Source organism: Erythrolamprus reginae, chromosome 9 (genome assembly GCF_031021105.1).
Source record: "Erythrolamprus reginae isolate rEryReg1 chromosome 9, rEryReg1.hap1, whole genome shotgun sequence".
Classification (NCBI taxonomy): Eukaryota; Metazoa; Chordata; class Lepidosauria; order Squamata; family Dipsadidae; genus Erythrolamprus; species Erythrolamprus reginae.
In genome coordinates, this window is record NC_091958.1 from 40,791,111 (window position 1) to 40,905,390 (window position 114,280).

At 45.9% G+C, this 114,280-nt stretch overlaps 2 protein-coding genes across 4 annotated transcripts; one reads left to right on the plus strand and one right to left on the minus strand.

Moving 5' to 3' along the window:
• Positions 1–9,073: 9,073 nt before the first annotated feature.
• On the minus strand, positions 9,074–27,790 carry SCNN1G (sodium channel epithelial 1 subunit gamma). Of its 3 annotated transcripts, none has more exons than XM_070760951.1 (13): positions 27,709–27,790; positions 23,867–24,203; positions 22,435–22,738; positions 19,422–19,615; positions 17,896–17,999; positions 15,855–16,018; positions 14,176–14,274; positions 13,745–13,862; positions 13,147–13,225; positions 12,158–12,215; positions 11,447–11,508; positions 11,270–11,345; positions 9,074–10,754 (listed from the first exon to the last, which is right to left on the minus strand). In XM_070760951.1, exons 2-13 carry the CDS (start codon positions 24,181–24,183, stop codon positions 10,371–10,373), a joined length of 1,959 nt encoding a protein of 652 aa, XP_070617052.1. In that variant the 5' UTR covers positions 24,184–24,203; positions 27,709–27,790; the 3' UTR covers positions 9,074–10,370. The 3 variants fall into 3 exon arrangements, with proteins under 3 accessions (XP_070617052.1, XP_070617053.1, XP_070617054.1); XM_070760952.1 differs by lacking the exon at positions 27,709–27,790 and adding an exon at positions 26,390–26,744; XM_070760953.1 differs by lacking the exon at positions 27,709–27,790 and adding an exon at positions 24,855–24,916.
• Positions 26,246–79,368, plus strand: USP31 (ubiquitin specific peptidase 31). Its single transcript, XM_070760225.1, is given in 19 exon segments — positions 26,246–26,293; positions 27,299–28,044; positions 32,958–33,278; positions 33,280–33,391; positions 52,775–52,918; positions 55,716–55,804; positions 60,100–60,192; positions 60,956–61,091; positions 62,381–62,525; positions 64,585–64,768; positions 66,742–66,853; positions 68,162–68,256; positions 68,514–68,591; positions 74,132–74,261; positions 76,009–76,128; positions 76,238–76,463; positions 77,012–77,170; positions 77,447–77,599; positions 77,798–79,368. Coding segments are annotated over 19 exon segments (4,590 nt in total). The 3' UTR covers positions 79,297–79,368.
• The last annotated feature ends 34,912 nt before the right edge of the window (positions 79,369–114,280 follow it).

Sequence of the window (114,280 nt, forward strand, 5' to 3'; positions counted from 1 at the left end):
GCGCGGACAGATGCAGACAGGTGCAGTAACAGAATTGCGCTGGATTCCGCAGGCACTCAGAGCCCCGGGGGCGAGCGCACCTCACCGCCCCACCTTAGCAGCCCACCTCTGCCTCCAGGTCGCTTACCGAATGCAAAGACCCTGTCTGAGCCCGCCGTTGACATGCTTGGCTTCCTCCCCCCCCCCCCCCCCGCTGAAAAGTGGCTGCAATTTCTGTGCTTTCTCCTTCCATCCTTCCTGCTCTTAGACGGTGGCATCTGAAGAAGCCAAACCCCGCTCCCGCCTTTGGGGTCAATCGGGGGGGGGGGGGGGCGGGCGTTGGGCTTAACAATAACAACAGAGTTGGAAGGGACCTTGGAGGTCTTCTAGTCCAACCCCCTGCTTAGGCAGGAAACGCTGCACTCCTTCAGACAGATGGCTCTCCAACATCTTCTTTAAAACTTCCAGTGTTGGGGCATTCACAACTTCTGGAGGCAACTTTTGTTCCGCTGATTAATTGTTCTCACTGTCAGCAAATTTCTCCTTAGTTTTAAGTTGCTTCTCTTCTTTAGTTTCCACCCATTGCTTCTTGTTCTACCCTCAGGTACTTTGGAGAATAGCTTGACTCCGTCATATTTGTGGCAACCCCTGAGATACTGGAACATGGCTATCATGTATTCTCCCATGGTCCTTCTTTTCATTAAACTAGCCATGCCCAGTTCCTGCAACCGTTCTCCGTATGTTTTAGCCTCCAGTCCCCTAATTATCTTTGTTGCTCTTCTCTGCACTCTTTCTAGAGTCTCAATATACTTTCTTTATCTTGGCGACAAAATCTGAATGCAGTATTCCAAGTGTGGCCTTATCAAAGCCTTATAAAGTGGTATTAACCCTTCACATGATCTTGATTCTCTCCCTCTGTTAATGCAGCCTAGAGTTGTGTTGGCTTATTTGGCAGCTGCTGCACACGGCTGGCTCCTATTTAAATGGCTCTCCATTAGGACTCCAAGATCCCTCTCACAGTTGCTACTATTGAGCAATGTACCACATATACTGCACCTGTGCGTTTTGTTTTTCTTGCCTAAATGTAGAACCTGACTTTTTTCACCCTTGAAACATTTTCAAGTTTCAAGTTTCAAGTTTATTGGATTTATATGCCGCCCCTCTCCGAAAACTCGGGGCGGCTAACAACAATCATGAACAATATACAATAAAATCCAATACTAAAAGCAAATTAAAACCCCTTAATATATAAAACCAAACATACATACAAACAAACATATCATGTATACAGTTGTAACGGCCTAGGGGGAGAAGAAGTCTTAATTCCCCCTTGCCTGGCGGCAGAGGTGGGTTTTAAGTAGCTTACGAAAGGCAAGGAGGGTGGGGGCAATTCTAATCTCTGGGGGGAGTTGGTTCCAGAGGGCCGGGGCCGCCACAGAGAAGGCTCTTCCCCTGGGTCCCGCCAAGTGGCATTGTTTAGTTGACGGGACCCGGAGAAGACCCACTCTGTGGGACCTAACTGGCCGCTGGGATTTTGTTAGATAGCGCCCATTGTTCAAGGTTCCAGTTGGCTGACGCTCTCCTTACAGGCAATGGGGCAAGACTGAGCTTTGGGGCCCTGGCCCAGCTCTGAACTACCCCCCCTATCCCTGCAGCACCTGCTCTCCTAGTATCTCCTGCCCTTCCCCCTCCTGGAAGCCCTGGCTGGTGGGAGGATCCTGCCTGTCCCTGCCCCAACCTCCCTGCCTAGCTGCCCACCCTGCCCATCAGCTTGTGGGGAGGGGTCTTTCACAGTGGGGTCCCTCGGGGCAAATAGCACTAGACCCAGCTGGAGGAGGAAGGGAACATTCTGGGACATGGCAAGGTGAAGATTTTCATACAGAGTGGTGAGCCTGATCCTGGCCCTTACTTACCCATTTCTACCCTGGACACAGACTGGGCTATCTGTCATACCACACCCCCAAACTGCATCCACACTAGACAAAAGATATGGAAACTCTAGGGAAAGTGCAGAAGAGAGCAACCAGGATGATAAGGGGAAAGGAAACTAAAGCATACTTGGGGGGCTGCCACAGAGAGGAGGGGGTCAGGCTGTTTTCCAAAGCACCCGAAGGCCAGACGAGGAATAATGAGTGGAAGCTGACCAAGAAGAGATTCAACTTGGAAATAAGGAAGAACTTTCTGACGGTGAGAGCGATCAACCGGTGGAACAGAAGTTGCCTGCAGAGGTTGCCAGAGCTCCGACACTTGAGACTTTCAAAGGGAGATTGGACTGCCATTTGTCTGAAATGGTACAGCTGCCCCAAGTCCATGGAGAGGGGCGGCATATAAGTCAAATAAATAAATAAATAAATAGATAGATAGATAGATAGATAGATATAGAGATAGATAGATAGATAGATAGATAGATAAATAAATAAATAAATAGGGACATCTGCCTTAGCAAGGGGATGGACTACATGACTGCAAGATCCAACTCTAATAAAATAAATACCGTAATAGCTTTGCCCTCGGCAGCTGCCTACAATATAGTGGTGGGTTGAAAAATAGAAACATAGAAGATTGACTGCAGAAAAAGACCTCATTCTCCATCTAGTCTGCCCTTATACTATTTCCTGTATTTTATCTTAGGATGGATATATGTTTATCCCAGGCATGTTTAAATTCAGTTACTGTGGATTGACCAACCACGTCTGCTGGAAGTTTGTTCCACGTATCTACTACTCTTTCAGTAAAATAACATTTTCTCATGTTGCTTTTGATCTTTCTCCCAACTAACCTCAGATTGTGTCCCCTTGTTCTTGTGTTCACTTTCCTATTAAAAACACTTGTCTCCTGAACATTATTTAACCCTTTAACATATTTAAATGTTTCGATCATATCCCCCCTTTTCCTTCTGTCCTCCAGATTATACAGATTGAGTTCATGAAGTCTTTCCTGATAAGTTTTATGCTTAAGACCTTCCACTATTCTTGTAGCCTGTCTTTGGACCCGTTCAATTTTGTCAATCTCTTTTTGTAGGTGAGGTCTCCAGAACTGAACACAGTATTCTAAATGGGGTCTCACCAGCGTTCTATACAGCGGGATCACAATCCCCCTCTTCCTGCTTGTTATACCTCTAGCTATGCAGCCAAGCATTCTACTCGCTTTTCCTACCAGTTGCTCGCAGTTCTACAGGTTCGGGAAAATTGGTAGCGGCAGAGGTGGGGCTGCTAAGGTGGAACAGTGACGTGTGCTCGCCCCCGTGGCTCTGAGTGCTAGCAGAGTCCAGCACAATTACGCTACTGCACCCCAGTCACATGACCTTTAAGCCACCCTGGCCACATGATCATCAAGCCACTCCCACCTGGTCACATGACCAGCAAACCACACCCACAAAATAAGCCACGCCCACAGCGTGGTAGTAAAAAAAATTGCAGCTCTTGACTGGAGCCTGGCCTCTCCCTGTTGCAGCACCTTTGATCCATTTCAGCTGTGGATGTCACCAGAGAAAACTCCACCTTTGCCTGTGGCTTCGAGCTGAGCTTCACTTCCTTTTCTGCGCCTCCCTTGCCGGGACGGCCTGCGCCTCAGGTTGAGCAGGTTTGGAGGAGAGGTGGGGCTGTCTGGTCAGAGGGGATGGAGGCTCTTGGGGAGCTTCCCAGCCCATCAGCTCTCAGGCTAATGAGGGGAGTTCCGTCACCGAGTTCACTTCCGCGTAGCATCTCTTTGCTGCTCAGCTGCCTTCCTTAGTCATAGGGTTGGTGTCCTGCGCCTTCTTCCATCTCCAAAAACCAGCCCGGGGAGTGTGTGTCAGTCTGACTAAGGGAACCATAAGGAGGAGCTTTTCTGGATCCTTTTCCTTTCCAGGACGAGAACAACATGAGTCCAATTACGGCAGCACTGACCCAGCGTAGGTAATTTGTAAGGTGACCAATTTTTTTTTTTTACAATGGAAAGGAGGGCAAACCAATTTAAGAAAAAGGTACAAATAAACAAATGAAACATTTACAGGGGTGGACAAAAAAATGGAAACACTTGACTTTTTGGCATCATGTTTGGACATGTTCAAATCAATCAAAACTTTGGGGTGGAGCTCTATTTTTGCTAACCCCCCCTCTGTCCAGGCTGCAGCCCACCCCTGCCTGTGATGCATCTGGCCCCCAACCCCACCTGGTTCCATCTTATTTATTTCTCTGTGCAATTTTTTATTATTATTATTATTATTATTATTATTATTATTATTATTATTATTAATTAGATTTGTATGCTGCCCCTCTCTGAAGACTCGGGGCAGCTCGCAACAATAATAGAAACAATATAACAGTGAAACAAATCTAATATTAAAAATAAAACATATATAAAACCCCAGCAATTAAAACCATACAACGCATGCATACCAAACATAAAATATAAAAGCCTGGGGAAGGATATCTCAGTTCCCCCATGCCTGGCGATATAGGTGGGTCTTGAGTAATTTGCGAAAGACAAGGAGGGTGGGGGTCGTTCTAATCTCTGGGGGGAGTTGATTCCAGAGGGCCGGGGCTGCCACAGAGAAGGCTCTTTCCCTGGGGCCTGCCAAACAACATTGTTTCATTGATGGGACCTGGAGAAGGCTAACTCTGTGGGACCTTATTGGTCGCTGGGATTCGTGTGGTAGAAGGCAGTTCCGGAGATATTCTGGTCCAATGCCATGTAGGGCTTTAAAGGTCATTACCAACACTTTGATTTATCTAATATTAATCCTCAGACTCCACAGCGATGTCGGACTCTTGGACTTAAAAAATAAAGATGAAAGCCGTTGAAATTGTTGCTTTCGGATTTGCTTTTATTTCCAGCCTTGGACAATCTTGGGGGGGGGGGGGGGGAGAGAAAGTCTGCTGGTTGTTTGGAGGTGTGTTTGATGGCCTCCTTCCCTCAGCCAGGGGTCAAAATTTTGTGTTGCATTTTAGAATTATTGGTGTGAACAACCAGCTGCTGGCAACCTTTTTAAATGCTATCAGTAAATCTGATCAACAATGTCTGAATAAGCCCACGAACTATACAGGAATGTTTCCATAACACAAGTCTTAATTGCTTCAAATACAATGGTGGAGTGACAGGCAGCTGTGCTTACAGCTCAGGCTGAGCTATTTGGAGGAAGCAGCACATGACAAACCTCCTCCTCCTCCTCCTCCGTTTTCCCAGCTCATCATAGACTCTCAGGTCAGGGAGGCTGATGCGCACCTCTCACAAAGCCTGCCCAAGCATAAGGGAGTTGCACAAACATTTCAAAACTAAGTCTGAAAAGGACTCACCAAGCGAGTGGAGTCACAATCAGGAAGTGTAGTCAGCACGCCTCCCTTTTCCTCCCTCCCTCTCTATTTATTAATTTCTTTGTTATATCAAGTACATATTGGTGGTATGCAGAGATATAATACTATTCATTTACATGCACAAATCCCAGCGGCCGATACCTTCTCCGGGTCCCGTCGACCAAACAATGTCTTTTGGTGGGCCCCAGGGGAAGAGCCTTCTCTGTGGTGGCCCCGGCCCTCTGGAATCAACTCCCCCCAGAGATTAGAATGGCCCCCACCTTCCTTGTCTTTCGCAAATTACTCTCAAGACCCACCTTTGTCGCCAGGCATGGGGGAGTTAAGATATTCCTTCCTCTAGACCATTACAAGTTATGCATGGTATGTTTGTGTGTATGTTTGGTTTTTATAATAAGGGTTTTTAGTTGTTTTATTAAATTGGATTGTACATGTTGTTTTTATCATTGTTGTTAGCCGCCCCGAGTCTGCAGAGAGGGGTGGCATACAAATCCAATAAATAAATAAATAAATAAATAAATAAATAAATAAAAAAAAAAAAAGAGAAACATTAGGACAGGGGACGGAAGGCACGCTGGTGCACTTATGCACACCCCTGACTGACCTCTTAGGAACTGGGAGAGGTCAACAGCAGGGAAAGGTTTTGGGGGGTTAGGTGACGATACTACAGAGTCAGTAGTTTATTTATTTATTTATTTGAGTTGGAAGGGACCTTACAGGTCACCAAGTCCAGAATTGTATTGTTTTTTCTTTTCACATGTTGTAATAATAATAATTTTATGTACACTGAGAGCATCTGCACCAAAGACAAATACCTTGCGTGTCCAATCACATTTGGCCAATAAAGAATTCTATCTAACTTCTATTCTATCTAGACATGCGAAATGAAAGGAAGAGGGCCCGTCGTGCTTAACACTCAAAATGATCTGTTAGAGACCAACACAAGGTCAGGATGGTTCGCTGGCCTGTCCCATCCAAATTCCTGCTGCAGCCACGCTGGTGGCTTGGAGAACCATCTCGGAGCTTCTCCCAACTGACTCAGCCAGGGCGGGAGCTCCTCCCCACTAAGGTCAACTGCGGTAGGTAATGAGATCTCAGCTCCTGGGACAAGGGAAGGGAGCAATTCTGCCGCACGAACCCCAGCGACCGATTAGGTCCCACAGAGTCGGCCTTCTCTGGGTTCCGTCGACAAAACAATGTCATTTGGCGGCACCCAGGGGAAAAGCCTTCTCTGTGGTGGCCCCGGCCCTCTGGAATCAACTCCCCCTCGAGATTAGGGCTGCCCCCAACCTCCTTGCCTTTCGCAAACTCCTGAAAACCCGCCTATGTCGCCAGGCATGGGGAAATTGATTCCCCTGCTGTCCTGCTTTATGGACGGTCTGTTGAGCGGTGTGATTGTTTTTTAATAAGGGTTTCTTAATGTGTTCTGTTTTTCTAATATTGGATTTGTAGACTGTACTGTTGTTGGAAGCCGGTCCGAATCCTCAGAGAGGGGCAGCATACACATAAAATGAATGAATGAATGAATGAATGAATGAGTGAGTGAGTGAGTGAGTGAGTGAGTGAATGAATGAATGAATGAATGAATGAATCCAGCTACCCAGCAACTGTGAGCCCCTGCAAACTGCCTCCCCCAGCAGGGCACAGCTGGCTGCCCTTCCCAAGGCTCCTTCGGGATCAACTGAATGGATTCAGAAGGTCTTTCTCTGCCCCCAAGTAGTCTGGCTTTGTCAATGGGCCTAACTCTTTGGCTGGGCTATTTGAGCCCCTGCAAGATGAGGTCCCACTGTCCTTGCTCTGGTCCACATGGGCCTTGTGGGCAAGGATGGCCACTGCCTGGTAACCCTCGTCAGATTGCCTTGCGTGATTTTGCTGCCAGGGGGGAGCTAGGAGGGCCTGATCCTGTCACCTGCAAAAGGGTCATTGCCAGGTCCTTTTTCTTGTTCAGCTCAGATTCCCTGCCCTTCCTCAGCCCAGTTGGGAATGAGTCACGTCCTAAGGATTTCTCAAGGGGGCCACTGCAGAGATGAGCCATCAGGTCACCTTGGCCGGAGGTTGCATCTAGGAGGAAGAGCCTGAGGGACCTTTCCTTGTCCTGTGCAGAGGGGACCTTTTGTCCAGAAACTGCTGGTGGCCACCATGGCAGTCATCACCAAGTCATGCTTTTGCCCTGGAGGAAACTACCATGAGATCATGAACAGAAGGACCAGGGGAGACATTGAAACTCTAGAGAAAGTGCAGAAGAGAGCAACCAGAATGATAAATGGACTAGAAGCTAAGACATACGAGGAAAGGTTGCAGGAACTGGGCAAAGACGAGGTCTGGTGGGACAAGATAGTCTTCAAATACTTGAGGGGCTGCCACAGAGAGGAGGGGGGTCAGGCTGTTTTCCAAAGCGCCCAAAGGCCAGACAAGGAACAATGGATGGAAGCTGACCAAGGAGAGATTCAACCTGGAAATAAGGAGGAACTTTCTGACAGTGAGAGAGATCAACTTGGAACAGAAGTTGCCTTCGAAAGTTGTGAGAGCTTCATCACTTGAGACTTTCAAGAAGAGACGGGACTGCCATTTGTCTGAAATGGTGTAGGGACCAGTGTTCCCTCTAATTTTTTTTGGGGGTGGGTGGGCGGAAAAGTATAGCGTCTGAGTGGCAGTCCCTTTGGGACTGGGCGGCACAGAAATATTAAATAAACAAACAAACAAACAAACAAACAAACAAATAAAAAACCCACCCTGTTTTGCCTCAGAGAATTTCAAAATAAAATACTGTACTATGTGTCTATAATAGTGAGCTCATAATAGGGCAACTCTATCAATATCAAAATGCCACTTAAATAGTTGAGCTAGTTTCAAACTAGATTTTGATTTTCTTTCTCTCTTCCTTACTCCCATTCTTTTTCTTTCTCTTTTCCTTCCTCTCTTTTTTCTATCTGTTTCTCTCTCTTCCTCTCTCTCTCCTTCCCTCTCACTCTTTCCCTCTCGGCTTCTGGGCAGGTTTGGAAAACTCTGAGTTGATGATGATTTTTAAGTGAGCGATTGCTCACTGCTCAGCTTAGAGGGAACTATGCCGGAGGCTGCATCGATCAGAGCTCAGGGCCCTTTCTGAGAGATCTGGGGGTGGGTGGGGGGGGGACATCTACAGTGTGTGTGTGTGTGTGTGTGTGAGAGAGAGAGAGGGTGCAATGGCAGATCTTGCAATGGTCCTGACCTCTGAGCTGCCATCGGACGTCCTGATGATGTCAATGCATCATTGTGGTTTCTGTGGAACTGCAACATTGCGCAAGGGTTGTCCGTCGGAGTCTTTGTGGTTTGCCAAAGAGGCTGCTGTGGGTCTGCGTGGGAGAAGGGGCTCCTCAAGTGAGGCTCAGCCCTTTTCCACAGGAAGGGAAGCACCCGGCACCCCGAAGCACCTGCCTTCCATGCGGCAGAAATGGCGGCTCCACACGAGAGAGGCTCCTGCATTCCAATGGAGCAACTGAAGAGGAAACTGTTGAGCTCAAGGGTGGGGGCAGCCTCCCCACTTGCCCGGCCCCTCCCCTCCCCTCCCAGCCTGAACATTGTTGCTTGCCTCCATGGCCACTCAAAGCACCATCCCTCCCCCCATTGCTCTGCAAAAGGTGAAACCTTTTGGGGTGAGGTGCACATTTCCCTGGGACGCCCCCCCCTTTTGGAAGCCTGAATGCCACAGCAGCTCTGACAGAGGGGAGGGCCTTGCTGGGCCAGGAGGGGTGGTGAAATCCTTCCCCCCAGCTCCCCCCTTCCCCAATTCCCTCTAGAAGGGTCAGAGAGAGACACAGGCACTGCACCATTGAAGACAATTTTATTGGATGCCCTGCTCTGCAGCGCCCCCTGTGGAGGCCCGGGGAGACTGTCAGCTGCGCAGCTGTGCCCCCACAGCCTTCAGGCTTGCACTCCGTGCCTTCCTGACAGCCGGAGGGCTTGGGGGCTGCTGCAGGAGGTGCCTTCTATTGTGGTTGGCTCGTAGCCAGGCCCTCTGGCAATGGACTTTAAGCCTCATGAACTGGGGCCATCTGGACATGGTCAGCCTGTGTGGCTGTCGGAGGAGGGAGAGTCTGGGTGTGAGGAGCCTACAGAGGTTATAGAACCCCCAACTTGCCAGGGTCTGAGGAGGAGGAAGAGGAGATAAGGGATCCAATCCTGAATGTATGAGTAAGAAGGATGCAGGGGAGGCAGGAGCAGTTATGGAGGCTCGGAAAGAGGAAGTGAGCACAGCTGTGCATAGTCTGCACTCCCAGAGACTATATAAGGGGGAGGAGTTGGCAGGTGCTCTTTGCAAGAAGCCAACGTTCGTGCCTCCGGAGGAGAAGAGCCTGTGCAGAGTGGTTTTGCTTGACAAACCTGGATACAGTACTGGACATTCATAGGGTTAATAATATTGTAAGTAGATGTTGATTCAAAAAGCAACTGTGTGGGATTTTATTTTATTAACTTGGCCTCACGCCTGGATTTTGGTAGTTGAAAGACATTCTGATTCGCGTTTGTGCAGTTCAACAAACATCTTTGTAAATAGACTCTTGTTCATTTTGAAACCTTTGCGTTTGAGTTTTAATTTGGGGCTAATTATCGGCTGGCTGCCATGCAAGACAGAGCACCTCCCAGAGAAGGGCAGGAGATTCTCCCGACTGCAGCTGGCCTGTGCAGGTTTCCAGGACTCGCCGGAATATAGCCAGTCTGGCAGAGGCCTTAAGGTCAGGAACTGGCCTCTGTCCCCCTTGCAGCCAACGAGCCAGATGCTTACCCCTTGGTTGCCTCCCCAGAAGTGCCTGAAGTTCTCCTGAGACCACATCCTGGACTCCAGGATGAAGCAGTTTGGCCACCAGTGGGGCTGCCCAACTGAGAAAGAAGGCCACTGCTGTCCAGCGTTCAAGGCCACGGAATGGGTGGCACTTTGCCTAAGTCTCCTGTCTGCCATTCTCCCACGTGGTAACAGCCACTGGCCCCACAAGGGCGGAGATGCGGAAGGGGGGAGCACGCACCCAATCGAGTCTCTTGCCCAGAAAATGGCTGTGTTGCTGGCGTGCAGCTTGAGGCTTCCAGCGGCACCCCGAGACCCCAGGCTTTCGGTGCAGATGGCTGTCCTCACTGGGCCCCGGCCTCCAGGGTGTCCTCCATCTGCTCCGAAAAGGGGCTGATGTGTCGCAGAGTGTTGTAGTTGGGTGGGGGTGTTTGGGGTGGGGACAGCTGCATGGCTGTGTTGAAGGTGGGGGGGTCATCGTCATCCTGGACGCAGGCTGCGTTGTCATATCCTCGATCCGGGCTGGTGGCGGGGGCCCCGTCGGCCTCTCCTCGGTCCTGTGTTTTGGAGTGGCCCTTCCACCACCGCTTGGCCTTCTGCCACTGGTGGCGCAAGACGATGCAGAACGTGTCCAGGAAGAAGACCTCCACGATCTCAAGGACGCAGACCACCGAGCAGCTCATCCACAGCCCCAGCTGGCCACCGAAGTTGGACAGGAGCAGGACAATCTGGCGGGAGGGACGTGGGTGTGACTCCCGTGGGCACCAGGCTGCCAAGATCCTGGCTGAGAAGGCGGACGACTTGTCCCTGATTCCTGAGCCAGATCCAGGGGGTCCCACTGCCACAGCTGGGAGGTGGACGGGAGGCCCTGCCCTTCCCCTCTCAAGAAGGGGTCAGTTCTGGGCACCCAGCCAGCAAAGGGATCCAGGCAGAGGTGGGCTGCTAAGGTGGAACGGTGATGTGTCCTCACCCCCGTGGCTCTGAGTGCTAGCGGAGTCCAGTGCAATTACGCTACTGCACCTGGGCAGGTAGCAAAATCGCACACGGACTCACAGATGCGCCCGTGTTTGGGTGCGGTTTTTTTGCTTCCGTGAGCGCTGGACTTCGCTAACACTCAGAGCCACGGGGGCCAGCACACGTCACCGTTCCACCTTAGCAGCCCACCTCTGGATCCAGGTTCTGGGGGAGGGGGGAATCGGGTCCCGCAGAGCAGCCTGGAACTTAGTCGAAAGGGAAAACTTACATTGTTGGCCGGGTTTTCGGTGATGAACCTCTCGTTCAGATCTTTGTAGAACACCACTAGATTTGCCAGGTCTGTCCTGGGAAGAAGGGAGCGGGAGAAGTGAGGATGGGGGGAGCAGTAAGGGGAGCCCGGATACAGGGCTGGCCGGAGGGTCAACAGAGGCAGCGAGAAACTTACTTGTTTAGCATCTTGTGCCCAGTTAGGCCTTTGTCCCAGGAGAGAACGCGAAGTATCCATTCCTTGCGAGGGGAAGGAAGAGGGAGGTGAGTGGGATGGGTTGGCATAGTTCTCCCACCCCCAGGCCCCCTTAACCCTCCCAGCAGTACATGTGCCCCCTCCCAGGTTCCCTCCTGAGAACGGCCCTTCCCAGTCTGGGGTGGGCAACGGTACCAGCAGGCCCCACCCTGATTTCCCCTGGTTGTGTCCTATCTGAAGAAGGAAGCCTGAGGCTGGCAAAGTCGTCCCCTCTGTGATTCCGACACAACCTCCTCTGCCCCGCACCCACTTGGCCGGTTAGGAGTCAAGAGGGCTGGGGACACCAAATGCCTCTTGAACTGAATAGAGCCGGGGTAGCGCAGCAGGTAGAGTGCTGCACTGCAGGCCAATGAAGCTGACTGTAGATCTGTAGGTCAGCGGTTCAAATCTCATCACCGGCTCAAGGTTGACTCAGCCATCCTTCCGAGGGGGGTCAAATGGGGACCCGGATTGTGGGGGCAATAGGCTGGCTCTGTTCAATAGGGCTATTGCTAACATGTTGTAAGCCGCCCTGAGTCTAAGGAGAAGGGCGGCATTAAAAATCTAATAAATCAATAATCAAATAAACTGCTGCTGAGTGTGGAGGGGTGGTGTGCGTGGGAGGGGGCATCCCTCTGCCCAGCAGGAACTTGCCTCGGACGCGCTGGACGGCCACTGGGCTAGGCTGGTGGTGAGGGTCCACTCTTTCAATCTGTGGAGAGAGGCGGCGGCTGAGAAGCTGGGAGCAAGGGGGCTCCAAGGGCAGGGCAATGCCTTCAAGCCCCCTCCCCAGTTTTAGAAACATAGAAGATTGACGGCAGAAAAAAACCTCATAGTCCATCTAGTCTGCCCTTATACTATTTCCTGTATTTTATTTTAGGGTAGATCTATGTTTATCCCAGGCATGTTTAAATTCAGTTCCTGTGGATTTACCAACCACGTCTGCTGGAAGTTTGTTCCAAGCATCTACTACTCTTTCAGTGAAATAATATTTTCTCATGTTGCTTCTGATCTTTCCCCCAACTCACCTCAGAATGTGCCCCCTTGTTCTTGTGTTCACTTTCCTATTAAAAACACTTCCCTCCTGAACCTTATTTAACCCTTTAACATATTTAAATGTTTCGATCATGTCCCCCCTTTTCCTTTCTGTCCTCCAGACTATACAGATTGAGTTCATGAAGTCTTTCCTGATCCGTTTTATGCTTAAGACCTTCCACCATTTTTGTAGCCCGTCTTTGGACCCGTTCAATTTTGTCAATATCTTTTTGTAGGTGAGGTCTCTAGAACTGAACACAGTCTTATTCCAAATGGGGTCTCACCAGCGCTCTATATAGCGGGATTACAATTTCCCTCTTCCTGCTTGTTATACCTCTAGCTATGCAGCCAAGCATTCTACTTCCTTTTCCTACCGCCTGACTGCACTGTTCACCCATTTTGAGACTGTCAAAAATCACGACCCCTAAATCCTTCTCTTCTGAAGTTTTTGCTAACACAGTTTTTACACACTCCCTGATGAGCGCCTCTCCCTGGTCCAGCGCTTAAAGGCCCAGGTTTTTCAAGTGCTAAAGAAGTGACCATATTGATTTTCTAGAGCTGGAACTGTGTGGGCCTAACCCTGGGGGCGGCTTCCATCAAGGACTTACTTGCAAGCTTCTTTGCAGACTTGCTGGCAGCCCAGCTGTTCTTTCACAAACTTTTCGTGCAGCTTGTAGTAGCAGTACACTGCAGGGGAAGAAGAAGGGCGTGATATGGGGGGAGGGGAGAGTGGAAAGGGACCATAGCTTCACCTGGGCCCCAAACAGTGGTGTGCTCCTATGAGTATGGTCAGCTACGCAGTACCGGTAGCAAAAGTTTGATATTTTTCCTTTTTTTCCCTTCTGGGCTCTGGGTATATTTTTCCTATCACAGTAAATTTCACCATGCCTGACGACAGAGGTGGGTTTTAAGAAGTTTGCAAAAGGCAAGGAGGGTGGGGGCAGTCCTAATCTCCAGGGAGAGTTGGTTCCAGAGGGTCGGGGCCACCACAGAGAAGGCTCTTCCCCTGGGTCCCGCCAGACGACATTGTTTCGTCGACGGGACCTGGAGAAGGCCAACTCTGTGGGACCTAACAGGTCGCTGGGATTCGTGCAGCAGAAGCCGGTCTCGGAGATATTCCCACACGCCTTAAAATGGCCGAGGTTGAGAACTCTGCTCTAAAGCCAGAGGTCCACCGTCCACCTCTGACCTCCCGGGGAAACTTACTCCAATTGGGGTACTTTTTATAGTTGCAGAATTCGGCTCCGGCAGGCAGGGGCTGAGCGTACTGAGCACATCCACAGGTTTCCACCATCGAATTCTGGAAGCAGGAATGTAGACAGATCTGCATGGGAGAGGGGAGAATTCAAGCCCTGGTGACATCTGGTGAGATGCATGGCCAAGGGAGGGAGGGAGGGGCTCAAGGCACAGGCCGCTTTGCTGCTTGGAGGGTCAATGGGCCTTGCAGCTGCAGAAGCAGGTCACAGTGGCCCCCTGAGCTGGGGTGAGGCCCAAAGAAGGCAGCATTCTCGGTTGACTGAGCAGAGCTGGGAAGGGTTTGTCCAGGACCCTTGCTAAATGGGGCTGGCTCTAAGGTGCCCCACTTCAAGGGCAGCAGCGGGAAAGGCCACAGCCAGAGGGGATCCAGGTGGACTCACCTGCAACGAGTAGCTTTTGTTGTAGAGGTTCTTCACAGGAACCTCAGCCCCGTTCTCCGTGCAGTTGCTGTATGGCCGGCTGAGACGGTGGGAGGTGGTCTGCAGTGGGAGAAATAAGAGCTCCGTTGGAGAGATGCTCAGGGGAACCCAGGGGAGGGGGCTTGGGCAGAGGTGGGCTGCTAAGGTGGGTGACGTGTGCTCACCCCCGTGGCTCCGAGTGCCTGCGGAGTCCAGCGCAATTCTGCTACCGCACCCGGGCAGGGAGCGAAGACTACTTCAGCTTCAACCACAACAACACAAGAGCACACAACAGATTTAAACTTCATATTAACCACTCCAAACTTGACTGTAAAAAATACGACTTCGGCAACCGAGTTGTCGAAGCATGGAACTCATTACCGGACTCCATAGTGTCATCCCCAAACCCCCAACACTTTACTCTTAGATTATCCACGGTTGACCTCTCCAGATTCCTAAGAGGTCAGTAAGGGGCGAGTACAAGTGCACTAGAGTGCCTTCCGTCTCCTGTCCTATTGCTCTCCTATATCTCCTATACCTTTCTTCTATTCCTATATCTCTTCTTCTATTCTTTCATTGATATACAGTATTTTATTCCTATATCTTCTCTTCTATTCTTTCTTAGATATACTGTATTTTACTATGAGTATATCCTCTATAACAGTGTTTCCCAACCTTGGCCACTTGAAGACATCTGGACTTCAACTCCCAGAATTCCCCAGCCAGCATTTGCTGGCTGGGGAATTCTGGGAGTTGAAGTCCAAATATCTTCAAGTCGCCAAAGTTGGGAAACACTGCTCTATAACCTTCATTATGTATTTTGCTATGTGTATACCCACTAAAACCCTCATTGTATAATGGACAAAATCAATCAATAAAAATAATAATAAAAAATAAAAAATAAAAAATAAAAAATAAAAAATAAAAAATGAAAAATGAAAAATGAAAAATGAAAAATGAAAAATGAAAAATGAAAAATGAAAAATGAAAAATGAAAAATGAAAAATGAATAATGAATAATGAATAATGAATAATGAATAATGAATAATGAATAATAAATAATAAATAATAAATAATAAATAATAAATAATAAATAATAAATAATAAATAATAAATAATAAATAATAAATAATAAATAATAAATAATAAATAATAAATAATAAATAATAAATAATAAATAATAAATAATAAATAATAAATAATAAATAATAAATAATAAATAATAAATAATAAATAATAAATAATAAATAATAAATAATAAATAATAAATAATAAATAATAAATAATAAATAATAAATAATAAATAATAAATAATAAATAATAAATAATAAATAATAAATAATAAATAATATTGAACACGGACACGCAGGTTACGCAGTAGCACAATTGGGCTGGCCTCTGCTAGCACTCAGAGCCACAGGGGCAAGCACACGTCACCGTTCCACCTTAGCAGCCCCCCTCTGGGCTTGGGACCCCCAGGGGAACATCCTTCTTCCACTGCCGCAAGGGGGCCTCTTTCTGACCTGCCCAGAGATGCTGCTTCGAGCAGAGCAGGGCAGCGCAAAGAATGTGCAAAAACCCCATTTCCCAAAGAGCCCCCCAGCTGGGGCGGCCAGCCCTGTAGGCTTCCTGGGCAGAGATGCTGTGTCAGGCTCACTCACAAAGTGCATCCCGATGGAGGTGGCCGTGGCGGTCTCGATCTCAGTGCCAATGTCCTCGATGAAGGGGTACTCGTCCTGATCATGGATCACCACCTTGGCGCCCGTGGAGGTCACCAGGAAGGGGTTGTAGTCGGCTTCCTCTATGTACAGGATCACCTGCAGCCCTGGACAGAGAGCAGAAGAGCTTAAGAAGAGCCCTGATGAATTGGGCCAAAGCCCATGCAGTCCAGCATTCTGTGTCACGTAGTGGCCCAACAATTATCCATGGGGATCTTGAGCAGAAAGAGAAGGCAAAACCCTCCCTTTCCCTTGACCCCCCAAAAATGGTACCCAAGAGAACCGTGCCTGTCTCAACCAATATAGAGGCGGCACTTGGACATACAGAGAGAGAGAGGGAAGCAAGGAAAGAGAGAGAGAGAAAGAGGGAGGGAAGGAAGGAAGGAAAGAGAAAGAAAGAAAGGAAGGAAGGAAATAGAAAGAAAGAAAGAAAGAAAGAAAGAAAGAGAACCTAAGAACCTAAGAAGAATCAGGCCAAAGCCCATCAAGTCCAGCATTCTGTGTCCCACAGTGGCCCAACAATTGTCCATGGGGATTTTGAGCAGAAAGAGAAGGCAAGACCTTCCCTTTGCCCTGACCCCCAACAAATGGGACCCAAGGGAACCCTGTCTGCCTCAAACAACATAGCGGTGGCACTTGGACATGCAGAGAGGGAGAGAGGGAAGCAAGGAAGGAGAGAAAGAGAAAGCGGGAAGGAAGGAAGGCGATAGAAAGAAAGAAAGAAAGAAAGAAAGAAAGAAAGAAAGAAAGAAAGAAAGTGTTGTGGTTCCGTCTGAGGCCCCTCCGGGAACGGCTGATCTTCTGTCGGTTTCCAGCTCAGAGGGAGAGGCTGAGGAACAGGAGGTGCAGACAGACGAGGAGGAGGAATCCCAGGCTGAAGAAGAGGGAGGACAGCCAGAGTCCCACCAGGGGGAGCTCTCCCCAGCAAGCAGCCTGGATTCCTTAGAGGAAAATGCACAAGCCATAATTGATCTGCGACAAAGAAGAGCTACTCAGAGACGGAATCAATTGGCTAAATACTTTCAGCATTAAAGTGGCAACAGCTGGGTTTGGGTGTGGTGCTCTTGGGAAAGGCTAAAAGGCAGACCCACCCTTCCTGGCTTGTGGAGTTTTATCTTTGAGAGTCGTGGGACCTGACTGTGAACTTTGGCGTCTTGGAATCCTGGTTTGTGCCTTTGACTATTGAAACCTTGGGGGGGGGGGGGTGCCAGCAAGAAGCTTGCTGTATTGTCTGGACATCAGGACCCTGTTGTACCGTATTATAGCCTGTCTATTGGGAAGAACAGGTTTTCCTCTGTGCTTATTTTTTCCAGTTATAAAATACTTTTGGCTTTTATCAGAGTGTCTGGCTGTTTTTTCCAGTTGGTGTTGAGGTCTGGGGGAACCCAGACAGAACAGAAAGAAAGAAAGAAAGAAAGAAAGAAAGAAAGAAAGAAAGAAAGAGAACATAACCTAAGAAGAGCCCTGCGGAATCAGGCCAAAGCCCATCGAGTCCAGCATTCTGTGTCCCACAGTGGCCCACCAATTGTCCATGGGCATCTTGAGAAGAAAGAGAAGGCAAGACCCTCCCTTTCCCCTGACCCCCAACAAATGGGACCCAAGGGAACCCTGCCTGCCTCAACCAACATAGAGGCGGCAGGAGCACCTCAGGCCCTGCAGGTAGAATGAGCAGGACCAAAGCGGGGATTGGGGCGGGAAACAGCAGGTTGTGAACATGCTTCTAAACCAGTGATGGCGAACTTTCAAAAAAGAAGTGGGGAAACTTTTGTTTCCCAAATGTTGTATTTATATGTTTTGTTTTTTATTTACTGTTATGTCATACTTATTGTATTGTGTTTTTTTTCCTTTTTTTCCATTTCTGTTTATTTGTTGTTTTGGTTTATTATCTATGTAAAAAAAAAGAAGTCAAACCAAGCCAGCCAGCCAGCCGTTCTCCTTTGCTACAACGCTCTCTTCTCCTTTGCCTCTCCATAGCCCCTCTCACCATTCTCGCTGCCTCCCGTGGACGTGGTCAGGATCTTCCCCTCTCGCCCACTGTTGAAGGTGTAGCAATTTCCATGGAGAGGATGGTGGAAGGACGTGAAGTTCCTGAGAAAGGCCGTAGAGGAAACGTTTTAGGAAGAATATTATGCACACTACACAGAGGTGGGCTGCTAAGGTGGAACGGTGACGTGTGCTCGTCCCCATGGCTGTGAGTGCAAGTGGAGTCCAGTGCAAAGATGCTACTGCACTTGGGCAGGTCCTGTGTGTCCATGTGCGATTTTTCTACCTGCCCAGGTGCAGTAGCATCAGTGCGCTGGACTCTGCTTGCACTGAAAGCCACGGGGGCGAGCACACGTCACCCTTCCACCTTAGCAGCCCAGCTCTGTGTAGTAAAGTAAAATAATAATAATAATATTAATAATAATAATAATAATTATTATTATTATTATTTATTAGCTTTGTATGCCACCCCTCTCCAAAGACTCCAAAGTAAAAACAGGTGTGAGAAACGTCAGGTTTCTACTGCCAAGAAGAGGAATTTGGCTTAATAATAATAATAATAATAATAATAATAATAATAATAATAAATAAATAATAATTTAATAGACTTCTTTGCCGCCCCTCTCCGAAGACTTGGGGTGGCTCACAACAGCAATAAAACAGTACAATACAAATCTAATAGTTAAAACTATGACTAAAAACCCGCTATCTTAAAAAAGAAACAATCAATACTATACAATCACAACCACGCATAACTCTTAATGGTCAGAGAAGGGGATACATTAATTTGGCTTTATGACGGGGTTCCTCTCTTCTTCCTTATTTCCCAAACATAGAAACATAGAAGAATGATGGCAGAAGAAGACCTCACGGTCCATCTAGTCTGCCTTTATACTATTTCTTGCATTTTATCTTAGGATGGATCTATGTTTATTCCAGGCATGTTTAAATTCAGTGACTGTGGATTGACCGACCACTTCTGCTGGAAATTTGTTCCAAGCATCTACTACTCCTTCAGTAAAATAATATTTTCTCACATTACTTCTGATCTTTCCCCCAACTAACTTCAGATTGTGTCCCCTTGTTCTTGTGTTCACCTTCCTATTGAAAACACTTCCCTCCTGGACCTTATTTAACCCTTTTACATATTTAAATGTTTCGATCATGTCCCCCCTTTTCCTTCTGTCCTCCAGACTATACAGATGGAGTTCATGAAGTCTTTCCTGATAAGTTTTATGCTTAAGACCTTCCACCAAATGAGGAACTGAGGCTGAAAGGCAGAAAGCTTAACTGGGTCCGTTACCAATACGGGCCCAATCTGGCCGGAGCTTTTCTGCAGCAAATTTGGTGGCCACCCAGTGCAGATCCTGAAACCGAGTTCAGCCTGCAGGCTAAGCCAGTGGTGCCAACATAGCCACTGCATGAGTTGGCCCTTCCCCAGAGACTGCCCTGCCCTCTCTTCCTCTGGGGCGAACCGGGAGCTGCCTCGGTGCCCCCTCTCTGGCCTGCCCTTTGCCCAGAGCCCACCTGGCATCACAGGAGTCCCCGTCAAACAAGCAGGTCAGCATCAGTTCCTCCGCCGAGTAGCTCATCCTCTCCTTCTCCTCCGCATCAATCTGAGCCATGATGTTCATGTAGTGCAGCTTGTACCATTCCTGGACGGCGTTGACGCCCGAGCTGAAGGTGTAGACGGTGCAGTCGCTCTTGTTGCTGGTGTCGCACTGCAAGGAACACAAACAGGCTGGGCGGGGGGGTAAGGAAGGCAGGCCCGGTTGCCCCACTTTGGAAAGCTTTTCAAAGCTAAGCTGAGGGCATCATAAGAACCTAAGAACCTAAGAAGAGCCCTGCTGAATCAGGCCAAAGCCCATTGAGTCCAGCATTCTGGACCACCAATTGTCCATGGGGATCTTGAGCAGAAAGAGAAGGCAAGACCCTCCCTTTCCCTTGACCCCCAACAAAGGCTACCCAAGGGAACCGTGCCTGTCTCAACCAACATAGAGGCGGCACTTGGACATACAGAGAGAGAGAGAGGGAAGCAAGGAAGGAGAGAGAGAGAAAGAGAAAGAGGGAGGGAAGGAAGGAAGGAAGGAAGGAAGGAAAGAGATAGAAGAAAGAAAGAAAGAAAGAAAGAAAGAAAGAAAGAAAGAAAGAAAGAAAGAAAGAGAACATAAGAACCTAAGAATAGCCCTGCGGAATCAGGCCAAAGCTCAACATAGAGGCAGCACTTGGACATCCGTTTCAATAACCATCTATATGCTTGGCATCCATGAATCTGTCTAAACCTGCCTTGAAGCTCTCCAGGCTGACAGCTGTCACGACCTCTTCTGGAAGTGAATTCCATAAACCAATGACCCTCTGGGTGAAGAAATATTTCCCTTGATTTGTCCTCTCTTTCTTACCTATGAGCTTCAGGGAGTGTCCCCTCGTCCTAGTATTGTGTGATAGAGAAAAGAATTTTTCTCTATCCACCTTTTCTATCCCATGCATGATTTTATAGACTTCGATAAAGTCACCCCTTAAACGCCGTCTTTCAAGGCTGAAGAGACCAAGGCATTGCAACCTGGTTTCATAAGGGAGGTCTTCTATTTCCTTGATCATTCTTGTTGCCCTTTTTTGCACCTTTCCCAGTTCCATTATATCCTTCTTGAGGTGCGATGTTCAGAACTGTACACAGTACTCCAAGTGTGGTCTCACCATCGATTTGTACATCGGCATGGGCATTGCCACTTGGGAGGCCCCCAGTGATGGGCTCCTACGGGTACGGTCAGGTACACAGAACCGGTAGAAATATTTTGATTTTTTTTTCTTTTTCCCCCTTCTGGGCTCTGGGTATGTTTTTCTTATTGTAGTAAACGTGTATAATTTTAGGAGAGCTGTGTGTGTGTGTGTATATATATATACGCCTACAGTTTATATAGTAGATAATGTACAGTGCTCAAAAAAATAAAGGGAACCCTCAAAAAACACATCCTAGATCTGAATGAATGAAATATTCTCATTGAATCCTTTGTTCTGTACAAAGTTGAATGTGCACAACAGCAGGTGAAATGGATTGACCATCAGTGTTGCTTCCTAAGTGGACAGTTTGATTTCACAGAAGTTTGATTTGCTTGGAGTTATATTGTGTTGTTTAAGTGTCCCCTTTATTTTTTTTGAGCAGTGTATAATATATATTATTCAAAGGGAGAGGGTAAGTTTGCCCAGGTTCGCCTGTTGCGCCTGTTGCGGCCCTATTTGGACCGGGAGTCATTGCTCACAGTCACTCATGCCCTCATCACCTCGAGGCTCGACTACTGTAATGCTCTCTACATGGGGCTACCTTTGAAAAGTGTTCGGAAACTTCAGATCGTGCAGAATGCAGCTGCGAGAGCAATTATGGGCTTCTCTAAGAATGCCCATATTACTCCAACACTTCGCAGTCTGCATTGGTTGTCGATCAGTTTCCGGTCACAATTCAAAGTGTTGGTTATGACCTATAAAGCCCTTCATGGCACCGGACCAGAATATCTTCGGGACCGCCTCCTGCCGCACGAATCCCAGTGACCGGTTAGGTCCCACAGAGTCGGCCTTCTTCGGGTCCCGTCGACTAAACAATGTCGTCTGGCGGGACCCAGGGGAAGAGCCTTCTCTGTGGGGGCCCCGACCCTCTGGAACCAGCTCCCCCCTGAGATTAGGATTGCCCCCACCCTCCCTGCCTTTCGTAAACTCCTTAAGACCCACCTCTGCCGTCAGGCATGGGGGAACTAAAACCCCTCCCCCTTGCCCATGTTGTTTTGTTGATTGATTGACTGTGTGCCTGTTTTTTATATATATTGGGATTGTTTTATGAAATTACTAATTTTAAATTGTAATTAGATTGGTGGGCATTGGATTTGTTATTATGTACTGTTTTTTATTATTGTTGTGAGCCGCCCCGAGTTTGCGGAGAGGGGCGGCATATAAATCCAATAAATCTAATCTAATCTAAATCTAAATCTAAAATAGATTAGTAGTAGTTAATTATAGTTATAAGTGTATAAAAATATCACTGAGAAGCTTTGAGAAATAGCTACAGAAGTTAATATGTCAAAAGCTATTATTGCTTATCCATTTGTATTTATGTTGTGGGCCTGTGTGTAATATGTATGTATATGTATACATAAAATTAAATAGTATATTTTGGATGTTCAGTAATAGTAAATAGATAGGAAAATTATATCTCTTTGAGGTGAGGAGAGGCCAGGCACCCTAACCCTTGAAGTGAATGACGTCAAGTTGGCCATCTTTAATCCGGTCACATGACCTTTTAGTCACACCAGGTCACATGGCCGTCAAGCCACTCCCACCTGGTCACATGGCCAACAAACCACACCTACAAAATAAGCCACGCCCACAATTTTTTTTGCAGCCCTTCACTGGAGGCCCCCCTCGCTCTCTGAGGGAGCATAGCCTTTGCCAGAGCCGAGGGTGGGCCTCCCGCTTGCCAGAAGCCCTTCTGCTGATCCCAATCCCAGAAAGGCAGCTGTGGAAAGACGCCGGCTTTGCTGGAAGGAGCCCTCACCAGCTTGAAGCCCACGACGTCCCTGGGGCTTCTAACGTTGACTATGCTGGAACTGCTTGAGATGATTCTGGCACTCATCCGCCGCCTGTACCCAGCGGAGACGTTGACGGTGGGCTTGGCGTTGAGGTTGCCCAGGTTCATCAGGGGAAACCGCCTGAGGAACTTGCTCTTCTCGGGGGGCTGCCCGCCTGCCTCACGGCGTTCTCGTGGCTTGCTTCCTGCTCCCGAGAAGTTATACAAGGTCTCCAGGACGGAGATGGTCTCCTTGTCCAGTTCTGCCAGGTGCTCTTTTATGGCGCTGTATCTGCACAAAAGGAAGAGACGAGGAAAGTGACAACACTGAACGGGTCTAAAGACAAGCTACAAAAATGGTGGAAGGTCTTAAGCATCAAACTGATCAGGAAAGACTTCATGAACTCCATCTGTAGAGTCTGGAGGACAGAAGAGAAAGGAGGGACACGATCGAAACGTATGTGAAAGGGTTAAATAAGGTCCAGGAGGGAAGTGTTTTTAATAGGAAAGTGAACCCAAGAACAAGGGGACACAATCTGAGGTTAGTTGGGGGAAAGATCAGAAGCAACGTGAGAAAATATTATTTGACTGAAAGAGTCGTAGGTGCTTGGAACAAACTTCCAGAAGACGTGGTCGGTCAATCCACAGTCACTGAATTTAAACATGCCTAGATCCATCCTAAGATCAAATACAGGAAACAGTATAAGGGCAGACCAGATGGACCAGGAGGTCTTTTTCTGTCGTCAATCTTCTATGTTTCTATGTTTCTAAGTTTGGGTGGTAGGCAGGAGCCCCCACTTAATAAATAATAAATAATAAATAATAAATAATAAATAATAAATAATAAATAATAAATAATAAATAATAAATAATAAATAATAAATAATAAATAATAAATAATAAATAATAAATAATAAATAATAAATAATAAATAATAAATAATAAATAATAAATAATAAATAATAAATAATAAATAATAAATAATAAATAATAAATAATAAATAATAAATAATAAATAATAAATAATAAATAATAAATAATAAATAATAAATAATAAATAATAAATAATAAATAATAAATAATAAATAATAAATAATAAATAATAAATAATAAATAATAAATAATAAATAATAAATAATAAATAATAAATAATAAATAATAAATAATAAATAATAAACAATAAACAATAAACAATAAACAATAAACAATAAACAATAAACAATAAACAATAAACAATAAACAATAAACAATAAACAATAAACAATAAACAATAAACAATAAACAATAAACAATAAACAATAAACAATAAACAATAAACAATAAACAATAAACAATAAATAATAGATTTGCATGCCACTCCCCTCCCCCCCCAGTCTTCTCTGTCCCCAGCTACAGACTCCTGCCAACCATCTGCACCTACTTGTAAGGGTTGATGTTGCAGATGGTGACGGCTGGGAAGCGCAGCTTCTGGAATTGCACCGTGACAGAGACCGAGGCTGTGTAGTAGTTGATGATCAACTGGGCGCAATACCAGAGGATCAGCCCCACGGCCGTCAAGGTCAGGATGATCCAGAGGACGCGGCGTAGGCGTCCCCGGGAGACCACGATGCGCCGGCAGCCGTGAGTGTTGGTGTTCATGCAGTACCAGTGCATCAGCTCCTTCAGGGTGGGGGCTTGGGGGCCTGTCACAGGCAGCGTCTTCTTGATCTTGGCCTTGATCTTCTCTGCAGGGGCCATGATGACGGCTGGTCTCTGTCCTGGGGGGGCGGGGACAAAGGGAGAGAAAACCTGTTGGTAATGATCAATTATTATTACTCCTTGCCTTTTGTGGATTACTCGGGACCCACCTATGTCGCCAGGCATGGGGGAATTGAGACATCTCCCCCCGGCTTATATAGTTTATGTATGGTATGCTTGTGTTGTATGATTTTTAAATGACAGGTTTTTAGATACTTTCTTTTAATATTAGATTTGTTACATTGTATACTGTTATTATTACTGTTGTGAGCCACCCTGAGTCTGCCGAGAGGGGTGGCATACAAATCTAATTAATAATAATAATAATAATAATAATAATAATAATAATAATAATTATTATTATTATTATTATTATTATTATTTTTATTGCAATGATATGCACACATATATTGCAAATAAAGCATTTCATTATTCTGAATTATTTAATAATAATAACAACAACAACAACAACAACAACAACAACAATAATAATAATATATTAGATTTGTATGCCGCCCCTCTCCGAAAACTCAAAAGCATAAACTTAAAGCATAAAAATTATTCTCGCTATATATCTAAGGAAAATGTTACATGCTTGTCTGGCTAACAACAAAGGTCAAACAAACCATGATTGGATTAAAAAAGCAACGCGCTGGACAGAGTGAACTCACCCCTTTTGATTAAGTTTAAGGAAATAATTGCCTAAGTTTATAAAGTCCTTTTGTTTGTCTGGTTAATTAAGATGCTCTCCTGTTTATTTAGCTATCTTTGTCCCCTGGCAGGATTTGTCTGTATGCTATATGTCCCATATTAACTATTTACATCGTAACTAGGTTAAGTTAAGAATTAAAGTTTTATATTTGTACACACAAGAAGCTGATTATAAAAGAATAAACTTGGAAGTCCAGAATGATGACATACAGCATGATACCAGAGCTTACAAAACTTTTGCCAGACTCATCCTCGAATACAGCTCATCTGTTTGAAACCCATATTGCATCTCAGACATCAACACTCTTGAAAATGTCCAAAGATACTTCACCAGAAGAGCCCTTCACTCCTCCACTCGAAATAGAATAGTCTATGAGACTAGACTTTCAATCCTGGGCCTAGAAAGTTTAGAACTAAGACGCCTTAAACAAGATCTAAGTATTGCCCACAAGATCATATGCTGCAACGTCCTGCCTGTCGGCGACTACCTCAGCTTCAACCGCAACAACACAAGAGCACACAACAGATTTAAACTTAATATTAACCACTCCAAACTTGACTGTAAAAAATATGACTTCAGTAACCGAGTTGTCGAAGCGTGGAACTCATTGCCGGACTCCATAGTGTCATCCCCAAACCCCCAACACTTTACCCTTAGATTATCCACGGTTGACTTATCCAGATTCCTAAGAGGTCAGTAAGGGGCAAGTACAAGTGCACTAGAGTGCCTTCCATCCCCTGTCCTATTGCTCTCCTATATCTCCTACACCTTTCTTCTATTCCTATATCTCTTCTTCTATTCTTTCTTAGATATATTTTACTATAAGTATCTCCTCTATAACCTTCATCATGTATTTTACTATGTGTATATGGATTTTGTCCAATACACAATTTAGTGTTTATAAACCCACTAAAACACTAAATTGTGTATTGGACAAAATAAATAAAGAGAGAGGGGGGGGAGGGAGAGAGAGAGCGAGAGAGAGAGAGAGAGAGAGAGAGAGAGAGAGAGAGAGAGAGAGAGAGAGCTTGCTTCTCAACATGAGTCAACTCTGCTCAGCCTAGAGATATATTTTTAACCTGGACAAAGCATTCTAGAAACCATGTGTCTGTGACTTCTACGTTTCTGTAAAACCATCTGGAGGACAGTCTCCAGCCCTCGGCTGGGTTTCCCAAGCAGCTTCGGGAGAGGGAGGGGTTCATGTCCAGGGAGACCTTTCCTGCTGCTGCTTCTACGCTCAGCCCCCCCCGCCCCAAAGACACCGCTCTATTTTGGGGGTGATAGTAAGAGGTGGGAGGAGAAGGAGAGATGAGGGCTTTGGATGCCCCCTAGGAGCCAGTTGGGGGCTCCATGGCGCAGCTCTATCACCTACCCCCTCTCACAATACTAGACAACACGGTATCAACAGTAGAGACCTTCCAATTTCTAGGTTCTATCATATCTCGAGGCCTAAAATGGTCACCTAACATCAATAACGTCATCAAAAGTACACACCAAAGAATGTTCTTTCTGCGCCAACTCAGGAAGCTCAAAATTGCCCCAGGAGCTGCTGATCCAGTTCTACAGAGGAATCATCGAGTCTGTCATCTGCACTTCCGTAACTGTCTGGTTTGGTTCTGCAACCCAACAAGACTTCAGAGGAGAATCAGAACTGCAGAAAAAACAATTGCTGCCAACCTGCCTTCCATTGAGGACTTGTATACTGCACGAGTCAAAGAGAGGGCTGTGAAAAAAATTTACAGACCCCTCGCATCCTGGATATAAACAGCTTCGACTCCTACCCTCAAAAAGTCACTACAGAGCCCTGCACACCAAGACAACTAGACAGAAGAGTTTTTTCCCGAATGCCATCACTCTGCTAAACAAAGAATTCCCTCAACACTGTCAAACTATTTACTAAGTCTGCACTACTAATACTACTAGTTTTCCCCATCATTACTATCACCCATTTCCTCCCACTGTATGACTGTAACTTGTTGCTTGTATCCTTAAGATTTTTATTAATATTGATTGTTTCTTCATTGCTCAGTGGACCCCTATGACAATCATTCTTGACAAATGTATCTTTTTCTTTTATATACACTGATAGCATCTGCACCAAAGACAAATTCCTTGTGTGTCCAATCACACTTGGCCAGTAAAGAATTCTATTCTATTCTATTCTATTCTATTCCATGCCATTCGATTCAATTCAATTTGATTCTTATTCTACTCTACTCTATATTCTATTTCCATCTTCTCTTCTCTTTCTCTTCTCTTCTCTTCAGCCCTCCATCAATCCAACAAGAAAAACCTCTTATCCCAATTGTATATTAATGTTTAAGATGCTTGGAATCTATCAAAAAAATGGAATCCAGAAATTTCTGGTTTTTTAAATCTATTATTCTATCTATTCTCTCCCAGCCTCCTGTCCAGGACCGGCCAGCTGAAGGCGAGGGGCCCCCAGCCAGAGCGACGCTGATCCGGAGTCTCCTCGGGCAAGCAATCGCGGCCCGGGCGAAGGCTGCTCTCCGGCCGCCCAGGACTGCTCCCCGACGGGGCCAGCTGCCTGCTTCTTCCGACGGGCAGCTCGGCTTCTCCCAGCAGACACGAGGATCCGTCCAAGCCCCAGCTCAGCCCAGGCCAGGAGGGAACGGGCAGCAGTCCCAAGTAGCTCGCTCTCCGACGGGGCAGCGCTGGAGCCCCGGCGCGCCGTCGAGGAAAGGTCTCCAGTCGAACGGGCAGGTAGACCCTCTCCCCAGAGCCCCCGCGCGCCCACAGCCCCTGGGGGGGGGGGTGTCTCCGCCTCTCCGCGGGCCCCGCGCCTCGCTCACCTGCCCGCCGCCGCGCCCGACCCGCCGGAGCTCTCCGCGTTCTGCCCGCCGCGCCCGCTCCGCCTCTCTCGACACGGGCGGCGCCCCCGCCTTGCTGGGTACCTGCCCCGCCGACCAGGCTTCCTCTCGGGCACCGACGGTCCTGAAGCGGCCCCTGCCGGTGGCGAGGCAGCAGGTCCTCCCCGCTCTGCGCCGGCCGGAGCTGCGCTCGAGGCTTCGGAGCGCCGGGAAGGGCGTCTCGGATTGGGGTTCTGTGCCCAGCCTGGCCCCAAAGTCTCCCTGCCAAGCCCGGAAGATGAAGGGACGGCAGCAGAGGCTGGATGCTAAGGGGGCGCCGTGTGTTCGCCCCCTCCCCGGGCTCTGAGGACTAGCGGAGTCCGGCCCAATGACGCTACTGTGCCTGGGCAGGTAGCAAAATAGCGCATGGACACGCAGGGGTTTAGATGGATGGATGGATAGGTAGGTAGGTAGGTAGGTAGGTTGATGGATGGATGGATGGATGGATGGATGGATGGATGGATGGAGGGATGGATGGATGGAAGGAAGAAAGGAAGGATGGATGGGTGGGTAGATAGGTAGGTTGATAGATAGATAGATAGATAGATAGATAGATAGATGGATGGATGGATGGATGGGTGGGTGGGTAGGTAGGTTGATAGATCACCATTCATCTGGTGATCATTCAGATTTACCCAGGGTACTGAAAATGTGACACAACCATTTTTCACTTAGGGCCACAACAGCATCCCCGTAGTCACGTTATCAAAATTTGGATGTTTGGCACCTGATTCATACTTATGGCCATTGCAGCCTCCTGGGCTCAGGTGATTCCCTTTTTGTGAAGTTCTGACAAGCAAATTCAATGGGGAAGTCAGTTTCACTTAACAGCGGCTGTCGCTAACAACTGCAGTCCTTCACTTAACAACTGGTAAAATGGGGCAAAATTATTCTGGGCTCAGTTGTGGCTGTCAGTCGAGGAAACATAAAAACATAGAAACCTAGAAGAATGATGGCAGATGACGCCCAGGTGCAGTAGCTTAATTACGCTGGACTCCACCAGCACTCAGAGCCACGGGGGCAAGCACACATCACTGTTCCACCTTAGCAGCCTCCCCTCTACTTCCAAGGTTGGTAAAATGAGGACGCAGATTGTAGGGGGCGATAGGCTGACTCTGTAAACGACTTAGAGAGTGTTTTAAAAGCGGTATATAAGTATAAACCATTTGCTATAATTTAGATGGAAGAAGGTATGCAAAGTTTAGGCAAACATTGTGGCATTTCCAGGTGGTTTGTCCAGAAGGCTGCAACCTACCATGATAGAAATATAAAGTGGATTGTTGAGAATCCCAGGGAGGGAGAAGGGTAGTGAGGCTGGCATGACCCCTTAAGACACACCCAGATTGTTCCCATTTCCTTCTGTGGTCCTCAGAGTGAGGCGGCATACAAATCTAATATATTATTATTATTATTGTTGTTGTTGTTATTATTATTATTATTATTATTATTATTATTATTATTATTATTATTATGTCAGTACAACACAGCAAACAAGATCACTATGTTGGATTTCGTATTTCATCACCAGTCGGGAGCTTCCCAAGCACCTAGGACTGCGTGATGTAGTGGTGAATTATGTTTGCCGATCCCAGTAAAGCGGCCTTTTGCAATTGACAGATGGAGATTTTGTCAATTCCGATGGTTTTCAAATGTCCGCTGAGATCCTTTGGCACTGCGCCCAGCGTGCCAAGTACCACTGGGACCACTTTCATTGGCTTATGCCAGAGTCGTTGCAGCTCGATTTTTAGATCTTCGTATTTCACTAATTTCTCTAGCTGCTTCTCCTCAATTCTGCTGTCTCCTGGGATTGCGATGTCGATGATCCATGCTTTCTTTTTCTCCACAATCAGGATGTCTGATGTGTTATGCTTCAGAATTTGGTCAGTCTGAAGTTGGAAGTCCCACAGTAGATTTGCTTGCTCATTTTCGACCACTTTTTCGGGTTTATTATTATTATTATTATTATTATTATTATTATTATTATTATTATTATTATAAAATAGTGCAACCAGTTTCTTCATTAAAAGAGAGTTGAGGAGCAAATCTCTGGGAAAAAAGTACCTAGAATACAGCATGTGTAAAAACTCAAAGAAAAGTAAAATTAGTTGAACAAATTCTGGTCTGCCTTCAGGAATGTTTAAAAAAACCTCTCCAACAACTCAGGAATGATACCTGTTTTGAACTAAGGTTCATGGCCTTTGGGATTGGGTGGTATAGAAGTCGAATAAATAATAAATGTCACACCAATTCTTCTTTAAATGGCTGAATGTGTTGACTTGAAAACTGCTTATAAACCCATTTAAAAAAAAAACTCTAATGGAAAAGGGAAATGCGTTCCCTTGTGGAAGACTGAATGGTGGTATTTTAATACTAGTGTAATTTGCAGTAGGTTTTGAAGTCCTGAACTGAGGATGTCAACAAAAGAAAAAGGAGGAATTAATCAGCTCCGTCGGGCAAAGGCACGTTTCAACAAGGGAGGATTTCTGGAAGTAGTTTAGCAACAAGAGAGGGAGGTTGGTTGGTTTGTTCAGGGGCATAATTAATACAAGAAAGGATGCGTTCCTCAGATCTCAGCCAGATAAGGCCAGTGGCAAAACAATAGCTTGTAAGAGAGGGAGTGAAAGATAGAACAAAAGTGTTAAGGCCTTAATTTATAGCGTAGTTTGATTGAATAAGACAGACCCAAATACAGTGGTACCTCTACTTAAGAATGCCTCTGCTTAAGAACTTTTCTAGATAAGAGCCGAGCGTTCAAGATTTTTTTGCCTCTTCTTAAGAACCATTTTCTACTTAAGAACCTGAGCCAGGAAAAATCTCTCAGGAAATTTGAGAGCGGCATGAAGGCCTGGCCAGTTTCCTGCCATTCCCCCTTTAATCCCAGCCATCTTGGGCTTTCCTGGGCTGCCAGAGGAGCCTTTCGGTGGCGCTTAAGGAGGCTTTGGCAGTCCAGAGCGAACAAAGCATTTTCCTTTCTCTGGGCGCTTGGAGAGAGAATAAACCTCTGCCAGCGCCCAGAGAAAAGAAACGCTCCCTTCGCTCTGGGCAGCCAAGGAGTCACCACAGCGAAGGACAGGCGCTGGCTACATATCTAGCGAGTGAGAGGAGAGGGGAGCCCTTCAGCATGGGAAGGAAGAGGCAGCAGGTAGCAGCAGCAGCAGCCAGTGTATAGGAGGCAGTCGCGCGGCGGGTGCCTCCTCGCAGCCTCAGAGTCCCTCTTTTTTTTAAGCCTTAAAGTTTTGGATTTTTTTGATTCCCCTCCCCTCCCCTCCTTCCTTCGGCAGCGACTCTCCTCCTTCTCTTCTTCCTCCTCCTCCTCCCACCCAAATTCCGAGCTTTTATTTCTTTCCTAATGGGTTTGCACGCATTATTTGCTTTTACATTGATTCCTATGGGGAAAATTGCTTCTACTTAAGAACGTTTCTACTTAAGAACCTGGTTACGGAACGAATTAAGTTCTTAAGTAGAGGTACCACTGTACAGTATTCATTTCCTTGTAGATTGCAGATGGTCAATCCTGCTGTTTCATGTGCCTATCTAAGGCCTTGAGTAGATGTGCTTGTCAGCTACCAGGAAGGTGCAAAGGTTATTTCCATCTTTGCAAAGGGTCTTGGCAGATGGAAATCAGTTTAGGAATGACAGTGTGTGAATAAGGGGACACAATCTGAAGTTAGTTGGGGGAAAGATCAAAAGCAACATGAGAAAATATTATTTTACTGAAAGAGTAGTAGATCCTTGGATCAAACTTCCAGCAGACGTGGTAGATAAATCCACAGTAACTGAATTTAAACATGCCTAGATGGATCATGAGGTCTTTTTCTGCCGTCAGTCTTCTATGTTTCTAATAACTTTATATACTGATCAGAGCAGAGGTGGGCTGCTAAGGTGGAACAGTGACGTGTGCTCGCTCCTGTGACTCTGAGTGCTAGCAGAGTCCAGTGCAATTCTGCTACTGCACCTGGGCAGGGAGTGGAATCTTGCGCGGACACGCAGGGGCGCCTGTGGGTCATGTGACTGGGTGGGAGTGGCCTACCGGCCAAGATACGTTTTCAAATAGGTGCTTGGACTCTTTTTCAGTTGATTAAGTCCCATGATTTGAATAGCCACAAAAATGACAAATGATCGACAGCATTATTGGTTGAGGAGCCAGTCACATTTGAAGGTTTTGTACTGAACCCACAAGGTTCAGTATGATAACAGATTAGGCAACGAGCCCAATTTTCTTTCATTGCTACAAAAGTCCAGTTCTAGATCATGATTAAAGCATTTATGGGTAAAACACACTATTCGTTTCCTGTTTTAAAAGTAATTAAGGATCATACGAAGATACTAGAGAAGGAAGGACAATAAAAAAACTATTAAGTATTCAATAACTAGTTCATAAACTTACTATTTATTTATTTGTTTGTTTTGTCAAGTACATATTGGAGGTATGTAAAGATATCATCATACATGATACTAGTAAAAAGAAAAATAAGGGGGAAAATTAGATATAACAATATTCAATATTCATATACTGTACATAATACACGTCTACGGAGAGGGGCGGCATACAAATCTAATAAATTATTATTATTATTAAATTATGATATTAGTAAAAAATATAAAATATACCCCCACTGCATCCACCCCGAGCCCCGTGGGGGCAGCAGCCCATTACTGGATTCGGGTACACACACACCCTCACCTTAGCAGCCTACCTCTGGGGCTGCGGGAGGACCCACGCTCGGCCATAGACAGGGCGGGGATGGGTGTGCAGAGCGGCCGCGCGGTCCCTTTAAGCCCTGCCCGTCTCCAAAATGGCGGCCCGCTCCGCCATTGAAGGAAGGCGCGGCGCCCGTGCTAAAGATGGCGCGGCCGGCTTCGTGCGTGACGCCCCGCCGTGCCTGACGCCCCGCCCCTGTCGCCGCCGGAGCCCTCCGCCCGCCTGAGCCGCCGGCCCGGTTGCGGCGCTGCCCCCCCCCCCCCCGTCCTCCCGCTCCGCTATGGCGGGCCGGGTGAGCGGCGCGCCGGCTTCGGGGCTGCCGGCGTCCGGGGCGGCGGGCCCAGCGTCGGCGGGGGGCAAGGAGAAGGAGAAGCGCTCGCTGGGGAAGCGGCTGCTATTCCGCGGGCGCGGCACGGGGGGCTCGTCGCTGGGCGGGCTGGTCAGCCGCGTGCTGCGGACGCTCTCCACGCTCTCGCACCTGGGCGGCGAGCACGGGGCCTCCCCGCCACGGCCGCCCCCGGAGCAGCCGCCGCCTCAGCCGCCTCAGCCGCCCGCGGAGGAGGAGCAGGAGGAGCGGCAGGCCGGGCAGGCGGGACCGCTCTCGGCGGCGGCGGCGGCGGCGCCCCCCCCCGTGTTGCCCCCCGGCCGTCGGGGCGCTGGTGCCCGGCGTGTCGGGGCTGCGCAACCACGGCAACACGTGCTTCATGAACGCCGTGCTGCAGTGCCTGAGCAACACGGAGCCGCTGGCCGAGTTCCTGGCGCTGGAGCAGTTCCGAGGGGGGCCGCCCGCCGAAGACGACGCTCCGCCGCCCCCCCCCGCCGCCGCCCGAGCCCCGCGCCGGGGAGGTGACCGAGCAGCTGGCCCAGCTGGTGCGCGCCCTCTGGACCCTCCAGTACACGCCGCAGCACAGCCGCGAGTTCAAGGTGAGCCCGGCCCGGCCGGACCCCGCAGTGCGGAGAGCGGCTCCCGGCCTCCCGGGTGTGGGGTGTGTGTGTGTGTGGGGAGGGTGGCAATAGTCTTTAGCCTTATGCACCGCTTCGGTTTATAGAGTCATCCTACTGCCCCCCAACCATCTGGCTCCTCATTTGACCCACCTGGGAAGGATGGAAGGCTGAGTCCAGAATTGAACTCCTGGCAGTGGGCACAAGGAATAATAATAATAATAATAATAATAATAATAATAATAATAATAATAATAATAATAATAATATAATTTATTAGACTTGTATGCCACCCCTCTTGGAAGGAAGGAAGGAAGGAAGGAAGCAAGGAAGGAAGGAAGGAAGGAAGGAAAATAGCAATAGCATTTAGACTTATAAGGTTTACAGAATCAGCATTTTTGCCCCCCACAATCTGGGCCCCCATTTGACCCACCAAGGGAGGGAGGGAGGGAGGGAGGGAGGACAATAGCATTTAGACTTATATACTGCTTCATAGTGCTTTGACACACCTCTCTAAGAGATTTAAAGAGTCAGCCTCTGGCCCCCAACAATTTGGGTCCTCATTTGACCCACCAAGAAAGGGAGGGAGGGAGGGAGGGAGGAAGGAAGGAAGGAAGGAAGGAAGGAAGGAAGGAAGGAAGGAAGGGCAATAGCATTTAGACTTATATACACCTCTTCCTAGTGCTTTCACAGCCCTGTCTAAGCCGTTTACAGAGTCAGCCTCTTGCCCCCAACAATCTGGGTCCTCATTTTACTCCCTTCAGGAGGATGGAAGGCTGAGTCAACCTGGACCTGGTGATGAGATTTGAACTGCTGAACTACAACTAGCAGTTAGCTGAAGGAGCCTGCAGTGCTGCACTCTAACCAATGTGCCATCCTGTCTCTGATTGTGGGTCCCTAGAAGCGCCTGGGCGCTGGGCGGTTTGTTGGAAATGTTGCCGAACTAGGAAAGATCCTCGGTGCTGGGAATGGCGGGGTTTGCTGCCTGTTTACATGCAGTCTTATGCCCTGTAAGGGTTGTTTTCTCCTTGGTCCATCCTTCATCAGGTTGTTGACTTCTGCTTGCTGGTTTGTCCGGGGTCAATCCCTGCTGCTCTGGGTGTTGATAGCCAAGATGAGGTCCTGGTCTTCGTGTTGCCTTTTTAGCTTTTGTATTGTCTCAGCAGCGTGGAAGTGTGGATTTTCTCCGTGTGCCCTTGATGGCTGAATTGATTCCTGTGTCTCTCCACCAGCTGAGTCTGTGCCTTCCTTCCACCCGCTTCCCTTTTGAGGGGATCCTTCTGTGGTTCCTGTGGCTTCCTTGATGGGTGGGTCCACCATTGGGTGAAAGGGGTCCCATCTGGTTTTGGGGCTCTGACTTTTTCTAATGTTACCCTTGTACAAACACCATATTTTTTCAGAGTATAAGATGCCCCTTTTTCCTCCCTAAAAGAAGCTGAAAATTCAGGTGCGTTTTATTCATTCATTCATTCATTCATTCATTCATTCATTCATTCATTCATTCATTCATTCGATTTTTATGCCGCCCTTCTCCTTAGACTCAGGGCAGCTTACAACATGTTAGCAATAGCACTTTCTAACAGAGCCAGCCTATTGCCCCCACAATCCGGGTCCTCATTTTACCCACCTCGGAAGGAGGGAAGGCTGAGTCAACCTTGAGCCGGTGATGAGATTTAAACTGCTGACCTACAGATCTACAGTCCGCTTCAGTGGCCTGCAGTACTGCACTCTACCTGCTGCGCCACCCCGGCTCATTTTATACTCTGAATGTAGGTTTTTTTGTAGCATTCCCCCCCCCCCTCCCTAACTAGGTGCTAATGATCTTCCCAGCTCTTTCTGGTTTGCAAGCTTTTTCATTGTTACTCTCTGTCAAGAATGTTTTCCAAGCCCTGAGAATCATTCCTCAGTGAAATGGCTTCCCTTCAGCGGTTGTGCGGGCTTCATCACTGGAGATTTTAAAGAAGAGACAACTGTCATTTTAAAGAAGAGATGTGTATGAAATGGTACATGGCCACCTGCTTGAGCAAGGGGTTGGACTAGGAGACCTCCAAGGTCCCTTCCAACTCTGTTATTCTTTTATTCTGTTAAAAGCAGAGACTAGTATTATACAGGGGTTCAGAACTACTTTTGCTTGCTTCGTAAAAGAGTCAGGGCCACTGAGTATTGTATTGGCAGTTCTGTGTTAGCAAAAACTTCAGAAGAGAAGGATTTAGGGGTAGTGATTTCTGACAGTCTCAAAATGGGTGAACAGTGCAGTCAGGCGGTAGGGAAAGCAAGTAGGATGCTTGGCTGCATAGCTAGAGGTATAACAAGCAGGAAGAGGGAGATTATGATCCCGCTATATAGAATGCTGGTGAGACCACATTTGGAATACTGTGTTCAGTTCTGGAGACCTCACCTACAAAAAGATATTGACAAAATTGAACGGATCCAAAGACGGGCTACAAGAATGGTGGAAGGTCTCAAGCATAAAACGTATCAGGAAAGACTTAATGAACTCAATCTGTATAGTCTGGAGGACAGAAGGAAAAGGGGGGGGGGCATGATCGAAACATTTAAATATATTAAAGGGTTAAATAAGGTCCAGGAGGGAAGTGTTTTTAATAGGAAAGTGAACAGAAGAACAAGGGGACACAATCTGAAGTTAGTTGGGGGAAAGATCAAAAGCAACATGAGAAAATATTATTTTACTGAAAGAGTAGTAGATCCTTGGAACAAACTTCCAGCAGACGTGGTAGATAAATCCACAGTAACTGAATTTAAACATGCCTGGGATAAACATATATCCATCCTAAGATAAAATACAGAAAATAGTATAAGGGCAGACTAGATGGACCATGAGGTCTTTTTCTGCCGTCAGACTTCTGTGTTTCTATGTTTCTATGTTTTAACAGTGTAATCGAACATTATTTATTTATTTATTTATTTATTTATTTATTTATTTATTTATTTATTTATTGTCCAATACATAATACACATTGAAGAGAATAGATATGTAATAATATAAAGAAAAGAAGAAAAGATATAAAAGTATAGGTGAACAAATTTGAAAGGAAGAAAAGATAAATGAGATAAGGAGAGACAATTGGACAGGGGACGGAAGGCACACTGGTGCACTTATGCACGCCCCTTACTGACCTCTAAGGAACCTGGAGAGGTCAATCGTGGATAGTCTAAGGGAAAAATGTTGGGGGTTAGGGGTTGACACTACTGAGTCAGGTAATGAGTTCCACGCTTTGACAACTCGATTGCTGAAGTCATATTTTTTACGGTCAAGTTTGGAATGGTTAATATTAAGTTTCAATCTGTTGCGTGCTCTTGTGTTGTTGCGATTGAAGCTGAAGTAGTCATTGACAGGTAGAACATGATTTATCTATTTCCTTATCTTAGCTTTCGGGAGACTTACGTTTGTCTCATTATCTCCGTCTCTCTCCTCCTTTCTTTTCATCCCTGTTCAATATTTTTCCATGGTGTCTCTTAACGGTTTGTTATCTCAACTTCATATCTCCTGCTCTGCTGTGCAAAAAAACCCTACTCCCTGCGGCAAAACAGCATGTTCCCCCCTGGCATTGCCCCATGCCCCCCCCAGGTGCCCCCACCCCACTATTTGAGAAACATTGCTATAGACCAGTGTTTCCCAACCTTGGTAACTTGAAGATATTTGGACTTCAACTCTCAGAATTCCCCAGCCAGCACATGCTGGCTGGGGAATTCTGGGAGTTGAAGTCCAAATATCTTCAAGTTGCCAAGGTTGGGAAACACTGCTATAGACTAACCTTTTAATGCTTGCAGAAGTCCTGATGGACATCTGGTTTCTTTCATGCCAACAGAGATGCGTTCTCCAGTTCTACTTCATAGTTCTCTTTGCCACAAGTTAAGTTAGCAGGGTTGCAAAGTCAACCTATGCCTTTCCATCAGTTGGTACCAGATTCTCCTGGAATTGGCAAAACCCAGGAAAGGTTTGAAAAGGATCTGGCTGGGTTTTGGATGCCTCACCCTGTTTGCCGTCTGTTTCGGTCGCCTAGTTCTTGCTAAACTTCTGACTATGGAAGAGACCCGGTCCCTCCCTGGAGGGAGCCCTCCTCTCTCCCTGAAGAGGTTCCACAGCTTCCCCGGGATTAAAAACCCAGGAAAGAAGAGATGCTTCATTGTTCAACTTCTGTTCTTCTGTTGGTAACTTCCCCAAGGTTCCTGCATGGAAAATCCTTCGTACAGATCTGAACTGCCCAAGTGCCGAGTTTAATCTCTGTTAGAAAAGATTTGATTTCTCTTAGAATGTATTTTCCTGCACTCTTTTGAATGGAGGTTTTGAGTAAGCAGTTGGGAGCGCGAGAAATTGGTAAGGATTAGAACATGGAGGTTTTGGGACTTCCCCGATGTGTTGGAAATGCATGAAAGAAATAGGGTCTTATTATCACCAATGGTGGACATGTAGCAAAGCCAGAATGTATTGGAAGATGATAGAGAAAATAATGAAAGAAATAGTAAAACAAGAGATAGAAATTACCCTGGAATTCTATCTATTAGGAATTACAAATCAGATCTATAAGAAAGAAATTTTATACTTAATTATATATATTTTAACTGCGGCTAGGATTATATATGCGTAAAATTGGAAAGGGGAGGATATCTCCAAAGAAGAAGAAGTCATCATAAAAATATTGGACTGTGCCGAGATGGATATGATGACAAGACGCTTAAATGATCAAGAAGATACGAAATTTTATGAAACATGGAACAAAGTTTATATATGGATAGATAAGAAAAAATAATAGAATATTAAGATACAAATGTGTAAATTGTTTTGGTTATAATAGCGTTAGATAAATTAAGTTTGGTTTAGAAATATATTAGAAATAGTTTATATACAAAGAATTATTATGAGAAGAATTTTCTTTAATGATAAGTTTAACAAATCTTTTTTAACATTCAATTATATATTCAATTATGTATTCTTTTGGGGGAAAGATCAAAGGCAACATGAGAAAGTATTATTTTACTGAAAGAGTAGTAGATCCTTGGAACAAACTTCCAGCAGACGTGGTTGGTAAATCCACAGTAACCGAATTTAAACATGCTTGGGATAAACATATATCCATTGTAAGATAAAATACAGGAAATAGTAAAAGGGCAGACTAGATGGACCATGGGGTCTTTTTCTGCCGTCAGTCTTCTATGTTTCTATGTTTCTATGTACTTAAATTCATACTTTTGAGATAAGCGGGGAAAATATATCCCCACCTTTTATGTGGAATGTATGTATGTCTGTTGTCTATTTTATGAAAACTAATTAAAAAAATTGAAAAAAAGAAAAAAAACACAGAGGTTTTGGGGCATTAAATGGGCTCCTGTCTTGGTGCGTTTTGTACAGCACGCTGCTGTTCAGATTTATTGCTTTTTCCCCTCCGTGAATAAAATCCCAGTTTCCTTTTGGCAGAAGTTGGGGAAAGGAGACAGGGACTGTTCTTCCCCATTCCCCTTTTCTCGCCCCTTGATGCTTGTAGCATCTTTCCCAAGGTTTGCCCTAACAACCGAAAGGGAGAACAATGGGGGAGATGGAAGGCAAGGGTTTACTCAGCTGTTCCGTCCAGCCCAAAACTCAACGGGAAAACCAGCCACCATTCATCTAGGCAGGGTGTAATCTGCCCCGAGACGTGTCAGCGCCTCCAGCAGAGAAACTGAGGCAGGCAGTTCCCATGAACAACTGATGTCCAACTGAACATCACCAGTTTCTGTCCTCTATTAATTCTGAAGTTCTCCCCACTCCACTCGTGGTAGCCAGGGCTACCCATCATCTTCTCTTCCCTTTCTAACGTGTTCTGCATAGATCCATCTGAACATAAACAAAGCAAATAAGAGATGAGGAACTCTTCCCTTTCCCCATCACCTGTGGCTGTCCCAGCATCGCCAAGCAGGGGCTCCATCATCATCATCATCTCCTCCTCTCCCTTCTCTTCCTTCTCTTCCTCTTCACCCAGAGGGTCGTTGGTTTGTGGAATTCACTTCCAGAAGAGGTCGTGACAGCTGTCAGCCTTGATAGCTTCAAGGCAGGATTAGACAGATTCATGGATGCCAAGCATATAGATGGTTATTGAAACAGATGTCCATGTGCCGCCTCTATGATGGTTGAGGCAGACAGGATTCCCTTGAGTACCACTTGTTGGGGGTCAAGGGAAAGGGAGGGTCTTGCCTTCTCTTTCTGCTCAAGATCTCCGTGGACAATTGGTGGGCCACTGTGGGACACAGAATACTGGACTTGATGGGCTTTGCCCCATTCAGCAGGGCTCTTCTTAGGTTCTTAGGTTCTTCCTTCTCCCTCTTCCCCTCCCCCTCTCTCCTCCTCCTATTCCCCTCCCCCCTCCCCCTCCCTTTTATAACTTCCACATCTGAAGGGGTAATAAGCAGTGATGGGCTGCCAACATTTTTACTGCCACATTTATTTATTTATTTAATTGGATTTATATGCCACCCCTCTCCGAGCACACATTGTGTGCGTGGTTTATTTTGTGGCTGTGGCTTGAGGATCAAGGACCTACAAAGCCCTTCATGGCATCGGACCAGAATACCTCCGGGACCACCTTCTGCCGCACGAATCCCAGCGACCAGTTAGGTCTCACAGAGTTGGCCTTCTCCGGGTCCCGTCAACTAAACAATGTCGTTTGGTGGGACCCAGGGGAAGAGCCTTCTCTGTGGCGGCCCCGACCCTTTGGAACCAACTCCCCCCAGATATCAGAGTTGCCCCCACCCTCCTTGCCTTTCGTAAGCTCCTTAAAACCCACCTCTGCTTTCAGGCATGGGGGAATTGAGACTTTCCCTTCCCCCTAGGCTTATAAAATTTATGCATGGTATGTCTGTATGTATGATTGGTTTCTTAAATTGGGGTTTTTAAATTAACTTAAATATTAGATTTGTTTACATTGTCTTATTATTGTTGTTAGCCGCCCTGAGTCTACGGAGAGGGGCGGCATACAAATCTAATAAATAAATAAATAAGTAAATAAATATATAAATCACGTGACCAGGTGGGAGGGGCTTAAAGCTCATGTGACTGGATGGGAGTGGCTTACTGACCAATACCCATTATTGCATGCGCCCCTGCCTTTTGCAACAGCTGAAGTCTCCGAACACTCTTCAAGGGTAGCCCCATGTCGAGCGCATTGCAATGTGTAGACATGGTGCCCTCAATGGCACTAGTGTGAGCTGGTCTAGTGACCACCGATATCCTCAGGAGAGACTCTGGGCATCCGTCCAGCACCGGGGATGCATTTGGCATGACTCTGAGAGGGTTTATTTGGCACCAAGTTGAACCTGCCTAATGCCCATCGGTCTGGTTCATTTTTTCTTTAGCTCATCTGTGGGGCCACTTTATTTCTTTACACTGGAGGAGGTCCATCATAGAGTGCCTGATTATGATGATGATGATGATGATGATGATGATAATAATAATAATAATAATAATAATAATAATAATAATAATAATAATAATATAATAATAACAATGGTAATAATAATAATAATAGTAATGGTAATGGTAATAATAATGATGATGATGATGATGATGATAATAATAATAATAATAATAATAATAATAATAATAATAATTTATTAGATTTGTATGCCGCCCCTTTCTGAGGACTCGGAGGGGCTCACAACAAATAACACATGAGATACAAATCCAATATGAAAAACAATTTAAAAACCCTTATAAAAATCAATCATACAGTTCAGACAAACCATACATGAAATGGAACAGCTAGGGCAGTGTTTCCCAACCTTGGCCACGTGAAGATATTTGGACTTCAACTCCCAGAATTCCCCAGCCAGCGAATGCTGGCTGGGGAATTCTGGGAGTTGAAGTCCAGATATCTTCACATGGCCAAGGTTGGGAAACACTGAGCTAGGGGTATGTCAGTTTCCCCAAGCTTGGTGACAAAGGTGGGTTACTGATACTGATCTAACTGTATCCTTGTTTGAGTAGGGGCTGCTGCGTGTGAGCCTTTGTTTGCTTTGGGGGAGCCCTTAAGCAGCCTTAAGAGAAGGAGCTCCTCAAGGGACTCTTTGGGGGAAGGACACTGTTTATTCTGTCTGGTCAAGCCAATCACAGTAGCTGAATCGCTCCTCCTTCAGAAATTTAATCCATCTTGAAGTCCCCCCCTGGTGAAACAATGTGGGGAAATGTCCATTTGCTGCACGCTTGGCCCATATTCTCAGTTGCTGCAAACTGAAAATCCATTGAGATGGAACCCAGCCTGGGCCTTGGAGGCCTCCAGGGCCTTATCTGCCAGCTAGGTTGACCTGTTTTCTTCCCGTCCTTGAGAGGGAAGGGTTTTCTGTCAGTTTGCCGCTCTTCAGCAGCAGGGCAGGGGGTGTTGGCTGCTGTCACAAGATGTAAACCAACACTCAGAAACTGTAAAAAAAGAGAGTGGAGCAGGAGGAGGAGGTGTTGTTAGGTATTTCATGACATTTTCTTTTTGGGAGGTGTTTGGCGGCACAAGGTTTAGCATTACATTGGTACCTCTACCTACAAACACCTCTACTTTCTAGATAAGAACCGGGTGCTCAAGTTTTTTTTTGCCTCTTTTCAAGAACCATTTTCCACTTACAAACCCAAGCCTCTGAAACTAACTGGAAAAGGCAGGGAGAAGCCTCCGTGCGGCCTCTCTAGGAATCTCCTGGGAGGAAAAACGGCCAGAAAAGGTGGGGAGAAGCCTCCGTGGGGCCTCTCTAGGAATCTCCTGGGAGGAAACAAGGCCGGAAAAGGCAGGGAGAAGCCTCCTTGGGGCCTCTCTAGGAATGTCCTGGGAGGAGACACATCCTGAAAAGGTGGGGAGAAGCCTCTGTGGGGCCTCTCTAGGAATCTCCTGGGAGGAAACACATCCTGAAAAGGTTGGGGAGAAGCCTCTGTGGGGCCTCTCTAGGAATCTCCTGGGAGGAAACAGGGCCAGAAAAGGCGGGGAGAAGCCTCTGTGGGGCCTCTCTAGGAATCTCTTGGGAGGTAACAGGGCCTGAAAAGGCGGGGAGAAGCCTCCGTGGGGCCTCTCTAGGAATGTCCTGAGAGGAAACAGGGTTGGAAAAGGTAGGGAGAAGCCTCTGTGGGGCCTCTCTAGGAATCTTCTGCGAGGAAGCAGAGCCTCCACCCTCCCTGTGTTTCCCCCAGTTGCACACATTATTTGCTTTTACATTGATTCCTATGGGAAAAAATGATTCTTCTTACAAACGTTTCTCCTTAAGAACCTGGTCATGGAACGAATTAAGTTTTTAAGTAGAGGTACCACTGTAGCTGTAACTCTCTGACTCTCCCCCGTTCCCCCCATCCACCAGCAAAGTCTCTGGCTCTGGTGTTGCATCTTGGCATGGAGGGATGGAGGAGAAGGGCTTGGTGTGACTCAGGTGTGGTCCATAATATGTAGGAAGCGAGTGTTCCCCTGAGCTGAGAGTTGAAAACGCATAGGGAATGAACAGGGGTGACGGCGTTTAACTTCGTTTTAAACTATAGCTTTTTATATCATCTCACTGTTCTGCCTCTCAACTGCCCAGAGGCGTGGAAGTTTGATGGGCAGTATGGAAATGGGGTAAATAAATAAATAAATGTGGCTGTGCTAAATGCTAAAGGCATGCTTGGCAGAATTAAGCCATGTCAAACTGACCTGGTCCACATTTCTTGGATCCACTCTTCCTGGTTTCCCCTTCTGTGCCTGTTCATTTGAAGGCCTTGTGGAATGACGCTTCTGGGGTCTCTCAGCCATTCCTACGAGGGGTTCCCTGGGAGCTTTTGGAAGAAGGTCCAGTTGGCAATGGAAAATCCACCCAACAGAGGGGAGCATGGATGGGGTCGGGGGGGACGACGACGACGGACCATGCATGCCACCCTCCTATTCATTATTATTATTATTATTATTATTATTATTATTATTATTATTATTAATTAGATTTGTATGCCGCCCAGCTCTGTAGATTCGGGGCGGCTAACAACAATAATAAAACAGCATATGACAAATCTAATATTTAAAATAATTAAAAAACCCTTATTAAAAACCAAACATACACACAAACATATCATGCATAAATTGTATAGGCCTAGGGGGAAAGGAAGCCCTACATGGCATTGGACCAGAATATCTCCGGAACCGCCTTCTACTGCACGAATCCCAGCGGCCGATAAGGTCCCACAGAGTTGGCCTTCTCCGGGTCCCGTGGACCAAACAATGTCGTTTGGCGGGCCCCAGGGGAAGAGCCTTCTCTGTGGCAGCCCCGGCCCTCGAATCAACTCCCCCTGGAGATTAGAATGGCCCCCACCCTCCTTGTCTTTCGCAAGTTACTCAAGACCCACCTATATCGCCAGGCATGGGGGAACTAAGACATCTCCCCCAGGCTTATTATATTTCACGTTTGGTGTGTATGTGCTGTATGGTTTTTAATTGTTGGGGTTTTTATATATTTTATTATTAGATTTGTCCCATTGTTATACTATTTTTATTGCTGTCTTCGGAGAGGGGCGGCATACAAATCTAATAAAATATTATTATTATTATTATTATTATTATTATTATTATTATTAATATCTCAATTCCGCCATGCCTGATGGCAGAGGTGGGTTTTAAGGAGCTTACGAAAGGCGAGGAGGCTGGGGGCAATTCTGATCTTTGGGGGGAGCTGGTTCCAGAGGGTTGGGGCCGCCACAGAGAAGGCTCTTCCCCTGGGTCCCACCAAGCGGCATTGTTTAGTCAACGGGACCCGGAGAAGGCCAACTCTGTGGGACCTAACTGGTCGCTGGGATTCGTGCGGCAGATTCATGCTTCATCTACCACCCCATCCCCCCCTCCTGCTGAAAGGCCTTTCAGCGCAAAGCCAGGCGTTATGACCATCATCAATCCTGGCAAAAGGAAAGCTCTTCAGAGCACTTTTGTTTCCATAACCCAAGAAGGGTATTTTTAACAGTTTCTGACCCTGTTTAGGCTGGCGTCTCAACAGCTTTTTCCTTTGAAAATCAAGTGCTGCTTCGTTGACAAGCAGGCGGCTTCTATTTATCCCCCTGCGACAGCTCAGCGCGCAGAGACGTGGGCTGCTAAGGTGGAAGGGTGACGTGTGCTCCCCCCCCCCGTGGCTCTGGGTGCTAGCGGAGTCCAGCGCAATTCTGCTGCCGCACCTAAATCACACGCGGACACACAGGCATGCCCATGGACAACTGCGTGTCCGTGTGCGATTTTTCTACCTGCCCGGGTGCGGTAGCATCATTGCGCTGCACTCCGCCACCCCTCAGAGCCACGGGGGCAAGCACAGGTCACCCTTCCACCTTAGCAGCCCCCCCTCTGGTCACACTGTCCAATCGTCCTTGAACTTGTTCCTTGTTGAAGACCTATCTATGTCGCCAGGCATGGGGGGAATAACTATCTCTCCCCCCCATCACCTTTTTTCTTGATTGTAATACATGAGAATGGTGTGATTGTGTAGTAATTACTGTTTTTAATACCTATGGGTTTTAAATTTCATTTTTTAACTTATATTGGATTTGTACTCTGTGTATTGTATTGTTGTTGTTGTGAGCCGCCCCGAGTCTTCGGAGAGGGGCGGCATACAAATCTAATAAGTCTTAAATCTTGTTTAGACCACCCGAAATCTGTTCTCAGAAAGTTCAAGTTGTTCTATTGTGCTTTTCCTAACTTGCATGGCATTTCTTCTCACCCTGCTGCAATAGGGGGAAATGCCATTTTCCTGGGGGTGGGGGTGGGGTGGGGTAGGGGGGCAGTAGTGATAAAATGGGGAGATGAATAAGCAGCTGGGAAGCTCCCATGTCCCTATCCCCCAATTCCTTCCAGGAGTGGCCCCTTTGATGGACACTGACTGACCATTTGATGGTGGGCAGAGTTCCCTTAGAGCAGGGGTGGGCAATTAATTTGGCCGTAGGGCCGCATGAGAAATTGGGATGTTTTTATAGGGCCGGACTAATATAATTAACTCAGTTTATTATTATTATTATTATTATTATTATTATTATTATTATTATTTATTGGATTTGTATGCCGCCCTTCTCTGTAGACTCGGGGCCGCTAACAACAATGATAAAAACAGCATAAATACCGTATATTATTGGGTATAACTGAGTTAATTATATTATAATTATAAATTATAAATTATAATTATGTTATTTATTTTATTTATTTATTAGATTTGTATGCCACTGCTCTCCGTAGACTCGGGGCGGCTCACAACATATAATAAAACAATTCACAACAAATCTAATAAATTTAAAAAATTTAAAAAAAAACCATTATTAAACTAGACATACACACAGACATACCATACATAAATTGTATAGGCCCGGAGGGGGGGGGGGATGCCTCAATTCCCCCATGCCTGACGGCAGAGGTGAGTTTTAAGGAGTTTACGGAAGGCAAGGAGGGTGGGGGCAGTTCTAATCTCCGGGGGGAGCTGGTTTATACATTATACGTTATATGTTTTATACGTTGTTATATGTTATATGTTATATGTTAATGTTATATATTATATATATTTTATAAAAATTATATATTATATATTATAACTTGAACACCCGGTTCTTATCTAGAAAAGTTTGACCGACCTCCGCGAGCTGGTCACAGACCGTGGGTGGGCCGCATCCGGCCCTCGGGACGCATCCTGCCCAGTTCTGCCTTAGAGGAACAGGTAGTGCCCCACCAAAGCAGGGAAAGAAAAACCACTGGCCAAATGCCCCTTGCCCTCTTGCCTTCTGAGGACGTGCAGCCCCTCGTAAATCTGCCGCTTGGTTTGCCGTGTGAAAAAGCACAACTGCAGGGCTCCTCTTCCACTGCCGTTTGACCTAGCCACCAATTTCCCTGTCGCAAGGCACATTTGTCCTGATTATGCTAGCGTACACGTCGCGCGGATGTGCTCCTGGGCTGAGTTCGCACACGGCACGCACGGCTTCACTTTTACGGCACGGAGCGTGTTCACCCAAGCGCAGAGCAAACGAGCCGCGCTCCTCCGCTGCTCCGTGGGCTTTCAGGGGGTCCCACCTCCTCCTGGCTGAGGGGCTGCGCTGGGCCTCTCTTCCCCAGGGGAGCCGGGGAGCCTCCTGCCTGTCAGCTGGCAGAGATTCCCGTCCTTCGGATGGCTTTTCTTTTTTTACCTAGAACAGTCTCCAGTGTTGCGTTTCTTAAATAATGGGCTCGATTCTTTTGGTTTTCAAACGACTTGTGTGCCTGGTCTAAATGTGGAAGCCTAGCTGAGTATTCAATTCCAGGTTCTTCTAGAATGATGCTAGTCAAACATAAAGAGACATTAAGACGGGACGGAAGGCACGCTAATGCACTTATCTAGTCTGCCCTTATACTATTTCCTGTCTTTTATCTTAGGATGGATCTATGTTTATCCCAGGCATGTTTACATTCAGTTCCTGCGGATTTACCAACCACGTCTGCTGGAAGTTTGTTCCAAGCATCTACTACTCCTTAAGTCAAATAATATTTTCTCATGTTGCTTTTGATCTTTCCCCCAACTAACTTCAGATTGTGTCCCCTTGTTTTTGTGTTCACTTTCCTATTAAAACACTTCCCTCCTGAACCTTATTTAACCCTTTGACATATTTAAATGTTTCGATCATGTCCCCCCTTTTCCTTCTGTCCTCCAGACTATACAGATTGAGTTCATTAAGTCTTTCCTGATACGTTTTATGCTTAAGACCTTCCACCATTCTTGTAGCCCGTCATTGGACCCGTTCAATTTTGTCAATATCTTTTTGTAGGTGAGGTCTCCAGAACTGAACACAGTATTCCAAATGTGGTCTCACCAGCGCTCTATATAGCAGGATCACAATCTCCCTCTTCCTGCTTGTTATTCCTCTAAAATAGAATTTTATTGGCCAAGTGTGATTGGACACACAGGGAATTTGTCTTGGTGCAGATGCTCTCAGCGTACATAAAAGAAAAAAAAATACATTTGTCAAGAATCATGTGGTACAGCACTTAATGATTGTCATTAATTGTCAATTGTCAATTAATTAATGATTGTCATTAACAAATCCAATAATTAAAAACTTAGTCTAAATTTTTTAAAAAACGGGAAAATCATGTAAAAAAACAATAAAACGGATCACGCTGCAAAAATGAGCATAACTGTGGCAACAACCTGCTTCCTCAGCTACCGATATAGATTTGTGGGGCACAATACTTAATGATTGTCACATGAGTCAAATAAGCAATCAGGAAACAATATCAATATTAATAAGGATACAAGCAACAATGACAGTCATACAGTCCTAAGTGGGAGGAAATGGGTGATAGGAATGATGAGAAAAAACTAGTAGAAATAGAAGTGCAGACCTAATTAAAAAGTTTGACAGTGTTGAGAGAATTATTTGTTTAGCAGAGTGATGGCATTCAGGAAGAAACTGTTCTTGTGTCTAGTTGTTTTGGTGTTCAGTTCTCTGTAGCGACACTTTGAGGTTAGGAGTTGAAACAATTTATGTCCAGGATGCGAGGGGTCAGTAAATATTTTCCACGCCCTCTTTTTGACTCGTGCAGTCTGCAGGTCCTCAATGGAAGGCAGGTTGGCAGCCTTTGTTTTTTCTGCAGTTCTGATTCTCCTCTGAGGTCTGTGTTGCTCTTGTTGGGTTGCAGACTTATATACTAAATATGCCCATGTTACACCAACACTCCGCAGTCTGCATTGGTTGCCGATCAGTTTTCGATCACAATTCAAAGTGTTGGTTATGACCTATAAAGCCCTTCATGGCACCGGACCAGACTATCTCAGGGACCGCCTTCTGCCGCACGAATCCCAGCGACCAGCCAGGTCCCACAGAGTGGGCCTTCTCCAGGTCCCGTCAACTAAACAATGTCACTTGTCGGGACCCAGGGGAAGAGCCTTCTCTGTGGCGGCCCCGGCCCTCTGGAACCAACTCCCCCCACATATTAGAATAGCCCCCACCCTTCTTGCCTTTTGTAAGCTTCTTAAAACCCACCTCTGTCGTCAGGCAATGGGGGAACTGAGATATTCTTTCCCCCTAGGCTTCTACAATTTGCGTATGTTTGTATGTATGATTGGTTTTAAAATAAGGGTTTTTTAGCTGTTTTAGTATTGGATTGTCGCATGTTGTTTTTACCACTGTTGTTAGCCGCCCCGAGTCTACGGAGAGTGGCGGCATACAAATCCAATTAATAATAATAATAATAATAATAATAATAATAATAATAATAATAATAATAATACCGCTTCATAATGCTTTTACAGTGGTTTACAGAATCAGCGTCTTGCCCCCAACCATCTGGGTCCTCATATGACTTCCTGTTTTATGGCCATTGTGATACACAACCGTGATGGGAAGCTTCCATCACTGCCTTATGTTGACTATCCCTACTTCAGTTCAATGGATTTAATAATTTAGGAATAGAAATTTTCCCATTTCGGTTTCTGCCTCCTTCCTCTCGCTGCCCTTTCCGGTTGCTGGACATGTATTTAATTATTTTCTTCCTCTCGGATCTGCCCCCCCCCCCCACCTTATTTTCCATTTTGAAAATGGCCGGAAACGTTGGCCATCCCAACGGAGCAGAGAAGAAACACTTCCAAGTCTTTTTCTTCTTCTTTTAAATGCACCGATCTTATTGAAATGCTGAAAATGCTTCATAGCGCTAGAAAAGGATTCACACCACAGATCCATAATTAATGAGCATGCCATTCTCTCCGAGTGCAAATGAATTATAAATAAGTTATAATAGTAATGAAACAGACAATGGGGGGGGGGGGGCAGAGCATTTCTGCCCTGGATGCAGTTCCCGGGGGAGGCATGTTGGTGGTAAGAGAAGGGAGGGGGTTCGCTTGGCATTGGCATCAAGCTGGTTCCGAAACCCATCCCTGCCCTGCCCCACCTTTCGAGGGTTCGGTGTGTTTGCGCATTTCCTCTTTTGCCCATTGTCACAGGTGGGCTGTCAGGCTCGAAAGTTCAGGGCCACACATAACGTTCCAATTAAACTGATTTGTTATTCAAAATGCCTATGTACAAGAATCTACTTAGCGGGTGGCGCTGCTCCATTGGTGGCTAGCTAGAGACTCTGGGCCCGTGATGGGGAACCTGTTTTTGTTTGCGTGCCGAAGGGATTTATTTTATTTTATTTTATTTTATTTTATTTTATTTTATTTTATTTTATTTTATTTTATTTTATTTTATTTTATTTTATTTTATTTTATTTTATTTTATTTTATTTTATTTTATTTTATTTTATTTTATTTTATTTTATTTTATTTTATTTTATTTTATTTTATTTTATTTTATTTTATTTTATTTTATTTTATTTTATTTTATTTTATTTTATTTTATTTTATATTTTATTTTATTTTATTTTATATTTTATTATTTTATTATTTTATTTTATTTTATTTTATTTTAATATCTATCTATCTATCTATCTATCTATCTATCTATCTATCTATCTATCTATCTATCTATCTATCTATCTATCTATCTATCTATCTATCTATCTATCTATCTATCTATCTATCTAATCTATCCATCCATCCATCCATCCATCCATCCATCCATCCATCCATCCATCCATCTATCTATCTATCTATCTGTTAGATTTGTATGCCGCCCCTCTCCGCAGACTCGGGGCGGCTCATAACTATAATAATAACAATATACAATGCAGCAAATCCAATATTAAAAGAAAGTATCTAAAAACGCGTCATTTAAAAAAGCATACAACACAAGCATACCATACATAAAACTATATAAGCCTGGGGGAGATGTCTCAATTCCCCCATGCCTGGCGATATAGGTGGGTCTTAAGCAATTTACGAAAGGCAAGGATGTGTGAGTGTATGTGCTAGCACACTGATACGTGCCCACACCCATTCCCTCCCCCTGTGCATGTGCACCTCCAGGCTGCCCCCGCACATTCACACAACCCCCCCACCCCAGTCCCCACACTTACGCACAGGCCTCACTGAAGCCTTGGATGGTGAAAAAATGAGCAAACCAGAAGTTTGGAAAAATGGACTTCCGGTTTGTCAAAGATTAGTTCAATTCTAGGCAATATTCCATTATGTTACCATATAAGATAAAAGAAGCATGTTAAACAGTAATGAATGCTGAGTCATGGGGTGAAAACTGCAACCTGATTGGGCCAGAGCATTATAAAATGCAAAGCAACTTTACAATGACTGTTAGCTGTTGGCAATTTTGTTAGTTGGCTAGCTGGAGCTGTTTTGAGCGTGAGTTAATTATTGAGATAGAGCTGTAGTGTTGATATGGAGAAACCTGGATCAGTTTAGTTTCTACATGTAAGTAAGCTTTACTGCATATACAGTGATACCTCGTCGCACGAACTTAATTCGTTCCATGACCAGGTTCGTAAGTAGAAAAGTTCGTAAGACGAAGCAATTTTCCCCATAGGAATTAATGTAAAAGCAAATAATGCGTGCAACCCTGTCCCCAAAGTCACCCCTTTTGCCTTGCGCCGCTGGGAATCCCCGCCTCTGGACTTCCGTTGCCAGCCGAAGCACCCGTTCTTGTGTTGCTGGGATTTCCCTGAGCCTCCCCTCGCTGGGATTCAAAGCAGCACCGGCAAAAATGAAAGGAATCCCAGCGAGGGGAAGCTCAGGGGAATCCCAGCAACACAAGAACGGGCGCTTTGGTTGGCAACGGAAGTCTAGAGGTGGGGTTTCCCAGTGAGGGGAGGCTCAGGGGAATCCCAGCAACACAAGAACGGGCGCTTTGGTTGGCAACGGAAGTCTAGAGGTGGGGTTTCCCAGTGAGGGGAGGCTCAGGGGAATCCCAGCAACACAAGAACGGGCGCTTTGGTTGGCAACGGAAGTCTAGAGGTGGGGTTTCCCAGTGAGGGGAAGCTCAGGGGAATCCCAGCAACACAAGAACGGGCGTTTTGGTTGGCAACGGAAGTCTAGAGGTGGGGTTTCCCAGTGAGGGGAGGCTCAGGGGAATCCCAGCAACACAAGAATGGGCGCTTCGGTTGGCAACCGAAGTCTGGAGGCGGGGATTCGCAGCGAGGGGAGGCTCAGGGGAATCCCAGTGCTTCAGCTGGCAACGGAAGTCCTGAGGCGGGGCATCCCAGTGGCGGTGGCTCGGGTTCGTAAGGTGAAAATAGTTCGGAAGAAGAGGCAAAAAAATCACCGGGTTCGTATCTCGAAAAGTTCTTTAGTAGAGGCGTTCGTAAGAAGAGGTACCACTGTACTTGGTAATATTTGGATTGTTGTTCTGACTATTATGTGTATGACTTTAGACTGTTTATCTGAATATGTTATTTCTCAGTTCTCTCCAAATACACTGCTCAAAAAAATAAAGGGAACACTCAAATAACATATCCTAGATCTGAATGAATGAAATATTCTCATTGAATACTTTGTTCTTTACAAAGTTGAATGTGCACAACAGCAGGTGAAATGGATTGTCCATCAGTGTTGCTTCCTAAGTGGACAGTTGGATTTCACAGAAATTTGATTTACCGGTACTTGGAGTTACATTGTGTTGTTTTAAGTGTTCCCTTTATTCTTTTGAGCAGTATATTATCAAGCCTCCCAAGTTGGTAAATCTGTGTGCGGCTAAGTAATTATTCACAATTAATCACAATCTAAACGTTTCTGTGCGTGCAGAACCTTGGTAAACAATTGAGAAAATTTATAGATGTGCTGAGATGGACGAAATGACGAGAGATATTAAGGGCATGAAAGTGGATGAAACCAACCAACCATGGGATAAATGGTACAACTGGATCCAGAATAGAGCAACTCAAAGAAATGTTCAGAGAATCATACTAACTTAGATTAAAACAAATAATGGACACAAAGATAATATTTAACAAGATAAAATTTACTCTCCTTCCTACCTTTCTTCTTATTGATGAATGTAATTAAATTAGACATAAGACCTTTACAAATTGAATTCGAAACGGGTAACGATCTGCATGTGATTATTGAGATATTTTCCTTTTTTTAATTGGAATTAAAAACGAAAATTAAACTTTAAAAACAAAACATTTAAATATGTTAAAGGGTTGATTAAGGTCCAGGAGGGAAGTGTTTTTAATAGGAAAGTGAACACAAGAACAAGGGGACACAATCTGAAGTTAGTTGGGGGAAAGATCAAGGGCAACATGAGAAAATATTATTTTACTGAAAGAGAAGTAGATCCTTGGAACAAACTTCCAGAAGACGTGGTTGATAAATCCACAGTAACTGAATTTAAACATGCCTGGGATAAACATATATCCATCCTAAGATAAAATACAGAAAATAGTACAAGGGCAGACTAGATGGATCATGAGGTCTTTTTCTGCCGCCAGTCTTCTATGTTTCTAAACAAACAAGGGTTACTCTGCTCATATATTAACAGGGCTCTGTGCTCTTCCTTCCCAGAGCATCGTCTCCAAGAACGCCTTGCAGTTCCGAGGGAGCTCTCAACACGATGCGCAAGAGTTCCTGCTCTGGCTTCTGGACCGAGTCCACGAAGATCTCCACAATTTAGTGAAGAACAGCGGTGATGGGGGAGCCCCTCTGAAGGTGAGATCCTCTGCTTTGAAGCCCTTTGCTTCTGGCTCGGCGGCAAAGGAGGCCCACGGAGAGAACCACGGGAGGCCAAAAGACCAATGGCCCCCATGGCTTGAACTCACTGGGTTGTCTAGGGTAGTTGTGGGGTTTGCGTTTCTTGCTGGGATTCCTGCTGGGATCACAAAAGGCCTGTACGCAAAAGTGAGCTTGCTGGGAGGCAGCAGGTCTTCGGGTGTTTTAATCTCCCCCATGTTATTCTTGGGGGCTTTCAGAGAGCCTTGGCTGTCATTTCTTTTTTAAAAAATATATTCTTTATTAATATATATATATTACCCAAGTCCCAGTGGGTATGGCTAGCTGATGAGGCCAAAACAAGGCCGAAATAGATCTATCCTAGTCTCCCTTAATTTTCAAATTCAGCTTAAACGTGTGACATATATATATATATATATATATATATATATATATATATATATATATATATATATATATAAATAAATATATATATATTAATATATATAATATATATATTAATAATACGCCGAAATGGTGCCATCCTAGTCTCCCTTAATTTTAAACATTCAGCAAAAAAACATGTGATACACATATATATCTGACATAAAAAGCACACACACACACACACACACACACACACACATCAATATACCAGGGTGATTTGACACAAAAAACATGTACCCCTTCCCTGGTACAGAGCTGACGGGATTGGATACTGTAGCCTAGAGATTAATTCTCTGCCTTACATGGCAAAGGTTGCAAGTTCAAGTCCCAGTGAGGGTATGCATAGCTGATGAGGCCAAAATAAGGCCGAAATAGATCTTATTCTAGTCTGAATTTTCAAATTCAACAAAAACATGTGACACATATATTTGTTTTCGTATATTTTCATGGGTATATGTATGTAGATTGTTCTGAGTTAACAATCTACACACACACACACACACACACACACATATATATATACACACACACATACATACATTAAAACAAAAACACACACCATATAACCAGTAGACAAAGGAAACAGTGAACAAAAAAAGAGAAAAGACATTTGAACATACATATTTTATTTATTTCTTTTATTTATTTATAAATAATATTTATTTTTATAAACATTTATTTATTTATTCATTCATTCATTCATTCATTCATTCATTCATTCATTCATTCATTCATTCATTTATTTATTTATTTAATGCTGCCCTTCTCCTTAGACTCAGGGCGGCTTACAACATGTTAGCAATAGCACTTTTTAACAGAGCCAGCATATTGCCCCCACAATCTGGGTCCTCATTTTACCCACCTCAGAAGGATGGAAGGCTGAGTCAACCTTGAGCCGGTGATGAGATTTGAACCGCTGACCTACAGATCTACAGTCAGCTTCAGTGGCCTGCAGTACAGCACTCTACCTGCTGCGCCACCCCGGCTCAATATATAATACCTTGCAGTAAAAATCAGGGAGGAGCGGGTAATATATTATATTCCTTATCATATAATAAAATTTATACTATACTTCATGTGATGATGATAACAATAATTTCCTATTGATATCTGATTATATTTATATACATGCCCCCTTCTCTTAGTATCGAAATTGCATTTAATATAAAGGACACAACTGTCAACCATACTGTTGACTTCTGTAGTTTGTGATCTTGTGTTACAGTTTCTACATCTTAATTTGATAAATAAATAAATAAATATATATATATATATATATATATATATATATATATACAGTATATAATTTTAGAGTTATTTTATTTGGGGTTTCGTTGACGTCATTTAGTCTAATCTCATATAATTCTTTGGTTTTATGTCCATTGTCTACTAGAGGCTGATATCGTGTAGTTTGGTCTCTGGTTTACTTAATTTTCATCATTCTAAACAGTAATTGTCTTCGTTTCAAATTGGAGGGTGAAAAGGTCATTCATTCTTTTTTCATATTTTTTAAGTACAGTGATACCTCGTCTTATGAACTTTTCAAGTTGAGGAACCCGGGGTTTAAGATTTTTTTGCCTCTTCTTCCGAACTATTTTCACCTTATGAACCCAAGCCGCCATCGCTGGGATGCCCCGCCTCTGGACTTCCGTTGCCAGCGAAGCACCTGTTTTTGTGCTGCTGGGATTTCCCTGAGGCTCCCTTCCATGGGAAACCCCACCTCCAGACTTCCGTACTTTTGCGATGCTGCAGGGGAATCACAGCATCGCAAAAACGGGCGCTTTGCTGGCAACGGAAGTCCGGAGGTGGGGTTTCCCAGCGAGGGGAGCCTCAGTGAAATCGCAGCATCACAAAAACAGGCGCTTCGGCTGTCAAAAGGGGTGAGTTTTGGGCTTGCACGCATTATTCCCTTTTCCATTGATTCCTATTGGAAACATTGTTTCGTCTTACGAACCTTTCACCTTACGAACCTCGTCCCGGAACCAATTAAGTTCGTAAGACAAGGTATCACTGTATTTGTTTTATTTGAGCCATTCATACCATTTTCCCCAAGCTGAGTAAAAGTCTGATTTGTTTCTATCCTGTAATTCGTAAGTCATTTTTGTCAATTCTGCACATTCCAGTACTTCGATTATGAAATTAAAAACTGATGGGATGGTTTATTTTTTCCAGTGTTGGATGTAGAGAATTCTGGCCGCGGTTAGAATATGAAGAATTAAGTATCTATCTTCTCTTTTGAGGTTTTGTCTAATGCCCCCTAAAAGAAATAAGGCTCGGCTTTCACATTGTCTTTGGGCTCGCACAACTGAATCCCAGAGTGACCGGCCTTCCTGAATCCCTTTCGTTTCAGCCACCATTGGATGAAGATTCCCTGATTGAAGGCAGCCTCTTGCCAGTGAATAGCACTTTCGTTCAGGAACTCTTTCAAGCCCAGTATAGGTAAGGTGCTCACCTCCTTTCACCCTTTTGAATAAAGAGCCTGGGTGGAGTTCCTTTTTTGGAGGTGGGGTGGTATAAATTTTTTCTTTATTTTTCTTCCAATACTGTATACAATAAAACAACATGAGCAATTAAAAAAACACAGAATCAATGCTTAAAATAATATTGAATGATATTTCTTTGATACGTTAAACATTCAGAGAAAAAAATGCTAATACTGTAATACTTTTTTTTTAAAAAAAAAATTAATTTATTGAAAAAGAGACAGGGAAAAGGGATATAGAGGAAGAGAGAGAGACATAAAATACATATCCGAATAACATAAATAGCATATATAACTTATTATTATCAATTCTAAGTATTAAACTATACATAATAGAATAACATTTATGTTCGAGGTTTATGTTATACAGATTCATATCTATTAGGTATGCAACAGTAATGCATTTATTGAAGAGTATTTTGGCTAACTGTTGTGAATAGATAGATTTAATTAAGTTAAGAAAATTATCTCCAAATTTCATGTGTTCTATTTGTGCTATAAAATATTCCCAGTATAGAGAATCGAAAGCCTTTCTTAGATCTATGAATATAAGGGCCATTGGTTTGTTAGAGTTTTTATCGTAGTACTCAAGAATATTAAGTATGGTCCTTGTGTTATTACTGATATTTCTTGCCGGTAGAAATCCATTTTGGTCTGAATGGATAATGTCATTCAAAATCTTTTTGAGACGTTCTGCAATTATTGTAGAAAATATTTTATAATCAGTGTTTAATAGAGAAATAGGTCTGTAATTTCCAAGGTATTTTTTGTCTTTATTTTCTTTCGGGATAATAGTTATATAGGGTTCAGACCAAGTTTTGGGGAGTTTGCCTTGTGTTAGGGCTTCATTATAAATATCTTACATGATAGGTTCTAACAAATCCTGATGGTATTTATAAAATCCTGTGGGAATACCGTCGGGTCCCGGAGTTTTATTATTATGTTGTTTTCTGATAGCAAATTTAATTTCTGTTGGAGTAATACTCTTGTTTAGTTTGATATTTTGTTCATCCGTTATCACTAAGGTTTCGTTTTGGAGTAAGTATTCCCTAATTGCACAATCGTCTATAGTGTCTGTTTTGTATAGTTCCTGAATTGTTTTATTATCTTTTTTATACTTTCAATATATACTTTTTATCCTCTTCTTTGTTAAGTTAATTAAAATTAACTGCACATGAGATATATTTCATCTACAGATAACAATATTGTGAAATCTAGTCCCTTATATTCCCTTTTTTATTTATAATAAAACATTAACATCTTAACATCTTAACTCAATATCTAATTTAATCCTTTCATCTCTGTGTTGACTCCTTATCCAATGCTGCCACCAATCCTTATTTCGTCATCTGGGTCTTTAATAGATTGAAATTAAATCATCATGTATTTCTTCAAAAGTAATTAAAAGAAAATACTTCTCAATTATTTTTAGTTTCCAACCATTCATAAAACTTTCCCCAGATCTTATACAGTAATCACACTCCTCTTTATCTTTAAGTTTTAAAGTAAGCCTATTCATTTCAGCACAATCTAAAATCTTACGTAATATTTTTCTTTCGTCTGGAATTTTATTCAGCTCCCAATTTTGTCCATATGCTATTATAGCTGCTGTTAAAATATGTATAATCAAATATATTTCTTCTTTATTAAAATTTTCTGGTAAAATACCTAATAAGAATATTTCTGGTTTAAATTCAATAGTCCTTTTCAAAATCTCCTGTATCCAATGCTGAATCTCTTTCCAAAATTTCTTAGCTTCTATGCATGTCCACCACATATGATAATAAGAGCCTGGTAGCTGGTTACATTTCCAACATTTCATTGATCTATTCTTAAACATCTTTGCTAATCTTTCGGGTGTCATATACCATCTATAAAACATCTTATATATATTCTCTTTATACGCTGTTGACATTGACATTTTATAATGTCTTTCGCAAATTTGTTGCCATTTTATATGGAGTTCCTGAGAGCTAGACAATGGGACCGTTCCTGGTCCAGTCTGTCCTTGGTTCAGCCTTCCCATCCTGGGACGTCCGAGCTGGAAATTCATTTGAGCTCCCAGGCAGAGTGTGGGTGGCCTTGGTCTCTTGAGCCTCTTCTAATTCCCACCACCGGGAACCTCCTGGCTCTGCCTGTCAACACATCTAACAGGATGAGATGCTCCTATGTAGCAAAGGAGGCCTCCGTTTGGAAATAATCAATACGAATGCCGGCTTGGACCGTCTTCTTGGCATTTTTTAATGATTTGATCTCCTTATTCTTTTGGTTGGGCATTTATTCCCTTCTATTGTCCGAGTCTGTGGAGAGGGGCGGCTTACAAATATTATTATTATTATTATTATTATTATTATTATTATTATTATTAATATTATTATATGTTGGCCACAGATGGTGGTGGTGGGGAGGGGTTCTCACCAGCTGGGCTGCCCCACCCCTCTACTTTCTGGCTATGTCCTTTGTCCACACAGTGAAGCAGTGGAAGAGATGGGCCAATGTCTGGAGGCTGTTAGAATAGAATAGAATAGAATAGAATTTTATTGGCCAATTGTGATTGAACACACAAGGAATTTGTCTTGGTGCATATGCTCTCAGCGTACATAAAAGAAAATATACATTTGTCAAGAATCATGTGGCACAACACTTAATGATTGTCATAGGGGTCAAATAAGCAATGAAGAAGCAATATTAATAAAAATCTTAGGATATAAGCAACAAGTTACAGTCATGCAGTCAACATGGGAGGAAATGGGTGATAGGAATGATGAGAAAAACTAGTAGAATAAAAGTGCAGATTTAGTAGAAAGTCTGACAGTGTTGAGGGAATTATTTGTTTAGTAGAGTGATGGTGTTCGGAAAAAAACTGTTCTTGTGTCTACTTGTCTTGGTGTGCAGTGCTCTGTAGCGACGTTTTGAGGGTAGGAATTGAAACAGTTTGTGTCCAGGATGTGAGGGGTCAGTAAATATTTTCCCCGCCCTCTTTTTGACTCATGCAGTATACAGATCCTCAATGGAAGGCAGGTTGGCAGCAATTGTTTTTTCTGCAGTTCTGATTCTCCTCTGAAGTCTGTGTCGGTCCTGTTGGGTTGCAGCACCAAACCAGAGGTCTGGATGGGTGTTAACAGGCTCAGACTCAACCCCAACAAGACGGAGTGGTTGTAGGTTCTGCCTCCCAAGGACACCTCCATCTGTCCATCCATTACCCGGGGGGGGGGAGGAGCTTTTGACCCACTCAGAGAGGGTCCCCAACCTGGGTGTCCTCCTTGATCCACAGCTGACGCTGGACCATCAGCTTTCAGCTGTGACGAGGGGGGCGTTTGGCCAGGTTTGCCTGGTGCATCAGTTGCAGCCCTATTTGGACAGGGAGTCTCTACTCACAGTCACTCATGCCCTTATCACCTTGAGGTTCGACTACTGCAGTGCACTCTACATGGGGCTATCTTTGAAGAGTGTTCGAAAACTACAAATCATGCAGAACGCAGCCGCGCGAGAGATCATGGGCCTTCCCAGATATGCCCATGTCTCTCCAGCACTCCACAGTTTGCACTGGTTGCCGATTGGTTTCCGGACAATGTTGGTTATGACCTATAAAGCCCTACATGGCATCGGACCAGAATACTTGCGGGACCACTTCCTGCCGCATGAATCCCAGCGACTGGTGAGGTCCCACAGAGTCGGCCTTTTCCAGGTCCCATCAACAAGACAATGTTGCTTGGTGGGGCCTAGTGGAAGGGCCTTCTCTGTGGGGGCCCTGGCCCTCTAGAATCAGCTCCCCCTGGAGATCTGTACTGCCCCCACCCTCCTCACCTTCTGCAAGAGTCTTAAGACTCATTTATGTCGTGAGGCTTGGGCTGATTAGATCTCAGCCCCTGGCCAAGCAAATGTGATGTACGTTCACTGTGTAAATCAGAGGTCTCCAACCTTGGCAACTTTCTGAGGCGTGGACTTCAATTCCCAGAATTCCTCAGCCAGAATGGACTAGCTGAGTCCATGAGCATGGCTGGCTGAGGAATTCTGGGAATTGAAGTCCACACCTCATAAAGCTGCCAAGGTTGGAGACCTCTGGTAGCGACTGATTTTAATATTGTTGGGGTTTTAGATTAACTGTTTTTAAATTAATCGGATTACGATGTTGTACTGTTTTTATATGTTGTAAGCCGCCCCGAGTTGATGGAGAGGGGCGGCATGTAAATCCAATCAATCAATCAATCAATCTGCATGGGGGTCAAACAGAGGGCTTTTCCTGTTCCAGGTCGTCCTTGACGTGTCCTCATTGCCAGAAGCAGAGCAATACTTTCGATCCTTTCCTCTGCATTTCTCTGCCAATCCCGCTGCCTCACACACGGTAAGTCTGTAGGGCCGAGATTCGATCACTTCAACCAGCGGTGAGTGAAACAAGGCAGAAGCCCGACATGAGAAGCTGGGGTGGAGGGTGGGGGAGGTGAGGGGAGAGAGTTGATTTTTCTCTCCTCCTTCTGGGTGGTCTAAGGCAGTGATGGCGAACCTTTTTTCCCTCGGGTGCCGAAAGAGCGTGCACACAAGCTATCGCTCATGCGTGAGTGCCCACACCCATAATTCAATGCCTGGGGAGGGCGAAAACACCTTCCCCTAGTCCAGAAGTTTTGAAACTTGGCAATTTTAAGACTTGTGGACTTCAACTCCCAGAATTCTGGGAGCTAAAGTCCACAAGTCTTAAAGTTGCCAAGTTTGGGGACCCCTGCCCTAGTCCCAGGGGGCCCTCTGAAGGCCAGAAATGGCCTGTTTTTCAACTTCGGGTGGGCCCAGTAGGCTCAAGTTTCTGCCTTCGCAGATTCCAAAGGCTTCCCTGGAGCTGTGGGAGGGTAGAAACGCCCTCTCCCATCCTCCCGGAGGCACTCTGGAAGCCAAAAACGCCTCCCCGAGCCTCTATGTAAGCCAAAAATCAGCTGGCTAGCACACATATGCATGTTTGAGCTGAGCTAGGGCAACGGTTCGTGTGCCAGCAGATATGGCTCCATGTGCCCCCTGTGACACCCGTGCCATAGGTTCGCCCTCCCTGGTCTAAGGGATAGAGAGAGCCTTTCTGGTGTGGGAGGGGCTCTCTCATCCCCCTGCTTGACTCTCTGCAGCCCCCTCTATGTCACCGTGGTCTATCGGGGGAAGTGTTCCCACTGCATGCGCATTGGAGTGGCCGTGCCTTTGTCCGGAACGGTGGCCCAGCTGAGGGAAGCGGTGGCCAGAGAAACCAAAATACCTGCCAAACAGGTAAGCGGGGGGGGGGGGGGGCTATTCTCCCTCCCAACGGGGCTGCTCTCTCTCCCCTGTCCGTTGAGCAGATGTTCAGGCCCACCTCTGTTCCTTTCTGCCTGCTCGGCCCTGAGCACTTTCCAGGAGATGATGCTGGGTCTCCCGAGGAAAGGAATGGAGATTAGGTGGCCCTGTTCAGGAGGCCTTTATTCCTGGAGCCATCCAAGACAGTCCATGACCACCAACAATGTTGGCTTAATTATGGTTTGAGGCAATAGCAATAACAATATACAGTGATCCCTCGCTACTTTTTTTTTGGGGGGTGGTGTTTTGGTCTAGCTGTGGTGCTCCAAAAATAATCATAATTAATAATAATTTATTAGATTTGTATGCCGCCCCTCTCTAAGGACTCGGGGCAGCTCACAACAATAATAAAATACAACAAGTAGTGGTACAAATCTAATACAATAATCCCTCGCTACTTCGCGGTTCATCTTTCGCGGATTCGCTATTTCACGGGTTTTCAAAGGGGGCTTAAATCCATTGAAAATTTTAAATCCATTAGAAATTCATAAAATTTTTCTACAGTACTACTGTACTCTGTTAAAGAAACTGGTAGGATAACACATGTAGTTCCAGCTGAGAAACATTATAGAACAGTGTTTCCCAAACTTGACAACTTGAAGATATCTGGAGTTTAACTCCCAGAATGGGGAATTCTGGGAGTTGAAGTCCGGATATCTTCAAGTTGCCAAGGTTGGGAAACACTGTTGTAGAATGACTGTTTAATGCAAAGGGTGGGTTTTAAAAGTCCAAATACTCGTTAAATACATTAAAAAAAAAATCTTTCCTCTACTTCACGGAAATTCGTTTTTCATGGGTGGCGAAAAACGAGGGATCACTGTACCTGTATAGCACCCTGGGCAGTTTACAATGAAAAAGCAGAGGTGGGCTGCTAAGGTGGAACGGTGGCGTGTGCTCGCCCCCCCCTGGCTCTGAGTGACTAGCGGAGTCTAGTACAATTACACTGCTGCACCTGGGCAGGTAGCGATATCGTGCGCAGACACGCAGGTGCACCCATATTTTGGCATGGCAACTTGCATGTCCGCACATGATTTTGCTACCTGCCCAGGTGCAGCAGCGTAATTGTGCTGGACTCCGCTAATCACTCAGAGCCAGGGGGGGTGAGCACACGTCACCGTTCCACCCTAGCACCTCTGGCTGAGGCTGGCCACAGTCCTTTGCCCCGGGGTGCTCGGCTGGGCCACACTGCAGGAGAGACACGGCTGTCCTCGGGCCTTCCACAGATCGTGCTCACCGAGATGTATTACGACGGCTTCCATCGCTCTTTCTCTGACTTGGACGACCTGGACACGGTGCAAGAGAGCGACTGTATCTTTGCCTTTGAGACCCCGGAAATCTTCTGGCCCGAAGGGATCCTAAGCCAGAGAGGTACGTTGACTTGTGGGGTCCGTGGGTCCTTCGATGGATGGGAATGCTTCCCCCGCTCCCCGCTTTGGCCTGTGATCTTTGGCCTTGGATCTCTGGACTTCTTTTAAAAAAAAACAAATAAATGTTTTTTATTTTTTTTAACACAAAACATACAGGGGGTGGACACAAAAATGGAAACACCTTGCAGCTCTTCCGTGGAATCCAGATTTGTGAAGCTCCCTTCGAACAGTTTTTGTGGAAACTGGGTTCTGTACGTGTCTATTGAGCTCTGCAGTGATTTTAGGAGCTCTGGTCTTGCGATCCGCTCTAACAATTCGCTTTAGCGTCCGACGGTCTCTCTCAGACAACTTCGACTTTCAACCAGACCTGTGCTTGGCTGAGGACGTTTTCCCTTCTCTTTCAAAAGCAGTCATGACTTTTGAGACATGACATCTTGAAACGCCAAACATTCGGGCACTTTCTGTGACACTAGCGCCTGCCATTCGAGCACCAACAGTTTGGCCTCTTTGAAAGTCTGAGAGGTCTGCCCTTTGTAGAAGGTTATAACCACTTTCCTTAAATTTCTGTAAAAAAAAAAAGGTAGTTTAAAAAAACATATCAAATAACAGAATTTTAAAAACCCATTAAAATATGTCAAGTTTTGATTGATTTGAACATGTTCAAACATGATGCCGAAAAGTCAAGTGTTTCCATTTTTTTGTCCACCCCCTGTATACATCTTTTATGAAGAAAGTGTTTTCCGGATCCTTTCATTTTTAATGCATACTGTATTTTTCAGAGTATAAGACGCACCTTAGTTTTGGGGGAGGAAAAGAGGGGAAAGAATCTGCTTACCGGTATCCATCTGGCTAGTGTCCTTATTTTATCCCCTGGTTAGGGCTTTTTAAAAAAAAAATAATCGGAGAGAGTAACAATGAAAGCGCTTGCAGGCCATTAAGAACATCATTAGCACCTGGAAAGAAACATTTGGCACAAGTAGAGCAATGGAAAGAATCCTGGAAAGATTTAGGGCTTGGAAAACTTTCTTCACCGAGTGTTAACAATGAAAGCGCTTGCAAGCGGGTAAGAGCTGGGAACATTGTTAGCACCTGGTTGAGGCAGGCAGCATTCCCTTGAGTTCCATTTGCTGGGGGAAAGGGAGGGTCTTGCCTTCTCTTTCTGCTCAAGATCCCCACGGACAATTGGTGGGACACTGTGTGACACAGAATGCTGGACTCGATGGGCTTTGGCCTGATTCAGCAGGGCTCTGCTTATGTTCTTATGTTCTCTTTCTTTCTTTCTTTCTTTCTTTCTTTCTTTCTTTCTTTCTTTCTTTCTTCTTCCTTTCTTCCTTTCTTCCTTCCTTTCTTTTTCTTTCTCTCTCTCTCCTTCCTTCCTCCCTCCCTCCCTCCCTCTTTCTCTTTTTCTCTCTCCTTCCTTGCTTCTGTCTATGTCCAAGTGCTGCCTCTATGTTGGTTGAGACAGGCAGGGTTCCCTTGGGTCCCATTTGTTGTGGATCAAGGGGTTTGGCCTTCTCTTTCTGCTCAAGATCCCCATGGACAATTGGTGGGCCACTGTGTGACACAGAATGCTGGACTCGATGGGCTTTGGTCTGATTCAGCAGGGCTCTTCTTATGTTCTCTTTCTTTCTTTCTTTCTCTCTCTCTCTCCCTCTCCCTCTCTCCCTCCCTCCTTCCCTCCCTCCCTCCCTCCTTCTCTTTTTCTCTCTCCTTCCTTGCTTCTGTCTATGTCCAAGTGCCGCCTCTATGTTGGTTGAGACAGGCAGGGTTCCCTTGGGTCCCATTTGTTGTGGATCAAGGGGTTTGGCCTTCTCTTTCTGCTCAAGATCCCCATGGACAATCGGTGGGCCACTGTGTGACGCAGAATGCTGGACTCGATGGGCTTTGGCCTGATTCAGCAGGGCTCTTCTTAGGTTCTTAAGTGTTATACTCACATTCCTTCAGTAGATGTCTCTCTAGGATCTCTGTACCAAAAAGTTTTCATTCCGTTTCAATAGTGGGGAAACCAAAAGATTATTTTTCCAACATCTCTGTTGAAGGCATTTCCTTGCTCTTTCCAGGAATCCACGCCAACAGCAATCTGAACCACTTGAAATACAGCCTCGAACATGCCAAGTCTCCCACTTACGCCCAGGCAAGGCTGGAGAGCGGCAATGCCCGGACAATGGTGGCAGCGGTTACCCTGAGTGATAAGCTGGTCATCTTGGTGTGTAACAGAGCCTGCAGTGGACAGCAGGGAAAGAGGTAAGCCTGGGGGCCTGGCTCTCACCTGGCACTCCGAGTCTGCGGAGAGGGGCGGCATACAAATCTAATAAATTATTATTATTATTAATAAATTATTACTTTCTTTTTTAACTTGGTCTGAATCTGTTGGAGGTGGCACAAGGCCTGGTCACTGACATTCCCTGTCCGGCCAGTCCTATCTGGAAATATAAAGCCCTACATGGCATAGGACCAGATTATCTCCGAGACTGCCTTTTGCCACACGAATCCCAGCGACTGGTGAGGTCCCACAGAGTTGGTCTCCTTAGGGTCCCATCGACCAAACAATGCCAGCTGGCGGGACCTATTTATTTATTTATTTATTTATTTTGTCCAATACACAATGAGGGTTTTAGTGGGTATATATCTATATACACATAGTAAAATACACATGATGAAGGTTATAGAGGAGATACTCATAGTAAAATATATCTAAGAAATAATAAAAAAGAAGATATAGTAATAGAACATATCAATGAAAGAATAGAAGAAGAGATATAGGAATAGAAGAAAAGATATAGGAGATATAGGAGAGCAATAGGACAGGGGACGGAAGGCACTCTCGTAGGGTATTCTATTTCGAGTGGAGGAGTGAAGGGCTCTTCTGGTGAAGTATCTTTGGACATTTTCAAGGGTGTTGATGTCTGAGATGCGATATGGGTTCCAAACAGATGAACTATATTCGAGGATGGGTCTGGCAAAAGTTTTGTAAGCTCTGGTAAGTAGTGTGAGATTGCCAGAGGAGAAGCTATGTAGGATTAGGTTTACAACTCTTGAAGCCTTCTTGGAGAAGAGCCTTCTCTGTGCGGGCCCCAGCCTTCCCCCCCCGGAGATTCGTACTGCCCCCACCCTCCTTGCCTTCTGAAAGAGTTTAAAAACTCATCTTTGCCACCAGCCTTGGGACTTTTAGATCTTCCCCGCTGACCCATGAATGTTTTCAGTATGACTGTTGAATGATTGGTTTGATAGGTTTTCTTTTTAATTGAATTTAATGTAATGTACTATTAATTGGATTTGTAATGTATGTACTATTAATTGGATTTGTATTAATGTACTATTAATTGGATTTGTATTATTGTTCTGTTTTTGTACGTGCTGTGAGCCGCCCCGAGTCCTCGGAGAGGGGCGGCATACAAATCCAATTAAATAAATGAATGAATAAATAAATAAATGCAGCTTCTTTCTTGCAGTCTCTGCCCTCTGGAATAAAGTCCCACCCATGAGTTCGGATTGATAACACACATACTCCAACACACACTTTGCTGGTGTTTCAAAGGCAACCCCCACCCCCGGCAACTGTTCTGTGCACAGTCCTCGGAGTGAAAATCCTAACTCAAAAATCCTTTATGAATAAACCAAACTCTTTTTTGATATAATCACACATAACAAAAAGCAGGTTTTAAAAGGACAGGGAAAAGGAGTTATTTGTTTTTGGAGCTAAATGTAAACAATGTCTGGGAAAGGCGCCAAAAATGGGGTTTGCAGAGGTTTGGGAAGCCTGCAGAGTGCTCCTGGTGGCTGGGGGGAAGGTAAAAACACCCCCATTTTTGTGGGAATACGGGCTCTATTTTGCAAAAATGGGTGTTTATGCTTTTCCTCATCCCCCAGGAACATTCTGCAGGCTTCCCAAACCCTCTGTGTGGCCCATGTTTTTGTGAAAACGGGTCCATTTTTGTGAAAACCTTGTGGCCGGGGAGGACAAAATCTTTTATTCTTACTTACCTTTTTGAAATCTTGGTTTGTCTTATATACACTGCTGCATCTTATAGTTTGAAAAATATGGTACTTCATTCATTCATTCATTCATTCATTCATTCATTCATTCATTCATTCATTCAGTTTGAATAGCCTCCCGTCTCAACCAGTTACTTCTGGCAGGAACCAGGAGTCCGGCAGGGTCCCCCGATGGCGCCTTGGGGGTCTCCAACCAGCCCTTTCTTCTGTTCCTTTCTCAGGTTTGGCCAGCCCTTTGTGCTGCATTTGGAGAAGACCATCCCTTGGGACCTCCTGCAGAAGGAGATCTTGGAGAAGATGCAGTTTTTCCTGCGCCCCTCGGCATGCATTCAGGTATGGGGGATCCTCCCTTTGGCCCTTGAGCTGCTCTCGCAGTCACTAATTAAATGCAGTGCTTACAGTTTTAGTTGCCGTTATTAAAACCCCCTCCGTCCCTTCCTTCTCATTCCAATCTTCTTTCCTTCTTCCCTCCCTCCTTCCCTCCCTCCCTTCTTTCTTTCGCATTCCAATCTCCTTCCTTCCTTCCTTCCTTCCTTCCTTCCTTCCTTCCTTCCTTCCTTCCTTCCTTCCTTCCTTCCTCCCCACTCCCTCTTTCCCTCTTCCTTCTCATTCCAATCTTCCTCCCTCCCTTCCTTCTTTCGCATTCCAATCTCTTTCCTTCCTTCCTTCCTTCCTTCTTCACTCCCTCGCTCCCTTCCTTCTCATTCCAATCTTCCTCCCTTCCTCCTTTCGCATTCCAATCTCCTTCCTTCCTTCCTTCTTCACTCCCTCGCTCCCTTCCTTCTCATTCCAATCTTCCTCCCTTCCTCCCTCCCTTCCTCCTTTCGCATTCCAATCTCCTTCCTTCCTTCCTTCCTTCCTTCCTTCCTTCCTTCCTTCCTTCCTTCCTTCCTTCCTTCCTTCCTTCCTCCCCACTCCCTCTTTCCCTCTTCCTTCTCATTCCAATCTTCCTCCCTCCCTCCCTTCTTTCGCATTCCAATATCCTTCCTTCCTTCTTCACTCCCTCCCTCCCTTCCTTCTTTCGCATTCCAATCTCCTCCCTCCCTCCCTCCCTCCCTCAGCAACCGTCCTGAAAAGTTGTGCCAATCAAAACGCAAAAGAATGAAAAATCCATAACAAAATGTTGAGTGGAGATTATGTAAGGCATTGTTAGAAACCACAATGGTGGGGAGGCTTAGATTTCTGTCCTTCTTGCTCAATGCTTACAAGCCATGTAGAGACCCCTAAAGAAAAAAAGGCTTATCACACAGTGAAACTGCCACGTTGGAAGGCGTGTGCAGGTGCCACTGAAATTGAGCCTGGAATTTTTGCTGGGACCTGGAAGAAAATGCCAGTTTCTGGCCCCAAACATTGTAAGATTTGGTGGCATGACTGCAAACAGCCATAAATTCAGGTTGGTTGTAAGTGTCCCAAATGCGGCCATGTGACTATGTGTGTATGGGGGGGGTGTCCTCATTTATTGGAACTTTGAAACCAGGTTGTGAGTCATTTTTTGGGGGGGTTCTTTGGTAAGTTTTAATCTATGGCAGGTTGAGAATGACCTGTATTTTTGGGAGGGCCTCTAGATCCAATATTCTGGGATGATCCCTCTGTCTCTGCCTGTCCTCTGAAAACCCCGCCCTCTCCTCCCCTTCCACGCAGGTGTGTCCGTTCAGTTTGCGAGTGGTCAGCGCTGTGGGCATCACGTACCTCCTACCTCAGGAAGAGCGGCCTCTCTGCCACTTGATGGTGGAACGGTGAGCAGGACGGAGCGCTTGCCTCGGGCCAGGGAGCTGCTCCTTCTTCGCGGGGAGCCCTGCCGAACGTGGCTCTCGTGGCTGCCAAAGCGGGGGCTGGCGAGGGCTTCACCCACCCCACCAGTCTTTGGAGGGGCAGGGCCTCTGGAGCAGCCACAGCACAGAGCCCAGCTGCCCTCTTCCCTCCGGCTCCATTAAAGGGGGCTGGTCCCGACGGGGTGGCTGGGCTCTTCCCTTAAGTCCTGTTCCCTTTGCAGAGCCTTGAAGTCTTGTGGGGCAGGCGGGACCCCCCACGTGAAGTTGGTGGTCGAGTGGGACAAGGAGACGAAAGACTAGTAAGGAAGATCCGGGCTTTTTTTGGGTGGGGAGGGTGTTTTGGTCTAGCTGTGGTGCTCCAAAAATAATCATAATTAATAATAATTTATTAGATTTGTATGCCGCACCTCTCTGAGGAGTCGGGGCGGCTCACAACAACAATAAAATACAACAAACAAATCTAATACAATAATCCCTCGCTACTTCGCGGTTCATCTTTCACGGATTTGCTATTTCACGGGTTTTCAAAGGGGGCTTAAATCCACTGAAAATTTTAAATCCATTAAAAATTCATAAAATTCTTCTACAGTACTACTGAATTCTATTAAAGAAACTGGTAGGATATTACATCTAGCTCCAGCTGATAAACATTATAGAATGACTGTTTAATGCAAAGGGTGGGTTTTAAATACATTAAAAAATATCTTTCCTCTACTTCACGGAAATTAATTTTTCACAGGTGGTCTAGGAACGCATCCCCCATGAAAAACGAGGGATCATTGTATTAATAAAAGCTAGAATTAAAACCCCTTAATATTAAAAAACAATCGATACTACAGAATCATACCATTCTCAAGTGCTATAGTCCAGTGTTTCCCAACCTTGGCAACTTGAAGATATTTGGACTTCAACTCCCAGAATTCCCCAGCCAGCATTCGCTGGCTGGGGAATTCTGGGAGTTGAAGTCCAAATATCTTCAAGTTGCCAAGGTTGGGAAACACTCCTGCAGTCAACAGAGTGGGGGGGATCAATCCCCCAATGCCTGGTGACATAAGTGGGTCATTAACATCTTGCGGAAGATGGGGAGGGTGGGGGCAATTCAAATCTCCGGGGGGAGCTGATTCCAGAGGGCCGGGGCCGCCACAGAGAAGGCTCTTCCCCTGGGTCCCGCCAGACGACATTGTTTATACTCTCTTTACAGGCTTAGAGTTTCAAAATAACACTTTTTTATTCATTTTCTTCCACACTGGAATTTGTCGATGTACATCTCTACGGCATGCAAGTGCATTCCAATCTCAGAGGCTAAACGACCAAGTCATAAATTCTTTTTTAATGAGCAGGTTGTCGGCTTCTAGCACCTCCTTATCTCTGGGTCAGGTTCAAGCTAATTTCAGACAGTTTTATCATGCAATATTAAAACTCACTTCCCCGAGAAACGGCAGAACACCCATCTTGTCTTCTTCACTTTGCAGAAAAGCATCCCACGTTTCCGAGCTATTATTTAATTTACACATTCTGAATAGCAGATTAAAACCTCTTTCATAAAAGATCATCTTTTTCTTTTCTCTAACCTCCTAAATGTGGCTATTATCTACACCGCCATTGTCTGAAGAAGCACTGCTATCCATGCTAACGTCCAATGGATTTTTTATTAAGCTGTCATCTTCACTATCCTCCCCCACTTCCTCTTAAATCAGGGTAAATTACAGCTTCTGTGTAATAATAATAATAATAATAATAATAATAATAATAATAATAATAATAGTAATAGTAATAGTAATAGTAATAGTAATAGTAATAGTAATAATAATAATTTATTAGATTTGTATGCCTGAGATTAGACCTGCCCCCACCCTCCTTGCCTTTCGTAAACTCCTTAAAACCCACCTCTGTCGTCAGACATGGGGGAACTGAGATAACTTCCTCAGGCCTATATTGTTTATGTATGGTATGTTGTGTGCATGTTTTTTAAATTATGGGTTTTTAGTTTTAATTATTAGATTTGTATTCTACATTGTTTTTTTCTATTACTGTTGTGAGCCGCCCCGAGTCTACGGAGAGGGGCGGCATACAAATTTAATAAATAAATAATAAATAAATAAACGCCGCCCCTCTCCGAAGACTCAGGGCAGCTCACAACACAGCAATAGTATTATTATTATTATTATTATTATTATTATTATTATTATTATTATTACTACTATTATTTAGATTTGTATGCCACCCCTCTCCGAAGACTCAGGGCAGCTCAAAACAACATAAGCAGTGTACAAATCCAATTTTTAAAAATACAATTTAAAACCCTTATAGTAAAATAATCAAACAATCCAATCAAACCATACACCAACCTTGACAATTGGGGTGTGTGTTAATTTCCCCATGCCTGGTGGCAAAGATGAGTTTTTAATGACTTACGAAAGGCAAGGAGGGTGGGGGCAGTCCTAATCTCTGGGGGGGAGTTGGTTCCAGAGGGCTGGGGCCGCCACAGAGAAGGCTCTTCCCCTGGGGCCCACCAGATGACATTGTTTAGTCGACGGGATCCGGAGAAGGCCAACTCTGTGGGACCTCATCGGCCCCTGGAATTCGTGCCGCAGAAGACAGTCCCGGAGGTATTCTGATCCGATGCCATGTAGGGCTTTATAAGGTCATAACCAACATTTTGAATTGTGACCGGAAATTGATCGGCAGCTAGTGCAGGCCGCGGAGTGTTGATGAGACATGGGCATATCTTGGAAGGCCGATGATTGCTCTCGCGGCCGCATTCTGCACAATCTGAAGTTTCCGAACACTCTTCAAAGGTAGCCCCATGTACAGAGCATTGCAGTAGTCTTCCTCCTTTGAACCTGACATTTCCAAAGGCTGACAGGGCACACTCACAACAGAGGGGAGGTTGGCTTGCTGCAGGCTCTGATCAGTATGGCTTTCCCTGCTTTCACGGCTGGCTGGGGCAGTGAGGCAGGTGGCATGGCTGGGAGGCATCAGCCAACCTTCCAAGTTGCACTCGGAGGAGTCCTTGACACCCTCAAAGAGGAGAGCCTTTTCGGTGGTTGCCCCTGCCCTTTGGACCACTCTGCCTGATACGCTGTTGGCCCCCATCCTACCTTGCAAAGGCTGCTGAGGCCCAGGCAGAGCCGTTAAGGAGTGTGGAGAGTAATCTCTTGAGTCTTCAAAGATACAACATACGAGCAATGGTTCAGTAATGCAATCTAGATACATTAAGTGTATATTATTTACTTTGGCAAATACCTTAGTCAAAAACAGTCCTAGTCATACACAGTTAAATCAGTCAATGCATATAAAATACTATGAAGGTCGCCCAGAAAGTAATGCACCACATTTTTTCTTTTCAACAATTATTTATGGAACACAATTAAATTTGCACACAAGACAGAACGATGTTTCTTCTACACCCTCTATTTTTCCATATAATCTCCACCCAGTTCTATGGCCTTCCTCCAGAGAGACACAAGGGCGTGTATGCCCTGTCGGTACCCCTCCTTGTTCTGGTCACGAAGCCATTTCTGCACTGTGCGAATCACCTCTAATGGCCTCTCCCTCTGTGCCCAGCGACTAACCGTACTTCTGTCGACTGCAGATTCTCCATAAACTGTACACAAACGTTTTTGAATGTTCCCAACAGTTTCTTTCCCTGCAGTGAGAAATCCTATAGAAACATAGAAGACTGACGGCAGAAAAAGACCTCATGATCCATCTAGGCTGCCCTTATACTATTTCCTGTATTTTATCTTAGGATGGATACATGTTTATCCCAGGCATGTTTAAATTCAGTTCCTGTGGATTTATCAACCATGTTTGCTGGAAGTTTGTTCCAAGGATCTACTACTCTTTCAGTAAAATAATATTTTCTCATGTTGCTTTTGATCTTTTCCCCAACTAACTTCAGATTGTGTCCCCTTGTTCTTGTGTTCACTTTCCTATTAAAAACACTTCCCTCCTGATCCTTATTTAACCCTTTAACATATTTAAATGTTTTGATCATGTCCCCCCTTTTCCTTCTGTCCTCCAGACTATACAGATTGAGTTCATGAAGTCTTTCCTGATACGTTTTATGCTTAAGACCTTCCACCATTCTTGTAGCCTGTCTTTGGACCCGTTCAATTTTGTCAATATCTTTTTGTAGGTGAGGTCTCCAGAACTCCAGAACTCCAGAACACAGTATTCCAAATGTGGTGTCACCAGCGCTGTATATAGCGGGATCATAATCTCCCTCTTCCTGCTTGTTATACCTCTAGCTATGCAGCCAAGCATCCTACTTGCTTTTCCTACCGCCCGACCACACTGCTCACCCATTTTGAGACTGTCAGAAATCACTACCCCTAAATCCTTTTCTTCTGAAGTTTTTGCTAACACAGAACTGCCAATACAATACTCAGATTGTGAATTCCTTTTCCCCAAGTGCATTATTTTACATTTGGAAACATTAAACTGCAGTTTCCATGGCTTTGACCATTTATCTAGTAAAGCTAAATCATTTACCATATTATAGACGCCTCCAAGAATATCAACCCTATTGCACACTTTAGAGTCATCAGCAAATAGGCAAACCTTCCCTACCAAACCTTCCCCTATGTCACTCACAAACATATTAAAAAGAATAGGACCCAGAACAGACCCTTGTGGCACTCCGCTTGTAACCTGACTCTGCTCAGAATACTCGCCATTAACAATAACTCTCTGATGTCTACGCTTCAGCCAGCTGCAAATCCACTGAACTATCCAGGGATTAAGTCCAATCTTCACTAATTTATCTATCAGCTCTTTATGTGGAACCATATCAAAGGCTTTGCTGAAGTCCAGATAGGCAATATCCACAGCACCACCTTCATCCAACACCTTTGTGACATAGTCAAAGAAATCAATGAGATTAGTCTGACATGATTTGCCTTCAGTAAAGCCATGCTGATTTGGGTCCAATAAGTTATTGTTTTTTAGGTGCTGATTTATCCTCTTTTTGAGTAGAGTCTCCATCATTTTAACTATAACTGATGTAAAACTAACTGGCCTGTAGTTACCAGCTTCTTCTCTACTGCCCTTTTTGTGGATAGGCACAACACTGGCCATTCTCCAATCCTCAGGAACATCTGTTAACAGGGATTGGTTAAACAAATCAGTCAGGGGGGTAGCAATGACAAATCTGAGTTATTTAAGAACTCTGGGGTGGATGCCATCTGGACCCATTGTGGATGCCATCAATGACCACACGCTGCTTGTAACATACATGGCTTACAGATGCCATTTCAAACACGACTGCAGCTACGCAAAATTTACACACGTACTCCTGACAATTCAAAGAATGTATATCTAAAGTTTCGCATTCATGCCATTACTGTAGGCTGAGAAAAAAAATGTGGTGCGTTGCTTTCTGGGCGACCCTCGTAATTAGTCTTACTTGTTCAGCTTACAAATACATAAACCAGCATTTAACACACAGTTTCTACTACAGCAGTCACAGAGAACATAATAGAAATAGCACAGAGAAAGAGAGTCATGCTTCTGGCTCCCTCTTGTGGCAATCCACAGCAATAATTCTTAAAGCAACAGTGTTTCAATACATTTAAGCATACATTGTTGTTGTTCTTTTTAAATTTTGCCAAACCCAACCACTTATGTACATAGTACTAACAAGAGCTGCCCATTGGAGAGAACTGGACGTTCCTGCCCTGCTTAGGCCGTTGAATTCTTTGGGGCTGCCTGGCTGGCCTGGGCTGTTTTTCTTTCTCTCTGCTGCCTGGAGTGTTGTTCTTTCAGTTGGGCAGCCATTGAAACAAATTATGGGAGACCAAACGCCTCCTTTTTGATTTCCTCCTGCGTCTTGCAGCTTGTTCATCAACACTGAGGAGGAGTACATCCCCGATGCCGAGAGTGTCCGCCAGCAGAGGGCGCTGCACCAGCAGCCGCAGTCCTGCACCTTAGCCCAGTGTTTCCAGCTCTACACCAAAGAGGAGCAGGTGGGTGGCCTCGCGTCTCCTTTCCCCCCCTCCCCTGGCTGAAGGGAGGGACAGTTGAAGTGAAGGAACATAGTGCCTGCCTCCCCCCCCGAACCTCCCCCTTTCTTATGTAGTCCTGCCCCCTTGTCAGCTTTCTCCGATTTGCTATGAGAAATAATCTCTGCCATCTTTGCAAGTCTGCGGAGAGGGGCGGCATACAAACCGAATGAATGAATGAATGAATGAATGAATGAATGAATGAATAAAGGAATGAAAGAAAGAATGAATGAAAGAAAGAAAGAAAGAAAGAAAGAATGAATGAATGAAAGAATGAATGAATGAATGAATGAAAGAATGAATGAAAGAATGAATGATAGTAAGAAAGAAAGAAAGAATGAAAGAAAGAAAGAATGAATGAATGAAAGAATGCATGAAAGAAAGAATGAAAGAATGAATGAATGAATGAAAGAAAGAAAGAATGAAAGAAAGAAAGAATGAATGAAGGAAGGAATGAAAGAAAGAATGAATGAAAGAAAGAAAGAAAGAAATAAAGAAAGAATGAATGAAAGAATGAATGAATGAATGAATGAAAGAATGAATGAAAAAATGAATGAAAGTAAGAAAGAAAGAAAGAATGAAAGAAAGAAAGAATGAATGAATGAATGAATGAAAGAATGAAAGAAAGAAAGAAAGAATGAAAGAATGAAAGAATGAAAGAAAGAAAGAATGAATGAATGAATGAATAAATGAAAGAAAGAATGAATGAATGAAAGAATGAAGGAATGAATGAATGAATGAATGAATGAACAAACAAACCTGGAGAAAGTGGGAAGGGCTGGCCAGGAGGAGGAACCCCCCCCCCCCCGCTTCTGACTCCAAAGGCGCCCTCTCTTCTCCTCTGAAGGGCTCCTGGTCCAAGTAAGGCCACAACTGGTGTACTAGGCGAACCTGGGCGAAGGTCCCCCTGGCCACAGCTGAAATGTGATGGTCAAAACTCAGCCGTGGGTCCCAGAAGGACACCCACTTTGCGGACCCTATCTGAGGGGGACAATATCTTCCCTTTCCCCCGAACAATGGACGGACAGATCGAAAACTCCTTAGGATGGAAAGCCCACTGCCACTCGGTCTTGTCTGGGTTGAGTCTGAGCCTGTTGGCCCCCATCCAGATCATCACAGCTTCCAGGCACCGGCACATCACCTCCACCGCTTCACTGAACTGACGTGGGGTGGAGATGTATAACTGCCTATCATCAGGGTACTGATGATACCTCACCCCATGTCCTCGGATGATCTCACCCAGCGGCTTCATGTAGTTGCATAGTAAAAGGTATTAGTGTACAGACTTAGTCTCTTTGAGGTGTGATGTCACTTCCAGGCAGTATAAAGGCAAAAGATCTTGGGAAATTGGCTGCGGAATTTCAACGTCGTTCAATGGAAGAGGTGTGAAACTGGGGTGTGTGATTGGACAATGCTGATTAGGCCAAATTTGGTGCCTTTCCTGGACATTGTTTATGTTTAGCTCCAAAGAGAAATAACTCCTTTTTCCCGGCCTTTTAAAATCTGCTTTTCGTTATGTGTGCTTATATTAATAAAGAGTTTGATTTATTCATAACATAAAGGATTTTGAGTTGGGGTTTCACTCCGAGGGCCATGCATAGAAGGGGCTGGGGCCATGACTGCTCCGCTCACTCTGCCTTGCTTGGAGGAAGGGCCTTGCAGGGCCCCAGGGAAGGGCTGCGCCTCTGACTGCCTCCCCCCATGCTTCCAGCTGGCCCCCGACGATGCCTGGCGCTGCCCCCATTGCAAGCAGTTGCAGCAAGGAAGCATCAGCCTGAGCCTCTGGACGCTGCCTGATGTGCTGATCATTCACTTGAAGCGCTTCCGACAGGTGAGGAGGGGGGGCTCTATGGCTAGGGCGGGTCGGGGGGCTTCCCCAAGATCTCCCACATGCAGGGCTAGCTGGTGATGCCCCCTTCCCCTTTCTCCCTCTCCCCCAGGAAGGAGACCGGCGCATGAAGCTCCAGAACATGGTCCGTTTTCCCCTGACTGGCCTTGACATGACCCCTCACGTGGTCAAGCGAAGCCAGAGCAGCTGGAGCCTGCCCTCCCACTGGTCGCCCTGGAGGCGCCCCTACGGCCTGGGCAGAGACCCAGAGGACTTCATCTACGACCTCTACGCAGTGTGCAACCACCATGGCACCATGCAAGGCGGGCATTACACAGGTGACGGCTGCAGCCCCTTGGCATCGTGGGTGACCCCCCTGGGGGGCCCTTCTCCCCCTTCCCCACACCCAGAGGTGGGCTGCTAAGGTGGAACGGTGAGGTCTGCTAGCGGAGTCCAGCGCAATTACGCTACTGCACCAGGGCAGGTCGCAGAATCATGTGCGGAAATGCAGATGTGCCTGTATTTTGGTGCAGAGTCGCGCATGCGGAAGCACCAAAACTGCACCAAAACACAGGCAAACCTGTGTGTCCACGTGTGATTTTGCTTCCTGCCCAGGTGCAGTAGCGTAATTGTGCTGGACTCCGCTAGCCCTCAGAGCCACGGGGGCGAGCACACGTCCCCGTTCCACCTTAGCAGCCCACCTCTGCCCCCATCTCTGCTACCTAGATCTGTGCTCGGATCCCTTTGGTTCTCAGCAGACCTTTCCACGGGACCCCCCCATGGGGAGGGGGCATTTTCAAAGCGGGGTGCTTCTCAGCTCCTTTCCTCCCCCGGTTTGGGGGGATGTGGTAGGCCACGTCGTCCCTGATGCCACCCTCTCCTGCAGCCTACTGCAAGAACTCTGTGGACGGACTCTGGTACTGCTTCGATGACAGTGAGGTCCAGCAGCTGGCCGAGAACGAGGTGTGTAAGCCCACGGCCTACATCCTCTTCTACCAGAGGCGGACGGCCATTCCCGCCTGGTCGGCAAACAGTTCCGTGGCAGGTAAGAGCAGGAGCTGCTGCCGTTCTTCCTGGCCGGCTTTGTGGGTCAGGTGGCCAGAAGCCTTCCTTCTGGTTCTACCCCGCCTGACCCGCCATTCCCAGCCCACCAAGTGGCTCCGAGGGGGCCCTGCAAGAGGAAGGAGCTGCTCGTCGACTGCTTGAATCAGCAGTCCCGTTAGGACCCTGCACTGACACCAAAGCAAAGTGGCATCTCTTGAACTGCGGCCCCTCGTGCTGCCTGTCCCCTGCCTGACCATCTGGCCTTTCCTTCTGGCAGGTTCCACCAGCTCCTCCTTGTGCGAGCATTGGGTGAGTCGGCTGCCAGGCAGCAAACCACCCAGCGTGACCTCAGCGGCCTCCTCCAGGCGAACCTCCTTGGCTTCCCTCTCGGAGTCGGTGGAGCTGATGGGGGAGCGGAGCGAGGATGACGGTGCGTACGTGGGAGGGGTGGGGCGGGGGGATCTTAGGACCTGGTTTCCTTCCAAGCAATGGGGCGACAGCCGTTCACCCCTGCAGCCCAGCACTCCGCGAGGGAACGGTGCTGGCCGTGGGGGCCCAGGAGGGCAAGAAGATGCCCGTGCGGGGGAGGCCGAGGCGGCGGGGTGACTCCTGTCTTTCTGCCTTGCAGGAGGCTTTTCGACCCGGCCCTTCGTGAGGAGCGTCCAGCGCCAGACCTTGTCTTCCAGATCCTCCGTGACCAGCCCTTTGGCCACCAATGAAAACGGGATCCGCCCTTCGTGGTCCCTCTCCGCCAAGCTGCAGATGCGCTCCAACTCGGCTTCTCCCGTCCATGGCTCCTCCGCCACCCTGGAGAGAATCGGAGAGTCGGCCGATGACCGCGTGGCCACCTCCTGCTTTGGCAGCCGGCGGAGTCTCTCCGGGAGCCCCCTGGAGCCCAGGGCAGCGGGAGGGGGCCGCCGTGGCCAGCAGGACTCCCGGACACTCGGCAGGGCCCCCCTGGCAGTCATGGAAGCGGTCTCCAGAGAAGATGCCCCAGCGTGGAAAGCGTCCGGCAAGACGGGCCTGCAGGCGGACAGAAACAGCTCCACTCTGGGCCCCTTTGACAACAACAACCAGATCGCCTTCGTTGACCAGAGCGACTCTGTGGAAAGTTCTCCGGTCAAGGACGGTCAGAACTTTGGCTGGCCGGCCAAGCCGGACAAGGGCAGCCCCCTCCAAGCCCCTCCCTCCCAAGACAGCCTCGGGCCAGGCAGCAGCTCGAAGTCAGAGCAGGCAGTCTTGTCCAGCCAGGATTCCCTGACGTCTCACCGGTCTGTTGCTTCCCCCCCTCCTTCCAAAGCTTTGCCGAAGGCGCCCCATTCCCGGAGCAAGCTGGACTCGTGCAGGGCCAGTGGGCGCCCCGGTTCTCCCGCAGCCAGGCCCGGCAAGAAAGATGCTGGTGTGAAGTGCCCCGAGGCCACCTCGGCCACCTCCGCCCAGCCGAAGCACCGGTCGGTTTCGTCGCCGTCTTCCTCCGCGGCCGCCAGGAGGAGCTCCTCCGGGGGCTCTGTGCGGGCTCACCCGCCCTCGAGCAAGAGCAGGACTTCGGAGCGCGGCCTCAGTCGGGAGGGCTCCCGGCTCAGCATGGGCTCGGAGAAGACGGGAGGGGCTGCCAGCCCGCGCACAAACTCTCCCCGGCTGAGCCAGGCGCGTGGGGAGGGCAGGGCCTCGGACAGCAAGCACGTCCGCAGCACCTCTCTGGCCAGCCTGCGCTCTCCTGGCCCGGGACCCCGCTCCAGCCTCAAGAGGGACAGCAAGTCAGAAGAGAAAGGCTTGTCCTTCTTCAAGTCCGCCCTCCGACAGAAGGAGACTCGCCGGTCAGCCGACCTGGGCAAGACCAGCCTGCTGGCCAAAAAGGCAGGGGGCGGCTCCTGCAAGGCGGCGGGGAAGACCCTCTCGGAGGAGAAGCCTCCGGAGAAGGCGACGTTCCCCAATGCTGGTGTGGCTGCCAAAGACCCCCTTGTGCCTGGCAAACGCTCCCTGCTGACCGCTTGCAAATCACAGTCTTCCCAGCCGGAGGGCAGCCCCAGGTCTCCCGGAGGGGGCAAGCCGGCCGTCAACAGGGCTCTGTCCAGGCTTCCCCCGGGGGTCTCCTCCTCCGCCCGCACATCTTCCGTGTCGCCGTGATCCGCTGCTGCTCGGCTGCTGCTCCTCAGGGGGGGGGTGGGGGGACAACGGCCTCCTCGTTTTCCTTGGAGGGGGAACCTCGCTGCTCAGGCCCTTCCCAGTCCTGTCCCTGTGTCCGGTGGCCCTTGCAGGGCTGCTGCCCAGGGAGCCCCCCATAGCCGGTCCATGGAGCCCTCCCGGAGTGCGTGGCTGCCCCCCGGGAGGTCTGGCCAGGTGTGCTCCCCAGGGGCCAGCCAGGGCAGGTGGTGGCCCAGCTCTGTGAGCTGAGAAGGCCGCAGAGGGAGCCCGGGGCACGAGTGGCCCCTTTCTGGCTCTGCTGTGCTTCACCCTCTCTTCTTGTCTCCCCCTGTTGCAAGCTTCCCCAAGGGCAATATCTCAGCGCTTACATTATTTCTCAGGTAAATGTTCAGCCAGAACTAGGAGGAACCGAAGACTCTGAGAAAGGTGCCTTCTCTCTCTCTCTCTCTCTCTCTCTCTCTCTCTCCGCACTCCTTTCATTCTGGAAATTTTCTGTTTTCATGGCTTGTCTTTCCCAGGGCCTCCTTTGACCCTCCCTGCCCTTCAGAGGGAGTGAGGGAGGGGAACCATGGGCTAGGGGAGGAGAGTCCAAGAGGAGGGGGTTTTATGCTGCCTCTGCAAGTGGGGCCTGACTTTAGCCCCTTCTGGGCCTCTCGAGGGAGGGCTGCTCTGCTTCGGGGGACCCAGCTGGAACCAGGCAGGTTTTGTTCTTTTCAACCCAAGACCCCCATCTTGCCCCCACCTCTCTCTGGAACCAGGACTTTGTTTTCCTTCCCACCTTCTTCCCTGGCGGTCCTGGGTGCTGTGGACAGCCGCCTTTTTTTCTTTCTCACTCAGCTATTCCCAAACATCCTCCGTGCCCGCTGGCGGCAGAAAGGAAGGATGCCTTTGGATCCTCTGGTCTTCTGGATGGCATGTGTGGGTGCTTCACCCCGGGCAGATTTAGCAGCAGGAGCTTTGGTTTCCTTGCTGCCTCTGCTTTGAAGGTCCCCCCACCCCAATGGACTGAGCCCCTCCCTCTATGGCTGACTCTCCAAGCTCCTCTTTGTTCTGCCTGGCCTCGAGCCACCCAGGAACAAAGTAATTAATCAAACACACACACGCAAACTTGTAAAAATCAAACAAGGATTGTTCTTTATATTCAGAAAGCTGTAAACCACAGAGTTTCAGAGCAATGTTAGTTTATGAAGTCAATAGGTCAGAGTTACTTATTCCAGTCAGTGCAGGAGCCTTACAGACTTACGTCAGCCAGAGATAACTCCCAAATTGAATGTCAGAATGTCCAGAAATCCACAGCAAACGCCAAACCACGATTCTTCAAACTTTCTTCAACGCTGAATGATAGACTCCCACACAAATCACTCCAACCCTCCCCTTTTTCAAGGTTGCAGCAGCATCATTAAGTCTTATCACCCGTGACCTATAATTTGTTTCTGCGTTTGCGCAGCTGCTCTTGTCTTCCCAGCATTCTCCACACCCAAGCATTCAGAATAGAGTTGTTCATTAACTCTTCCCCTTCTGATTCAGATGAACCTCTGGCTGGAGATCTGACTGACTCCATTCTTCTCTCTGTCTCTCCAGTCCCTTCCTGCTGCATTTCTCTCCCTGTCTCTGCTTCTGGTTCACTGTCTGATTCGTCCTCCAGCCAGACAGGTCTTCTGTAAACAGACGGCTCCCACTCCTCTGCGTCAAAATCAGCAGCCACAGGAAATGGCCTGAAGCCAACCACAACACTCTTTGGCTGCTCTGCAGGGGGCTCAGCCTTTGCCCTGCCCTCCTCCTCCTCCTCCTCCTCCTCCTCCTCCTCCTCCTCCTCCTCCTCCTCAGTCTTGGGCTAGATCTCTGTAAGCAAGCGTGTTTAGGAGCCCCTCTCTTGCTGCACCCCCTTGGAAAGCAAGAGGGAGCAGCTCCCTTGCCACCTTGAAAGGAACTTTCAAGAAGCTTCCCCTTCTCCGTAGGGCTTGACCCCTTTGGAATCCTCTTTTTCAACCAGCTCTGTCCAGAGGTGGGCTGCTAAGGTGGAACGGTGACGTGTGCTTGCCCCCTTGGCTCTGAGTGCTAGCGGAGTACAGCGCAATTACGCTACTGTACCTGGGCAGGTAGCAAAATCGCTCATGTGTACACGCAGGGGTATTCTTTGTTTCGGCGCGGGACTCCGCTAGCACTCAGCCACGGGGGGCGAGCACACATCACCGTTCCACCTTAGCATCCCGCCTCTGGCTCCGTCCAAAAACATTTGAGATCGAATTCCCAGAATTCCCAGGCCCCCATGGAAGTCACAGTCTTGTCACATTCGGGAAGCACCGGTTGGAGAAATGTTCTTCTGTCGAAATGAAGATGAACTTCGATACTTCAGTTTGGGGGAGAGCAGCTGGCTCCTGGGGTGGGGGCGAGGAGTCGCAGGCTGGTCTTCTGCCTAGGTGAGGCACAACAGGTGTGTGTTTGTGTATTTGATGTAGCGGCAGTTCATGCAGCAAGGAGAGCCGGTGGGTGTAGGAGTCCCCCCCGACACTCGAGGTGTCTGTCGCCTATTCGGCGTGTCTTGTCTGTGGAGTAAGACCAGCTCGCTTGGAACAGCCTCCTAAAACGCTCTTATGGGGGGGGGGGGGGCTCCCACTTGGTTCTCCCTTGTCCCGTGGACTTCCTTTCAGTGCAAGAAAGGCCCATTTGTTCCCCAGGTCCTCCATTGCCAACGTTGTCATCTAGGGCCCATGGGGCATCCGAACAAGTTGGCCTAAGAATCCAGGTGTTGTGTTGATTGTGCGATGCTGGGATATTCTACCTAGAAAGCTTCTTGAGTTCTTGGGATTGATTGGGTAGGGTGGGAGTGGGGACCGCTAGTAACTGATTCTGGCATCCTTCCAAGAGGGTGGGAGCCTTGGAGAGGGGCGGCATACAAACCTAATAAATTATTATTATTATGGGAACCCCGTTCATCCTCCCTCCGCGGGCAGATTTTTTCCTTTGTGTGATCATCCAATTCCTCATCCCAGAAGGCTTTTCTTTCTTTCATTCTTTCTTTCTTTCTTTCTTTCTTTCTTTCTTTCTTTCTCTTTCTTTCTTTCTTTCTTTCTTTCTCTTTCTTTCTTTCTTTCTTTCTTTCTTTCTGTCTGTCTGTCTGTCTGTCTTTCTTTCTTTTTTCTTTTCTTTTCTTTTCTTTTTTTCTTTCTTTTTCTTTTTCTGATTAGGTTGGTGTCCACTTGTACCCTGTTCTGTTCAGCAGAGGTGCACCTTGGACGCTTCACATTCCTTGTCCTCAATACGCCACACGAAGCCTTTGCAACCAACTTTGCAGCCCCTCGCTTTAAAGTCAGTGTCTTCACCCACAGACGAGGCTCAGCTCAGAGAAGGACGGGGAACCTCCACCGCGCCAGGAGTGGCTTCATTCTGCAGACCGTTTCGTGCACATCTGGAATGCTGAGCATGGCCAGTTACTTCCTCCTTCCCCCCCCCCCGACTACTGAAGTCCAATTAGCATGGTGCCGCTCAGCTGCCCCCTACGCATGCCCATATTAAGTATGCAAACGGCTCTTGCAAGCTAGATACGCCCATGGCAAGGACAGGCTCCCTCCTGGCGTTTCTAAGTTGCGGCTCCCAACGTCCCTCGCTGTGTGCTGGGTCACCCCAGGATGGTGGAGCGCCTCCTGGGGGCTGCGGTTCAGGCATCCTGGAGGGCTGTTGCAAGAATTCGGGGTGAGGGTCTTGGTCTGAGCTGCACTGGAGGCATCCGAGGACCCCGTGGCCTTTGTCCCTTGCTTTGGCAGACACCCCAGCCCCCCAAAGCTCCCTTTCTGTGAACCTCGGTTGCCGTCTGTGGATATAAATTTTAGCTGTGAAGTACTTCGAAGAAGGCAGGCAGTTTTTCTTATTGTCAGCTACGTTTGTCTTTCTAAGCAAGAGAAAACCTATGCAGCTTTTTTACCCCTGAGCCCACTTTTCAGTCGCGTGGCTTCATGAACGTTGTCAGCTCCTGGCCTGGGAGCGCCAGTCCTCTCCCCATGGCCCAGGAAGGGCAGAGCTTTATCCTGGCCAGGGGGAGCTAGCCGTTGGGCCTGCAGGGTCACTTAAAAGGCAGACCCAGCGGGGCGCCCACTGCCCAGGACAGGCCTGGCTTGATTTGTTCAGTGCCTTCGGCTTAGCCGTTCCGGAAACCCTCCTTCCAGGGTGGGTGGGAAAGGAGGCAGAAGGCATTTGCGCTTGGGAATTCCAGCTGGAATTACATACGTGGGAAAATCATTTCTGTTTTTTTGCTCATTTCCTGATTAAACTGCTGATGGGTCCAACGTAACTGCACAAGCGACTAAAATTTAGTTTTAATCTTTGGTGAGTTGACGTGAAGGTTTTCCTTCCCTGGGGGGGGGCAAAAACATGCTGAGCCCGGAGCCAAACGCGAGAGACTTAAAAGAGGAGAATGGAGTTTTCCGCACATGGAAGTTGCGGGAATTCTCGAGGGCCCCAGAAGCGTTTCTGTCCCGCTGGCTTCGGATACCGACCGTTCCGGAAGGGGCAGACGGATGAATCCAGCACCGTGGAAGTCCCAGCTCACCTTTGGCTAAAACGAGATGCTCAACTCGACCAGTCAACCGTGGCCAGCTTAGTGGAGTGCGAGGAGCTGCTTGCTTCCCTCCCTTTTCCCGCTGCCGACTTTGATAAGTGATCAGAGTTTCCGTCATTTTTTTTAAATCTCTACAATCCGCCGAGGGGGGAGGCTGTGTCTCCGCCCCAGAAGGGGTTTTAACTTATTTCAGAGCAAGTGCATGAGAGTGTGTCAATGCCTTTTATTTATTTGTATGCACTTTTAATATGCAGAATTTATATTTTTATGTTTTGGAAATAATTTCCTTTCCTGGAGAAGAGTTTGGATACAAGGGATTGGATGATTAACAGTGAAAAACAATGTAATAATAGTTCAATAAATTTACAGTGTACAAGGACTTGCACGAGGGAAAGCGTTTTTCTTCAAAATTCAAACCTCACACACACACACACACACATTAAAAGGCGATGGCAAAATCAACCTCAAGTGGAGCTAGAATTTGCTCATAGCACAGATACACGTGGGTCTTGTTTTTAGCAATAATATGAAAATGATATACAGTGATACCTTGTCTTACAAACTTAATTGGTTCCGGGATGAGCTTCTTAAGGTGAAACGTTTGTAAGACAAAACAATGTTTCCCATAGGAATCAATGGAAAACCGATTAATGCGTGCAAGCCCAAAATTCACCCCTTTTGCTAGCCGAAGTGCCCATTTTTCTGCTGCTGGGATTCCCCTGAGGCTCCCTCCATGGGAAACCCCACCTCCGGACTTCTGTGTTTTTGCGATGCTGCAGGGAAATCCCAGCAGGAGATTCGCCTACAAAAAGATATTGATCAAATTGAACGGGTCCAAAGACGGGCGACAAAAATGGTGGAAGGTCTTCAGCATAAAACGTATCAGGAAAGACAATGAACTCATTCTGTACAGTCTGGAGGACAGAAGGGAAAGGGGGGACATGATCGAAACATTTAAATATGTTAAAGGGTTAAATAAGGTTCAGGAGGGAAGTGTTTTCGATAGGAAAGTGAACACAAGAACAAGGGGGCACCATCTGAGGTTAGTTGGGGGAAAGATTAGAGGTAACGTGAGAAAATATTATTTTACTGAAAGAGTAGTAGATGCTTGGAACAAACTTCCAGCAGACGTGGTTGGTAAATCCACAGTAACTGAATTTAAAGATGCCTGGGATAAACATATATCCATTGTAAGATAAAATACAAGAAATAGTATAAGGGCAGAATAGATGGACCAGGAAGTCTTTTTCTGCTGTCAATCTTCTGTTTCTATGTTTCTAAGCAAGGAATAATATGAAAGGACATGGCTGAAAGGTTTAACCTCTTTTATACCAGTGTTTGCCAACCTTGGCCACTTGAAGATATCTGGACTTCAACTCCCAGAATTCCCCAGCCAGCATTCGCTGGCTGGGAAATTCTGGGAGTTGAAGTCCAAATATCTTCAAGTTGCTAAGGTTGGGAAACACTGCTTTATACTACTTGGAGGACCCTGAATAGGTTGAGAATGGGAGCCCCTAAATGTGAAACCATTATGCTCAAGTGGCAGTTCCTAGCGCATAACAACATGCTGGGCGAATGTGGAGAGACGCAAATCCAGGCCCATGTGCTGGCATGTCAACTACTACCAGAAACATGTACTGATAAGGACTTATTTTTGGCCAATGACCAAGCCAAGCAGTTTAAAGTTTGATGTAGACACCAAAGCAGCGGCGGCAGAGGCACCCAGGGGAAATTAAGTCACCTGGGAAAGAGCCTCATTGACTTATGCATTGTCTGCTGCTTTCCAGCATCTCGGCTTCAAGGGCAGGATGGGCGAGGAGGCCTCTGCTTTGATCGCCCTTATTACTTCTGCATGGAAATAGTCACAACAGATGTGCTATTAAAGCGCAAGGTCATCACTCATTCATGGGCAATTGGATTACCGCTCTGTTAATCTTGCCTTCGGCTATGCCAGATTAGATAATGCGCATTGTTATTTGTCACGGAGGTCAATATTTCCCCAATTTTGGAACGCTGCTATGTCCGTTTATTGCATTGGAAATCGCTGGTGGAATGAGAGGGTCCCAGGGAGGCCCCCGTGGGCCTTTGAGTTGCATCCCGATCTGACAGATGTCGTTTCGTGAACGTGGCGGTGGGGTTGACAAGAACAAATAGGTCACGCGGAAGGCTGAGCATTGATTGCAACGGAACAGCTGTGCAGCTGCAACAGGAAGCTTCTTGCAATAGGACACGGTGTCCCAACTTTAGTAACTTTTAAGACATGTGGACTTCATGGCTCGTCGGGGAATTCTGGGAATTGAGGTTCACAAGTTTTAAAGTTGCCAAGGTGGGGAAACTGTTCTGTCCCAGCACTGAGCCCCTCAAGAATAAGATGCATAACATTCATAAATGTTTTACTATGTACCAAAATCTTATGCAGTTGAGTCTTTTTGCAAAGAAGTTAAATGCTAGCAAAATCTTCACCACACTGATTAAAACGCCTTAGCAGCTGCCCAAAGTCCCAGCAATAGATAAATACGACCCATCCTTGAATACAGCTCATCTGTTTGGAATCCATATCGCATCTCAGATATCAACACCCTTGAAAATGTCCAAAGATACGTCACCAGAAGAGCCCTTCACTCCTCCACTCGAAACAGAATACCCTACGAGACTAGACTTTCAATCCTGGGCCTAGAAAGCCTAGAACTAAGACACCTTAAACAAGATCTAAGTATTGCCCACAAGATCGTATGCTGCAACGTCCTGCCTGTCGGCGACTACTTCAGCTTCAACCACAACAAAACAAGAGCACACAACAGATTGAAACTTAATATTAAGCGCTCTAAACTTGACTGTAAAAAATATGACTTCGGTAACCGAGTTGTCGAAGCGTGGAACTCATTACCGGACTCCATAGTGTCATCCCCAAACCCCCAACACTTTACCCTTAGATTATCTATGGTTGACCTATCCAGATTCCTAAGAGGTCAGTAAGGGGCGAGTACAAGTGCACTAGAGTGCCTTCCGTTCCCTGTCTTATTGCTCTTCTATATCTCCTATACCTTTCTTCTATTCCTATATCTCTTCTTCTATTCTTTCATTAATATGTTCTATTCCTATATCTTCTTTTCTATTCTTTCTTAGATATATTTTACTATGAGTATCTCCTCTATAACCTTCATCATGTATTTTACTATGTGTATATAGATATATATATACCCACTAAAACCCTCATTGTGTATTGGACAAAATAAATAAATAAATAAAAATAAATAGATTGCAGAAGGTTTTCTTATTGTTGACTTACAAAGGTTGGCTGGAAGCCTGGAGCTCATCAAAGAAAGCCAAGAATGTAGTCTTTTTAAACACAAGCTGAAATACAGGAATGGATGAATGACATTATTCTCTGAACTGGAGTGGCGCATGACTCCATCTTAAATATTCCGAGGGCGTGGCCCAACAAGCAGCAGTGCTACTCGCAAGTAAACATCCTTCCGAGTAACCACTCATGCCTCCTAGAGGCTCTGCGAATCCTAGCATCAAGAAGAGCTTGATGGAACAGCTTGACTCCAGAAGTTGTGAATGCTCCAACATTAGAAGTTTTAAAGATGTCTGAAGTAGTGTAGGGTTTCCTTCCTAAGCAGGAGGTTGGACTAGAAGACCTCCAAGGTCCCTTCCAAAGGCTTCCCTGGAGCCAGGAGAGGGTAAAAACACCCTCCCCACCCCTGGAGGCTCCCTGGAAGCCAAAAATGCCCTCCCAGAGCCTCTGTGCGAGCCAAAAATCAGCTAATCTAGCCCATCGGTCACGTTTGGATTGTTTTGGGGACGGTCTCTCTGCCTTGGACTTTCCCAGCCAATGATCTTGGAGGTGCTGGATTTGTCTCAGCCTTTAAGCCAGGAAACCTGCATTCTTTTACCCTCCCCAATACCCGCCATGATTCCAGTGCCTTCCCTCCCTCCCCCTGTTCCTGATGTCTGATTGCGAGTGGGGTTTGTGCAGAGAGACAACCAAAACAAGTACAGTGATACCTTGTCTTACAAACTTAATTGGTTCCGGGATGATGTTCTTAAGGTGAAAAGATTGTAAGACGAAACAATGTTTCCCATAGGAATCAATGGAAAAGCGATTAATGCATGTAAGCCCAAAATTCACCCCTTTTGACAGCCGAAGCACCCATTTTTGCGCTGCTGGGATTCCCCTGAGGCTCCCCTCCATGGGAAACCCCACCTCCGAACTTCCGTGTTTTTGTGATGCTGCAGGGGAATCCCAGCATGGGAATCCCAGCATCGCAAAAACGAGTGCTTTGCTGGCAACGGAAGTCCGGGGGTGGGGTTTCCCAGCGAAGGGAGCATGAATGAAATCGCAGCATCGCACAAACACTGAAGTCCTCAAAACCTCACCTCCAGACCTCTGTGTTTTTGCGATGCTGCGATTTCACTGAGGCTCCCCTCGCTGGGAAACCCTACCTCCAGACTTCTGTTGCCAGCGAAGCACCCGTTTTTGTGATGCTGGGATTCCCCTGCTGAGATTCCCCTGCAGCATCACAAAAACACAGAAGTCCGGAGGTGGGGTTTCCCATGGAGGGGAGCCTCAGGGAAATCCCAGCAGTGCAAAAACGGGTGCTTCGCTGGCAACGGAAGTCCGGAGGCGGGGCATCCCAGTGGCGGCGGTGGGTTTGTAAGGTGAAAATAGTTTGTAAGAAGAGGCAAAATAATCTTAAACCCCGGGTTTGTATCTTGAAAAGTTTGTACGACGAGGCGTTTGTAAGACGAGGTATCACTGTACTTTGTTAATACACAGCTGTCGCACCCTTGAAATTTTGCTCCCTGTCATCCTTTGGGAACGCTCCCTGCATTCCCTCCTTCCAGTTTTATCCCAAATAATTTCAATGCTTTCATTTTTCATCCCACTCACTCTTGGCGGCTTTTTCACTCAGTGCCAAAAAAGTTCTCTTATGTTTTTTCCCCCTTGTCCGTCCTTATGCCTCCCATTAACAGACCTCAAGCTGCTTCTGTTCCAAAGAGTGCCCGGTTTTCTTAGATCGATTCATAGTCGACCTTTGGGAGATTAATCTGTATTCACCTACTTTTGCTTCCTGTAACTTTATGCCCTTGAACCTTTCCTTTGTGCTTTTGGGGCTACTCTTTGATGTGGGTGTCTCTGTGTGTAGACACACAAGTGCACGGATGGACCGATGCTTTCAAACCACTCGCGAATCCCCATTTCCGTCTGAGGTTGTGTCTCTGGGGCTACTTTCTTCTCTACTCTGTCATTTTGTCCTCACCCACTGATTCATGTCAGCTAGCGGAATAATTTTCCCCTGGATTGTGTTAGAGTCAAAACATTGCAAATTTCTTCCCCCTCAAAATTGATCTTCCAACAGTCACTAGAACATACTGTGCTGCTCCACCAACCTCTGATTCCCACTTCCCTTCGCACTCATAACAGTCTAGATCAGGGATGGCGAACCTTTTTTTCCTCGGGTGCCGAAAGAGCATGCGCGCGTGTTATCATGCAGGCGTGAGTGCTCACATCCATAATTCAATGACTGGGGAGGGCGAAAATAGCTTCCGATCAGTTTCCAGTCACAATTCAAAGTGTTGGTAATGACCTATAAAGCCCTACATGGCATTGGACCAGAATACCTCCGGGACCATCTTCTGCTGCATGAATCCCAGCGACCAATTAGGTCCCACAGAGTTGGCCTTCTCCGGGTCCCGTTAACTAAACAATATCAGTTGGCGGGCCCTAGGGGGAGGGCCTTCTCTGTGGCGGCCTCAGCACTTTGGAATCAACTCCCCCCAGAGATTAGAATTGCCCTCACCCTCCTTGCCTTTCGTAAGCTCCTTAAAACCCACCTCTGTCGTCAGGCTTGGGGGAACTGAACTACCCTTTTCCCCTAAGCCATTATAATTTATGCATGGTATGTTTGTTATATGGATGTTTAGTTTTATAATAAGGGTATTTTTGTTGTTTTTAGTATTGGATTTGCATGATGTTTTTTATTACTGTTGTTAGCCGCCCCGAGTCTACGGAGAGGGGCGGCATACAAATCCAATAAATAATAATAATAATAATAATAATAATAATAATAATAATAATAACAACAACTATTATTATTATTATTATTATTATTATTATTATTATTATTATTATTATTATTATTCAATGACTGGGGAGGGGGGAAATAGCTCCCCATCAGTATCCGGTCACAATTCAAAGTGTTGGTAATGACCTATAAAGCCCTACATGGCATTGGACCAGAATACCTCCGGGACTATCTTCTGCCGCATGAATCCCAGTGACCAATCAGGTCCCACAGATTTGGCCTTCTCCGGGTCCCGTCAACTAAACAATGTCAGTTGGTGGGCCCCAGGGGGAGAGCCTTCTCTGTGGTGGCCCCGGCCCTTTGGAATCAACTCCCCCCAGAGATTAGAACCGCCCTCACCCTCCTTGCCTTTCGTAAATTGCTAAAGACCCACCTATGTCACCAGGCATGGGGGAATTAAGATATCCCCAGGCATATATTGTTTATGCATGGAAGGATTGTGTTGCATGGTTTTAATGTTGGGGTTTTAAATGTTTTTTAGTATTAGATTTGTTATACTGTGTTATTTTGTTGCGAGCCACTCCGAGTCCATGGAGAGGGGTGGCATACAAATCTAATAAATTATTAATTATAATAATTATTATTATTATTCCCCCAGCCCCTGGAGACCCTCTGGAGGCTGGAAATGATCAGTTTCCCAACTTTTAGTGGGCCCAGAAGGCTCGTGTTTCGCCCTCCCCAGGCTCCAAAGGCTTCCCTGGAGGCTGGGGAGGGTAACACCCCCCCGGTCCCCCCCGGAGGGTCTCTGGAAGCCAAAAACGCCCTCCCAGAGTCTCTGTGTTAGCCAAAAATCAGCTGGCCAGCACACACCTGCACGTTGGAGCTGAGCTAGGGCAACGGCTCGTGTGACAGCAGATATGGCTCCGCGTGCCATCTGTGGCACCCATGTCATAGGTTCGCCATCACTGTTCTAGATCATGTCACTAAATGGGAAAAGCTGTCCAGCTATGGACCAACTGCAAATAACTGAACCAAGGTGAACAAGTATTTGAGACTTAAAGAGAGCCGACTTCAACAAGGTAAGAGAGATTTAGGAGGAGGGTAAAAACGCCCTCCCCTCTCCCCCCCTGGGAGGCTCTCTGGAAGCCTCCCAGAGCCTCTGTGTGAGTCAAAAATCAGCTGGCCGGCACACACATTGGAGCTGAGCCAAAGAATGGCTCACGTGCCAACAGATATGGCTTTGTGTGCCATAGGTTCGCCATCACTGGTCCAGACAGTCCTGGAGAAGCAGTCTGAGGGGCTTGAAGTCAGAGCCCCTCCAGAAAGCAAGAACTGTGGATGAGCCATATGGGCTGCGTGGCATCCAGACAAGGGGAGGGGAGGCCGATGGGATTCAGGAACTGGAAAAGGTGCAAAAAAAGGCAACAAGAATGATCAAGGAAATGGGGGCCTTCCCTTATGAAACCAGGTTGCAACGCCTCGGTCTCTTCAGCCTTGAAAGACGGCGTTTAAGGGGTGACTTGATCGAAGTCTATAAAATCATGCATGGGATAGAAAAGGTGGATAGAGGAAAAATTCTTTTCTCTATCACACAATACTAGGACGAGGGGGCCCTCCCTAAATCTCATAGGAAAGAAAGTGAGGACAAATCAAGGGAAATATTTCTTCACCCAGAGGGTCCTTTGTTGATGGAATTCACTTTCAGAAGAGGTGACAGTTGTCAGCCTGGATAGCTTCAAGGCAGGATTAGACAGATTCATGGAGGCCAAGTGTATCATGGGTGGTTATTAAAACGGATGTCCATGTGCCGCCTCTATGTTGGTTGAGGCAGGCAGGATTCCCTTGGGTGACATTTGTTGGGGGTCAAGGGAAAGGGAGGGTCTTGCCTTCTTTTTCTGCTCAAGATCCCCATGGACAATTGGTGGTCCACTGTGGGCCACAGACTGCTGGACTTGATGGTCTTTGGCCTGATTCAGCAGGGCTCTTCTTAAGTTCTTATGTAGGTGGGCCGGGGCATGCTTTGGGAGCTCGTGCGAACGTCTCTGTTGCCTTGCAGGAAAAGATTTCTCTCCCGCTCCTGCTATTTAGGCTGCCCAGCACAGCCTCCGTTGCTGATGGAAAGATCTGAGCGCCCAAACGTTCCTCAGCCTCTTTATCGGCTGCAGAACAAATGCAGCTGTCAAGGGCTCCGTTTTAAAAACCCAATTCCTCCTGCGAGCGGTTGGAGGAGGCACAGGTGTTGCGCCTTCCAAGCTGGCTTCATCATTTTTTAATGCGTTGCAGTCTTGTGGAATATTGATGCCGCTCAAACACGCCAAGCGCCTTGGCAGGAGGCATCTGGTTAAGACCTTCCCTGGGAGCAGCCAGCACTCTTCCGCACCCTGGACCCCCACCCTTGCTTTCCCCCTTGGCTTGCTGGCAGAGGTGGGCTGCTAAGGTGGAACGGTGATGTGTGCTTGACCCCCCCATGGCTCTGAGTGCTGGCAGAGTCCAGCGCAATACTGCCGCTGTACCTGGGCAGGTAGCAGAATCATGCACGGAGATGCAGGTTGAAACGGGCATCCAGAGACATTGAATAAATAAAGACAGACTTACTTTCTAGGTCTTATAAAGTGACCCCCACCCTGCAGTGTCAGAAATTAAAAATCTCTAGGTAATAATGCAGAAAGTAGGCCTCGGTTAAGAATGCTGAGTCATTCAGGGGCAGTTGAGCGAGCAGCAACCTAGTAATTATGTGAATAGTATTTAATTAGGCAAGAGCTCCCTGCTCTTTCTCTGATTGTTCTCTCTGCCTGTTTGCTGATAGTTAGTTGTGTGCTGTTGCTGTTCGTGGAAGTATGCTTTGAAGAAGCTGTAACGCTGTAAAAGTTGGTTCCTGTGAGTTATTGAACTAAGATAGTTGTAGCAAGATACTAGTATGATACTAGTTTATTGTATGTATAGTATAGACCAGTGTTTCCCAACCTTGGCAACTTGGAGATATTTGGACTTCAACTCCCAGAATCCCCCAACCAGCAAATGCTGGCTGGGGAATTCTGGGAATTGAAGTCCAAATACCTTCAAGTTGCCAAGGTTGGGAAACACTGGTATAGACAGTAGTAGTAGTATAAAGAAGTAAAAAATACAGTGATACCTTGTCTTACGAACTTAATTGGTTCCAGGATGAGGTTCTTAAGGTGAAAAGTTCGTAAGACGAAACAATGTTTCCCATAGGAATCAATGGAAAAGCGATTAATGCGTGCAAGCCCAAAATTCATCCCTTTTGCCAGCCGAAGCGCCCGTTTTTGTACTGCTGGGATTCCCCTGAGGCTCCCCTCCATGGGAAACCCACTTCTGAGTTTTTGTGATGCTGTGATTTCGCTGAGGCTTCCCTCGCTGGGAAACCCCACCCCCGGACATCCGTTGCCAGTGAAGCGCCGGTTTATGCGATGCTGGGATTCCCTTGCAGCATCGCAAAAACACGGAAGACTGGAGGTGGGGTTTCCCATGGTAGGGAGACTCAGGGGAATCCCAGCAGCGCAAAAACAGGCTCTTCGCTGGCAACAGAAGTCCGGAGGCGGGTCATCCCAGCGGCGGTAGCGGGTTCGTAAGGTGAAAATAGTTTGGAAGAAGAGGCAAAAAAATCTTAAACCCCAGGTTCCTATCTCGAAAAGTTCGTAAGACGAGGTATCACTGTATTTTTATTTATTTATTTTATTTATTAGATTTGTATGCCGCCCCTCTCCAAAGACTCGGGGCGGCTAACAACAATAAAAAAGACAATGTAACAAATCTAATATTAAAAAATAATCTAAAAACCCCAATTTAAGAGACCAATCATACAAACAAGCATACCATGTATAAATTCTATAAGCCTAGGGGGAAGGGAAAAAATTTCAGTTCCCCCTTGCCTGACGACAGAGGTGGGTTTTAAGGAGCTTGCAAAAGGCAAGGAGGGTGGGGGCAACTGATATCTGGGGGGAGCTGGTTCTAGAGGGTCGGGGCCGCCACAAAGAAGGCTCTTCTCCTGGGTCCTGCCAAATGACATTGTTTAGTCGATGGGACCCGGAGAAGGCCAACTCTGTGGGACCTAACCGGTTGCTGGGATTCGTGCGGCAGAAGGTGGTCCCGGAGATATTCTGGTCCGATGCCATGAAGGGCTTTATAGGTCATAACCAACACTTTGAATTGTGACCGGAAATTGATCGGCAACCAATGCAGACTGCGGAGTTTTGTTGTAACATGGGCATACTTAGGGAAGCCCATGATTGCTCTTGCAGCTGCATTCTGCACGATCGGAAGTTTCTGAACACTTTTCAAAGGTAGCCCCATGTAGAGAGCGTTACAGTAGTCGAACCTCGAGGTGATGAGGGCGTGAGTGACTGTGAGCAGTGAGTCCTGGTCCAGATAGGGTCGCAACTGGTGCACCAGGTGAATCTGGGCAAACGCCCCCCTCGCCACAGCTGAAAGATGTTTCTCTAATGTGAGCTGTGGGTCGAGGAGGACGCCCAAGTTGCGGACCCTCTCTGAGGGGGTCAATAATTCCACCCCCAGGGTTATGGACGGACAAATAAAATTGTCCTTGGGAGGCAGAACCCACAGCCACTCCGTCTTGTCTGGGTTGAGTTTGAGTCTGTTAAATTTTTCCACAACTTCCTCCTGCTGCTGTGTTTCATTGAAGACTTCAACTCCATTTCTACTGGTCTGTAGCTGGCTGGCTGGTTGGGTTGGTGGGCTGGCTGGACTGGTTTGCTGCTTGGGCACAAACAGGCTAGTTTCCTTCTGATATGCAGAAGGTCTTGGAGCTGATGGGATGGGCAGACCCCCTCCAGAGAGCCCTTCCTGGGCTTTTCTCAAGCTTCTCGGCCTGGAGAATGGAAGCCCTTTGAGGGGCAGGAACTGGACGGCGATAGAAAGTAGCTCTGGAAAGGACAGGGACCTATGAGTTTTTATTTTTATTTTTTATTTTTATTTATTTATTTTATCCAATACACAATACATAGAAGAGAATAGACATGAAGTAATATATATAAAATAGACGAGAAGACATATGAAAGGAAGAAAATATATATGATATATGAGATAAAGGAAAGACAATTGGACAAGGGACGTAAGGCACACCAGTGCACTTATGTACGCCCCTTACTGACCTCTTAGGAACCTGGAGAGGTCAAATGTGGATAGTCTAAGGGAGAAATGTTGGGGGTTAGGGGTTGACACTACTGAGTCTGGCAATGAGTTCCACGCTTCAACAACTCGATTGTTAAAGTCATATTTTTTACAGTCAAGTTTGCAGCGGTTAATATTAAGTTTGAATCTGTTGCGTGCTCTTGTGTTGTTGTGGTTGAAGCTGAAGTAGTCATTGACTACTTCAAGTCCCAAGCTGGTGACAGCGTTGTAAAGGGCAGTATGTCTAGGTTCTGTGGAGCATTCTTTATATAGTGCAGGTGAACACCTGTGGGTCTTAAGAGCTTCCCTCCCACGTGTTCTGTCGGGCTCTCTGGTAGACTCCTCCCAAAAATTCACAGGTACAAATTTCAGACACACACACATTTGAAAATTCAAAACAATGTTCTTTATAATGAAAGTTCCCTTAACCTAAGCCCTCTTTTGGTATAGCAAAGAGCACTGGTCTCCAAAGAAACTGGTAATTTGTACAAGTCCCTTATCAGTTCTGTGATACTTAGCTTGAAGCTGTGACGCAATTCACAGTCCTTCTTCTTTCACAAGGTGAAACATACTTTGCTCTGGGTTAGTTTCAAAGCGGGGGAAAAATCAGCACACAAAAGGTCAAAGTCAGTAAAGCAGGCACAAAACACAACGATCAGATAATCCTCCACAATGGCCAAATCCACAGGCTGCTATTTATAGCAGCCTCACTAATTACCACAGCCCCACCCAACCACAGGTGGCCTCATTTTCTTTGATAATAATCTCTCAGTTGTTGCTGCCTATGCATCGCTCTCCGCATGCGTGGCTGTATCATTAACTCTTGTTCTGAATCCAAGGAGGAGCTAGATAATTGATCTCCTTCTGAGCTGTCTGCCCTACTCTCCTCCTCCCTGTCACTCATGTCTTCTTGGTCAGAGGAGCCTTCATCATCAGATTCCACCGGGGGGACAAAACAGGCCTGCAGCATGTGGATGTCTCCCCCACATCCACAGTCCTTGGGGCAGGAGCTGGGCCAGAGCTAACCACAACACCACGCATGCAAAGAAGCCCTTATTGGCACGGTCAGTCTCTCCCTTCCGCTCGTAGAGCCAAAGGCCGACTGGCATCCATTTTTCAGAGCTCAGGACCGTTTTCTGGCGTTCTGTTCTCTCTCCTTATTTATTTACATGTTCTGGCTGGTGTCATCTTTTTCCCCGAGAACATTAAGAGCCTCTGTAATGTTAAAGCCACACATCATAAACCGAGAGGGGTGTTAAAGGCTTTTGGCAAAGCGCCTGCTCGCTGAAGCCGGTTTTAAGCCTCGGAATATTTCCTCCCGAGATTTCTCTTTGGTAATGAGCTGATGATAAACTCTTCTTGAAGCATATGGATTATCTGTTAATGGCAGTCCTGGGAGAAGCGTTCACAAAGGACTTATTGCAAGAAACAGATTTAATTACGCTTAATGGGAGAAGTTAGTGCCTCCAAAATGCTGGTGCAGCCAGCCAGCTGGAGGGGCCTTCTGTCAACAGGCAGGGTGGACAATGGTGGTGGGGTTCAGCTCAAGACCATCCCAAGGGCTGAAATGAGGAGATGAGAGCCTGCCAGAAACTCTCCAAATCTTCTTAGAAACATAGAAGATTAACGGCAGAAAAAGACCTCTTGGTCTATCTAGTCTTCTCTTATACTATCTCCTGTATTTTATCTTAGGATGGATCTATCTTTATCCCAGGCATGTTTAAATTCAGTTCCTGTGGATTGACCAGCCACGTCTGCTGGAAATTTGTTCCAAGCATCTACGACTTTTTCAGTGAAATAATAATTTCTCACATTGCTGCTGATCTTTCCCCCAACTGACCTCAGATTGTGGCCCCTTGTTCTTGTGTTCACTTTCCTATTAAAAACACTTCCCTCCTGAAACTTATATAACTGCATTTTGCACTAGCTGAAGTCTCCGAACACACTTCAAGGGTAGCCCCATGTAGAGCGCATTGCAACAGTCAAGACGAGAGGTGATGAGGGCGTGAGTGACTGTGCGGAGCGCCTCCTGCTCAAGGTAGGGCCGTAACTGGGGAAATTTGGATAAATAAATAAACCCCTCTGGAGAAGCCACAAAGGTGGGCTGCCACTCAGTTGGTGCCACTTCCTTTACCCCCCCACCCCACCCCGACCGTGGGGGTGAAAGCTTTTGTGCCCCCCCCCCCATGAGCCCAGCCGGGGAGGGGAGGCAGGAGACGGTGCAGGTGAAGCCACATTGATCTAGCCAGCTTCCAAATGAGAAAAAAAAAACCCCAGCGCTTGGACTTATTACTTTCCAGCTAGAAATTTGATTACATTTTTCTGGGGCTGTAAATCTACCCTCTTTTCCGGCAATGTTATTATTGAAGCCGCTGTTGAATTTATGTGACGACAGTGGCGGTGCCAACGGGGTGGGGGGAGGAGTCGTATGTAAAATTTCAATGCTGGCTCTGACATTCCAGGAAGTTAAAAAGCAATTACAGGCTGTGCTTTGCCTCGGGACAGAGTGACTCACGCCAGGCAAGCCGTGGCAACAGCTCCTCTGCCACAGAACGGAGGGCCCGAGCGGGAGGGGGAGAGGTGGGGATGGGTGGGTGGGAGGAGGCAGCATTATGTCGAGATGCAAAGGTCAATTACATTGGAAAGGAATCCATTCTGCTTTTAAAATATTTTCGCTTGCCTTGACACCCTTTCCCAAGCAAACCAAATAAACTGTGTAGAGTTCAAGTCACCGCACCTCGAGAAGGATATAATGGAACTGGAAAAGGTGCAAAAAAGAGCAACAAGAATGATCAAGGAAATGGAGCATCTCCCTTATGATAGCAGGTTGCAACGCCTTGGTCTCTTCAGCCTTGAAAGACGGGGTTTAAGGGGTGGCTTGATCAAAGTGTATAAAATCATGCATGGGATAGAAAAGGTGGATAGAGAAAAATGCTTTTCTCTATCACACAATAATAGGACAAGGGGGCCCTCCCTAAAGGTCATAGGTAAGAAAGTGAGGACAAATCAAGGGAAATATTTCTTCACCCAGAGGGTCCTTGGTTTATGGAATTCCCTTCCAGAAGAGGTCGTGACAGCTGTCAGCCTGGATAGCTTTAAGGCAGGATTAGACAGATTCATAGATGCCAAGTGTATCATAGGTGGTTATTGAAACGGATGTCCATGTGCTGCCTCTATGTTGGTTGAGGCAGGCAGGATTCCCTTGAGTACCATTTGTTGGGAGTCAAGGGAAAGGGAGGGTCTTGCCTTCTCTTTCTGCTCAAGGTCCCCATGGACAATTTTTTCTACCAGTTCTGCATACCTGACTGTACCCGTAGGAGCCCATCACTGCCTTCCATCCTTCCGAGGTGGGTAAAATGAGGACCCAGATTGTTGAGGGAAATCTATGCTGACTTTCTGCAAACCACTTAGAGTGGGCTGTAAAGTACTGTGAAGCGGTATATAAGTCTAAATTATTATTATTATTATTATTATTATTATTATTATTATTATTATTATTTATTAGATTTGTATGCCGCCCCGATCCATAGACTCGGGGCGGCTCAGAACAATAATAAAACAGTATATAATAAACAAATCTAATATTTAAAAAGTATCTAAAAACCCATTAATTTAAAACCATTCAACGCAAGCATACCATACATAAAACTATATAAGCCAGGGGGAAATGTCTCAATTCCCCCATACCTTCCCACACACAACGATGATAAAAACAATATACAATGAGAAATCTAATATCAAAGTCTAAAATAATAAGTTTACATTAAAAAAACCTAAAAACCCCATTATATAAAAAGCATACATACAAACACACCATACATAAAACTACATAGGCAAGGGGAGATGTCTCAGTTCCCCCATGCCTGACGGCAGAGGTGGGTTTTAAGAAGTTTACGAAAGGCAAGGAGGGTGGGGGCCACCACAGAGAAGGCTCTTCCCCTGGGCCCCGCCAAACGACATTGTTTAGTCGACGGGACCCGGAGAAGGCCAACTCTGTGGGTCGCTGGGATTCGTGCAGCAGAAGGCGGTCTCGGAGATATTCTGGTCCGATGCCATGAAGGGCTTTATAGGTCATAACCAACACTTTGAATTGTGATCGGAAACTGATCGGCAACCAATGCAGAATGCTATTGCTATTGCAGATCTGTGAGTGGTTGTGGAAATGGCCTATCGACTGAATGCATCCCGGTTCCAAGGCAAAGATTTGGGCTCTCCAGATGACGGAGGCTGGCCCAGGAGGGGACACCCCCCCATCCCCGTGGCTCTGAATGTGTTTGAAAGAATGAGGCTTCTTTTACTTGGGGAGGGCTGTGGAATTTCTGAGGCTGCCGAGAGCTCTCAACAGCTGCCTTCTGGCTTCTCTTTCTGCTGTGATCTGTTAGGCTGGAAAACGAAGGCGTGCGTGACATTCTCGCGCTCGGTGCAATCAAGGCCGACTCTGATTTGGGATTATTATGCAACTTGGATTGGCAGATCAATAGCTAAGTAGATTCTCCGGAAGAATTTTTGTCGCCTTTGCCTAAACCTGCTCCGTTTTTTATGCAAACGGCGAAAGACATCGTGCTGCCTGCCCTACTTCCCCTTCCCCCCCTCCCAAGGGAAACAGGGGATCCTGCAGGCCCACCAAGCGCTGCCCCTTTGGCCACAAGCCCCCTTGGCCTTTCCTTGGAAGGTCAGAAAGGGCCCATTCTGTCTCTTTCAAGGCCCCTTGGTGCAATTTGGACCGGGAGTCACTGCTCACAGTCACTCATATGAACATAGAGGATTGACGGCAGAAAAAGACCTCCTGCTCCATCTCGTCTGCCCTTATACTATTTCCTGTACTTTATCTTAGGATGGATCTATGTTTATCCCAGGCAGGTTTCAATTCAGTTACTGTGGATTTACCAGCTTTTACCAGCCACGTCTGCTGGAAGTTTGTTCCAAGCATCTACTACTCTTTCAGTAAAATATTACGCAATCATACACCCTCAACCCAATATACAATACAATACAATACAATAAATAATATTAATATTAAGAGAAGCCAGGGATGAGGAAGGGGAAGGAGAGGGGTAGCTGGGAGGAACCTCAGGCAGAAGACTCCCCCTCCACCCTCTGCTATTTCCTCCTTTTAACTAGCTGGGGAGCCTTTGGACCCCCAAGATAGTTCCCCCAACCCCTGTGTGGGCCAGAACCAAGGCGCAGAGGGGAGGTTTCAGATTCTGACCAGTCCCAGAGAACCGAAATTTTGAGTCTTTTGGAGAAGTGGTAAAAACCACCTCTGACTAGCCCTGCCCCCATCTATTCTCTGCCTCCCTTGTCCCAGCTGATCAGGAGGGAATCACTGAAGGGCTGCAAACATTTTTACTACCACCCTGTGGGTGTGGCTTATTTTGTGGGTGTGGCTTGCCAGCCATGTGACCAGGTGGGAGTGGCTTGATGATCATGTGACTGGGGATGGCTTAAAGGTCATGTGACTGGCTTAAAGGTGGCCAACATGATGTCGCTCCCATCAAAATTTTTCTACCGGTTCTGTGTACCTGATGGTACCTGTAGGAGCCCACCACTGGAGGGAATGGTGATTTTGCAGTACCCTTCCCCTGCCGCACCCCACCAAGCCACGCCCACCAAGCCACACCCACAGAACCGGTAGTAAAAATGTTTGAATCCTGCTACTGACCAAGGGTCTTGCTTTGGTTCTGGTAAAGCTGCTGCAGGAGACCAGAGAACCAGGCCCCATAGTTTTGATCCCCACAAAGGGTGGGGAGGGTCATTCCTTCCTCCAGGGAACATCTGGGGAGCGGTCTCCTGGCCCCCTTCCCCAGTAACGGGCAGGCAAAATTTTTACTGCCAGACTGTGGGTGTGGTTTATTTTGTGGGTGTGGCTTGATGGTCCCAGCACCTTCTGCCTAAAGTAGCAGTATCACTCAGTGCAGTGGGGTGTGTGAATATTTGGGTTCATCTTGGCTTCCCGTGTACGATTTGGATGACGAGGTGAAGGGAATGCTTCTGCAAATTGGGCTGGATATAGAGTGCCTTGGAAGACATGTAGTTAAGATGACTTAGACCAGTGTTTCCCAACCTTGGCCACTTGAAGATATCTGGACTTCAACTCCCAGAATTCCCCAGCCAGCATTCGCTGGCTGGGGAATTCTGGGAGTTGAAGTCCAGATACCTTCAAGTGGCCAAGGCTGGGAAACGCCGACTTAGACGGTTCAGAAAAATAGGTTGAAAATATCAGAACAGAGTTTACAAAAACGAGTGCAGAAGATTCCCCATAAGACGCAAAACATCAAATGCATAAATTTAGCATCAGAGAGGCCTGCGTGGTGATCTACAGTGGTTATGAAACAGATCTTTCAGCAGTAAATGACTGCAAATGGAATAGCAACCAGCCACATGATATGGTTTCAGAGAACGCAAAGGCAGTTTCAGGCTGCATCAAGAGATGTAATTTCCAAATTTCAGGGAGTAATCATCCTTCTGCTTTCACTGGTCTACATCCGGACTACCATCCTACTTAGAAACATAGAAACATAGAAGACTGACGGCAGAAAAAGACCTCATGATCCATCTAGTCTGCCCTTATACTATTTTTTGTATTTTATCTTAGGATGGATATACTGTATGTTTATCCCAGGCATGTTTAAATTCAGTTACTGTGGATTTATCTACCAAGTCTGCTGGAAGTTTGTTCCAAGGATCTACTACTCTTTCAGTCAAATAATATTTTCTCATGTTGCTTTTAATCTTTCCCCAACTAACTTCAGATTGTGTCCCCTTGTTCTTGTGTTCACTTTCCTATTAAAAACACTTCCCTCCTGAACCTTATTTAACCCTTTGACATATTTAAATGTTTCGATCATGTCCCCCCTTTTCCTTCTGTCCTCCAGACTATACAGAATGAGTTCATGAAGTCTTTCCTGATACGTTTTATGCTTAAGACCTTCCACCATTCTTGTAGCCCATCTTTGGACCCGTTCAATTTTGTCAATATCTTTTTGTAGGTGAGGTCTCCAGAACTGAACACAGTATTCCAAATGTGGTCTCACCAGCACTCTATATAGCGGGATCACAATCTCCCTCTTCCTGCTTGTTATACCTCTAGCTATGCAGCCAAGCATCCTACTTGCTTTTCCTATCACCTGACTGCACTGTTCACCCATTTGGAGACTCAGAAATCACTACCCCTAAGTCCTTCTCTTCTGAAGTTTTTGCTAACACAGAACTGCCAATACAATACTCAGATTGAGGATTCCTTCAGAAGTTAAGCCTTTAATGACAGGACAATTGTGAAAAGGAGAAGAGCTGGTTGTTTGAAGGAGTGTGAAAAGCGAGAGTGTTGATATGTGTTCCAGAGGACTCGTCCCCCTCCAATCTGGGTTCTCAATGGAAGGGATCCCATCAATGCCTCTTCATGTCAGGCGGAAGCCATCATGCGGAGTTAGAGATTTTGGCCTGCCACAGCAGAATAGTATTAGGGGAACCGGGAGGGGTTAATTGCATGAGAAGGAAAGTTACCAGCCACAACAAATTCCTTTCTTTCAACTCCAAGGTCATCCTTTCTTCTGCACCAGTGGATGTAAGGAGGAGGTCGGTGAAATCTCTGCACTCGGACTGGTCCTCGTGGTGAACTTGTGGGGATGTGGGATGAAACTTCACCTGGGTGGGGAACTGGAAGGAAGTTAATATCGGGATGGCAACGGTGTGGCCAACATGTCTCTGATAATAAATCGAACTTTGGATGAGAGAATTAGACTGGAAATTTCTCAGATGCTATTTGGGGTGCTGACACTTCATTTACTTTATTGTCGTTGGGGGTGCTGACACTTCATTAATTCATTCATTCATTCTTTCTTTCTTTCTTTCTTTCTTTCTTTCTTTCATTCATTCATTCATTCATTCATTCATTCATTCATTCATTCATTAGATTTGTATGCCGCCCCTCCCTCTCTGTAGACTCAGGGCGATTCACAGCAATAATAAAGACAATGTAAAACAAATCTAATAATTTAAAAAACACTAAAAAACCCATTATTAAGAGCAAACATACACACAAACATACCATGTATAAACTGTATAGGCCCGGGGGAAATATCTCAATTCCCTCATGCCTGATGGCAGAGGTGGGTTTTAAGAAGTTTACAAAAGGCAAGGAGGGTGGGGGCAGTTCTAATCTCCGGGGGGAGCTGATTCCAGAGGGCTGGGGCTGCCACAGAGAAGGCTCTTCCCCTGGGTCCCGCCAAACAACATTGTTTAGTCAACGGGACCAGGAGAAGGCCAACTCTGTGGGACCTAACCAGTCACTGGGATTTATGCGTACTTTATTGTCATTGTACCTTGTACAACAAAATTAAATGTTATCTTCAGTGTACATTATAACTATAGAAATAAAACACAAACCTTTCACATTCTATACAATGCAATTGAAAACCCCTGATTTTGCATTAATATTGCACTATACAATAGAATACAATATAGTTACTGTTCTGGGATAGAAGCTGTTTTTCAGCCTATTTGTCCTTGTTTTTATTATCTGCCTGTACCGTCTGCCAGATGGTAATAGTTCAAAAAAAGGGTGCCCAGGATGAGATGTGTTAGTACTATGTAATAACAGTTTGGGTTTAGCAACATATAAACAAGCTAACAATGAATGCTTGTATGTATTGAAGCACTAAAGCTTTAAGAGTTAGTGGTGAGGATGGCCACAAGAGGGAGCCAGAAGCGTGATTCTCTCTATGTGTGTGTCTCTGTTATTTCTCTGTTTGGTATTGCTGATCCATTGTGACTGTTATAGTAAGAACTGTGTGTTTGATGACAGTTTATGTATTTTTAAGCTGTGCAAGGAAGGCTTGCAGTACTGTTAATGCATTGAGAGTTATCCGAGAGTTATCCAAGTTCTCAGAGAGGGGCGGCATACAAATCTAACAAATTTATTATTATTATTATTATTATTATTATTATTATTATTATTATTATTATTGACTGATTTGACTGTGTGACTGGACTGTTTAACTTGACTACGGTATTTGCTAAAGTAAATACAGTGATACCTCGTCTTACAAACCTCTTGTCATACAAACTTTTCAAGATATAAACCCAGGGTTTAAGATTTTTTTGCCTCTTCTTCCAAACTATTTTCACCTTACAAACCCAAGCCGCCGTCACTGGGATGCCCTGCCTCCGGACTTCTGTTGCCAGCGAAGCGCCTGTTTTTACGCTGCTGGGATTCCCCTGAGGCTCCCCTCCATGGGAAACACCACTTCTGGACTTCCGTGTTTTTGTGATGCTGCAGGGGAATCCCAGCAGCGCAAAAACGGGCGCTTCGCTGGCAATGGAAGTCCAGAGGTGGGGTTTCCCATGGAGGGGAGCCTCAGGGAAATCCCAGCAGCGCAAAAACGGGCGCTTCGGCTGGCAAAAGGGGTGAGTTTTGGGCTTGCACGCATTAATCGCCTTTCCATTGATTCCTATGGGAAACATTGTTTTGTCTTACAAACTTTTCACCTTACAAACCTCGTCCCGGAACCAATTAAGTTTGTAAGATGAGGTATCACTGTACTATTTTATACGCTTTAATGTATCTTTAATGACTGAACCATTATTCATATCTCCTGACTATCTGCTGGATATCTGCTGGAATTCCATGTTTCCTTTGCACATGTGCATCCTTGATAATTCAGGGGTCACTCTGCACACTCCTTAACAAGATAGATCCTTAAGAGTGCTTTGCACTTTCTTAAGACAGCAGGAAAAGCTATAAAGCTCTTCCAAAGAGGGGAGATCTCCGGGCACACAAGAATCACAGCGTGCCTGGATGCTTATGATCATCAGAAAAGAAGCTATTTGGGGACCTGACTGTGTGGATGGAGGATGTTCCACCAGCTGTGTCCTCATCTGCAGATGGAGCATCAACCTGCCTCGTTAGGCATGCTGATTTATTTACAATAAGAAGTAGGAAGAGAGCCAGCTTGGTGTAGTGGTTAAGGCATCAGGCTGGAAACCAGGGGATGGTGAGTTCTAATCCTAGCTCAGGCATGAAGCCAGTAACCAGTTTGTTTGTTTGTTTGTTTGTTTGTTTGTTTGTTTATTTATTTATTTATTTATTTATTTATTTACTGTATTTACTGTATTTACTGTATTTACTTACTTACTTACTTACTTACTTACTTACTTACTTACTTACTTACTTACTTACTTACTTACTTATTGGATTTGTGTGCCGCCCCTCTTTGCAGACTCGGGGCAGCTAACAACAATAATAAAATAATAAAAACAGCATGTAACAATCCAATACTAAAACAACTAAAAAACCCTTATTATAAAACCAAACATACATACAAACAAACATACATACATTTTGCACGATCTGAAGTTTCTGAACACTTTTCAAAGGTAGAGAGCGTTACAGTAGTCGTGCCTCGAGGTGATGAGGGCATGAGTGACTGTGAGCAGTGACTCCCGGTCCAAATAGGGCCACAACTGGTACACCAGGTGAACCTGGGCAAACGCCCCCCTCGCCACAGCTGAAAGATATTTCTCTAATGTGAGTTGTGGATCGAGGAGGACGCCCAAGTTGCGGACCCTCTCTGGGGGGGTCAATGATTCCCCCCCCCAGGGTGATGGACGGACAGATGGAATTGTCCTTGGGAGGCAAAACCCACAGCCACTCTGTCTTATCAGGATTGAGTTTGAGTCTGTTGACGCCCATCCAGACCCCAATAGCCTCCAGGCACCGGCACATCAAAATTGCTCACTTTCAGCCCCAGGAAGGAGGAGGAGGAGGAGGAGGTGATGGCAAACCACTTCTGAAATCTTGCCAAGAAAACTGCAGGGCTTAGTCGAGGCATTCTCCAGAAGCCCATACTGACACAGAGGCATCAAAAAATACAACAGAAGACGAAAAGAAATCTAGAAACAGGGCAGACGACTGACTTGGAGAACTCTGCTTTTGCCCTCCTGTAGATAATTGCTTGGAACAGAAGCTTCAGTCCTCTCTTCCCTCACCTGCTCTGAGCATCAAATTCCACAGTTTGTTTGTTTAGCAATCAATCCAATTTACACAGCTGCCCATCTCATCGATGTAACTCTGGGAGGCATGCAATCAAAACAACCAACAATTAAACGTTCTTCAAAAGTCATTAAAAAAACAATTACACATACAAAAGAAAAAAGAAGATCATGAGAGGGAAATATATTGTGATCCCGCTGTATAGAGCGCTGATGAGACCACATTTGGAATACTGTGTTCAGTTCTGGAGACCTCACCTACAAAAAGAGATGGATCAAATTGAATGGGTCCAAACACAGACTACAAAATGGTGAAAGGTCTTAGGCATAAAACTTATCAAGAAAGACTTCACGAACTCCATCTGTGTAGTCTGGAGGACAGAAGGGAAAGGGGGGACATGATCGAAACATTTAAATACGTTAAAGGGTTAAATAAGGTTCAGGAGGGAAGTGTTTTTAATAGAAACATAGAAGTCTGACGGCAGAAAAAGACCTCATGGTCCATCTAGTCTGCCCTTATACTATTTTCTGTATTTTATCTTAGGATGGATATATGTTTATCCCAGGCATGTTTAAATTCAGTTACTGTGGATTTATCTACCACATCTGCTGGAAGTTTGTTCCAAGGATCTACTACTCTTTCAGTAAAATAATATTTTCTCATGTTGCTTTTGATCTTTCCCCCAACTAACTTCAGATTGTGTCCCCTTGTTCTTGTGTTCACTTTCCTATTAAAAACACTTCCCTCCTGGACCTTATTTAACCCTTTAATATATTTAAATGTTTCGATCATGTCCCCCCTTTTCCTTCTGTCCTCCAGACTATACAGATTGAGTTCATTAAGTCTTTCCTGATACGTTTTATGCTTAAGACCTTCCACCATTCTTGTAGCCCGTCTTTGGACCCGTTCAATTTTGTCAATATCTTTTTGTAGGTGAGGTCTCCAGAACTGAACACAGTATTCCAAATGTGGTCTCACATAGGAAAGTGAACACAAGAACAAGGGGGCACAATCTGAAGTTATTATTATTATTTCTTAGATTTGTATGCCGCCCCTCTCCGTAGACTCGGGGCGGCTCACAACAGTGACAAAAACAATACATAATGACAAATCTAATAATTAGAATCTAAAATAACAATAGTACATTTAAAAAGTCTAAAAGTTAGTTGGGGGAAAGATCAAAAGCAACATGAGAAAAATATTACTTTACTGAAAGAGTCGGAGATGCTTGGAACAAACTGCCAGCAGATGTGGTTGGTTGGTAAATCCACAGGAACTGAATTTAAACATGCCTGGGATAAACAGAGATCCATCCTGAGATAAAATACAGGAAATAGTATGAGGGCAGACTAGAGGGACCATGAGGTCTTATTCTGCCGTCAATCTTCTATGTTTCTATGAAAGTGTTGCACTGTTCATGCATAACTTGAACCAGCTATCTCCTGAGTCCACGTGAATGCATGAGCAGAATTAGCCCTATAACATAACATCAATATAACATAACATTGAGCCGGGGTGGCGCAGCAGGTAGAGAGCTGTACTGCAGGCCACTGAAGCTGACTTGTAGATCTGAAGGTCAGTGGTTCAAATCTCATCACCGGCTCAAGGTTGACTCAGCCTTCCATCCTTCCGAGGTGGGTAAAACGAGGACCCGGATTGTGGGGGCAATAGCCTAGCTCTGTTAAAAACGTGCTATTGCTAACATGTTGTAAGCCGCCCTGAGTCTAAGGAGAAGGGCGGCATAAAAATCGAATAAATAAATAATAAATAAATAATAAATACTAACAGAGTTAGAAGGGCTCTTGTAGGCCAACCCACTGCTCAAGCCAATGTGGTTTGACCCAGGATTGGGACTATTTTGCCTGCCAATATCCCATGGTTGCCATGGACAGAAAGGACCAAACCAGCCACTGGTCTCCTCTCATCTGTGCATTGGGTTTGAATCCTACCTGCTGGCAAGTCTGTTGGTTGGAGGGACTCCTTCACTGCCCTCCTGGAGTGGCCGTGGAGCCCTGGGCGATAGGTGGGTAAGTGGAGGGAAGGATTTACCCCGGGGGGAGGAAGAGGGGCTGAGCTCAGGTCTTGGCCTCTCGTGGAGGCTCTTCCCCCAGAGCTCCACAAAGAAGGCCTCCTCTTGAAAGATGCTTTGGCTGCCTGTGTGCTTCTTTACAGCCCTGGGGCCTCAGCTTCCTATTGATTTCAGAAGAACCCATTAAAGTTCTTTTTCCCCCCCCAAGAATTTTGTGCTATAAGCAGCTTTTTGCGGTTGCTGCTAAATCCAGCCCAGCAGCAGAGTTGAATTTGTGTGGCTTTGGGAGCCGGGTTTGATGGGGAGAATCAGATCTGATGTTTTAATGGGCTGATATTTTTATGACTCACACAGATCACATTGATCTGGTCTCTGTGCTTGAAGGAGGTCGAGCGATGCAGAGGGGCTGCCATTTTGTTATTTTTATTTTTATTTATTTATTCATTTGTCCAATACACAAATACATAGGAAGAAAATAGACATGTGGTCATATATATAAGGGTAAAAGTGAACTTAGAGGAGAGGATATATGAAAGGAAGAGAGTATATATGATAGGTGAAAGAAAGGAAAGACAATTGGACAGGGGACGAAAGGCATACCCGTGCACTTATGTACGCCCCTTATGGATGCCCCTGTTAGAAGGAAGCTTTTCCCCCTACTTCTCCTCTTCACCTGGGACAGGGATGGCGAACCGTTTTTCCCCTCAGGCGCGAAAAGTGCATGCAAAAGTTCCCAGTCCCATAATTCAATGCTGGGGAAGGGCAAAAAGGGCTTCCTCCCTCCCACCACCAGGAGGCTCTGTGGAGGCCGGAAATGGCCCATTTCCTGACTTCCGGTGGGCCCAGTAGGCTCGTTTTTCACCCTCCTCAGGCTCCAGAGGTTCCCCTACAGCAGTGATTTTCAACCTTTTTTGATCTGTGGCACATTTTTTACATTTACAAAATCCTGGGGCACACCACCAACCAAAATGACACAAAATGACACTCTAACACAGTACATATTATACAAATCTAATAAATAAATAAATATAGTTAATAATATAGTTTCTAAATGTATTTATACTCACTCAGTGTGAAACCTGGGCCTGTTTCGATGAACATCTAGTGGTAGCAACATTTACCTCCAGTCTTGACCAGGATTAGAAATCGGGACCAAGGGGAGGAGTAGCAGCTTCAACTACTCGCCACGGCCACACAATGACAAGTGTGAGGCAGCCCGAGCGGGGACCTTCCTGGGTGTGGATGAGAGGTGGCCTGCTATTGGTTCATTGCTAGAGGTCGGGATGAATCCTAGAAGGGGATTGGTCAGTGAGCGTTCCCTGTACCTCCACTCTTCCTGTCACTGATAGCTGGAGGGATTGTGAGGGGAATGTTTATGTTCGGATGGAGGCGGCTGGCGGCGGGCCGGATAAATGGCCTCCGCAGGCCATAATTTGGAGACCCATGTTTAATTTCCCCACGGCCCGCCTGACCATGTCTCACGGCATACAAATCTAATTAAAAATTTACCTAGGATTGAACTCTCAACTTTCTAAATTGGAGGCAAGTATATTATTATTATTATTATTATTATTATTATTATTATTATTATTATTATTATTATTAGTTCTGCCGGACTCTCTGGTAGGAGCCTCCCAAAAATTCAAAGGTACAAATTTCAGACACACACACGTTTGAAAATTCAAAACAATGTTCTTTATCACAAAATTCAAAATAAACTAAGCACTCTTTTTGTATTGCAAAGAGCACTCGTCCCAAAACAACCTGGTAGTTTGTACAAGTCTCTTATCAGTTCGTAAATTCTTAGCTTGCAGCTGTGAAGAAATGTCATAGCCCTTCTTCTTCCACGAAGTGAAACACATTCATGAAACACAACGATCAGATAATTCTCCACAACGGCGAAACCGACACACTGCTATTTATAGCAGCAGCACTAATTACAGCAGCCCCACCCAACCACAGGTGGCCTCATTTTCTCTTGTAATAATCCTTTAGTTGTTGCTTCCTATGCATCACTCTACGCATGCGTGGATGTGTCATTAATTCTTGTTCAGAATCAAGAGATGATACAGATGATTGATCTCCTCCTGGGCTGTCTGCCAAACTCTCCTCCTCCCTGTCACTCAGGCCTCCTTGGTCAGAGGAGACTTCGTTGGCAGATTCCACTGGGAGCGAAACAGGCCTGCAGCATGTGGATGTCTTCCCCACATCCACCTGCACATTCCTTGGGGCAGGAGCTGGGCCAGAGCTAACCACAACAATTATTATTATTATTATTATTATTATTATTATTATTATTATTATTATTATTATTATTATTATATGCAAGGAACCCCCTGCCCAAGAATCCTGTGAGAATCAGGATGGGACCAGGAGGAGCTCCTGGCTTGGCAGAGCCCCAGGCTCAGGTCAGGCCAACGTGAATTTGAAGCCTCCAGCTGGATTGCTTTCAGGACAGCCTGCCCCCCCCCTCGCTGGAATTTATTTATTTTTTATTTTATTTATTTATTTTGTCCAATACACAATACACATTGAGGAGGATAGACAAGTAGTAATATATATAAAGAAAAGAATAGAAGAAAAGATATAAAAACAGAGGAGAAGATATATGAAAGGAAGAAAAGATAAAGGAGATAAAGGAGAGACAATTGGACATGAGGATCCATCTCATCCTTCAGGCTGCCTATGTCCACAGTTAACTTTTGTGTACAAAACCCTCGTCATTCCCTGGATGCAAAAGATCTCCAGATTATTCTGTAAAACAATGAAGTAAAACTGCCTTTTATAGCTTGCTATAAAATGTAATATGGTTGTGAATAATGCATAGCTCCATTAGAGGCAAGAAAGACAGACAAAGGAGAAAGATTAGACGGTGGTGACATCTTTTTGAAATCAAAAACAAAGGGGAAAATGTCTTAGAAAAACTCTGGGTGCATCATTTTGTCTGCATCTTGCTGACCTAGTTGAGAGACTTTTAGGGAGCAGGCTCAGGGAGCAAGAGAGCAGGGAGGTCAAAGAGAGAGATTGTCCAGAGAAGGGCCTGGTGGAGACCACAGTCGCTCTCCAACCCAAATTAGATCTACCAGAAATGCTGGAAATGTTGAAATCCCTGAATCAGTGATGGGCTCCTACAGGTACAGTCAGGTACGCAGAACCGGTAGAAGAATTTTGATTTTTTTTCTTTTTTTCCCCTTCTGGGCTCTGGGTATGTTTTTTCTATCACGGTAAATGAGATTGAATATGTATAATTTTAGAAGAGCTGTGTGTGTGTGTGTATACATACACATACACTTTATAAAGTAGATAATGTATATTTTTGTGTGCCTGTGGCACCGGACCAGATTATCCCAGGGACTGCCTTCTGCTGCACGAATCCCAGCGATCAGTTAGGTCCCACAGAGTGGGCCTTCTCCGGGTCCCGTCAACTAAACAATGTCATTTGGCAGGACCCAGGGGAAGAGCCTTCTCTGTGGTGGCCCCGGCCCTCTGGAACCAACTCCCCCCAGAGATTAGAATCCCCCCCACCTTTCGTAAGCTTCTTAAAACCCACCTTTGCCGTCAGGCATGGAGGAATTGAGATATTCTTTCCCCCTAGGCCTTTACAATTTATGCATGGTATGTTTGTATGTATGTTTGGTTTTATAATAAGGGTTTTTTAGTTGTTTTAGTATTGGATTGTTATATGCTGTATTTTATCACTGTTGTTAGCCGCCCCGAGTCTAAGGAGAGGGGCGGCATACAAATCCAATAAGTAAGTAAGTAAGTAAGTAAGTAAGTAAGTAAGTAAGTAAGTAAGTAAGTAAGTATGTACACACATGGCATATATACATAGAATTAAATAGTATATTTTGGATGTTCAGTAATAGTCAATATAGAGGGAAGTTGTATCTCTTTGAGGCGAGGATAGGCCAGGCATCCTAACCCAAACCTTTGACGTGAGTGATGTCAAATTGGCTACCTTTAAGCCAGTCACATGACCTTTAAGCCACTCCCCGGTCACACGATCGTCAAGCCACTCCCACCTGGTCACATGGTCGACAAGCCACACCCACAAAATAAGCCACGCCTACAGTGTGGTAGTAAAACATTTTGCAGCCCTTCACTGCCATGAATGTCTGAGGAGAAAGTTGCAACATCTCAGGGAAGATGAGAAGTTCTCAGACGGGTTCGGAAGCTTCTCAGGAGGACCCGGGACGGGGATGAAGACTAAGGATCATGAACAGGAAGACCAGGGGATGGACAGCACCCAGAAAAGCAAGAAAGTATGGAGACCCATTGCCAGTGGTTCTCCAGCTCTCAGAGTCCAGAGGGCGACCCACAGCCACCTGAGCAAACTTCACCAGTCCCAGCTTCACAGAACATGATGGGCACTCCGACTCCAAGACCAAAGAAACCCACTTTGAAGAACAAAGCCATGTGGCGTTAATGTAAGACGGCAGAGGGCCAGGCTCCTTCAAGGTCCTCTGTTTTCCAATGATTCTGCTTCCCCTGCCAATTCTACGAGGGTCGGCCAGAAAGTAATACAGCGTTCCCTCAATTTTTGCAGGGGATACATTCCGAGACCGCCCGTGAAAGTAGAATTTCCATGAAGTAGAGATGCGGAAGTAAATACACCATTTTTGGCTATGGACAGTATCACAAGCCTTCCCTTAACACTTTAAACCCATAAATTACCATTTCCCATTACCTTAACAACCATTTACTCACATACACAATAGAAATCCGGACCAAAGTCAATACAACCCCTGTCTGAGTTCAATCCATTTGATAATTATCAGAAATCTACTAATATCGCAACCTACAACTACTTCTCACTAACAAAAATAACAAATATAATCAAACTAAGTTGTCACAATCCAAATGCCTGCTAGTTTGCAGGTACCACCTCTTCTCTCTTTTTTCCTTTCTTCTCCCTTTCTTCTTCTTTTCTTTCTACCCTTTTTCCTTTTCTATCCCACCTCCAATCACCTCTTCTTTCCACGTTATTATTGGACTATTAAATACTACAGCTATAAGATTATTCAAATAAGAATATTGAATACAAAATATTTACATATAGACAAATATTTGTAATGTATATACAATAAAATATATAAGCCGCTGTATAAAAATACTGTTTACCCCATCTCCCACTTTCTTTTTTGTATTCCCATCCCCCATCCCCCTATTTTCCTTTTTTTAAATAATCTAATAAAGTATATTTAAAACAACAACAACAACAACCATTTACTCACAATTATTACTGGTACTCACCATTGAATAAGACACTTAGTGATCCTGATATTTATAAACATAATTATTTATTAACAATAATATTTTTTTTTGTTATTTATTTGCAAAAAATATTAGTTTGGCAATGACGTAAGATGTCATCGGGCGGGAAAAACCGTGGTATAGAAAAAAACCTGTGAAGTATTTTTTAATTAATATTTTTTTAAAAACTGTGGTATAGGCTATTCGCATAGTTTGAACCCGCGAAAATCGAGGGAACACTGTACAGTACATTTTTTTCTTCAACAATTATTTACTGAACACAATGAAACTTACACAAAAGAAAGAATGATGTTTCTTCTTCTACACTCCTTATTTTTCCACAGTAATCTCCGTCCTGTTCTATGGCTTTCCTCCAGCGAGACACCAGGGGATGTATGCCCTGTCGGTACCACTCCTTGTTCTGGTCACGAAGCCATTTCTGCACTGGGCAAATCACCTCTTCATCATCCTCAAAATGTCTTCCACAACTAACCATTCTTCTGTCGACTGCAGATTCTCCATAAACTGTATACAAATGTTTGTGAATGTTCCCAACAGTTTCTTTCTCTGCAGTGAGAAATCCAATGACGACACACTGCTTGTAATGTACGTCCTTACAGACACCATTTCGAAACACTGCTGCAGCTACACTATCTGTCTGAAGAAATGCAAAATTTACACACGCACCCCTGACAGTTCAAATAATGTATATCTAAAGTTTTGCATTGGTGCCATTACTGTAGGCTGGAAAAAAAAATATAGCTAGAGGTATAACAAGCAGGAAGAGGGAGATTGTGATCCCGTTGTATAGAGCACTGGTGAGACCACATTTGGAATAATACTGTGTTCAGTTCTGGAGACCTCACCTACAAAAAGATATTGACAAAATTGAACAGGTCCAAAGACAGGCTACAAGAATGGTGGAAGGTCTTAAGCATAAAACGTATCAGGAAAGACTT

Bases quoted from the DNA above. Each gene is read 5' to 3' on its own strand.
- SCNN1G (XM_070760951.1), bottom strand. From the start codon at position 24,183: ATGGCCCCTGCAGAGAAGATCAAGGCCAAGATCAAGAAGACGCTGCCT. The intron at 14,275-15,854 runs GTGAGTGAGCCT...CTCCCACTGCAG, and splicing joins CCTCCATCGGGATGCACTTT to ACCACCTCCCACCGTCTCAG. The intron at 10,755-11,269 runs GTAAGTTTTCCC...CCCTCCCGCCAG, and splicing joins CCGAAAACCCGGCCAACAAT to ATTGTCCTGCTCCTGTCCAA.